Source organism: Pezoporus occidentalis, unplaced genomic scaffold, assembly GCF_034315485.1.
Source record: "Pezoporus occidentalis ecotype Australia unplaced genomic scaffold, CSIRO_AGI_Poc_V1 ctg86, whole genome shotgun sequence".
NCBI classification, from domain to species: Eukaryota; Metazoa; Chordata; class Aves; order Psittaciformes; family Psittacidae; genus Pezoporus; species Pezoporus occidentalis.
The window spans coordinates 7,394,942-7,539,120 of record NW_026916220.1 but is presented as its reverse complement, the minus strand read 5'-3'; the positions used below and the strand labels follow the sequence as shown (position 1 = coordinate 7,539,120).

Below are 144,179 nucleotides of genomic sequence, written 5' to 3'. Positions count from 1 at the left end.
AGGACCACTGAGATGCTCCTGGGGCCAGCAGCAGTGGCAGGTAATTTGGAGGACTGTGATTCATCTGAAAGCCTCCAGCTCTTTTTGACATATGCAGTACTTTTCACCTGCTACTGCCAACTAGAAGGACCTTTGTCTTTATAGCACATGAAGCCTCCTTGTCAGTTGCTCAGATACCATAGCAACCAGGATGGATAGGTAAATTCTAGGAGTAGCGTATTTGGAGGGGAAATGTGGGAGGCGAACAGGCTACATCATACCAAGGCTCTTGGCCCTGCTATAGCTATGCTATATCCTTTCTGAGGAATAAATGTGTACTGTATGAACCCTCCTCCTGAAAGAAAAAAGAAAGATCTGATGATGAAACTTACATGAGTGAGAATACTAGCATCAGTTGCCAAACCAAATGATAAAAGGTTGCAAGGTTATGCTAGCTAAATTGGGTTAATTTATGACTTCTAAAATACCAAATTTTCTTCCAAGCATGACATAGCAATGCCAAAGGAATTAGTTCCCCATTTTCATTGCACTTCTAAATTATCTCAATACAGAGCCAGTAAAAGTCTGTGCTAATAGTAATTGTACTCTACATCATCCACAGCAACTGCGACTGTCTAAGGACTATCAACCACACTCCAGAGCCTGGGTGAGGAAAGCACATGTGCCTCATGAAGCAGCAGTCTTGTTCAGACCGGCTGCCGCATAGGCAAATGATCCCCAGAGGAGCAGGCTGTGGTAGAGGAACTGTCAAACATGTGAAAACAGTTGCTAACATTAATGACAGTAGAACATGTCTTGTTCTGCTACCAGCTGTGACCATTGTTGTGTTCAAAGGAGCCAACTCACCAATGATGGCAAAGACTTTGAAGGAAGTGAATGGAAGACAAAGCTCTTGACTCTTTATGTTTAAGGGGTCTCATTCTTTACGAGAATAGTATTACAGTGTCACACTCAGTGACAGATTTGGCTTAGTCCCTGAGTACGTGATTAACATTTGCTGAAAATATGAAAAAACAGCTGTTAATAGGGAAACACACCATAATTAACAATTGCTTGCAAAGGCTGCAATTTAGATACCAAGTCACTGCCACAGAAAATCTGTAATGGCGCAATGATCTGACATAGCTTAGCAGATCCTGTACCTATTTTGTGCATTAGGAAAGAAGGATTACTGCTCCGTTTGTCATGAATGAGCACCAACTAGATCACCTCCCTTTCACATCAGACTTGGTTAAAAAACAGAATGTAACTACCAACAGATACATTGTGATCCTCAACTCAACAGTCAGTTGCCACGGGGATGGATTATATAGAAAATAAATTGCTTGTAAAAATGAGTTGGTGGCCAGTCTCATTACAAAGATGTTCTGTATTGGCACTTGTCAATTTCACTGAACAAGCTGCAGAGCTTTGTGTCCCTAATAGCAGTATGTGTCTGGGGAGTAGGAGGGCTTTATTATGCTTGATTTCAAGAAGTGAAAAGCCTGCCATCTGCTAAAGTCAGCAAAGTCCAACAGGCAAGATGTTAATCAGGGGCTGAGAAGGTGACAGTCTCCATCCTGCTCTGCTCAGTGACAGAGCATGTACCACATCAGATCCCCAGGGTTCTTTTGTTTAAGACCTGCAGAATTAGAATCATAGAACAGTTAGGGTTAGAAAGGACCTTAAAATCATCAAGTTCCACCCCCCCTGCCGTGGGCAGGAACACCTCACACTAAACCGTATCACCCAAGGCCTTGTCCAAGCTGGTCTTGAACATTGCCAGGGATGGAGCAGTCACAACCTCCCAGGGCAACCTATTCCAGGGCCTCGCCACCCTAACAGGAAAGAATTTCCTCCTTATATCCAATCTAAACTTCCCCTGTTTAAGTTTTAACCCATTACCCCTTGTCCTATCTCTACAGTCTCTAATGAAAAGTCCTTCTCCAGCATCCCTATAGGCCCCCTTCAGATACTGGAAGGCTGCTATGAGGTCTCCACGCAGCCTTCTCTTCTCCAGGCTGAACAGCCCCAACTTCCTCAGCCTGTCTTCATATGGGAGGTGCTCCAGGCCCCTGATCATCCTCGTGGCCCTCCTCTGGACTTGTTCCAACAGTTCCATGTCCTTTTTATGTTGAGGACACCAGAACTGCACACAATACTCCAGGTGAGGTCTCAAAAGAGAAGAATAGAGGGGCAGGATCACCTCCTTCTACCTGCTGGTCACGCTCCTTTTGATGCAGCCCAGGATACAGTTGGCTTTCTGGGCTGCAAGCGCACACTGCCTGCTCATGTTCATTTTCCCATCAACCAGCACCCCCAAGTCCTCCTCCGCAGGGCTGCTCTGAATCTCTTCCCTGCCCAACCTGTAGCTGTGCCTGGGACCTTGCACTTGGCATGGTTAAAATTCATGAGGTTGGCATCAGCCCAACTCACAAATGTGTCAGGGTCCCTCTGGATGGCATTCCTTCCCTCCAGGGTATCAACCGAACCACACAGCTTGGTGTCATTGTCAAACTTGCTGAGGGTGCACTCAATCCCACTGTCCATGTCAGTGACGAAGATGTTAAACAAGATCGGTCCCAGCACCGATCCCCGAGGGACACCACTCGTTACTGGTCTCCAGCTGGACACTGAGCCATTGACCACAACTCTTTGCATGCAGCCATCCAGCCAGTTCTTTATCCACAGAGTGGTCCATCCATCAAATTGATGTCGCTCCAATTTAGAGACAAGGATATCGTGTGGGACAGTGCCTAACACTTTACACAAGTCCAGGTAGATGACATCAACTGCTCTACCCCTGTCCATCAGTTCTGTAGCCCCATCATAGAAGGCCACCAAATTGGTCAGGCAGGATTTCCCCTTAGTGAAGCCATGCTGGCTGTCACCAAGCACCTTGTTGTTTTTTGTGTGCCTTAGCATGCCTTCCAGGAGAATCTGCTCCAAGATTTTGCCAGGCACAGAGGTCAGACTGACTGGTCTGTGATTCCCTGGGTCATCCATTTTCCCCTTCTTGAAAATGGGGGTTATATTTCCCTTTTTCCAGTCACTGGGAACTTCCCCTGACTGCCATGATTTCTCAAATATGATGGCCAGCAGCTTCGCAACTTCATTCGCCAGCTCCTTCAGGACCTGTGGATGGATTACATCAGGACCCATGGACCTGTGCACGTTCAGATTTTTAAGATGGTCTCGAACCATTTTCTCTCCTACAGTGGGCGCAAGGTCTTCATTCTCACAGTCCCTGCATCTGCCTTCCAAGACTTGGGTGGTGCAGTCAGAGCCTTTGCCAGTGAAGACCGAGGCAAAGAAGTAATTCAGAACCCCAGCCTCCTCCAAATCCAGGGTAGCTAGTTCTCCCCAGAGCTTCCTGAGGTGGCCTACATTCTCCCTAGTCTGTTTTTTATTTGCTATGTACTTGTAGAATCCAGTCCTGTTATCCTTAATATCCCTACCCAAGTTTAATTCTAACTGGGCCTTAGCTTTCCTAACCTGGTCCCTAGCTTCCCAGAAAACATTCCTGTACTCTTCCCAGGCTGCCTGTCCTTGCTTCCACTTTTTATAAGCCTCTTTTTTCAATTGAATTTTCCTCAGCAGCTCCTTATCCATCCAAGGAGGTCTCCTGGCCCTCCTGCTGCACTTCCTTCTACTTGCGATACAACACTCCTGAGCTTGTAGTAGGTGATCCTTGAATATCAGCCAAGAGCCTTGGGCCCCCCTGCCCTCTAGGGCTATATCCCATGGAACCTTACTAAGCAGGTTCCTGAAGAGGCCAAAGTCTGCTCTTTTGAAGCCCAGAGCAGTGAGCTTGCTGCACGCTTTTCTCACTGTCCTCAGGATCTTGAACTCAACCATCTCATGATCGCTGCAACCAAGGCTGCCCTGGAGAGTCACATTTCCAACGAGCCCTTCCCTGTTGGTGAGCACGAGGTCAAGCACGGCACCTCTCCTTGTCAGCTCTTCTATTACTTGCAGAAGGAAGTTGTCTTCCATACAATCGAGGAACCTCCTGGATTGCTTGTGCCGGGCCGTACCGTCCTTCCAACAGATGTCAGGGAGGTTGAAGTCTTCCATGAGAGCAAGGGCCTGTGAGTGTGAGGCTTTTCCTATCTGCCTATAGAGTGCTTTATCTGCAGGTTCTCCTTGATCAGGCTGTCTGTAACAGATCCCCACAGTAATGTCTCCCATAGCTGTTCTCCCTTTAACCCTGACCCACAAACTCTCTGTTAACTGCTCACATGTCCCCAGAGAGAGTTCCATACTCTCCAGCCTATCCCTAACATAAAGGGCAACACCCCCTCCCCACCTGCCAGGCCTGTCTTTTCTAAAAATCCTGTAACCTTCCATTCCAACACTCCAGCCATAGGAGCCATCCCACCATGTTTCTGTGATGCCTATTATATCATACCCCCGTAGACATGCACACATCTCTAATTCCTCTTGTTTGTTCCCCATGCTATGGGTGTTTGTATAGAGGCATCTGAGCCAAGGTCCAAATGAAGCCGGCTCATTGGCTGGAGTGGCTGGAATATCTCTACATTGCTCTGAGCACTTATTATAGGTTCTGGCAACTGACTGGGTGTGTTGGGATGGAATGATGCCCCCTTCCCCCAACACATCTAGTTTAAAGCCTCCTTGACCAGTCTAACAAGCCTCCTACCAAAACTGCTCTTTCCCTTCATTATCAGACCAGCTCCACCAGCCCCCACTAGACCTTGCCTACAAACTTGGGTCCCGTTTTCAAGACACCCATACCCCTGGCTATAGCACCACCCTTTAACCATTTATTAACCTGGCCAATCCTCCTAGCTTTTTTTTTAGGTCCTCCCCTGTATCCTGGAGAATTGACAAAAAGACAATCTGAGCTCCAGAGCCCCTAACCACCTCCCCCAGGGCTCTGTAGTCCTTTATGTTCCCCAGGCTACTGCTATCTATATCCCTAGCACCCACATGTATCACCAGAAGTGGGTAATAGTCAGTGGGACTTACTAGAGCAGGCAGCCTCTCTGCAACATCCCCAATCCGTGCCCCTAGTTGGCAGCACACCTCCCTTGAGACCGGGTCAGGCTGACAGATGGGTGCCTCTGTGCCTTTCAAAGTAGAGTTCCCTACTACTATGACCCGCCTCTTTTTCCTGGCAGCACCAGTAGTGATCTTACCCGTTCATCAGCCGGTTGTTTCTGGTGTGAGTTTGTTTCCTCATTAGCCCCCTGCAGGACAGCAAAGCAGTTCTGGGTGGGGACAACAGATTTAGGAGGAAGCCCCTTGCTTTTAATTGTTCTCTGCCTCCTTTTTTTGTTGGTTTTTGTTTTTATTTTTTTTTTGTTACTGTTTCCCAGCTCCCCGGGTTAACGGCCTCCTTCTTTCCTTCATGAGCTAGAGGGGAAGCTTGAGGCCCCTGCACAGTTTGGGCCAGGAGCAAGCATTCCTGCTTCCTCTCAGCTTCCCTGACATCTCGCAGCCTATTAACAGCATCCCGCAGCTCAGCCACCTGCTGCAGGAGGACCTCCACCAGGGAGCACCGAGTGCAGCCCTGCCCATTGTGCACCCTCCCCTCACCAGACCAGTGCAGGCACTCTCTACACCCCGAGCTCTGCACTGCAGCCTCCCCTCTCATCGGCTCTCTCTGGGTGCCTACGCTGGCCACCGCCCTGGCAGCCAGAGCAGAGCTTCCAGACCGGGCCCTGCTCATACGGCAAGTGCTCACCATCCCGCTGGAACTGCTGCACAAACTGCCTCAACCTCACCCGGTCACTCGCGCTCCCTGGGGCAGGTTTTTACCCACCCAGGGCTGGTGCCGCTCCTCCTGGCTCCGCCCCGTGTGAGTCAGCTGCTCGCTCTCGTCAGCTGAGCTGCCCCGGGCAGGTCCTGTCGAGGACTTGAGGCTCCCTCGGTGGGAGGCTCTCGCCGCTCTGAGTTGAGGCTCCTGGACGCTGATCTCCCCTCAGCTCCGGTGTTGAAGGCGTCCTCTCTCGAGTTGCTCACCTCAGCAATTCAAACATAGACTTTCAGATTTGTTGTTCTGAAACAAAACAATATAAAATGCCACCCTGCTGATGATAATTTCTGGTGTTCTGTACTTCATTGACTGCAACTACTAAATTATGGACAATTAATTATTAACATCAGATTAAATTTTTGATGTATAATATTGTTTGCAAAAAATGAATGGGTGATGAAGATGAACTTGCTGCTTTAAACTGTGACTGTTCAAGTAGAAAATTTACAATTCAGTATAACTATTTGTGAGAAAACTGACTGAAAAAAATCTCTTTGAAAACAAGTTTAGTAATTTCTGGATGCCTGAACTGGCGACACTTTTAAGGGGTCTTACTGTCACAGGGTTGTTTCCCACCTCCAGCCTTTCCATCTTTCTCAAACTGAGCACTCTAAAAACAAAGATAGGGAGTAAATTAAATTTCATCATCATTGTGAAGGAAATTGGGCTTTTAAACACTGATCTGACAAAAGGGTGTCTGAGAAGACATTCATTGTCCTTGTGTTCTGTATAGTGTTGTGTGGATTTCAGAATAAACTTCTGCTCCTTGCCCTTTTCATCACTTTTCTTTTAATGCAACAATCATAATAAACACAGCAAACACTTTATGTGGGTTCCTGATATATAACATTTAATATCCCACAAACATGTTATCACAAAGCAGTTTATGGAGCAATGCATTTTGTTTTTGAAATGCACTGACTTGCAAGTATACATACCATCCCTATTGTGAAAAGAGCAAGGCTATCATGAATTCTTGTACTACTGGCATTTAAACTGCAGTGATTTACTGAGTGAAATTACATTAGTCAGGCCACTGAGCCCACACTCTTTTCCTTTGTTGAGTTGTCTCATGGGACCTTTCAAATCTTTACATGAACATATCAATAAGAAAGGAGCAAAGAGATTAAAAATATGTCTTTATGCTTCTTCCTTTCAGATTTCAGCTATTTTCAGAGAAGGGAATAAAAGTCTCATACAGTAGATATCTTGCAGAAGGATAGCAAGAGAAGGGAACTCAAATGTCACAAGAGGAAAAAAACATTCATTCTCTTTAACTGATAAATATCCAAAGGTGATTCTGAGTTAATTGTGTAGCAATGATCCTCAGTACCATGCAGGAATTTGTTCTTCATAAGCTTCACAGCAATATGACATAAAAACAATTAATTTTTATTCCAATGCAAATGTTGAATCAGACAAACATGACCCTTTACAAATCATTACGCCTCAATTTCTTTATACTGTATGATGATGTGAACGATTCAATTTCACGTTGTGATTTTGGAGCTAATTTTTGTCTTTGCAGACATGCACAGACACACAAGAGTGTAAGGTTCTTGGCAACCTCTCAGGGATAAAGAAAAGTAAGAGACAAATAATATGAATTTAACACTACAGAACAGACACTATAAAAGTAGCTCTGCCTATCTTCCTCAATTTCCTGCAAACATTCTCCCCCAGACTAATATTCCTTCTCCAACATTAGCAGAAGAGGAAAGCTTATGTGATATTGACTGCACACAGATATTAAAAGGGAGGAAGAGCATAGCTGGATAGAAATAATGTAAAGAAGTACAGATAAGCAGGCTAGATATCCTAGATTAGAGTTGAGGTTTCAGTGATTTGACTTCAGTTCGACAGTGGCATATTATGCAAACTGTAGAGGAGAATTAGCTTTACTTTGGTGTTTAAACATGAATTTAGCAACAGATCTGCATCCAGATCCCTCAGTTATAAGGAACAAATTCCAAGTGCCAAATGGAAACGAACTGCAGCAAATTTGTATATTTCCAGTTCACATCCATATTCTGTTACCTGTCTCTGTCTCTATTCAAGACTGGCCAATATGGTGAAGATGCAGAACGGGGATGTGCTGAATTTGGCCTTTTATGATAATGACCTCTGCTGATAAGCACCCTGCTTCTCTTCTCTGATTATTTCCAAAGGCAATGAACAGGTTCAAAGCCTTACATTACTGAACTTTAATTATGAGACTAGTTTGCATACATTTTAAATGTTAATCACTGCTCAGTGAGTTGATGAACTTTGATGGGTCACAACCTACTCACCACTGGAACAGTTTGAAGCTTCCACTGTCCATTGGCATTAATGCCAGAAACCAAACAAGGTAGGACATGTTTGGACATCACAGAATTCTCTTCAGAAATGTAAGTTCATTACAGAGATAAAAGTATTAAGCATGGAATTCAAGCTGATTCAAAAATTGCTTCTTTCTGAACTGTGCCTTCATATCTATGTTTCTTCAGGCATTATCTACTGGCTATAATTTCAGATACTAGTTTCAAAATGGTAAGTTGCAGCAGAACAACTGCACATAAATTACGTGTATTATGCTATACTTAGAGTGAGCAGCAATGTCCTAAGCAGATACTGAAACTCAAATTATTCAGTAAAACCTGAAGATATTCAGTATCAGAATAACAACAATTCATTTGAGCTTCAGTTGTTCTCCCCTAGTTTTATATTAAAAAAAATAAAATAGCATTTCAAAGGATGTGTTTCTACATTTTGATGCAGCCAGGCTGATGAAGAAGGACAAACACTTGAAAAGCACAGTTACAGAAGGTGCTTGAAGATAGAAATTATTTCTTTAAAGTGTTTAATCATGCTTTCTGAAACCACTTCCTCTGGTGACCTAATCACATAAATCATATTAAAAGGTTAAAGATGAAGTTCAATTGCACCAAATTATATGTGATAGATTCTCTGAAATGGATTACTTTCCATTAAAAAGTGAACTCATTCCACTAAACAACCATATTATTTGCATGCTCTCTGGCCTGAAAGCTAATACTCTGTCACATACTCTTGTGGATGGTCTTTTGCCTCCTTAAAACTCTGCTGCATGGGAAAATAGCAACCACTCATGCAGCCACTTTGTTCTAGAAAGTGTACACTTAATTACTGCCTTACTCCATGGAATGAAAATATTACATGTGACTTATGATTTCTGCAGAAATCCGTTGAAACTCTGCCTGTTTTACAGCAGGGGAAACCAATCATAAAGGTACAAAGGGAAAGCATGGAGCTAGGAGGTGTCCTACTCATAGACCTATGCCCTGCACTATTTTCTTCCTCCCACCCCGAAAGAGATGTTTCTGTTGCAGACTTCTTACTCTTATGCATCTATTTTGGGTGACATCAATGTGTTTGTTGCATTAATGTCTGAAGTGCTAAGGTCATCATATTTTCAAGGAACTGGTGAAAGACCACCAGCATAGCATGGTGGCTGTAGAGGATACTAAACAATAACGCAATAAGAAGTGAGGGGAAACAGTAAGTCAGAGCTGTCAAAGATGTTACACTGCCCCTACATTTAATGACAGCAACAATGTAAGCCTGAAGAAGCTTTCATTGCATACATCTTAGAAAATATTGGATAGTAGACAAAGGTTTTGGCAGCTGCAGAGTATATGGCAGGCCCACAAAAGCTTGGAGATACTGTGTTGTTATGGCAGAAACACATCAGATAGATGGACTTCTAGAACATCATCCCCAAGAATGATGTTGATCTTGATGATTTTGATTATTAAAAACCTTAATATTCTAAAACATACTCTTTGGGTTTAAGGCTCAGCATTCAGTACAAGAAAACTGGACAGGGTTCATATGTCTGATAAATGCTCTAATGTCAGCTTCTCCTTTCATGAGTTAAACAGTATTTTATCAGTTCAGATAAGAACACTTAAAAAAAAAATCCTTTAAATCTATGCCTTACGGAAGTCCATGCAACTTTATGTATACAATGTATACACAATGTAAACACATAAGGCCAGTTTAAGACATTGGTGAGACGTGAAGTAATAAAATATAACAAACTTCCCTAAATTTCCACACCATAAATTACATTGTAAAAAGATCCTAGGTCAATCTTCTTGAAAAATGAGTACCAAATAGTTGCAATACACAGGAAAAGAACAACTCACACAACCATAACTCTTTCAGTCTCAATTTTAGCTGAAATTTTTGCTATCCAAACAACACAGAGGAGCTCCAATACCTGTGAAAATCAAGCCAATACACTGACATGCAACCAATTCTCTGCTGGTTGCCTGCTAATTACGAAGTAGTTTCAATAGAATACCATAATTCTTAGCAGTTAATTAGGACTTTATAATATAGCTTTGCTAGCACTACTTGAATTATGAAAGAGGTAAAAGGCTTGTCCCCACAGTAGATAAATACATCATTACAGAGGAAATCATCTTAAGAAATAAAAGAAAAGAAATTTAATTTTTCACCCAGGTAATAAAATTAATACCAAATGCAACAAAGGCATCCCACATTAATAATATTTTTAAAAGGCATCACGTCTAGCAAGATATTTTGACTGCCCACAGGTAGGAATACACTAGTCTTAAAAAAAAAAAAAAAAAAAAAAAAAAAAAGCCTGAGCAGAACAAAAGTGAATTGTGCATCTGAATTTTAGGGTTTGTGTGAATTTGCACATCTGTGTGTATACAGGTACGCATGGGCCTGGTAGGGCTTATGAAGCCCCTGAGCCAGCACAGAAGCTTCTCGAACGTGCAGGAGCAAGGTCACCAGAAAATGTGCATCTCTTCCATCTCTGCAACTCTCAACTCAGTAGTCTTGCTGATTCCTCAGGGGAAACTGGATCCAGCTATGGGGGTTGCACTGAATTTTTCAAGACAGGTATGAGTGCACAGCATTCCCTGGAAGCCTAACCACTTTGTGGGGGGCAGTTTTTCCTCACACAGAGGAAGAAATCTGCAGTATGACAGGCAATCCCATATTAAGGGGGGGAAGGGAAAAATCTCAGCCCCAAAATAGGCAAAACAGAGATATGAACCAGGTCTCCAAGGCAGTGGTTTAGTCTTGAACTGGCAGGGTTGAGTGTTGAAAAACAGAACTTTGGTAAAATTCCATGTATTTAAAAGATTTTAAAGTCTTAGGGTTTGACAAATGCAGGGAAAAAAAAAAAAATTCGAGATAAAGGTGCCTGGAACAGACTTTTGTTGATGAACTCTGAACATTTTTAAAGTCAAGTGTCTCTCATTCTGTTGTCAGAGCTAATGGATTTACCAGTCCTTTTATGCTAGTAAAAGTCAGGATTTAATTCACTTTCAATGCAAACCAACCATGCCAGAGAAATGCCAATGTAAGCATGCCTCTGAATAAAGTGGGAAATATGTCTCTCCCTTTTCTGTTCAATGTCTTCCAGCATAACTACAACAAGCAGAGTTAATGGTTTACTATTTCTTTTATACAGATCTGCTTTCTGAGCTCTTTCTGTTTTGTTCTTGCCATTTTCCATGGCATTCTCATATAGGGCTTCCTAAATACCTTCACATATTTTAACAGATAAAGCAGTCAACATCCACTGAAAGCAGTGCTGCTGTTGTGCCCTGCTACAGAGCTACCTTTGCATGTACTGTTGGATGCCTATAGACAGACCTACCTTCTAACATACACTTTAGTACCTCCAGCGATCCACACCATTTTCCAAAACAGTTTCCAATTACAGTAAAACACTTTTGACAGAATTTCTTTATGGGTCTGTTTTGGGTCTCTTTTGGCTGTAGAGGTATAACTTTAAATGTCAAGACACGTACTCAAGTATAAGAAAGCATATGGGAACTGGCGGAAGCATCACTATAAAGCTTATTTCTGGAGACGAGTTTCCTGAAGCATTATGCAAACTGTACACATAAGGCAAGTTTCCTTGGTTATTATGCTTTATGGCAAGAACTTGACCTACTTGAAAGTAGGCAACATGCCATTCAAACAGATGCCTGCGAATGTGGGCAACCAAGAGATCATAAGCAGGTAGGTGCACCATAAGTAGTTAAAAGTAAAATTTGCATCCATTAATATCTCAGCAGCTGAACATCCTGATCTGTATGGTCCCTAACTAAAAGAGGTCCTCCCCACATGTATTTAAGCTGGGATGAATACTCTTAAAGACCAAAGAGCCTTTTCCACACTCACTTGAGGAAAAGTTTATCCTACATCAGCCATGAAGATCAAGTTGAATATAGGCTCCTATGCCAACAATTCTGTACATACTGAGCAAATTAAACCATTGTATTTTCATTTCAGTTTAGCTGAGCAGGCTCCAGAACACCTAACTAGGTTGTTTTTTAGAGTGCACTCTTGGCATATTGTTGGTATTAAAACTGAGCAAAGTGTCAGCATTAATTAACATATGACAGAGAAGAGTTCTAGTCCTGCTAGCCAAGAATCTTGGACCCAAACTAGCCAGCTGCAAGCCTCCAAAACATAGTTAAGTGTCTCACAGCCAGATGCACTGAATCCTTACCCTACTAAAGCAATATGACATTATGATCATTTCAATGAGCATTGAATTTCTCAGCTGAGTTCAGGTATTTCAAGATTATGTTTGAATCTGGAATTTCTCATATTCAGAGCCTTTCAGGTGCAGCTGAGCAGAGTAGAGATCACTTTTCCTCCCTGGTTGATGAGGCAAGTTTTTTCAGTGGCAATGATAGTGAAAAGCTTTGGACAGAAGGTCACTCTGATCAGGTTGAAAGCTGGTACTGTGAAACAAGCAGTAATATAGAAAGCTGTAAATACTGCATTTGATCCAGCTACAGCTATCTTCATATGAGGTTACAACCCTGATTTTGCCCTTCATTTCAAGTAGAAAAGTTAAAAATATGAGACCATTGTGAGCAGCCAGGCTTCCCTATTGACACTGTGCATCTAGTACCTTTGCATAGCCTTTGCAGACAAACCTGCATTCACATTTCATTTCAGACAAACATGCAGTGATTTTACCCCAAGTGGTGTGGTGTTTAGACCAGTGCTTCTTCCTTTTAGTTGGCTTTGAACGTAATCACAGAGAAAGCAAAAGAGTCTGCAACTTCCAGGAAGCAACACTGCCAACAGCTCACAGAAAGCATGAAAGATTAATAGGCAAACCTTCATTTTCAAAATACACCTTAAACAAGCCAATGGGGCAAACACTGACCTTCCCTACCATGTACACTTCCATTATTACTAGTCTCTCCATGGCATTCAGAGCCTCCCTTCACAACGAAAAGCTTTTGAGCTTCCAGAACATTAAAAGAGACAACCTGAAAATTTGGCTAAACATCCTTTTTTCTGAACAGCCTCAGGTTCTTCTATCCCTAATTCAAAGTGATGCAAGCAAATAGTGACAAGTACAATATGTACTCCACACACTTCTCTTAAGGCAATTTTAATGTCAAGAAGGGACAAAACAAATGAATGAATCTCAGAAAAGAGGGTTCAGAGGAGATTAATGGTACCTACAGTTTGTGCTATATTATTGCTTTTTTCCATGCTTTCAGTGTAGTTTTTTTGTATGTGTGGTTCAGGCAATAGCTGAAAGATGAGAGACATTAAAAATTCTGGCCTGCTACTGGATCACTTTTCAGTGCAATTCCCCCTACTCCATTTACACGTGAATAAATTTCTTTGAATATTTGAGAAGTATTTCTCAGCCTCACAAGATCTGCAGAAGTGGCTCAAAGGCTCAAGATTCACATGCACTTAGGCTGAGACACACACGTCTGTGCACTCACATGTCCCAGTCATATAATGGGAGAATGTTAATTCCTCCACCTGTACAGCTCTATCCCTATATCATCAGGTCCTACATTCTAATCTTCCAGTGTAAATGCAACTGTTATCCATTCCAGTGACATCATATTCACGTGGAGCAGGAGAGTCAGCTCTAAACAGACTGTGTTTCCTTCAGAAAGAAAGGATGGAGATATTTGTCCTTTGCTCAAGTCCTCATTTACCAGTTTTGCCTGAAGGGGTAATTCTCCAAACCTAACAACCTCAACAGCACTGGCAGCAGAATATTTTCTGATTGTTGGTCCATTGCTATGTTGCCACTTAGGGGTTGAGGAGGGACTGTACCAGGCTTCTGTATGTCAGGCACAGTGCCCAGAAATAGCCACTGCACGCACAAACAGCTCCTCCCATAGCTTACTGCGGCTCTGTACACATTATGATAATCCCACAAAAGGACCAGGGTCCTCTGGGTTTGTCAGAGCAAACTGGAATCTTGAAGGCATTCACGCATATGCAATGTTACTTGTCAATTAGCCATATATGTGCACATTTGGTAGGTCCAGTGATGGAAATGCACGAAGCCTATTACTTTCAAATTAGATATCTGGGACTGATCTTTACACTTTGTGTACAAAACTGCGATGTGCCTATAACCTAAAACCATAAAAGCAACAAAAGCAGTGTAAAAAATTTGGCACAACATGGAAAAGGATTTCTTGGGAGAGCTGTCTGTGGGAAGAAGCATGAGGAAGCATGTAGTATAAAAATTCCAAGTTCTGTCAACCCCAGCTTTACAATCCAATGAGCATTTTTGTAGTACATCCTTTCTGCTGCTGTCTTATCTTATGCTTGGCTTGCAAACCCTTCACCACATATTTTTTTTCTTTTTATTCAGAGTCATCATAACAGCTACCAAAATAAGCACAAAGCTGGCAAGATACTAGTTGTTGTTACACTGAGTGACAATTTGTTGTTAGGTCTAATACATGCTGAGGCTCAAAACAAAGCACATCCCTATGTGTTACTTCAGTTCTGCACTGATTTATCGCAACATAAAGTTAGAGTCAGCTTGAAAACACTGGACCCATTTATATCACCTCAGGAAAAGATGTTTAAGACAATGCATCATTCCTTTTCCCAGTGCTGTCTGGCTTGGCAGTTCAGCATGTTGTGTATGATTTTTATTCCCATTTCTCCGTTGTGGTTACATCTGAAACTTTTTTTTTCCTCTGACATGTCTGTCAGCTCTACTTCTCATGCTACAATGCAGCTAAAAGGATATTCACTGCCATGCAGGGCAGCAGCAAAAAAATCTATGTATAATTCACCACAATAGGTCCTAATAAGTCACTAATACATTTAGCAAATTATCATGTTTAACTCTGATTCACAGTAACGCAGGGTAAGGGCACTTAGTACTAATTTGAAGCACTTGACAAACAGAAGGACTGGATCCTATAAGCTTCTTCATCTTACTGCACCAGTCAGGGAGACTTTATGTCATTAAATAGAGTGGGAGATGAACCAGACTCCAAACAACCCTTTCAAAGGTCATCTAGAACTGGAAATGGTTTTCTTCACATCCCTACATCAAACTGTAACCAACTTAAAAAAAAAAAAAACAAGTTTGCAATACAGTGAAAAGAACTCCACACAACTGAATTTAAATCAAAGGACTATAACAGCTAAAACATAACCCAGATAACACAGCTTGTTTCAACACTATCCAGAGGCTTTCAACAAGTTATTTGCCTTTTAGAAATACACAGTTTCTAATATTTGAATGTGACAGGTTTTAAATCATTACATGCTGCTTCAGAAACTTTCTACCCAGTCAAGGGTAGTAATTTTATTACAAACGAGTTGTGTGCTTTTCTCATTCCAAAATGTTACATTCTATTACATGTTAAAAAGAAAAAAAGTTAAGAGAGTACCCTGTAGGTATATCCTAGCATCCAAAGAAGAATGTCATGCCAGCTCATTCTTCCTGGTGTTATTAGGTTAGAAGATACCTTCCAGGTGAATGACATCAACCTATAATGATCACATTAAGGCAGAATTCATTAATTAAAAATGAGGTCTGGTTTTATTCACTTCTGGTGTTAGCTGAATAACCTGTGGCATTTCCTTAACAAGAAAAAGGTATTTCTTGCCTTTTCTTGTAAAACAAGAAAAAATGGGTATGCCATATTCTTATATAATCATAAATCAGAATAGCTCCACTATATCCAGCAGAATATAACTATTTCTAACTGAGAAAAACATGCACCGAAACATAGCATAGCCTTGTATCATCACAGAGTTTCTACCTGCTGAATTTTAAAACCCAAGTAATCTTTTTTTTTTTTTTTTTTTTGTCCTGTGGAAACCATAACTGATTTTCAACTTCTGATGTTGGAAAATACTTCTCTTACCTACTTTTTTAAAGGCAGGGACCAATTTGCAGATTTGCACAAGAATTTAGACTTTTAGTTCTACAAGAGATAGGGGTTTCAAATTTTGCCCCTAGTTTTCTTCAGTAAGTATTAGTAACTTAAACGTGTTTTCAGACTAATTTTAAACTATATCAACACATGTTTTACCCCACAGAGATCCTGACTTAAAAATATCTATTGGTTCTATAGATAAACAATATTCATAGACAAATTCAAAGTCAATTCCATGTTTAGTTAGTTTCTCTGTAGGAAAGAAGAGCACTGGGTAGAATTGGCAGGTGAGATTCCACTCTTTTTGATGTTAATTCAAAGTAATGCAATGAAACTAATGGCTTTTTTTTTTTAATTTATAGCAGTATCTATGAAATTAATGTGTGACTCAAAGAGTTTTACTGTTAGTCTTTCATCAAGACTAAGTACAAATGTAAAATAAGATCAAAAATCTCATTGACTGTATTTTCTAACCCAATTAAATAAATAAATAGAGGAAAGCCCACCTCCATAATACAAATTCTGTACCCTGAACACTAAAGATGTTTCACAATTTTGATTTGATCTCTGTGGCTTAACCTTTCCAGCCATTTTAAACACAGGCTTTGTTACAGTCTCATTTTCCCACAGGTGATGATCACTATTAATCTATTTACCACCTACTTACTTTACATTATTTTACAAAGGCACACTGCTGCCTAGCTGCCTCCTCCAGTAAAATTCTGCTTAAGTATAAGCAGATATAATTGATATTGCAATGAGATGGTTAATAAAAATGGAACATTAGCTTTCATTAGCTGTCATAAAATATGTTTCAGAACCAAATGTAAAGGACTTTTCTGACTGCCTTCCCAATCCTTCAATGGGATTACCCTGGTGCAGGTTTTTGTTTCTTAATAACTTTGGTTATTCTGTCACTAACATATCATCAGTTGGGGGAAAAGAAAACCAACAAAAAAACAAAACAAAACCAAAACAAAATAAAACAAAACAAACAAAAAACACCAAAACAAAACAACAACAACAAAAAAATCCAACCTTCAAACACTGGGAATAAAAAAAGAAAAAAAGAAACAAACCAAAAGAAAGACCCATTAACTTAATTCTACTACTTGACACACAGTATCATCTACACTAAGTGGATTGTCTTATATATAGCCACACAGGCAGGAAGGCAGTTAGGTAGGTATACAGATGGATTGATAGATACATACATACGTACATATTCATTTCAACATTTCTATTTTGCAGCAGATCAGATGGAAATTGTCTCTATTCGACAGTTTAATGCAAGTTACAGTTTCTCACATAGAAAAACTCATGTAAATGAAAATAAATTGCTTAGTATACCCCACAGAAAAAGCACCTCAGATTATATATCTCATCTAATTCACCACTCCAAGCAAAGTGCAACATTAGTGTTCAAATCTGGCAGACACTTTGGTGAGGGGATATGAGGTTTTCACTTTGGTCCCTCACAGCTTGTGTCCTCTGATTATTTTCTAAGTAGAACATTATTACTTCAGAAGGTTTCAGAATAATGTGTTTTAAGAAACTGTGTGCTACTTTACAATATTCAAGACATCACTTTTCTATTAGCTTTCAGTCAGGCCCTTCACACCATTCCTTTTTCTGCTGTTTTAGTCTGTTAAAAGGCTGCCACTGCTGAAGGTGAGGGTAGCTATAGATGTTCACTAGATAAGGAAATTAAGTTTTCTAACCTTGAAATTGGGATGGTGCCAAAATAGACCTGACTTTAATGTTCTGTCTCTTTTTCTTTTTTTTTTTATTTTATTTTCTTTTAAACTAGTGGTGCTCTCCCATCCAAAAGGACAAGTTCAATTTCCCTTCGCTTCAGCACTGTTAGCATGGCCCTGAGCAGAATTAATAAATCCACATATAATTTATTAAAGACTTTCACAGTTCTCCACTCAACCAGCTCACATGGCGTTTACTTTAAAAAAATGATTCTGTCACCTGGAATGAGAGGATACAAATAACGGACAAAACGGGATTAGAATGACTGCATTTAATGACTATACTCCCAAGAAGCTTTACGACAGACATCATAAAAACTGTCATGTTTCAGGACAGCTGAAATAAAGCACTTACATACATGTGGCTGCTATCTTCACCTTCGTTAGGAACATCTCTAAATCAGAAAACCTTCATGAAACAAAGGGTCTGCACCTTGCTGAATCCAGGACATAGCTCTTGAGAGAAACTCACTATGAACCCAAATTTCTTACAGGGGTCAGAAAAGGAGTAGAAGCAAAAACACTATCATATTACTACCTAAGGCTGTATCACAGGTCTATTATGGATATTATTCCTGGGACACACCTTCTTCTGTGGCACTTTAGACCAGCAATGATCTTCATGGAATTAGTCACTTGTTAATATGAGAGGCAGAAGTTTGGTCTCCATTTTATAGGCTCTTACACTGCCAGAAAAAAAAAAAAATAAAAAAAAAAGTCAGCATGGATTGGATGAAAATTGAAGATAAATATGTAGTAGAATACCTTAATCATAGAATCATGTGATATTCATCCAAGATCACTTTTCCCTTGAGGTAGAATTAAAGGTGTGAAAGGAAGCACTAAAGAAGAGAAAATGCTTTTGGAGAGGTACCCACATAAGAAATTAGCAAATTACCTTGTATTCCAGCTAATTCACAGTGATTATAAGGTTAATTCATTGCTTACTCAGTGGCTGTGTTTCACATTCTGCCTAATGGACCTGCTACATTTGTGCTGCATTCTGTAAAACCAAGAAACAAAAGGTCTTGCTGCAGAGAAGATTGTTTGAACAAGAAAAATACCCTGTGGATGTAGCATGGGGGTGGGGGTGCATTTCACCTGCTGGAAGCGTTTTCATCCACAATCAGTTTCGAGATATACATTCGTTCTAGCTGACCTGATTTTAAGTTCAGTGCTATGGAAAACTGGAATAAATTAAATCAAAATATAAGAAAATTATAGAGGTGCTTATTGTGTCCCTGCAACCCAAATGTGTTGAAAACAAACTTCAGGGTTGAATTGGTTTGAATTGGCTTTCAAAAGAATAAAATGCTCACAAAACAGAATGTAAGTGCTAAATAGTGAATGTTTAAGTTTTCTTCTTAAACAACTGAATGAAATGACAGCTACATAATGCCACTGATGTTTGCTTACACTCCTCAGAGTGAAAGGTAAAATCAGCTTTAACTTCAGACTCCCTGCAATTTCCAGTTAAACACAAGCTTTATGCATCGAGTTAAAAATAGATGCTGTTTCGAACCTGTTCATTAAAGCTGTTTATTTGCATATGTGCTTGATCTCTATTTATCATGGAAATTGCAGGAACAAATATATATACATCTTTCTAGAACTTTTTTCTGTTGAGAAATTGCTCTCAGTTCCAAAAGAAATTTTATTATTAGGATTTTTGGAGTTCTTTTGACTATTAGGATTTGGAGAGTTCTGCTATACATGATTTCTTTTAATTAAAAATAATAATCAAGATTCAATCATTCTCTTCTTTTTTATAGGCCAGTAGTGGATGATACTGTCAAGAATCACAGAATCATGAAGTGTCTGAGACTGGGGACACCTCTGGATCTCATCTAGTCCAACTCTTCCAGCTCAGAACACGGTCAGCTACAGCAGGGCATCCAGGATTGTGTACAGTCAGGTTTTTAATATCTCCAGGGACAGAGATAATTTAATATTATCTTTCTTGGAAACCTTCTCCAGTTTTTGAACACCCTCATAGTAAAAAGTTTTGTATTGTATTTAAATGGGCTTTCTATTATTTCAGTCTCTGTGCATCGCCTCTTGTCCTGTCATTGGGCATGACTGAGAAGAGTCTGGCTCCAACCTCTATGCTCCTCCATCAGATATTTATACAACGGAGAAGACACCCCTGATCTTTCACTTCTGAACAGTCCCAGCTCTTTCAGTCTCTCCTTGCTCTACAGATGCTTCTGTTCCTTCAACATCTTTGCAGCCCTTCTCTGGAGTCATTCCAATATATCTGAGGAGTTGAGACATGGAGCCAGCACTCCAAAGCATAGAACAAGTATCACCTCCGTTAACATGCTGGCATTAGTCCTCCCAATGCAGCTTAGGATGCTGCTGGATCATGGTCAACTTGGTGTCCACCATGACCTGACCAGGAGCCAGGAATATTTGATGCATTGTTCTTAATTTTATTCCTCTGCTCCCTTCTGCTAAAATTATTTTCTCCTCCCCCTATTGTACTTTGAAAAATATATTGAGAGGAAAAAAAAAAATTATTTTGAAACAGAAGAATTTTTATGAAAGAAAGGTTTCTTCATTAATCTAGGCTGATGCAATTAACCCCTTCACTGTCTCAACAAACAAGGCTTCAGACTTCATTTTCTTCACCTGTTGCTGCAGTTCTCCAAGATTAACTAAAATGCCTTTACCTCTCTAAATATTCTTGCTAAGTGTTGAGGGGAAGAATTTAGAAAAAAGCAGATACACAAAGGCAATATGAAAGCCAAAACAAGTATGTTCACAATTTCTATCAATTATGTGATTTTGTTTTCCCATAAACACATCCTTTCCTACTGTGACACCACAATACATGTCTTGAATTATGGATGAAAAAATTCTCAGGAACTGAGGCTCAATTCACAACAGAAACTTAAAGAAATAGGTTTATAGTCCTGAAACATGCGGCCTGGATTTGCTTCAGCAGTCTTTAAGAAAAACTGCAGAGTTATTTTAGAATTTGATTCCAGTGTCTCTAAGGTTTGAAGAAAGACAACAAAAAGTTGATGTATAGGGTTCTGACTTTGACCTGTGTCTTCTCTCTTCATCTTGCTCCATCATCCCCAACAGGGTTTGTAGGTTTATACTAAAATTAGCATAAATGTACTCATTTATATCATTCTTTGCTGCATGCTCAGCTGTGCCTATCAGCCTAGTAAGAAATTAGTAGGGTTGCAGTACCTTCCATTACTAGTTTTGAATAGGAACAAAGACAAGACAAGCCATAACATTGATTCATTTAAAAATATGTTGATTATCTTTCTCATTATTTAGCCTACTTATCTCTTTGCCAATACTACTTTCCCAAATACAATTCATGAGAGCTATTGTAACATTTTAAAAACCATATGACAGTTTTTCTACTAACTGAAAAATGGGTTTCATGAGGATTTTTGTAGAGAAATCACCAATCAGAGGCAGAAGTTAATGCACATCTAGTGCACACTATCAACTGCTTTTCAACCTCCGTTAATAATAAAAATTAGCTATCTGAACTCAGCAGAAGTGCTAGCTAGATTTCAGTACCAGGAGTTCTCAATCTGGGTTCAGAACAGCTGCAAACAGTTCAGTCACAATTCTTTTGCAAAATATCGGTGGTAGCTGTGAAATGGCAAGTAAGCAAGGGAGTTTATTTTTCTCCCCTGCAAGCCTGAGTGATTCCTGCTAACGCTAATATAGGTATTCCTGTGCCATAATGACTCTATATTCTCCCCAGACTGCAAACTGACAATCTTATAGCATATCAGTGTGCATAAAGAAGCATAATGAATATTAACTGTGTTTCCCAGTTTCTCTGTGGAAAGCTGGGATGCTGGAGGGTCCTACTCCATTTTAGCTTTTGGGAGGACACTGACGGGGGGGGGGGGGGGGTGTCTGGTTGTGTATGGAGTAATAGCTCTTTTGACATTTGGATGTGGGATCCTGCGTTCTGATATTTCATTTGTGGGCTGCAGTGTCTTCTGGACTGCTTGAGACCTTATCTACACACATTAAAAAATAAAAATAAAGAAAAAATCCCTTTCAAGTGATGAAGTCAAATGGCAGCTTTTTAAGTAACAAATCAGGAAACAGCTCCTTGATAGTGAATGTGAGCAAGAGAGGGGCAGGGGGCGATTTGTAGGTGCGTGTGAAAAAGCTCATCTTTTTTGTCACTTTTACTCTCTCTAAAATGAGTGACAATCATCTTATGGGGTATAATTCTTTGTCTCTGCTCCTTGTCAAGTTTCTGTACCTCACCTTTCTCTGACACTGGAGGTAGTTATTTATCCAAGGGGTGCAGATAAATCCCACTTCTTAGCACACCAAACCACATATTATGCACATATTCATGTGCATAATACTCTACATCACAAGCCAAAGACAAAGAATAAAAAAAGCCATCATCTGAGGAAGAGATGAAAGAGGAGGATATGGGTTCAGAATCTCAAGAGGGGGAAAGTTTGCTCCTGCAAGTTGTTCTCAAAGCAAATCAGTGTTTGTAACCTGAAATTCTCTGCAGTTTAAGTATTTAGGCTCAGATTTTCGAAGAAACCTTTGGGTAATCTGGCACTCAAATCCTATGAAGTTGCACATAAGATATCCAATATGTTCTTAACAACTCTCCATGCTATGAGAGATAAGAGGTGGTTTTCATGTCTGTAAGAAGAGGCCTAGAGTTCATCATTACTTTTAGCAGAAAACTGAGGAATAAAATCTACATGTATAAATATTACAATCCATGTAGAGGTATGTATCTTCCTAGCATAATGAAGGAAGTTGGAATTCCTAAAAAAGCAGGAGAAAGAGAGGGAATCTGCCCTTTTACCTGTGGTCTTCAATGAGCAGCAATTCCAGCAGACAGACAGTTCAATCTGAGGCTATGACAGAGTTAATGAATCTACAGCTGGTGGAGAGCAGTGCATTCAGGGGCAACCCCCAAGCTCAACCAGACACTGTTGGTGACTTGAATCTGAAAAGTTGTAGCACCTTTCTGTTGATTATTAGTTGTTGTGCCTTAGCTTGAGGAAGAAAATGTGTTAGAGGTTCTTATAAAGCTGATCTGAAATTGAGTTTAAATTGTAAGATGGCTCCTACTGGGAAGGGCTGAACCATTCATACTCCAAGTGGAGTTTGAAAGGGATTTCTGCCTGGTTGGATAGAGGACATCCAACAGTGGGTGAAGGATAAGGCTGGTATTAGATGCTGCATGAAAGTCTCTCATGTCCTATCCCTTTGGAAAGTCAGTGCTCAGATTCCTGCCCTACTGTGGGACTTTCCTCCACTACTGGTCCTGCTGGACCCCTGAATCATGGCCTAGAGCTAGCTGTGAGCTGTGTGTAAAACTAAATGCACGGTTCATTTTCTCAACATGTAAACGACAGGCAGAAGAGAAACTCCTGGGGAAGGGGAGACATTCCATATGTATGTCTGAGAAATAAAAAATATTGGTGGAGTCTGACTGAGTTTGAGTCCCTTTCCATCCCCTGTACACAAATAAAAAATAAATAAAAAAAAGTGAAAATCAAAAATTCTTATTTGTTAGAGATCAAAATGCTTCTCCCTTCATCCCCCCAAAGCAAGCATAAAACAGCTCTAGAGGCAAGGTCCCTGGAATACTCATTGGACCACCTTTCTAAAGCCACATGACACTGGTAATGTGCGTAGACACACATTTCGCATAAAGTTTTGTCTGCAGTAAAAAAGTGAAAGGTTTATTTCTTATTTCACTGTGCCCAGGGCTTCACCAAAGAACAAGCTGTGGACAAGAACAGCAGTAACTTTAGATTCCCCCAAAACTGATTTGTCTGCACTCCAGGCCAGCTGAAGTGCGATCAACAGCACTGACCTACGATTGACAATGTCATCATAAACTAACACTGCCAACCAAAGGAGCCTAATAAAGGTGTGAGGACAAGAGAACAGGAATAGAACAGGAATCAGAAGCATTAAGGAGTGGAAGACAAAATATCATATTTCATCTTGGTACTACACATCTTATCAATACGAAGAAAGAAGTCATGACAAATCATCCCTCATTTTCCTTGTACACAATTGATGTCTAATGTATTTGGTCACTTATCACCCTCAGTAATGAAGCAGTACAAGAATATACACTCATAACAGTGAATATAATGGCAGGAACACTTTGAGTCTCCTTCTCCATTTTTAAGAATTTTGTGTTATTTGAAAAAGAAAGAAAAAAAGTCTATACTTGTGTTTCACAAAGTTTAAACATGTGACAGGAAGCAACATTTACACATTCTTTCTTCCTTACTCTCCTCCTGATTAGATGCAACTTTTTGGTCATGCCTTCCATGAATTTTTGGTTTTTAGGTATAGATGAAGTGGGTTTGAATAGGACACATCAAGCTCTGTGACTGCTCTCTGGATCATGTGTTTAGTTCTGTTACTCCTTCCTCTCTAGCTGATACTGTATGTGTACACCAGCAGCTGAGGGAAAGGGTAGAGCTTGATCCCCATTCACTGTTCACTTTCCGCGAGGCAGTGGAGAACAAAATATAGCTTCTTGGAGAGGGAGCCACAGGGCAGGGTTTCACAGGAAGAACTATGTTGTGTCTAAACTTTTAAATTCTGCTTTTCCACCCTTAACACCCAGAAAGCAGGAGAGGAAACAAAGGTGGGAAAGCCTTGTTTTCTAGTTCTACAGCTACTGATGAAGTTCATGTGTTCTCACTTCACTTAATCTAGTTCATGGGAGCCAATATGATGCCCAGAGAGTTCCTGTTGTGGTTTAAACCCAGTCAGGTAACTCATTCACTCACTCCTCCCCTCTTCTTTCCCTCCCCCTACTCCCAGAGGGACAGAGAGGAGAATCAAAAAGAGCGCAACTCCCACGGGTTGAGATAAGAACAGTTTAGTAACTAAGGTATGACACAAATCACTACTGCTACCACCAGCAATAATAATGATAAAGGAAATAACAAGGGAAGAGAATACGACATCTCACCACCAGCTGACCGATAACTTGCCCCCCCCAGCCCGACCAAGCTCTGACTGATGCCTCCTCCAACCCTGCAGACTCCCAGCCCTTCCGGCTAACTCCCAGTTACATCCTGGGCATGACGTGCTGTGGTATGGAATACCTCTTTGGTCAGTTTGGGTCAGGTGTCCTGTCTCTGCTTCCTCCTGGCTCCCCCTCCTCCCTGGCAGAGCATGAGGCTCACGAAGTCCTTGGCCAAACCAAAACATCGCCTGTTATCAGCTCTGTTCCCAGGCCGAAAGTCAAAACACTGCACTGCACTAGCTACCAAGAAGGAGAAAAATGACTGCTACTGCTGAACCCAGGACAGTTCCCCATAAAAGTCAACTCAGTATAACCATAACATTTGCTTTTATTGAGGACTCATGAGTTAAGATGGGCACTTAAACTATGCTGATATTACAAGTGCCTTGTCTTTACTAGGCACTTGCAGTTATCTTCCATAGGCACTTACAGATCTTCCATAGGTTGCCCTCCAAAGTGCACACCCCTCTTTGGACATGATTTCTTCCAGAGTAGGTGCAGCTTACTCTTAACCATATACTTGGGGCCCAATGGCACCCTTTGCTTTCAGATTTTACATTGATAAATCATGCTGATATCCTCTGATTGGACAGTCTTTCTCCTAGTTACATGCAAAACATCTGAGATATTATTTAATCTCATGTGTGAGCAAGCAGGGAAAAAATGCAGCTATAGGCTGTTCCCTTTCTTCCTTTGATGTTCTAGTCTTGCATCTTTTCAGCTATCGTTAAAACTTCCCTGGTGCTACAGTAAGGACAGAGTCCTGTGATGTAAAATAAAAAAGGAAAAAGAAGGCTTTAATCACATCTGGTTCAAGTGCAAGCGTGTAGCTCCCAATACACTCTGGAGATGCAGTGTTTCAATTTGCGGCATGCACAGTCTGATCACAAGCTCAGTAATTGGGAGCAAATGAACTCCCTGTACTCAAGATGCGGCAAGGCAAGGGATATGCTTTCCAGCAGTAGCATCACCTGGGACACCAAATCAGAAAGAAGAAATTAGAGAAGCTCTTTATAATTAATGTTTGCATTAAATCTAGATGCATAAGAGAGAGCTTGCAGCTGTATTTTGTTGCACATAATCCTGACAGGACCTGAAGTGTTTGTCCAAATGAAAGGAGAATATACCATTAAAAGGTCACGAAGGAGGCAAGGGAGAGGGAAAGAGAGAGGAACATGATCCTAACATCATTTTGGGTGATACTCCAGCACCTTCATTAACAGCTAAGACCTGATATTGACAGAGACATAGAAACAACTAGAAGACAGGCAAGGTTGCACTTCCACAGAACACCTGCTGTACTGTGGTGTGGCTTGATTTGTACTGTATGTTTCATGGTAACTGCAGGGTGCCCCAAAATAACACCAGGGTCCCACTCAGTGCAGTGGGATGCCCAAAGAAAGTCTTCCACAGCCCTCTCAAATCGGGCTTGAAAGATACAAAAAGAACCTTTCTGATTCCACTAATTTTCCAGCAGCCGGGACGCAGCTAAGCTCTGGCAGGAACTGCAGAGACACAGGACAGAGATGGATGTGCAACTGCACACACACTGCAGAAGGGCTGCTTGGCTTAGTTTACTGCAACCCTTGAGCTGGGCTCCCTTTTCCACTATGTAATTTGTTATTGCTTTCTTGCTCTGGGAGAAAAAGGTAAAAAGCCGGTGTTTTTCCACTTAAAGAGACGCAGCACAGGAATAGTTAAAGTAAGAAAGCCTGAATGTTTAATCTCCCAGAAACATACGAGAAGAGCAATCAAATCTGCGATAAGTAGCTCCAAATGAGGTATGCCTGATTGCTTTAGGCCATGCTGTTTGTCAGTCTTTTAAAATTCAAGTCATTACCAGATGCTGATCTGCTATAATATTGTGATAGTTTATCTGATTACACTTATGTGATTGTACCATATCTGCTATTTGCCTTCCCATTTTTCCATGTATATTAAATGCAGGTGCTTTTATTATTCAGAGAGCTAGAAAGTGTTGACTGTTCTGAATATAAATGGGGATATTATATCATTACCTTGCTCTGAAAGCAGAGTCATTCAGTGTGCAAATCATATGCAAGGTACCTAGTGGAGGCACTATAAACCATAATGTCTTGAGAGAGAAAGCAATGAGGAAGAGATAAGGAGATAAAAATTTAAGGCATTGTTAAAGAAGGATAATCTTCATAATCCTATTTAGTTCTTTCAAACCACAGTTTTTGTTGATAATATAACCTTTATATTCAAAACTTTTTTTAAGTTTGTTAAGTATCTCTTGGTGAAGTTATTACCACACGGAACATTATCAATAATGGGACTGAATAAAAAAAACAAGATTACCAACCAACCAAGCATTTTGACTGCTTTCAAGAGGATGCAGAATGGAGCACCACATCTGTGGAAAAGCTCTGTGGACCCTTCCTCTCACCACCACAAGGCTTACTGTGGTTTACAGAGCTTCAGGATTCCCTGGAGGAATGTGCAGGAATCACTTAGAGCATATCTGAGCAGCAGATTAGGGTTAGCAGGGCAAAGGGACTTCGTTTGCAGATACACTAATTTGGAAACCCCCTTTTCGTTGCAAGCAAAATTCCTTGATGATTTTGCTGTGATAAATTAACAGCATGATAAATCCCACTGTGAGGATGCTTTAAAATGTTACTAAATCACAGAAAGGCTGACACTGGAGGCACCTCTGGAGGTAGCATGGCCAAACTCCCTTGCTGAGCCAGAGCAAGTTGCTCAGGGTTTTGGATATCTCCAGAGACAGAGACTCAACAACATCTCCAGGAAGCCTGTTCCTGTGCTCAAAACCCCACACAGTAAAAAAAGTGTTTACTTACATTTAAATGGACTTTCCTGTCTTTCGGTTTGTACTTATTGCCTCTTGTCCTGTCACTGGGCACTCTGAGGAAAGTCTGGCTCCAACTTCTTAACTTCCCCCATGAGATATTTATAAACAGCAATGTGGTCACCCCTGGCATTCTCTTCTCCAGGCTGAACAGTCCCAGCTCTCTCAGCCTGTCCTCACAAGAAAGATGCTCCAGTCCTTTCATCATCCTTGTGGCTTTGCTCTGTACTTGATCTGGTATGTCCATGACTCTCTTTTACCGGGGAGCCCAGGGCTGGGCACAATAACATCTAGAGATGATCATCTACAGATGACAATGCTCTTCTCCTTTGGCTGTTTTAGTGCAATCTCTTGTGATCCTGCTCAGCCTCCAACTGCCTTGACTTAACAGATGCAGGCAAACACTCAATAAAAAAATTACAGCATAAAATGGCTAATAACTCCCCATCCGTGCCTCCAACAGTTCTGCTTGCAGTCAGAAGAACAACAGAGGTCAGGTCCCCCAAAAAAGCTATAGCACAAAGCAACCCTGCTGCACCTTTGTTTACAGGAAAGATTTCAGAGACCATGACTAGGAGTCCTGAGGGAGATAATGTTGGTCAAGTGGACAATAAATCTAAGTAAAGCAAGATAATCTTATGTAGACACTAAGAGGAGGTAAGGGTAAGCAGAGTGTGTAGAAGGAAGCTGGAGGAAACCTCTATAATTAAAACAAAACAGACATCAACTTATCTGAAAAAGAAGAATGAAAACAGAAAAATTTAAGAGGGAGAGGAAGGGGCAGTCAACACAAGAGCCACAGGTGAACTGCTGAGAGACACAGAAGTTCCAGAAGAAAAATGAGAAAATAAAATAAACGAACATGGGAGAAAGAGCCAGAACTATTGAAGGTTAGATTAAGCTTGCAGGGGAAAGGGTAAGGGCAACAAAACAAAAGCAAGGATTGGTGAAGGTAACAGAATTATGAGTAAAGGTGTCTTGTAATCTGAACTGAGAAAAGGGTACAATATTGTCCTGGGACCACAGCATACAGTGTCAAGCTGTCAAGTACGTCTTGTATACAAATGCGCAGGCAGTCCACCTAACCCAGAGGTAAGATAGGCAGAAATGCCCTCCTCTTTAAAATGTACCTTCAGAAAACAGAAACAAAGAAAACTGTGAGGACAAAAAAGATAGACATAGCACTCAAAGTAGTGGACAAACCGTTGCCTTAAATGCCTTTCTCCTGAATCTTCATTGGTTATATCTGCCCAGATGATTTTCAGCACAGCGTAATACCCTAATGACATTGATACACAAGTGTGGGCGCCAAGAGAATTAACCTCCAAGCTTGATGCAATACATATGATTTTATCATGACTATCACAAAACATGTTACTCATGAAGCCTCTGCTGCTGGTGCCATGTGACACAGAAATTCTTGGTTTGAGTTCGTATTTCAAAAGCTGCTTTTTGTCTTCCCATTTGTGGAGAAAAGTTTTCATCAGACCAAAGTTAAACAAGCAGATAGCAAATAAAAAGTATGCCATGTTTAAAAACATATTTTAAAACTCTTTAAACAAAGTAATTTTCAAGATTCCGGAAATCTTGATTCATCATGCTTGAGCTCAGTTTCACTCCTTAGTCAAATCTCCTGGACAGGAAAGCTAACAAGTGCCATACTGCTTGCCCAGGATGGAAAGCTGTCTTGCCAATCACCATCTCATTTTTATAAATCGATTAATAGAAAAAAGTTATGCAGAAAGTTCCAAAACTTCAAGAACTAATGGTTAAAAAGCAAGGTCTTGGCTCATGCTATAGAGGCTTCTGTGTGCAAAACACTTGTCGGTAAGTGCTAAACTAGGGATTTCTAGAACTTTTTATTTCCTGGTGTCGTGGTTTAAACCCAGTCAGGTAACTCGTTCGCTCACTTCCCCCCCTTTTCTTGCCCTCCCCCTGCTCTCGGAGGGACGGAGAGGAGAATCAAAAAGAATGCAACTCCCACGGGTTGAGATAAGAACAGTTTAGTAACTAAGGTATAACACAAATCACTACTGCTACCACCAATGATAATAATGATAAAGGAAATAACAAGGGAAGAGAATACATCATCTCACCACCAGCCAACCGATAACTCGCCCCCCCAGCCCGACCAAGTTCTGACCGATACCTCCTCCAACCCTGCAGTCTCCCAGCCCTCCCGGCTCACTCCCAGTTGCATCCTGGGCATGACGTGCTGTGGTATGGAATACCTCTTTGGTCAGTTTGGGTCAGGTGTCCTGTCTCTGCTTCCTCCCAGCTTCCCCTCCTCCCTGACAGAGCATGAGGCTCACAAAGTCCTTGGCCAAACCAAAACATCGCTTGTTATCAGCTCTGTTCCCGAGCTGAAAGTCAAAACATTGCACTGCACCAGCTACCAAGAAGGGGAAAAATGACTGCTACCGCTGAACCCATGACACCTGGTATTAGAAGTTATAAAGAAAATGGACACTGATCTTGCTCTGCTTTCAGAAAGCAACTGGTTGCACTGGCACAGAGGTTCGTATTTCTGTCTCCTTGGTTCCAGCACCAGACAGAGGACTCAAATAACAAACTGAACTGGTTTTTCCTGTTGACTTCTAAGACAAAGGGATAAAGGGAATGTGGAACCAGATGAACTGTATTGGGATGCTTGTGCAGCTTTCAGTATTTTTGTGAAACCTTACCTCAAAACTCACTTATATTTGTTTGGATAAAAGACAAACATTTACGGAAACTGAATGGCAGAGTCAAAAGTGAAAGACAGTGCTGTAAATTTTCAAAGGCACGCAGATATTCAAGGAAATGGAACTATGTCACGCTTGGCTTTATTTAAAGCCTCCCTTGTGTAGTGTTTTACAGGAAAAAATGTTACATTTGTGAAAGCTGCAAATTATATTAAATGTAGGGGAGCTGCAAACTCCAGTTAAAGCAGGATAAAGTCTTTTTGAGTGATTAGAAAGACAGATAAAAATAATAGAATGATGCCATTTTCTCAGGAATCTGTTTAGTACAAAGCTCCTCATATGCAGTATTTCCAAGGGTAGTGCACCCAGGATCACAGACTTTCCTGGTCTGCAAATATGCCACCACAAAAACCTGAGAAGCCACCGCAGTTAATCTAGTCATGGGTGGACTGATATCAGACTCATTGGTGGGAAGAAGACATCTGAGCTCTGTGGGTTTTGTTTTCAACAGTTTTTTTTTTCTTAATGTATAAGGACATGGGAAGAGGAAGCTGAACATGTCTCAAATGACCGTGGTGGGCACACAACAGTTTGTTGATTCTTATCTGTGTTAATACATAATTATTTGCTTTCCCCCTAGTGCTTCTTAAGCATGAGCATGAATAAATGCCATGTGATCATGCTGTTCAGCCAGAAGTCACTGAATAAGGACAATAAAGCAAAACAGTCAAACAAAGCAAAAACCACAAAACCACCCTTGTCCCTCGTCTGGGGCTAGGGGCTGCTGGTGGTGGGAGAATCAAGGGCTGCCCTGCGGCTGGCAGGGCAGCACGTGGCAGCCAGCACTGTCTCACTACCCTGCACAGGGAGCCCCAAGCATCAGACACCTTCTTGCGACAGGGATGGGAGAGGCACAGCCAGGACATTGGCATATTATGAGGAGTCAGGATCAGTCCCAGTGAGGGAACCAGGTTCAGGCACAGCTCCAGGACTGGAGCTTGAAATTGATTCATTTGTGAAAATGGTATCAGAAGCAAAAACATCTTGCACAGTTTTTGTCTTTCTCCTGCAATTTTTATATGTTAATTCCCTTAATACTTTTGCTAAAAATACAGTCTGTTTTGATTGCAAATGCTTAAGGAGCATCTCTACAAATCAAGCCTGCAAAGTCATTCAGTGCATCATGCAATGGTACGGTGAAGTCCCTCAGGCATAATGTTACGTGTTCCAGAGTGATATCCAAGGTACAGAGATGCTTTCCAGTCACACGCTCTAAATTTCCTAAATCCTGTATTCCGCTGCCCTCGCCAGGAGCAACTGAGAGCTGCTTAGGGCACAGCCTGCATTCACAGCCGGCTGGCGTTATCCATCCGCTCCTGCTGGGGATGGAGGCTCCGCATCCCTGCAGCCCAGCTGTCCACACTGCTTCTGACACCTCTGAATGCAGTTCAACTCCTGTGAGTCCTGGCCGCTTGCCTGCACTTCTGCCTGCTTTCTCTTTCCGTTGTTACTTCCATTTCCACTGCTGCCATATTTTGGTTAATGAGAAAGCTCGGTCAGTTTGCTCAAGAGACACCTCCAGACTGCTGTGCAAATATTACCAAGACTTGATGTGGCTAATGCATGGGCAGAACTATCATTTTCAAAGATCTTAGTGACCTCAGAGTTTTCATAAAAGTGACTTTGTGGCTTTTATCACTCGGGTTACCCTAGCAAGGAATTACTTCAGGAACTTTACCCACAATTTAGGAACTTGGTACATTTCAGAAACAATATGTGCATGTAATGGACTAATAATTATCACAGAATCATAGAATGGGTCGGGTTGGAAAGGACCTTAAAACTCATCTAGTTCCAACCCCCCTGCCACCCACAGGGACACCTTTCACTAGACCAGGTTGTTCAAAGCCCCATCCAACCTGGCCTTGAACACTGAGAAAACCACAACTTGTCTGGGCAACCTGTGCCAGTATCTCACCTCCTAGTACCTAACCTAAATCTATCTTCTCCCAGTTTGAAGCATTTTTCCTGGTCCTATCACTACTTGCTCTTATAAGAAAAGCATTATTTTACTTTCCTTAACTTCTTCCTTTAAAAATTGTCATCAGGTAAGACAGATGAATGTACATGTCCCATGAAGCACATTAATAGAGCTTTGCAGATGTTAGGACACAATATCATGGGCTTTTGTCATTGTAAGGGGTTCCTGCCCCAGATGTCAGGTCTCATTCTTTGCCCTGGGCTGCCCGTCAGTTACACCAAAACAACTGTTCAGTAGCGCTGTACACTGAACAGCACCTGGGTTAGAAGCAACCCTGTCAAAACAGAAAATCTTGTGTACTTCAAAACCGTCTTAGCTCACTGACCAGTTTAGCACACCTGCTGCAGTGCGCTGAGCCTGTCTTTTTGTGGGGTGGGAGGGGCAGTGCTTCAGAGCAGCAGAAGGGCCTTGGCCACTGCTGTGCCCAGGGAGAGGCTACCTGGAGCTTTGCTGCAGGATTATGCCAACCTAGGTCTCTACTGCAGGAGACAAATTAATCTCCTCAGAAAGTCTTCAGCACTGTTTCAAGCTATCATTAGTTCTTAAAAAGTTAGGCAAGCTTAAAATTACTTTATTACTAAAGAAATACACATGCTTTCCTCATGTCCTCCCATGAAAATGCATAAACAAACTTCATTCCTGCTCTTATTTAGAATTTTTACACTTATAAAGAGAAATCAAAATGCCCTCCAAGTCCCTTACATTACACAAGTAATGCCTTGTCTATTATTCCCTCTCACCCCATTACTACAGCTATAGAGATACTCCTATTAAGCAGCTAGGGAAAAACCCACTAACTCCCTGACCAAAAGGCACAGAATCAGAAGAGAAACCTATTTCTTAAAGAGCCTTTAGTTCAGTCACACTTTAGTGAATCCATTCAGCCTTCATATACACAGTCAGTGTTTCTTCATGGAATGAAAGTATTTAGTTGAGGAAAATACTGATAGCCACTGATTTCATCAGTACCTGCCATGATTTATTTCTGATTTTTCTTCCAAGAATTTCTGTGCAGAAACCTTTTCCATCCAGTACCCCATATGATTTTCCAGTTACTCCTTCTCCAAGGATATTCTTTGTTACCTCCATCTGCTGCTAAAAAAAAGAGGCTTCTTATTTATGTGCATACATGCATACATGCTGCACATACATGAACACACAGGAAATAGTAGCACTGTACTCTTCCTTCTCTTTATTCACACAGAGACAACCTACTATGTGTGATAAAACCTTAAAAAGCAAACAGTTTTGCTAGCTTTCTGAGTCAGAAAAACTTGCAGTACCTCAACAATAGAAGGCCTAAAACTTGACAAAAGAAATAACCCCTCAATTAAATTTTGCAGTCTGACTAGGATACAAATTTAGGCAGTCTAATAAACTATTTAGAAAGCTGTTTCTCATTCTTTGCAGATGGCCCATATAAATTGCATCCAGATATGACAGCAGTGCATTCATTAGCAGTGTTAGCAAAATAAATATTTTCACTAACAAAAATACATCAGATAGAAAAAGAAATATTGATTCAGAGCATCATACAGTATAAACAGGCACAACACTGATCAGGAAATTCTTATATTTTTATTTAATAATCTATAAATGCATGTTATCCATACAAGACAGAGACTGATAGCCTGATCATTTGAAAATACTGGGGCTTACATGGAATAAGAGGACATGCTGCAGCAGGGTGACATAATACAAATACTCTGCCGTAGAGCATGCAGTCCTTCAAAACAAAGGGTGTGAGCTGCTGTAAACACTCTCCCTCCTTTTCCATTTTTACTTGGAGTAATGTAGACATTCAATAATTAAAAGATTTTTAATGCTATTCATTACTTAGGCACTTCATGATCAGCTCTTCTCTTAGCATGGAACTTTGCACCATCTGGGTACTGAAACATGTTTTGAACACTGTTGAGTCAGATATCTACTGCAGAAAAAATTTTTATACTTGATTTTGAAAAAAACCCTATTGCCTTAAGAACTAACAAAAAATATAATTTTCCAAAAGTATGTGCATACTGGATTTTGTCAGTTTCGTTTTAAGGACAGTGCTACACTGAAACACCCAGAAATTGGATTACCAACTTCATTGAATTTAATAACCTCGGTCACAATCCCAACCAATTCTCTAGATAAAATAATATATGCTTCCTCTTTGTTTTAGTAATATATATATAAAGCACCTGCTCAATATTTTTTTTCCCCACAGACCAAAAAGTATGTTAACAACCTCTAGCTGATGCTAATAAAACACTTGTTGGCTGTGAAAAACACAAATCCTTTCTGTTCTCATTAGCCAAGGAAAGATTTGGCTCATTAAAACAAGGCTGTACTTCACAAACAGAAAAGGAAGTGCGAAAGGATGTGAAAGGAACAGGGTCAGGAGAAGTACCTGGCAGGTAAGGATGCTATTTGTAGTTGTTTTCCACCATATAAGCCTCAGGATTACACGAAGAACTGGCTGTACTTTTAAGGAGAAAAGAGAAATTTCTAGCTCTCTGGGAAGGCAAATACGGTGGTCAAAGACAGCAGAACACTGCTAGCAGAAATCTTCACAGGGAGACTGAGACACAACCTAAAACCAGAGAGATAGATGAAAATAGGCATGATAAACAGGTGCAGGAAAAGTGAAATAAAAAAGAAAAACTAATTAGAACATGTGTGCAGAGACAACCACCCTGGGAATGTGCCCAGGTTCAGCCTTCATGAAATTCTTGTTAGTGTTTACTGTAACTGCACATCAGCTCTAGCTTTGGAGGTAAGTCTGCAGGACCAAAATGAATGTGCTGAACCAAAAAGGTTTATACATTATCAGAGTTTCCCATGAAAGAGTGACAGTTTTTCACCATAGATACAACAGAGGTACCTCTACCACTACCAAACACGAGACTGAGAACAGAGCAAGATATCATGTAAGAACAGCGAAGGGGATGTTCGATACCCTTTTTACTGGGAAAATAAAGAGTAAGTTGGGAATCTTTAAGCCTAACTCAGAGCAGCAGCTAAAAATGGCTGGGGAGCTCACATCCTGGGCAGCCATGATTCAGAATGTGGGACACTGGTACAAGAGAAGTTGCCTGAGTATTAAAGATAAGGAACTATCAAGGAGTAGAGAAAGATGTACTCTCTGTTTGGCATGAGTGCTAATGATAATAGAAGTCATTCTAGTCCTGATGTCCCTTCTAGAGGCACTGGGGTTGGTAGAAGGAAAGATTCACCAAGACTCCCATGCACTTCAGGCAGGATCAGAGCCCTGGCAGTGATGCCAGTGGGTCCAGGGACAGCTCTGAGGAGAAAGTTCTGGGTTCTGGTGGGCACCAAGCTGAGCAGGCCCAGAGAATTTGGAGACAAGGAAAAGCTTTTCCGCCACAAGGGCAGCTGGGCAGTGGAGCTTGGCCAGGGAGGCAGTGCCACCTCCCTCCTTGGAGAGTTTCCAGCCCCCATGGGATAAAACCCTGAGCAACCTGGTCTGCCCCTTGCTCTGGGCTGAGCCTCCTCTGGGCAGGGCGTTGGAGTGTAAACTATCCAAAGTCCCTGCTGTCTTGAAGCTCCAATATTCTCAGTTCATGGAAGACACCAGAATGATGAAGAGGATTCTTGGAAGACCTAATTAAAGATGAATTAAGTACCTGGAAGTGGCGCAGTGGGGAGGAAGATTTTAAGGATCTCAATCTTTCTACCTTAATAGAAGCAGGTTAGTGGATGCACTGGTCACTGTCCTTAAGTACCACTTAGGAAGCACAAGCCTGATAACAGAGGGCTATTCAGGCTGCCAGGATGAGGTATAACAGGATCTAATGACTGAGACAAAGTCTCAGAAAGAAAAAACATGAATATTTTTTAATTAACATAATTAAGTATTTAATTTATGGAAATCCTCTAGTCTGAACAGAATTTAAGTAGGCTTAATTTATAGTTGTCATTTGGGCCTTTTACTCTAGGAATCTTGAGCACTGAATAACTTTTGCTTTGGGGTTTTTTTTTGTTTGTTTTTTTTTTTCAGAAAAGGAGCTACGCAGAATAGAGTTTTTTCTGACCCCCAAAAATGAAAGATGCGTAAGAACTATTGACTGGGAAGATACAAAAGTAAGAAAACAACCTAAGGAGGGAGAGGGACCTAATTCCAAATGGCACAAAAGTATGGAGTTACACAGGTGCCAACTGTAAATTCAACTGAAAAAAAAAGAACTTGCACCAGTTCAATTCATTCTGCCTTTCTTGTGATAGCTCTGCAGGGTTAACAAAAACAGAGATCATCAGCAAATCAGATATATAATTTTGCAATGCATACGAAGGAAATTCATGCTAGGAACCATCTTTCTGTGTTGAGAAGGTCTTATGCAGCTTGTATTGTCACCATTACAGGAGTACAATTTATGGTTGTTGTCCAGGCATAACAGCAGCACACACAGCTCTGGATGCACATGCAAAGCAGACCTTTATCGTGTCCTGGACTTAAACCAATGCTGTGCAAGGGCGGAACTGCACTTTACCATTCCAGGACAACTGAGGCAAAGGTGATTCAGAAGGTTAGATAAATGAGAGAGACAGATAGCAGCCTGTACATGGTTAATATTTATTTGCAAGTAGTACAAAGACAACAGAAGAGAGAAATAATTAGCTGAAAATGCTTTATACCTACAATACCTCTATACCTGTAGGTATAAAGCATAGGCTTTGGGAGAAATGGCATAATTAATGAGGAATTTGCCCACTGTAGGAGAGGACCAGGTTCAAGATTATCTTAGGAACCTGAATGTGCATAAGTCCGTGGGTCTGATCCATGGGTCCTGAAGGAGCTGGCAAATGAAGTTGCTAAGCTATTGCCCAACATACTTGAAAAATAACAGCAGTCAGGTGAAGTTTCCAGTGACTGGAAAAAGGGAAATATAACCCCTATATTCAGGAAGGGGAAAATGAAAGACCCAGGGAACTGCCTGGCAGGATCATGGAGCAGATTCTCCTGGAAGGCATGCTAAGGCACACGAAAAACAACAAGGTGCTTGGTGACAGCCAGCATGGCTTCACTAAGGCGAAATCCTGCCTGGCCAATTTGGTGGCCTTCTATGATGGGGCTACAGAACTGATGGACAGGAGTAGAGCAGTTGATGTCATCTGCCTGGACTTGTGTAAAGCGTTTGGCACTGTCCCACACAATATCCTTGTCTCTAAATTGGAGCGACATCAATTTGATGGATGGACCACTTGGTGGATAAAGAACTGGCTGGATGGCTGCACGCAAAGAGTTGTGGTCAATGGCTCAGTGTCCAGCTGGAGACCAGTAACGAGTGGTGTCCCTCAGGGGTTGATGCTGGGACCGGTCTTGTTCAACCTCTTTGTGACCAGCATGGACAGTGGGATTGAGTGCATCCTCAGCAAGTTTGCCTTGGACTAGAGGTGTTGGAACAAGTCTGGAGGAGGGCTATGAGGATGATCAGGGGCTGGAGCACCTCCCGTATGAAGACAGGCTGAGGAAGTTGGGGCTGTTCAGCCTGAAGAAGAGAAGGCTGCATGGAGACCTCATAGCAGCCTTCCAGTATCTGAAATGGGGCTATAGAGATGCTGGGGAGGGACTATTCATTAGGGACTGTAATGACAGGACAAGGGGGAATGGGTTTAAACTTAAACAGGGGAAGTTCAGGTTAGATATATGGAAGAAATTCTTTACTGTGAGGGTGGTGAGGCACTAGAACAGGTTGCCCAAAGAATGAAATGCTCCATTCCTGGCAGTGTTCAATGCCAGGTCGGACAGAGCCTTGGGTGACATGGTTTAGTGTGAGGTGTCCCTGCCCATGGCAGGGGGGTTGGAACTGGATGATCTTAAGGTCCTTTCCAACCCAAAGCATTCTATGATTCTATGAATTTCAATACTGCATGCTGGTCTGGTGTTGAGCTAGAAGCAGAAGCTACAGTCAGCACCTGTCCCAGTACTGTAGAGATATTAGGAATATGTGGCAGACAGTGAGTTTTTAGTGTGATCAGGAGTCTACCTTCTCATGAAATCAGGTGCACTTTTTTAAAAGACAGAAAATACCTAGCAAATGTTTATCTTTGTATTATAGCCTATGTTGGATGTTGCTTTAGTTACATCAGGGGGTGTTAGTATGGTGAGTGGAGAAAACAGCTCTGTCAAGGAAAACTGTAGATCTGATCCAAAAATTCCTAGTAGGCATTCTGGGTTCTGGTGTGAAAAAGTTTGAGGATGCCTTCCAGGCACTGTGAATGCCTTTCATAACACTTAAGCAATGAAGTGGCAAGATTCATTATATCTAAAAAACCCTAGTACATTTTAATTCCCTCCTTTTCACTGATGATCTCTGTTTCCTAAATGCTGCATGGATACATAGTGGGACAGAGGTGAGCTGTTGCAGATGCCAGGCAGTACCATGGCACTCACATTACCATGCTGTGCAGACAGTCAGGGTAAGCTTCCTAACAATGAGCCATGCAACAACTCTGATCATCTCTTGAACTGCGTCTATCTCTGCCATAAGCACATTCCTGCAGCTGCTCCAATTATCTTTGATGGAAAAATGTCTTTTGACCAGCTTGGGTCTTCAGACCCAAAATCCTGAAAGGAATTCAGTTAAACAAATGAGGAGAGGATCAGCACAATAAATGCAGTGACTTCTGCAGCCTGAGTTACATGCGCAAGTTACAGTAGCCCCATAAATTTCACTCGGGCAGCATAGCTCCAAGCTTATTCTATCATCCTACTATTGCACTATGGGAAGGAAAGGTCAGAAATGTTGATTTTTAGCTCTTCTGTTTAGTTTCTTGTTTTCCAGGCTTTGTAGCAATGACCTTATATAAGATTAATAAAACCACACAATACATTAAGCTACTAACTAGAAAATATTCCAAATGGTGCACACTTAAAGATCCAACCAATTTGTTTCGTAAGTGGGTATAACAAGGTAGCAGCAAATTATTTCTGCAACAACATGGTTTTTATTGTGCTCTTGAATGATGAGTGCTTAGCAGAAGTCTGCTAAGATCAAAGACTTTACCCATGATTCAATATTAACGACCCTTTTTCTGCAAAACTGCAAGGACCTTGCCTATCAGCAGTGTTTTCTTCTGCAAAGTGCACAGACCCACAGCAAGATGCTTTCTTGATAATTGGTTCTGCAGGGATTTTTTTTTTTTTTTTTTGTAAGTCAATGAGCATCCCAAGTTTTGTTTAATTGCTGCATTTTTTGTTTAATTGCTATATCTTAATGTGGAGAAGTGTTCTCACAGGAGAATGGATAATTGGTACATAAACTCTGAATAATCCTGAAAGATACAGCAAGGCCATGAGAGGCCCAAAGAAGCTTAAGCAAGCAAGGTAAGAAGAAGCTGGAATTCACCAACTTAATGAGAACTGTGGACTGTTGGCAAGCTTTTGAAGTCAAGTTCTCACACCTGTGCTTAACCAATTATATGTTAGTCACTAAGGGTCTTCAAGACATGTATCCAATCATAATATGCCAAATCACTGGAAGTGCATGTAAGAAATAGTATATAAGGAGTTAAGGCTTTGTAATAAATTTGGCAATCGCTTTATCACATTGATCATCTCTGCGTTGTTCGTGACTCCCACGTCAACAAGTGGCACCTGAACAGGGACCCTCCGATCGGTAACTCGACAAAGACGAGTTTGAAGGTCCGACAAAAAGGAGGGGGCGGAGAGCCGGCCGAAATTCAGCGCTGCCCCGGCGCTGGGAAGTCAGACGTCTGCAAAACTTCAGGAATCTCACCCTGATCAGGTGAGCGGCCGGGGAGGAGATGGGGCACTTGCTATCCAAAGAGGAACAGGCGGTGGTGAAGCTCCTCCAACACATTCTCTCTAAGAGAGGACTGCAATGTGATAGCGCCGCCTTACAGAGGCTGTTAAAGTGGTCCCGTGATCGCGAGGTTAGTAAAGGGACCAAAGATGCACAGAAACACTCTACACTTTGGAGATTGGTGTTTGAGACTTTGAAAGGGATGAAATTGGAAAGGGCGGTTGTAGCTTCTGTATTTGCCGCTGCAGCTCCAGAAAGGGCTGTCTCCCCTAACCCCCACCATAGTGCTGCGGCTATGACTTTTGCACACCCTGTGGTACCTGGAACGGCACCAAAAAAAATCAACGCCCCAAGCCGATGAAAGTAAGAGCCAGGTCCGCAGATGGCCACATACCAAATGAGAGACATCTGACAAGAAAGACATAGCTGTGAGCAACGGAGACCCTGAGTTCGACCCAGGATCAGGCTCCAAGTCCCCTGAATCCGAGCCAGATTTATATCCTCTGCTTCCAGACTCTGACTCTTCGTCTCCTGGGTAGGTCTGCTCAGCTCATCAGCAACTACTTACTGGCCTTGGAGACGCTCAGCTGCAACAATTGATGAAAAAGCTTGAAGCCCTTGAGACTCGGATTGACACATCTCTATCGGTGCCTCCACCTTCTCCTCCGTAAAACCCCTTCCTTAAAGAAGGCAAACGGGGAGGGGGTGGGAGAGGTATCGGGGGGCACAAATCCTGCGCACTGTTGGCGCGGGTTAATCAAAGATGCAATTATTACAGGTGAATATTTTGCAATGGGGCTCTCTGCATATCCTGTGTTTACTACACAGCAGGGGGTTAGAGTGGGAAGCTTTTGATCTCAAAATAGATAAGGAGGCCCAACAAGCGGTGACCACGTATGGGTTAAAATCCTCTTATACTCAAGCTGTATATGTTATGATTTTTTTTGCGATTGACAGGAGACTTTAATGATCCCTCTGCTATAATACATGGCCAGGCATTAGGTTCAGGTTATATGACTAAAACTGCAGGTATTCTGGTCCAGTACAAGGATTTGGAAACCAGCGTTTGGAAAGGTCCTGAGGAAGTAAAACTAACTGGTCGAGGTTATATGTGTGTAAATTACAGATTCCAGTTTGCAGTGGGTGCCAGCTCGATGGGTGAAACCCTGGAAAGAGTCAGCATCACCCCAGGACACCCCCCTTGTCAGTGATTGAATGAATTGAAATTTGAGCTCAGGACATCCGTTTTATGTATGTTTTCAGTCCTTCTTAAAGTGAAGGGAGCAACCTTTTTTACAACAACAACAACAAAAAACCACCCTCCACCCCACGCCCCCTTCCCCCAAACATCCAGGGAAGCGAGACCAGCACAGGATACAGATGTATTGTGTGATTTTCTGGTGGTGGGAAGGTCTCTCTTGTGCTCTTATCAGGGGTATTGGGCATACTGTGATGGACCGTGGACTTGGAAGCCCATATACAACTCATTTAATACAGTTTCTCTGTGATACTCATGTACCAGAAGTTGGTAAATATAAGTATGTCCAGGTTTCTATCAACCTTTGTAGACCTTTGTAGATATTGCTGGCTACTTCTTCCAACATAGGCTGGCCACCTGTGTCGGAATGAGTGTGCATTTTGGTCAGTATAAAAGCCCGAGCCTCATGCACTCTGGGGGAGGCAGAGCCTCTGCGGGGACGCCCACTAAGGATGAGCCTGCCACCTCACACTGCAATGATGCTTCTCGGAGCTGGTTTCCTGTTAGTCTCCACAGGGTCCTTGTGCCACATTCTGTATGTGGGATTGTGTAGTGGGAGTAATAATTGTCTGGATTTTGTGCTTCAAGTATTGTAGTTGTGTGGAGTGTGCTTGTGGGATCCCATACGTGTGTGTGTGTGTGTGTGTGTGTGTGTGTGTATGTGTGTGTGTGTGCTGAGGGCAGATGGTGTTCTGTGTATTTTTTATTGTTGGGTTCATATAAAAGTTTTTATCCCGTAGCAGTTTAACATTTCCGGCAAGAAAGGGTTAATGCAAAAGTGCGGTTGCCGGCAGGTATTTATGGTTGCTGCTGAAGCAGGCAGGCTTTTATAGCTGCTGCCGAACAGGCCGGCGTTTGTAGCTGCTGCCGAACAGGCCGGCGTTTGTAGCTGCTGCCGAACAGGCCGGCGCTTGTAGCTGCTGCCGAGCAGGCCGGCGTTTGTAGCTGCTGCCGAACAGGCCGGTGTTTGTAGCTGCTGCCGAGCAGGCCGGCGTTTGTAGCTGCTGCCGAACAGGCCGGCGTTTGTAGCTGCTGCCGAGCAGGCCGGCGTTTGTAGCTGCTGCCGAACAGGCCGGCGTTTGTAGCTGCTGCCGAGCAGGCCGGCGTTTGTAGCTGCTGCCGAGCAGGCCGGCGTTTGTAGCTGTGCAAAGCAGGGTGAGCGACTTTTGGAAAAATAAAAACAACTGACCTCCTGTTCAGCTCCGGGTGCTCCACCGGCAGAACGGCCAGGATGGACGCCAGAGCTGAGGAGTGAAGGGAAAAAAAAACAAACAAAAAAACCCAAAACAACAACAACAACAACAAAAAACAAAACAAACAACAAAACAAAACCCAACCTCTCAGTCTATTGAGGTATTGAGGCAGTTTGTAGAGACACCACAGCCAAAGCCTAAAGAGCACCCGCAACACAGTGGGTGCATGGTAGGAGCCTTGCTTAGTATGTTTAAGGTAACCTGGGGGTGAATTCAAGACCTGGAGGAATAGATAGATCGGTTGAAATAAGAACTGCTGACTGAAAAAGCGAGAGGGGTAGTGCAACCACAAGCTTTATGAGCCGTCACCTAAGCAGCATCAGGGTGGCAAAAAAAAAAAAACGAAAGGAGGCAATGATGCAGCAAACTCCTCGACTGTTAACAATGTGCAGTTTAACCTGTCTGCTTCTCAAGAACCGATAACCTGGGGAGGGGGTATATTTGTGTCCTCCTGCCTACAGGTCCATGGCGACTGCCTGCAAAGTTTGTCAAGCCTTGCCATGAGCTGGACAGACGAATGGAAAAACCTGATGCCTCAGCTACAGGAGCTGACAGCAAATGCCCCAAGCAGAATGAGATGGAGGAAGAGAAAAACGAATGACTGCAAAACATCACTTGGGGGCAACTGAAAAGTAACAGCCTGAATATATGTGTGCTTGTAAAGTAGCTATTCTTAGAGGCTGTGATTTTGTGTATAAAACCACCTGTATTTGCTAGCCAGTTGCTAATGAGGAACTACACCTTGTATTGTATAGATTTGTCACTTGTAAAAGAGATGTTAGAGTATGGAAATTTGCAGTAGCTGCTAGAAAATGCTAAGGCAAAAGCTGGAAAGATTCTAATACAGTGGCAGTGTTGTAAAGCAGGTAATGGAACAGATTAAGAGGGGGAGAGAATTCCACTGGTAAAATTTCTTTGGCTAGTCCTTCACTGCCATCAGCATCTTCAACATGCTGCTGCACCCTGTAATAGTTACTCTGCTAATGTAAATTTGTGTGTGCCTTGCTGTAGTAGCGACTTGTTACTGGATGAAGCAGGTGAAACTCTGCATTGACAACAAGGTGCAAGGACTGAGACTGGCAAAATGCCTGCTACCACAGTCAAAGGCAAGACTGGGTTGGCCTCTGTGTTTGCCACCAAGAAGAACCTTTAGCTCCGCCGCTGGCTGCAACCCTGCAGGCGTGGAGCGGTGGGGACACATGCCATGCCAGACCTCGATGTGAGGGATGGCCTCCCCTGTTGTCAGAGAGCCATACAGCAGAAAAAAGGGGCAGGCCCAGCAGCCTGTAGCTGGCATATGTTGGAGATATGATCGAGCCCAAATCCCCTGCTCAAGTAGAGTCACCCAAAACATATATAAAACAAAAAGGGGGAGATGTGGAGACAGTGATCTCACAGGAGAATGGATAATTGGTACATAAACTCTGAAAATCCTGAAAGATACAGCAAGGCCATGAGAGGCCTGAAGAAGCTTAAGCAAGCAAGATAAGAAGAAGCTGGAATTCACTGAGTTAATGAGAACTGTGGACTGCTGGCAAGCTTTTGAAGTCAAGTTCTCACACCTGTGCTTAACCAATTATATGTTAGTCACTAAGGGTCTTCAAGACATGTATCCAATCATAATATGCCAAATCACTGTAAGTGCATGTAAGAAATAGTATATAAGGAGTTAAGGCTTTGTAATAAATTTGGCAATCGCTTTATCACATTGATCATCTCTGCGTTGTCCGTGACTCCTGCATCAACATCTTAACTTATATTAATTCAATGCATTTAAAAGGCTGCTGTGGCTGGAATGGAAAGGAGGTTGTTAGACTACCAAATATTTCTCCTGTAGGCTGACAAAAAGAAGCTGTCTCTTAATCTGGTGGCAATGAAAGACAGCAAATGAATCACTGCTTGAGGAAACCAATTTATTTAGTCACTCTGTATCACTGTTATTTATTACTTACCAGCATATGCTGTTAGTTCAATTAAACACGAAAACCTGAAGTTCTCTTTCAGCCCTCCCCCCCCCCCCCCCCCCCCCCCCCAATTTTTAAAAACACACAACAAACAAGAAAAATTACATGAATCTGCAGCGCTAAAGCAGAACCCTTTGGATTTATTGTGCTTCTCTTGTTTTAATTAAGCTTTGTTTATTAAATTTCTGCAGTCGAGGTATGGGGATTATTCATCTTCTTCAGTAGCTAAACATAAAAGTTAGCAAAGAGAGAGAGGACATTATAAAAGTACAGTTTAGAGCTCCCCATAGAGATATACATTAAAAAAATGAAATGAAGTAGTGAGACAAAGTGTTGATTACAACATTTTATCAATAAAAATGCAGGGAGCTGCAAACAGCAAACATTTTCTTCCTTTTGCATACTAAAGAATAAGGAATGAAACCTGATTTTCATGTATGGGCATTTATAACATTAGTAGCAAATGTTCATACCATCTCACAATGTAACCATGGATTATGTTGCACAGAATACACAAGAACATTTCAGTACAGCCTTTCCTTCTGCATCCATGTCCTTTGTTTAAGACACGATGAGGGTAGATAACAGAATTTTTGTTCCTTATGAGAGCATTCACTGTTCTTTGCTTAAAGGTACAATTAATGTGAAAAGCCTTCCTTATAAATAGAAAGATAAAATATAAAATAAACAATATAAATATAAACCATACTGGTCCATAGAAAGTTTGGCATTTGGAGGTTTGCTTAATGTGCTAGTCTGAATTGCGACTCTAACCACATTTACAATTTGACTGTGTCAAATACTGGCCACTGATTCCTGACCCTGATTCCAGTTTTCAGTGTTAAGCATGTATGATACCCCAACAGCTTTAGAAGCTGCCATCTTTCATTGGCCACAGCACTCACTTCAGTTAAGATCACTCCCTTTGGCCTGTTGATATTTAGTGAAGAGTACTGTCAATATTACCTGTTTCTGTAGCAAGGCCCAGTGGCTCCCTCTTCTCCTCCTCTGTTGTTTATGGCTTGGCTTCCCATACAAATTTCAGTGTTAATTTAATGCTGTGGCAGTGATACAATGTATTTTAAAAACCTGGTCCACTAAAAAGCATTTCAGTCATTCACATCTTTGACATGTTATACTTTTAATGAGACAATGAAAATTTTAGTAACCTTCATTTCTCAGATCTCACACAGACACTATATTTGCTAAAACACCCCAGCATAGCAAAAGTAAAGGACTCCTGAGACTGGAATGACCCTAGCCTGCAAACACAGACATGCCTGTAGAGCCTCATCACTCTTGCTACAGATTTACCAACTGGAGTTTTAGTAAAAACATCTACCAATGCCTGCATCAGCTTGTTTCACCAAATGAGTAATTTACAGACAATAAATATCAGCATGCCAAGACATTTATACAGGAACACTGTCAAGATGATGAAATTGTCACAATGGACTCTTGTGCAAAGCAGGTACAACTATTGTATTTTTGAAAAGAATATGCAAAATAGTCAGTGAAACAACTGATGAAGCTCTAGTATTATGTGACCTGACACCAATAATTTGGAATAAAAGACATTTGAACTGCCTAAATTCTACCTAAATCCTGATACCTTATTCTATTAGGGGTTGTAGCTCTTCAGACCCACAAAATACGAAAGAATAGAAAAACCTAGATTGTCTAAACAGGGCCCTGCTATGGTGGATGCTACCTATTTTAACTTCCTGGCAGCAACATTAATAGCTCTACGACATTTTAGTACAAAAATAAGTACTATAAGAAACATTTCTTTAAAATACCCTTTTTACACAGTTAAAAAAGACGGTAATACTAATAGAGTTGCTTAGATCCACTGAGTATTTAAAAAAGTTAGTAGAAACGGAAGACACAAAGACATTACCTGCCTTTGCAATGGCAGGAGGTCCCTACAGTTAATTTTCCAGTACTGCCTCCACTTGAGTTTCAGTGCACCCAAAACATCAGGTATACTGATATCACAGTATCACAGTATGCTAGAGATTGGAAGGGACCTCGAAAGATCATCTAGTCCAATCCCCCTGCCGGAGCAGGAACACCTAGATAAGGTTACACAGGAATGTGTCCAGGTGGGTTTTGAATGTCTCCAGGGAAGGAGACTCCACAACCTCCCTGGGCAGCCTCTTCCAGTGTTCCGTCACCCTCACTGAGGAGAAGTTTCTTCTCAAGTTTAAGTGGAACCTCTTGTGTTCCAGTTTGTACCCATTACCCCTTGTCCTACCACTGTTTGCCACTGAGTAGAGCCTGGCTCCATCCTCGTGACACTCCCCCTTTATATATTTATAGACACTTATAAGGTCACCCCTCAGTCTCCTCTTCTCCAAACTATAGAGACCCAGCTCCCTCAGTCTTTCCTCATAAGGGAGGTGCTCCACTCCCTTAATCATCTTGGTTGCCCTGTGCTGGAATCTCTCCAGCAGCTCCCTGTCCTTCTTGAACCGAGGGGCCCAGAACTGGACACAATATTCCAGATGGGGTCTCACCAGGGCAGAGTAGAGGGGAAGGAGGACCTCTCTTGACCTACTAACCACCGCCCTTCTAATACATCCCAGGATGCCATTGGCCTTCTTGGCCACAAGGGCACAGTGTTGGCTCATGGTCATCCTGTCGTCCACTAGGACCCCCAGGTCCCTCTCCCCTACACTGCTCTCTAACAGGTCGTTCCCCAACCTATACTGGAACCTGGGGTTGTTCCTGCCCAGATGCAGGACTCTACACTTTCCCTTGTTATATTTCATCCAGTTATTCCCTGCCCAACTCTCCAGCCTGTCCAGGTCTCGCTGGATGGCAGCACAGCCTTCTGGCGTGTCAGCCACTCCTCCCAGCTTAGTGTCATCAGCAAACTTGCTGATAGTACACTCAATTCCCTCGTCTAAATCATTGATGAATATATTAAATAATACTGGTCCCAGTTCTGACCCTTGAGGCACTCCACTAGTTACAGGCCTATGTCTACATCAATGTGCTGATGAGGCCCGGAAAGAAAGTTAATCTCAATTTTGCTTTGGATATAGAACAGACAGCTTCCAAAAAAGGAGTGCCTGTATTTGTAACAAAGAAATCTCACAACCATAGTGATACATGAGTGTTATCTGTAGTGATACAGGAACTGATGCAGCCAAAGAAATAGGATATTAAAGCAGAAGCACTGGGATATGCAGCACAGAGAAATTCCCTGTTATGGAGGAGAAAATGCTACAGCTGCTACATCTTGATAAAGAGCAACCTACCTGTCCCAAATTCCAACAAACTGGGTTATACATCCTAGGTCATCAAGTGCCACATTAGGACTGAAGTAAACAGGGTACTGGCCTCAGCCTTTCCACTCATCTCAAGACAAGGAGAGCATCGCTTCACCCTTAAAATTCAACATTTTATCTAAGTATATATACAACAAATTTTCCTTGTTCCTACCTTATATTTGTCTATATTGCAAATCATTCCCCCTTATTCCCCTTTACTATTCTGCTCCCATCTCTGTTTTTATGTAGGAAAAAGTAGTTCTTACAACTTGTTTATACAGTTTGGGTTCTGCTCTGAGCATACAGCACATCGAAACAGACATTGTTGAAACAACACAGCCCCCTAGTGTGGATGCAATTCAGAAGTTTAATTTCTATACAATTGTGAGAAGCTAAGTTTAACCAGGCTATACATAGTACAAATTAGAACTACTGCTTAGAAAACTCATACCAGAGTTACGTAGACTGGCAAATTTAATAGCTAAAATTATTTACATGTGGAGCAGATCAGCTACAATTTGTGAGTGGAGATCGGCACCACTCCAGCAAGACAGAAATAAATCATGGACCTTAATTCTGATGCTTCATATCTAATGGACTGGAAAAACCCAGGGTAACTCTTGTGGAAGATAATCCATTTGCAGTGCCATTTTCAGCAGTTGGATTTTCAGTACTTATTCTGTTGTGCTAACAGAGCAAATTCAATCAGGATGCTGGTCCAGGTTGGGGGGAACAAATGGCCAGGATTCCCTGCTCAGATGGGATTCTTCTTGTGGCTGTCTACATACCCACATAAACACTAGCTTCACAGCAGTAGTATGGAGGGAGCAGAAAAGGAGGCAGCCTAGAAACAAGTAAGCTAATCAAAATGTATTCATAGCTGCCCGCCAGTATTGGTATCAAGCTTAAATGCCTTTCCCAGCACTCTATTTCTGCCAGTCTTTACAGGCAAGTTTCAACATGTTTATACCAAACCAGCTTTTCCAGTCGTATCTCATGTCATAGAATCATAGAACCACAGAATAGTTGGGGTTGGAAATGACCTTAGGATCATCCAGTTCCAATCCCCCTGCCAGGGGCAGGGACACCCCACACCAGACCTGTCACCCAAGACTCCATCCAACCTGGCCTCTGTTCCTATGGTGATCTTACAAGACTTTGTCTGCATTTGTTCCACTCCCAACACATTTGCCTATGATATAGCCACGCAGAGCACACAGTATTCCAGGGAAATAAAACTGGTATTTTGTAACCAAGTCAGAAAATGGAAATGGAATGGAAGATCACAGATTCAACATTTCATGGTGTAAGATACCCACCTCGATCAACTTTGCAGAACCATTTGATGCAAAAGTTGAAAATTCAGTTTTGAGTCTGACAATAATCAAGACAGATCCCATCAGGAAAGATGACATTTTCCAAGGTGCTGAAGAAAGCAATGATGCACTGAATGAACTTTCTTTTTTTCTTTTCAGAGATGACTACTTAGTCTGTACAATGTAATAACCATGCAGTATTTACATTTAGGCTTTTGAGAATCAGTTTGATTAACTAGTGTGGGGTTAAGTCTTTTTACAAGATTAAGATTTTCATCCAGCTTTCATGTATTCTGCTCACATATTTTAATATTAATGCCCATGAAACATGAGACTTGGGGAAAAAAAATCCAGGTTTTTAACACTTAAATTTGGCCATAAATAAAGTGAACAAACATTGTTTGCTCTCTGTATATGGCAGATTGATTTAGCAATAAACATGAAGGTTTATATTGCTGGGACTAAATTAGATGACTTCATAATCAGCTTTTAATTTGGTGCTTGCGCTCCTAAAGTTACACTGTTGTTCTCTATACTTCTGCATCAATTAACCACTTCATCCCCCTTCCTGGCTAAAACGCCTATTTCACAATTAATCTTCAATTATCTTCTGTGAAAAGGGCACGTTTACCAGCATCAGTGATCTCACAAAGCTAAATCACTGCTAACAATTTTAAGATGGGCATTTAAAATGCCCTACATATAACAAGTTGCTATGCATTCGTGTGCACAAAACCTTTTATCGGTTGCTACTTTTTAGGAAAACCTTGACATGCTTTATCTACAGACGAAAACGAAGTAACTTCAGTAAAGACAACTGCTTTTGTAGACTAATACTTTAAAAATAATAGTAGTAACCAAGCAACCATTTACAATCTTTAAAGCCCCCACCACATAAGGAATCGTCTGGTGAAGAGACATAATTGCCCCTTTACAGGGTCCCTGCACTGTGGCTGCTGTTTGTGAAACTGTGCTTCTGCAAACACAGACAAGGCTGCAGGAATGCTACCCAGCTGCCTCAGTGGGTGAGATTCACAATACAGAGCCATGCTGCTCATGTTTAATGCCACATTTCAAAAGTATCCTGGGAGAACTGCAGCATCTCAAATATCTACACAGATGATTTGATCCCCTATGCTCTACGCCTGCACCTACTTAGAAGCAACCTGAAGTCAGTGATCAAAATTATCATTCACTGTGACTAATAATTACAATAATTTTAAACAGCAAATAATGTATTTTGTAACACAGCTTAAGAAAACTTATGCAAAGCACAAGTCTCATGAGCAAAATCATATAGTGTTACAAACAGAACTAATTCTTTACCGAGGAAATGCCTGTGATTTGCCTCTCAAAAGTGGCCGCTTGAATTATTATTCTCCATCAAATCATCATAAAAATAACATTAAAGCATCTGAACAGAAATAATAGATACTTTTGGCTCTCTGAGAAGTTACACCTTTTCATTTACCTAATACAAGCACAGTCAACTCTCCTCCTCAAAAAAAAGCACTGTGCTTCGTCTATAACGACAGACAAAATTCATTCGAATATATTTCTGTTGCAGCCCAGAATATAATCAGGGTCTTTTTCCTCATGCTGACCAACACCAAGTGTATATTTTTTCCCAACAAAGTGGTTGATCAAAACCCCGTAGAATTGTTTTAAAATTTCATAAATAATTCATGACTTCATTTTACATACAAATTGACTCTTCCTTCAAAAGAAAAATTAATTTTATTTTTCCAGGAAAAATCAAAGAGATGTTTAGAAGTGAACAACAAAAAAATTGTTTAACACATTTTAAATATTATGTGTTAATGTAATTTATATGTAATCCATATAAATGGATTTTTTTAACTGTGCAGTAACACAAATCAGTGCAGGAACCCATATAATTTATCTGAGCTGTTTTCAACCTATGCAGCAATGATACAATATCCTACAAATGAATTAGCGCTTGTGTAATCAATCACAATCATATTTTTTATTTTTGTAAACAGCTTAATTTCATTTTCTTTGAATCCTTCTCTTTTCATTTCAAATTTAATTAGGCTGTAATTACAAATCTTCTTTGTCAGATGCACAGCAAACCTGTTTCTTCTTTGTCGCAGTGCTTATTAAAGTTAGCATACACAACTTCTTGATACAGACCTTGAAATAATAACCTTTGAGAGTTCAGCATACTACAAAATGAACTTTTAAAGGTGACCTGGAAAGCCAATAGGTAAACAAAGCTTAGTTCAGAAAGAAATGACACATACCTCCAGCAGGTGGGCAGCGGAAGAGAACTACATTCTAGTTTATCTAGTCTTCCTAGCCGTATTCCCTGATGCCAAATGAATGGTTCTACAACATCCCTGAAGGGACTTTGTATATTTGACTAAGTTATTCTGGTGGCACAGGAAACATATTTTTAATTAAACCTGATTTGCAGCCAGCTTTCCTACGACACCTTTACCAAAGCATGGCTTCTGCATGAAGTAACCTTTTGCACTTCCGTGGTTGGCAAAAATACATGTGAGCCACACAGCAGTATGCAGTCAGTTGGAAATCACCTTGGTGGCTGATGAAACCACAAGTGTTGAGAGTGCCAGCAGCAAAGGAAAGATAGAGGTCTATAAACATTTATTCTTTCTATCAACTGTTACCGTATTGCACATTTTACTTCAGTATTAAGGACTGAATTTTGTTTGTTCCTATTGCTTGGGATTTTGCAAGCCTCATCAATGCTATGGCACACTGTAGAACTGGCAAATGAACACTGACAGGAAAGAAGAGAGGCAGACAATAGGAGATAAGTTTTCCTACTGTTTGCACAGTAGGACTAGGAAACAAATGTCCTTGAGGTGAGATTTTTTGTTTCCATAGCAGGCAAAGTGAAGTGTTCATTGCCTTAAGGAACTAAGCATAGCAGCAGTAAAACTTTTTACAGTCAAACATAGTTCCACTAGCCTCTGACTCTACAAATAACAAGACAGCACATCAGGTTTTGCCAGCTGTCTCTCATTACCTGCTTTTGTTTCCCTGTAATCTAATAAATCACAAGTTCACCAAACAGCCAAATTAAATTAAGTAGAGACAACATGTACACACAGTTAAGTTACCTTTGGAATTTGATATATATATTCTAACTTACATCCTCCATTTGCTAAAAACAAAAAATGTTTCTGCCATCGGTAACAGAATAGTCAGGAGAAATTCACTCAGGTCACTGCCATAATTTTGCAAATGAACACTGTAATTCTCAGCTATATTTAATACAGGTTTTAGTTTATAATCAAACTTACACTGCACTATTTTTCTATCATTGTACTCACAATAGTGTTGATTCTGGAGGAACTCAGTAAGACGTTAGGAAATATATAAGCTTGCTGCTGAAGACATTGCACTTGATGACCAAAAAAGAAAGGAAAATGGTAGAAAGCAGGTTAAAGGAAAAAAAAAGGAAAGGGAAGATAATAAAGGGAGGAAATTAAAAAGACATAGTATTTGCATAGAACATCTGGAGTAATATTACAAAATAGCATGTGGAAATTATCTATGGTACTGCTGCTAAGTATCTAATTTACTTTATAGGTAACAACAAAGGGAAAATAAGAACTAACAACATATAACAGTTTCACTTAACAAGGACCAGATTCGCAAACTTCATACCTAAGGGGAAAAAAAAAATAAAAATCAATCTGTGTGTGTGTGTGTATAAAAACAAAACACAAATATTTTAAAAGGAAAAGGGGGAATGGGTTCAAACATAAACAAGGTAGATTTAGGTTAGATATAAAGAAGAAATTCTTCACTGTGAGTGGTGAGGCACTGGCACAGGTTGCCCAAAGAAGTGGTAAATGCTCCAACTCTGGCAGTGTTCAAGGCCAGGCTGGACTGGGCTTAGAGCAACCCAGACTAGTGGAAGTGGAAGGAACCCAACCAGTGCCCACAGCGGGTTGGTTGGAACCAGATGATCTTTAAGGTCCTTTCTAGGCCAAACCATTCTTGCATGCTATGATTCGATGGGTTTAATTAGCAGCCAAGTATAAAACCAGCACTAAATCAAAACAAATTCATAGTTATCTTAATTGTAAGAAATCATGGGAGGAAAATTAATCCTATAATACAATTTACAGAGAAATGTCCTTGAAATGGATAAAAGTGGAATAATTTAAAAACCTTATAAAATAAATGTCCTTTCTAAAAAAACATATATACTGAAGTTTGGTGGATTTTCCTATTTACAGGTGACATAACTACATCAGTTAAATGTTAAAAACCTCAAGGTCTTCTAAATAGCCTGATTTGCTGTGTTGCCCTAAATATTAAATGAAACAGCAAAAAAAGCTTCACAGTCAAGAAAAAAAAACCTCATTTTCTTTATTTCAGTTATGACACAGGACATAAACAGCAGAGTGACAAAATTACATGACAAACAGTATAAAAATCCACTATTTGTCACTTTCAGGCACTTTCATAACTTTAAAAATACCATGGTTCAACTGTGTATTTGAAAAGAAAAAAAAAAAAAATCCCTTCCTTCAGGAATTCAACTTCCTAATATTTAAGTATGCTTTTAAGTAAATAATCATTCATTTTTCAAAATACCTATGTTATGATGAGGTGGATGCCAAAGAGAAATAAGTAATCTCAAATCCTTTTACAGACTGCTGAAGGCAGTCACACAATGAAAGACCCCTTAAAAATGTTATTTTTAACGAAGTACATATAAATCAAATTTCTCAAATAGTTGAACAAGTTGTTAATAAACAAAACAGCTGGTAATTTCTAACCATGGGGTTAGAAAGAACTTGATTTTCCTAACCTTTCTGAAAGGCAGCAGGATCCTGGTATATATACATATATATAGAGCTCTATATTCTGTGACTCCTAGAGGAGACAACCCAACACAAAAAGACCTGATCTCGGTGAAGCATCAAACTACTCTGTCTGTGCACATCATGGAAGCAGCACACTAAAGGCAATGAAGCCAACTATCAGCAGCTGAAGTCACAGGTCATGATACAGAATAGGTTTTGAATGAGGAATGTCATACTCAACCCAAACATAGGTTAGCACTGAGGATAACAGACATCACATCCATCAAAACAAACACTGAAAATTTAATCTAAACAATCTCAGGGCTGTTTCTTTACATCACCAGCTTTCATCAGAGCCTTAATAGCTCTGGCCCTCATCTCAAGCTCCAGAAGCTCCAGCTGCTGTGCAGATGGCTGAACATCTGATGGAGCAATGGCTAAGGTTGCTGCTTTGGGCTCCTTTGAGCTGGACTCTGCCAACCCCAGTATCTCATTCACGCTTTTTTCAATGTCCTTCTGAAGGTCGTCTAACTGACTGGCTCCACTTCTGACAGTGTTCTCTTGCACATCTGGGCCTTCTTCTTCATTGCATGGGCCTTCTATGTCACTATCATATGCATCTGCATTAATGCTGAGGACATCACTATCTTCTCCCTTGCCTGTAACACAAGTGTAACAATCATACAGCTGCCGAACAGAAACGCTTTTCTTTCAACTTACAGTATCACTTCTGATTAAAGGGTTTCTCTGCAGATGAAGAGTTGCAAAAAAAGATGAAATGAAGACAACTAATTCCTCCTTTTTTTCTCCTCCAACTTTTAAGGCTGATCTAATTTAGACAACTGTTAATGCACTTTTATGCTCATTTAGAAGAACAGGCAGTATAGCAAAGCAGCAGTACCAGGAAAATTTATTCCATCCTATGGAGTTACATGATCTATTTTCCCAATTAAAATGTCTTGAGGTTTTTTTTGCAGTGCAAAACTGATTACTGTTTATCTCTGAAGTAAACTTAGTAAAGTTTTCAAAACGTACTTTTAGAAATGCCACTTTAAAACTATTTCATGTATTTTAAACAGAGTACTCTTTTACAGTAGTAAAACAATCTCCACTTACAATTCAGAATCTCTCAGAAGTCCTTCAGACACTTGACTCAGTAAAAACATGAACACAGTTATGGCACTGACTTTTAATGCTGGGTAAAAGTTGCATTTTATTAAAACATAAAAAAAAAAAATAAAAATAGAGGAGGCAGTGCAACTAAAAAAAGGCAAAACTCTTAAGAGAACCTGAGCAACTGTTCTCATAATTTGGCTAAAGTGAGACTGCTGCTTTTGACACACTGGCTTCAGAAATTATTAGTTCTTCACCAATCATTTCATCTGTGGGAACTTACAGTAGGACTTGATCCTGCTTAAAACAATTTATAGATTAGATGATGGTAAAGTTACTGATTCTAAAGCTTTATAATCAGTTTAGGTAGTATCACTATCTAAAGGTATAGCTGTGTTCCCTCTAATTAACAACAGGGTTCTATAGCTAAATATCTGTGGGTTTGAAATACATACAATTTCTTACCATAAAGATTCAAAGAAAGTTTACATTCCTTATGAAGACAGGCTGAGAGAGTTGAGCTTGTTCAGCCTGAAGAAGAGAAGGCTTAGGGGAGACCTTAGAGCAGCTTCCAGTACCTGAAGGGGCCGACAAGAAACCTGGAGAGGGACTTTTCACAAGGGCACATAGTGACAGAATAAGGGGGACTGGTTTAAGATGACATTAAATTAGATTAGATATTAAGAAAAAAATTTTTACTCTCAGGGTGGTGAGACACTGGCACAGGTTGCCCACAGAAGTTGTGGTTGCCCCATTCCTGACAGTGTTCAAGGCCAGGTTGGACAGGGCTTGTAGCAACCAGGTCTAGTGGAAGAAGTCCCTGCCCATGGCAGAGGAGTTTGAACTAAATGATCTTTATGGTGTCTTCCAACCCAAACCATTCTGAAAAAGTTACTTTAGTCTATAACGATTCTCTATATATCCAAAATATTCTTTAAGATATATTCAGACAGTATTGCAAACCTGTTTTTTAAATTTTTTTTAATTCTCCTTTGAAAATCTGGGACAGCATGAAGACAAGGGAGCCAAATTCTTCTCAGCACTGCTCACTAACAGGATTAATGGCAACAGGCAAAAATTAAAACACAGGAAATTTCATCTGAACATACTTAACTTTTATACTTTGAGGGTGGTCAAACACCAGTGCAGGTGTCCCAGAGAGGTTGGAGTGTCTCCATCCTTATACACATTCAAAACTCGACTGCACAGTCCTGATCAACCTGCTCTAGCTGACCTGGCAGAGCAGGAGCATCAGATTCAATGGTCACAGAACAGTCCCTTTTAGTTTAAGCAATTTTGTGACTGATTCTTAAAATTAGTGTGTTGACATCCGGCTTTAAAAGATTCACTTTAATCGAGCCATTGATTTTTTTTTTTTTTAACTGTTACTTTCATCAACCCATACCTTTGAGTTCCTGAACCTCAAATTTGCAAGGCAGAAGTACAGATTTACAGGGACTGCTCATCAACAACAAAACAATCTATACACTCAAAATCCAAGCAAGTACTTCCTTTGTGTATTGTTCTTTTTTAAGAGCCTGCAGTCACAATCTTGCTGACATTCAAAGTATGTTAAAAAAAACATTGACAATGCAATCTACCACAGCAGAAACCTATAGTTTTAACACCTATAATTATCTTCCTATCACTGGCTTTTTTGCTCAAGATGGTCACACATGTTTTACTGCTGGAAAACTTCTCAATTTTTTTTTCTAATAATTCTCAGTAAGAATGTTCTTTTGACATGAGTTTCAGATACAAGACAAAAAATCCTTTACAAAGGAATAAAGAATATTAGAAGCAACATTTTTAGAAGTTTTTGGTTTACACTGCTGTTGCACTGCCTTTTATTATACAGAAAATATTTAAAAATGCAACAGAACAAATGTGAGATTTTAAGAAAACACAAATGTGAAGTGTAAAAAGCCTCCCCACCCACAGTGATTTTATTTTTTTCTTGAGTTTTTGTGCAAACCCCTCACATTAGGTGGAAGCTCTTATACAAGAATAACAGCAGAATATGGATTAGAAAAATTAAATTCTTTGTTCCAAATCAGTTTAATCAACCAACCTTAAAAAGAGAGCACTTTTAAAAGAAAGCTTCTAAACAAGGCTTTAGAAAAATACTACTCTCTTTCAAAATATTTTAAAATGCCTTTTGGTACATGCATGCATTTAATTCATTAGCAGTATACGAAAGCCTTAAAAAAGATCTGTTTTTCTTGGGGCTTATCACATTGCTGCTATCCTGAGGGTGTGGAGAAAAAAATAATCAATACTGACTACTAAGAAAGCTATTAATGCACAATTTCTGCTTAAAAAAAAAAATAATGAGGGGATGGGAGTGAGAGAGGCAGGCAAGCAAACTAATTCTTATCTTCTAGTCAAAAAAACTCAAATTGGTTTTATAAGCAAGAGTATCATTTTAAAACTAACTCTAAGGATTTTATTGATTCAGGATTAAAGATATTCACATATTCACTCCTGATCACAGGCTACAATTTTTCATGGCATTTCAGTTCCAATTTAGAAATACTGCCTCAAAAAATGTATAATACTGCACTCATACAAGCTCACTGGCCTACAGATCTGAATTTAGCTGGTAGGCTTTATTTCCCTCTTTTGCAGTGTGTTTTTACCCAGTAATAAAGATCACGGTTCATATTTCTCATTATCTTTTTCATTTTGATAAGTTTTCATTTTTTCTTCAGATACAGTTGCAAAATTCTTTTAGCACGCTTAATTCCATTTTTCAATTTTATTTTATCCACTTTTGCATACCCTCTCATTCTTTTTTTTTCTCCATAGCACAACACACTGCAGCTCAGCAGAATGATTAGAGTTACATTTTTAAATTCATAGGGATGAATTTTGATTCTCAAAAGCTCTTTAAAGCTAACATGTTGAGTGGAGCCACTGTTACAGCCCAAAGACATCATGATACTCTGGTTGATTAAGTCATAAAAAACAACAATGAAGCAATCACCTACAACAGTCATCAACTCCCTTTCATAACAGAAAAGTTAAGAGATCTGCAGCAAATCTGTCAGTTCTTAGGTCAGTCCATATAGTACAACAAGCAACACCTAAAGCATTCCTCACGAAGCCGTAACAACCTGCTCCTAAAAATTTTGATGCTTTTGACTCTTTCCTCTTTGTTTAATTCCCCTCACTAACTACTTCAGGGAAAAAAAAAAAAAACAACATTTTTTATAAAGTTATTCCAAGAGACATCTTGTAGACAACATTCTGAACTGCAAAACAGGAGCTGCAGGAAGCAAATAATGTTAGATCTTTGCAGGAGAGACATATAGCTTAGAAGAATTTGCAAACCTCTTTGACTGGAAAAGCTGTTTCTGATGTTACTGCATATAGCTGGTCTAAATGAAAATAAGCAGACTGAGACAGAACACCTACAATTCTAGTGCTTTGTGCAAGAAAATAATACTGGCAGTCGTTACACAGTGATGATTTAATGACTGGAATACAACAAATACTAATGCAGGTTACGAAAACTGTTTCCGGATGCAGCAGGTAATGAAATGTGCACCACTAACCTACCTGGCTTTTGCATTTTCTATTCTTTCAATCACTGTAGTTTCTGAATATCTCACCCACTACATTTTTGCATTTAAAAAGAGAAAATATACAAGACAACGTTCATCCTCAGAGATTCAAAGATTTAAGTGGGCACTTCCCCTGTAACTAACTTCAAGAAAAATGTGTCAGTTATTGAGAGTGGTGGGTATTAAGCACCGTACCATTGGACCTCAGCTCTACAGTCAAAGCAAGCCAGGTACCACATACTAAGACTGACCAAAATTATAAGCAGTCCTTTGGCAAAAAAATTATCATATTATAATGGATTTCTGTGAATATCAAAACAGAGTACTGGCAACTCTCCTATCATCTCAACAGAAAGCAAAACTGACTTTAAAAGAATAGAGCAAATGGTATTAGCATTATTAGCAATTGCCTGTACCAAGAAACTGAAATTACTGAAGTTTCTCTTCAGCTGAAAAACTAGATATGAAGAGCTAAACGAATCTCACAAGAGCTTCAGATATGTTTTAGATACTAAAGTAGCAAATTTTTGAACAGCTGCAATTTGCTTTTAGCCAAAGTTACTACAATGTCTTCTTCAATGTTCCCTTCTCCTTTTCTGAAATTGGTCCCAAGGGAGATGTTGTAACCCCATGCAAACTGATTTCTAAGAAGGTGCTTCTCTTGCAGCTACAGTAGATTGCAGCTACTGTTCAAAAGAGAGCTGTCAGTTATCTGGAATTAGCCCCTGCCCAACAGCAAGAAAACAGATTTTCCGCTTTCTCCACCACATACCTTGTTTTGACTCCTGACTTTCCAGCTTGTCTTCTCTGAGACAGGATGTAGAGTCTATACTGTTGTCCTGTCTGGAAACAAGTAAGAAAATATCTTAATCTACACCTTTTACAGTTTAAGAGAACTTTCTACGAAACATTTACTTTAACTGAAGAAATTATGTGGAAATTACGTGAAACTTAATTGGAGAAATTAAAGTAAGTATTTCCACTATGCTCTGGCCTTTCAGAGTAATAATCTTCACCAGTAGTCCCTTAGGAGCTTTTCTCTGAAACTCAGAATAAATAGTCACACAGTTGAATGACTTGAAAAAAAACTATAATTTCAGTTGCATTTATATAGTGCTTACTGTTTTCTTTTGAAATCAAGAAGCTATTTTCATGAAGTTACAATCATCCCACAACCATCCACCTCTCCTACATCACAACCTCACAGTTTCACAAAGGCACACTTTTTAGAAAGAAATGCAACTCAACTGAGATTGTATTCAGTATCTGCATTTCTCTTATTTCTTCTATTTCACGATTTTTACCCTTGACCTGTAAAGTTTCAACTGCTTTATACAAAATACGAGGAAAAGATACTTCCATGAAGTGTTCATGTCCTTCACACATTTTGCACAGACTAGTTACATAAACTGTGAAAATACTGAGAAATATACAGGAAGGAGGAAGGCAGAAGGAACCAGAATCACAGGACGAGTTCAATGGCCACATTTAGTGAGCATCTTGACAACTGAACTGCCGATTTCCTACCCTAAATATTGGTGCAGCACTGGTTTCATACATATTAATATGGAATCAATGCAACTATGCTGCAGTAGCTAAACAGCCCTATAAAAAGGAGAGCAGTATTCTGGTAACACAGATGTAAATATAATGACTTAACATTTGGGTTTTTTTCCGTAATGACCTGAAGGCTTTTCCTAAAATTGAATACAGATTTTTATTTTTATTTTTAAGGTGTCCAATCAGTGTGTCAGGAGGGAGAACACCAAAACACTTTTAGCCATCCTGGTTTGAGAGAGAGTTATTTTGATTGCTATTTCCCTTTCTGTAGTAGCAGACATTACAAATCAATAGACTGTTCTATTTCTCCCACTTTTTGTGTCCATCGCTACATAAATGTGTATGGCAGCATGGAATAATAAAGGAGAATGTGTAGCACACAGCACCCAGAAAGACTTCTAAATGTTCTGCACCTTAGCAAAGAAAATGTACAGCCTTTTAATTCCTGTTGGAACTTCCATTCCAAGGCAGGGCTGAAGGAGAAAGAATGGATACAACTAGATTCAAATAGCTGTGCTGAGCGGAAAGTTCTGTATGCATGGCTAATCCCTTCAGAAAATTATTTAAACTTTGCCTCTTAACAAGAGAGTTTTCCAATTTGTTTTCTATTCCAGTCATCAGTCTTGTATTACAAAGGCCAGAGGTGTTGCAGGATGGATTACAGCCCTCACTGGTTAGATGTAAAATAAACCCATGAATTCAACAAATAAAATTTGTCTGCTGTATGTGGTATCTCTGTGTGTATGTGTTGAACAAATAAAAAGGTCTGCTGTATGTGGTGGTTTAGACGTGTTAGTGAGAGTCTCAATCTCCCCGCTGTTATGGGGGAAAAGGAACACTGGGCAATCACTGGACTTCAACATGACATCACCATTTTCAAGTTATTAAGTAGATCAGAGGACAGGCTGTGAGAGAAAGTTTTGCTCCAATACACACCCCCATGTGGTCACAGTTAACTGAGACTACTCCAGTTAGCCTGTGCAGCCTATACCAGGGGAAACACCCTCTCAGTACTTAGAGCGCAAGCCACAGCTTACGACCAAGCCTTCGCTGGTCCTCCGCTTTAATACAGTGCTGGACTCTTGGATATTAACATTTCTCTACCCACCTCCACTACTGGGTGGGGTTAGGCCAGCTGCCAGCACAGACCACCAACAAAACCTGTCCATAACGCACTCACAGCACACCTTCCCAGGAATTTCAGGTTTTGGTCTCTTGTCACTTGCCAAAGCTTATCTCACCCAGTTCTCCATTGTACTGTCTTGTCCATTAGGTTATGCATTTAATGGTGAGGCACCATAAGCACGAAGACCTAGCAAGGAGCCCAAGAAAATGGCAAGCAGAGGACCTTGAGTAACTTCACCAATGTAGAGGGATCACCCTGCTTGAACTGCTCCTAGGGCTGTGAAAGGACAGCAACCAGCCCATCCTTCTGGCAATAAAACCTTGTAAGAGCAGTCAGCTAGAGAAATCACTTCATAGACTGAAGGGTATTACTGTCTATAGGAGGAAAGGGGTCTTTACAGGATGCTGTGGAAGAGCATTTCAGGATTGCCCAAAACGTACTGGCAGATGTCTTTTAAGGGGAGTGTAGAAACATGTAAGGCAGCATAGGCTATTTAGAGGAAGAAAAAGGTGAGAAGAGAGAGAGACCATGAAAAAAAATAAAAAAAGAAAAAAAAGAAAAAATTATAAAAGGGCCAGCAGAGCATAAACAGCTTTGTCCTGCCTTCTTACTGAACTCTATCACCATACCATTCTTCCAAATGAGAGGATATTAATCTCTGTATACATGCACGTAGTGTGCCTGCAACTGCAAAGGAGACCATAGATCATAGAGGCCTGCAGAACTGCACTGCCACAAATTAGACAGAATGAAAAATGTGTACGCTTCCTCAAGGAAGTTCAGTGTAATGCATCAGCATGTATGGAGATGCTTGTAATTCACTAACAAACCTCAGGCTAGTCTAGCCAGCAAGTATGAGAGGTCTTGGTGTCAGGCACCACATCCACAACTCCTAATGATTTAGTCACTTGACTTTCAACCAGAATAAGCTCGTGATATACCCTGGTCATCACCAGGAGCAAAAGCAGCTCATGCTGCCCCTACCCTATCCTTCCTCACACGAACACGATTCATAATTTTGAACTGAACATCTGAACACCTCTGCACTGGACAGCACCATGGGAAAGTCAGACTTCAAACAAACAGTATCCAGGCAAGAAACTTGACATCTCTGGTATCACCCTGAGCTCCAATGCCAAATTTCACTAAGGAATTACGATCACTCCTTTGACAGAAACCTCAGAGCTTCTGAGGTCTAGCATCAGCTGAAATCACCTACAGCCATTTTAACAGCTACATAAAAAGAAATTATCAAATAAAGAAAACCCATTCACCAGAACTTGTAAAGTTTCCTCCTGTTGCCTTGACAGTTATCACTGATGGAAATAAATCGATGTTCTCTTTAAAGCAACATATGTCAGCAATTTTTTTTTTTTAAACCAAAAGTACTTCTATAGCACATTTTACTCCTTCCAAATTGATTGGATTCGACTGTTTTTCTGAATTTTCATTACTTCATTTAACAGGCAGGCATTCTGCACCATCTTGTGGCCAAGCAGAAGCATTTCAGTTCAGTTTAGCTTTGGTCTTGTTAACCTTGTTTAGTTTGCTAGTAAAAATACTTTTTGTCCTAATTATCTATATTGCTTATAGGGTTAAGGATGGGTAGCACAACATCATGTCTTCAAACAATGGCAGCAGAAGATGTATTAACCTAAAATTAAGACACGGCAAACCAGCATACAAATTTAATACCCTCTTCCATGCCATGATCATAAGTGATCATAGTGATTTGTATCTCTATATTCTTATCAGTCTTTAAATCTACTTCCCCCTCAGGATAACAGTTAAGTTCAAAGTCACTCTTTCAAGAGATAAAAAAAAATAAAATGCTGAGTTTAACAGAAAAACATGTGCACAGTATATTCTCTTCAGCAGAAAGAAGCTAACTACTACACTTCATTGGTGACAAATGCTATGAATATCTATTTGCCCTATGCTAGCTTTTCACATTGATATGCTCCACACTAGTGCAGTGTTAACCTGGGCTCACATACATGGATTCTTTATAGAACCTATTACTTCCATAAATCTGCACAGCTGACAAAGAAGTTTAGGTTTGAGGGTAGCTGGGTACAACTCCAGCAGACTATGAAGAGTTAGGTAAAACAGCAGCACAGGTTAGGAAAAGGGGTACTGGTCAAAAGAGCAGATAGCTAAGGATTAAAACTGCAACACTGGTTGGTCACTAGGATATCAACCTTCAATAGTAGTAACTGTTGTCAGAGACCAGGAGGAAAAGTTCTGTGACAGAAAAATGTATCTTAATGTACCATGCAAGAAGACAGCCTGACAACATAAGATACAGTCATGCTGTTACAGGGCTTTTAACTGTTGTTAAGAAACATAAGAAAAATCTCTGGAGTGAGCCTTGAGATCAGTATCTCTGCTATTTTTGGCATAAAGGTTATGTACCTTCCTAAACTAAAATTTGTCTTTGCAGTTCCAAGTCTAAAAAAAATTTCTAGTTGAGTCCCAGGTCCTCATAAGCTTCCTGAAAATTTCTAAGGGCCGCTTTCCAGGAGAAATGAGAACTAAAAAAAAAAAAGAAAAAAGTCCTTAGGAAGCAGTGGTCCTCAGGAAAGGTATCCTAAATGACAGATGCTAATCAGTTTAATGAGCTATGAAAGGTCCATCAGTCTGATTACAGGTGAAGTTTGAAGATACCAGAACACAAGACAGTGAACAGAGGCCAAATGCAGATATATCTGTTCAGTGACTCATGTAGCCTATTGTTCCAGTGATTCCAAACAGTGAAGATAACCAAATTGCCCTAAAGATGCAAATATCAGATGGCAATGGCATGCTGGAACAGCCCAATACCCAGGAGCAAAACATGTTAAAACAAGGCACACCTTTAAAATACTAACCTTTCTAAAAACAAAACAAGCAATACTGGACTTATGACTGCAAAGCACTAAAAAGCCTAAGAATTCTTGAAAGAGTGAATATTAAATTGCAAATTTTCACACAGTAAAAAAATAAGCATATTAGAGTTTCAAAGCAAAAGATAATTTGCTCACATTATACACAAGAACATATGATCACTAACAATACTAGCATGCTTGTTCTCTCACTATATGTTTTATTACTACAGCAAATAATTTACTTAGTCTTTCTGTTAGAGGGTATTTCAAGAGTCAATACAGGGAACAGGAAAAAAGGTCTCAAGAGCATGCTAATATCTTTTGAATGAGATGGAAGAATGTCTCCTTCATTTTGTAGGACATGAACTGGCTAACTCTTTTTAATTAATTGTCATTTAGTTTGGAAGCATAGCATACAACAGTGCTCTTGGTTTAACAATATTCCACTGCAGACAGTAACACGGAAACACTAACAAAAATCTGAGAACTGCATAACCAAAAATCTACACAAAGTGAAGCAACAAAGCTATCTATTGTAACAGCAATTTACAGTTATTGGCAAATACTTGCCCTGCTTCTTCAGTTCTCTTGTTGGCTTATTCTAGGATTTCCAGTGTTTAACTCAGGAAGCAGCTAGCGACAAATAACAGAGCAAGTGTTTTACATGCTAACGGAAACGTGAAACTTTTATAGAGCTGAAATTTAGGAATAAGCCTCAGGACTTCCAGTTCTGCTGTCAGAATGAGGATACGTGCAGCAGAAAAAGGAAGGCTTTTTTTTTCAATTTACAATTACAGATGCAATACCATCCAAAACATCACACAAAGATCTGCATTTTGCAATCTTCCCTGCACCTGAAGAAACTAAATCTCTGCTCCTTTTAGATGGTACAGACAGGAAGCTGGTATTTAGAGACAGGTAAGTCTCTATGCCAGCAGGACGAGGGATGGTCAAACTACACCCTTCTAAGAAAGCCTGTATTTTTTTAATACATTTGTAATTTCTTCAGATGTATTAATTTAAGATTTCTGGATTTCTACTGATATATAGATTGCTGAAGGTACAAATTCGTTTTTTTTTTTTTTTAGGAACAATAAAAGAATAAAAGAAATAAACCGATGTTTCCAATCAATTAACAAATTTTTTACTTATCATTTGCTTTTCACATTTTCCCCTCCCATGTTTACATGCCCATGAAAACAACTAAGACAAGCTGTATTTAAACAAAGAAGCTTTAATGTTGTGTCATTGATAAAATGCAGAAAAAAGTATTCATTTACAAGAAAACAAGTAATGAAGACAAACTAGGAAGAATGAACAGTAAGAATAAAATAAAAAAAAAGAAACCGCCTTTTTAATTCTGAAAAGTCTTTTTTCTTCCAGGGCAAACAAATTCACCCATTTAAACTCAGGTTACAATTAAAAATGTGGTAACGATTACAAACAACCTAAGTTAAGCTTATCAGTACGGTTTTCCCTATTTGTTCACTCTTGCATCTTTAGCTTCCCTGCCTACTGACTGACTTGCTTCTGTTCTGGCTGAAACACAAATTTTCCGAAGTTTTGCAAACTTGCATTTACATTTATTTACACAGAGGTTATGAAAACAGTTAGCCTAAATGCCAGAAGATTAGAACTACTTTGTAAAAAGGGCTTGTGGAATTTTACAGTTGTAAAAGTGTAATACTGCTCTACTTACTGAGCACTGTGCTTAATGGTTAATATAAACCTTAATTGTCCCCATTTCACCTACTTCTTCCTATTCCTTCATTTCTCTATCATGCAAACAGCTTTGCCATTTTTTTTTATTGTTAAAGCTAACACAGCTGAACCTATGAGACAAGGCTCTGAGACAGCACCTGTGTAGCAGTACTATTTTTTCACCCACTGCATTTTAAGGGGAAGGAAGTCACAATTCCTACATCAACATATCTTGCCTGACCAGCTTGGTTGGGTCTGAAATATTAATCAGGGTGGAGATAGAGATATAAGAATGAGGGGAACCTCAATGATTCTGTTCGTCAAAGGAAGCAATCTGCTCTATAACTTTGATCAATATCTCTCAGCTTTTTACATTTTTTAAACATAATTTCCTATTTTTGCTCTCAGTTACTCCTCACATCTTTCATCAGCAACATAACCTAGCTTTGTCACGTTTTGGTTGAAGAACTTGGGTCAGTTTTAATTCTGCTATACCTCAACACAGCTATGAGAAAAGGTAAACACCACCAACTCACTTTGGTTTACTCACTGCTTATACCTGGAATATTATTCAGGCAACATAAAACCAGTAGATTCCCAAACTGCAATTTATATCCTATGGATGTGTTTTCCTGGAACTTTCCTACTTGCCACAGGCAATTTAGTATCTTCTGATATCTGCTATTTAAAAAAAAAGTAAATCCCACTTGCTTTTCTTATTTTTTTTTTTCAATTCATTAATTGTCAGTAACAATTTCCCCCTTTTAGGCTTTTAGTAGCTCAAATCATTACTATAAAGTAACGCATATAAGCAAGACTTCACTCAATCTACTGTCATAAATACATGTCTCAAGAGTAGTTTTGAAACATCTTCCAGCCATGGAACTATGCAGCCATGGAACTGCCTTTCTGAAATCCAGCAGCACTAATCCTGCCATACCTCTTAAAGGTGAAGAGCATTTAATGTATCTTGCAATAGTAAAGAGCTTGTGAATTAGGCCTTAAAGAAAACATGTTATTTCTCCAAAAATCAAAATCCTGGGGCATTTTTCATGGTTTCCTCAGCCAACAAGTTTGTCTTCTAATTTATTTAGAAATTTACTGGCAAAATATCAGTCATTTAAGAGAGACTCCTTTACATAGAGACTTGGTATTTAACATATTTTGTATTTTTTTTATTTTTTTTTTTTAAATACCCAGGCATGGGCGATGTCCAAAGTAAGAAAATTAATCTACATAAACAGGTGTACTGACACCATTCACAGATCATGTAAGCAATAAACAGCAAAAACGGGAATACAGTCACAAATCAGCTCTAAATGGAACACCAGAAGAAATAGTGCCAGGAAGTATCAAAACTATCACACAAGAAAAACTGAAACATAACTTAACTTAGTATCATTCCATTTGCTAGTATATTTGTATGATGAGATGTGATCAAAGAAAAACTACTACATTCAATAACTTTATAATTTGTTCTTAGTCAAAGACAGGATCAGAAACCAGGTCCCTTAAATCAAAAATACTGACCAGAATGTGAAATATGGATTATTATCACCACCTTTTCTAACCATTTGTTTCTAGTTGGTACACCTAAATGAACCAACTAAACCAGCAACTACAAGGAACTTTAATGTGCCTAACATTGGTATAGTCTTGTATTGTGTCAGAGGTTTATCAAGTTTGTGCACTGAATCAGTGGACCAACTGTAATCAGGTCAGCAATGAAAACGGAAAAGCTTTTTGTCTTTTACAACCCAGTTAGACTCAAAAAATTGTGGGTGTTAACTAGTAACTTTCTTTTTCCCTTCACTACTTCTATAGAAACTGTTGGGATGAGTTCACCTCTTCAATAAACTGACTTTGTAATATACTACAAAAGACTTGTTTTCAAATAACAGACAAGTATTTTAAGAAAAGTTTAAAAAGTACTGGCCTTTATGAAACTGACAAATGCCAACCTAAAACCAAGAAACTAGAAGCTTCTGTTCTTGAAACTCTAGACATTCTACAACATCCCTGACTGAGAACATGTTGCTTCAATTGGGTCAGGAATGAAGGAACAGAAGAGTGGATGAGGAGTGATATATCTCAGCTGAATTGAAAATAAACAATTCACGGACCTAAGTGGGAACGGGCTACTTAACCTGCTTTATCTCACTGAAAGAGCATTAACCTAAACCGTATTACTTCACTTCTGCTGCAAGCTAGGAGTGTGAACACATTCAATTACCACAACTCAGCTAGCGGGCAGTAAAACCACTATGAAACCCAGTTACCTGCTTCAGACAACATTATAAGGTGACAAAGTCACTTTACAGTTTAGTGCTTGCTAGCAGTCACAGCTCACTGTCATTCAGCTGAAGTAATTACATAGTCAAGGATATAGTGACCAAGTCTTCCAATGTTATATTTGATCATTTCTCATAAAAAATGACTGCATTGTTCAGGAATCTTAAATTCAATGTTTTGTCTTTTACTCACTGACTGACTGATTCACCTCCAGTGTTGCCTCTTCCATCTGCTTCCTCTTCAGGATCAGAATCAGCTCCAATCTTGCCTAAATAAACACAATGTCAAACATGAAAATTTAAGCAGGTGATATAATTAATGCTATATAGTTAGGCTTACTCTTAACGACTGCAATCAGCAGAAGTTTATTCTCCTCAGTTAAAGCAGATGCTCTAAAATTAGACTTAATCAAAACCAAAAACCTTATTTGTGAGTTTTCTGCTAGCCACGTGGTTGGCATTTTTCAGTTCTACAGTATTATGAAAATACCCAACAGAATACATGTTACTAGTACAATACTATAGACACTAAAAATAAAGCACAGGAGACAAAAATAATACACAAGGTACTCTGCAACATTCAAGATTCAAAGAGTTCCACTTCACTGAGAAGACAGAATATGTTTACAAATAAATGCTACAGCCCTCAAATAACAAGTTCAAGAAGGTACTGAAAAGCTGGAATGTCATATCCTTAATTTAAGTTCATGAACCATTTGTCTCAGCAGAGCAGAGGGATCCACCCATAATCCTTTAACTACACCGAATATCCTAGTACAATTGCTAATGTAACTGAACTGGTATTGCAGTTATGCAGATGTCCCTGCAGAGAATCAGGAAACAATTTAATGTCAGTTTATCTAAATTAATGGATTTCAAACAATACCTCTATACTCCTAGGTTTGTTTGGGTATTTTTTCTTTTTTTTGTTTGTTTTTTTTTTTTTAATGAGTCAAAAGCTTTGTTCTTCATTTGGGTACTAAAGGAAAGAAGTTTATACTACTATTTTCTGAATGTGTTCTGAATAGTGTCTAAGTCAATGGACAATTTTATTCAAGCTTAAAAGGTCAAAACCAGCATATATACACATACACACCCCCATACATGCTATTAGCAGGTATATATACATAACACTAACATATGTATGTATACTAATATGTGTAAGTAATAGTAAGTAATATATACTTATTAGTGCATATATGTATTTATAAAGTAACTAGAGAGAGAGTGAAAATCCAGTTTAGAAGCAGACTATTTTCTGGGGTACAGTGGCACTTAGAAGTTTCATTCATACCTTCAAGTATCTTCAACAGCTTTTTTTCAGATAACAGCTCCAACTGCTCCAAGCAAAGCCTTTTGATTTCATCCATGGAACAGTTCTGAGACAGATAAGAGAGACCGCAAACTACTAAAAATTTCTGAGGAAAGAGTACTCATGAATAAAAGAGTAATCATAGTAAGTAGCACTCCGACTGTGTTGAATGAAGACTTAACTCAGAATGCAAGTCCTCTCCCTATTCTGACCTGCATTGACAGAACTGCTGAAGAACACCAGGTAGGCTTTTCAGCTTTGACAACTACCAAAAATAGCGTGTATGCTTTTTTCTGGAATGGTGGTAAGGAGATGAAGCAATACACAGTATCCGTTACTTGATCTATGGCGTGGAGTTTTTACTGCAGCTGCAACACTGAACAGTAGAAATATTGGGCCATGTGTCTGAAGCACACAACACCAAACAACTATAGCCCTGTTTGGTCCTACTTCTCCATCACTCGGGAGCAGGTGAATCACATAATTAAGCAACAACATTTTAAAAACTATTAACAAACACCTGCATTGCAGGCGGCACTTCGTCTGCAGCCTCTTCTGTACAGGCTAGTAACCTAACCTACTTTTACCAAGTCCTGCAGTTCACAAGACTCAAAGGGCACATGTACTAAGCCAGTAAAACTAGGAACACTACCGCTAAAGTCCACAAAAGTTACAACTTCAGAAGCTATTTATCAAGAAGGGGTTTTACTGCCTCATCACAGATTTTAATTTAATGCCATACAAAGAAATTCAGCTGACACAAACAGAAATAAACCTTTCATTAAGAAAACAGCATATCTATTAGTGAACAACACTACTGAATCTTAGTGCACACAATTACGAAATTCCTTTTGCATTTACCTAACAAGTAGAGACACACAGTATACAAACATGCAGCCCACAGTTCAGCAATGGCTGAGCACTGGAAGAAAGAAGTAAACTGAAATAAGTACATCAAATCTTAAGAAAGTCTCGCTTTCAAAGACATAAACAAATGTCAAAGGCATTTGTTTAAGAAACAGACAGGCAGCTTTTAAGCTGGAAATCCACTACATGTGAGAGTTGTGTTTTGTTATACAAGCATTCCAGCTTGTAAAAAAAGGTATATAAAAGGTATGTATAAAAGATAAAGAGCATTTCAGTACCTTTAAAATATCAGGGAGCATCTTCTGTAGTTTTTTCTCTCCTATGACACAGAAACACTGTTGAAGCATTTCTTTTTTGTCTGTGATGTAGAAACTGACAGGTTTGAGTGACACACTGAGATCTAATCCTCCTTCTTCTATGTCACTGAGCTGATCAGCTTCTTCCACTTTTTCTCCAGATGGCACACTGCATTTTGCTTCCTATAATAAAAGAGAACAAGTAGTGTTTCCACCTTTTTTTGTGAACTGCAGAAGAAGGAAACCTACAGCCTCATTCATGCTTGCAACATTTTTCCCTTCATAAGGTGCATCTTAAGGTGGACTTCTGAACTTCCCTACAGCGTTTTAGCTTGCAAGGTAACTGCATTACAGAAGCTACACTTCTGGTTACTGAAACCATTCTTATGAAAGAGGAACTTTTAAAAGCTTAAGGAAGTGAAACATGCTTTTAAACACTCACTGTAAAATATTAGCTGCAAATACCTAGCTGCTGTTTATACGTGAAAGCATGCTTCAAAGCAGCAAAAATCCGTTTGTCTGATTTGCTGTACAGTAACATCAGTAATCTCGTAATTTACAGCCAGAAACACGCTTTGACATCCCACACTCCACTGAGGAGGGTGCGTCACGCGAGTGCGTGTCCTGGCGCACCTTCATCTCCTCGGAGAGACCCACACCCAGGGCCGGTCACGGACCAGCCTCACCTCGGAGGCCGCACTGGCATGTCTCTGCTACCGGTCGCGTTCTGCCCGAGCGTGACCGGTGCGGACAGCAGCCGGCCGCAATTGCCGGCCGAGGAAAGGGCACTGTCGTAGCCAAACGGCAGCGACCGCCGGGCGCCACGGAAGGGAGACGGGCGGACTGCAACGGGGAGCGGCCCGAACTCTCCCAGTCAGAGGCGGAGGAGACGCAGCAGCGTTAGGCTGCCCCTCCCTCCCGCACTACCTCTGTGGCGCCGTGGCTAGACTCAGTCCTCCGCCGCTTCCTGTCACCGCTGTCCACCGCGGCTCCCTCGGGGCAGCAGGACCGCGACCGGCGCCGCTTCTTGTCGCGGGAGGACTTCCTGCCCGGCATCCCCCCCCTGGGGCCCGCCGACTCCGCATCGACGCGCCGCCACCGGCCCGCCTTCCGGCGGAGCCTTCACAGGCCGCAGCGCCGCGTGCCACGCCCCTTCCGGCGGCCGCTGAGGTGAGCGGGGTCCTGTCTGCGGAGCCCCCGCCGCGACGGGACAGCTGCGGCGAGAGCGGCCCCGCACTGCGGAGGCTTTCCGCTTGCCCGGGTCTGGAGCGGTCTTGGGATCTTTCTGTAATGTTTTTCGGGTAGCCAGGTGGGGATACAACTGTTCGCAAACGTAGGCAGGCCACCCGTTTACAAAAGTATCTTTGACCCTTCGTAGGGACGGTTTAACCTCCACGGGCTGCAGGGGCTCAGCAGCCTCACCATGGGCTGCACCATGGGCTGCAGCGGAATTTCTGCTCTGGCACCTGGAACACCTCCTGCCCTCCTTCTGCACTGACGTGGATGTCTGCAGGGCTGTTGCTTTCACAGGTTCTCCTCTTTTTGGCTGCAGTTGCCATATACATATATATGTATACATATATATAAATATATATATATTTATACATATACATATAAATGTATACATACATATGTATAAATACATATATATATTTATACGGTTGCATATGCAAGGCCATGTTGAATGGGGTTTGAGCAACCTGGTCTAGTGGAAGGCATCCCTGCTTGTGACAGAGGGGTTGGAACTAGATGATCTTTAAGGTACCTCCCAACCCAAATCGTTCTATGATTCTATGATCTTGCTGCTGAACATTTAATTTCACAATCTATTCAGCACACATTATTAAAAGATGAGAAATGTCTGCTGTTGCAAGACTTTGGATTTGTTGATACTTTAAAGGAGAGTGAGGAAAAAAAGGGAAAATGATCATAGGATATAGTAAGTGATCAGCTAAGACTGCTTAACTAAATATTTTTAAACAAAGAACTTCACAGAATTAGAACCAGCAGATAGTAACATTTCCTAAATCATTTAGTTACCCCTTTAGTATTGATCTACAGTACTACGCTTCTCTAGTGGATTAATTTAGTGTATTACATCATAGAGGAGAGACTGCATCCAACAATTCATGGATGTATAGTTTAATGCTTTTAATGAAATAGGTTTGCAGACTGTAGTCTATTTCTGCCTGCAACCTGAGCATGACTGAGTAGATTTTAAAAGTCTGCTTAAGATCAGACCTTGGGGAGGGCAAGGTCCATCATAATAAACAATTATGGAAATCTTGCAATTTATATATCCCCAGTTAAGTGTCTGTAGTCTCCATTTGTTTTGGCAAGTACAGCAGCTGGTGTTCACCTAAGTCAGTTTTGATTCCTCATTCAGTTCCCTAGTAAGACATTTCATATTGTATGTTGAGTGATGGTCTAAGCAGATCCCAAGTACTTCCCTTTCATACAACCTAAATCAGGCCTACTGAGAAAAGTTTAATGTAAAGTGCTACTACATGTTATTTGCTGTTCTATGAGCTTCCATTCTAGCTTGGAAAAAGATGCCAAAATAATGATTATATCATCTACTGAGAAGCTTTGAATTCATAGCAGAAGACACAGTTTCTCACCAAGGGGCTCTTGAACTCTCTCAAACATACTTTTTACTGTTCTCCTGATGAATCACAGCAGGAGCACTTAGTACACAGAACAAGCTATTTGAGGTTTTAATGCTGTGGACAGAAAGCTGAGTTCTGTGCTAGGCACATAATTGTTTTCAGTGTCCTCAAAATATTCTATACAATGTATACCATGGACCTCTTCTGTGGCACGCTTCCTAACCATAGATTTAGTATCCTTCCACCAAAACAGAAATTTCATCCTGGTGGCAACCGTAAGGTCTTCTAGTTGTTAGTGATCTCAGCAGCAGATTGTGTAGTACACATATATATGTGTGTGTTCATGTACAAGCATGCTTACCTGTACCACAGAGGAGTTTCAGAACAGTGTAATTTAAAACAAGACCAGTAACAGTTACTTATTTTCAAGGTAATGCTGACAAAAAGAGGACATTTAGTTATACATCTAAAGACAGAAAAAAAAAAGGTACTCTGCTCTGTAAAATATGTGAGGTTCTCCCATTTTTGCATTCAACCTGTGTTAACACATACTGAGTGTTACTAGCTTAGGAAAATCTTCACTGAAAGCTGCACAAACACATGAAAGTGTAAGAACACCACCACACTTCTGTGACAATAAAAAACCTCAGCAAAACAACGAAAAAAAACCAAAAAACCCTGTTGTAAGATGTTACAACATACTGTAAGATCCTGGTGTGTATTGCAACTTTTTTTTTTTTTTTCTCATTACTAGCCTATGCTGCTACTGCACATCTCTGTGGAGACAGTCTCCAACAGTTCCCGTGGGAATGGAATCCAATGACTCCCACTCTCTCCTCAGACAGCGCTAAACCATGGAATGGTCAGGTACCACAGTACCCTGTAGTAGCAGCTGTCCTATTCAAATGTTTCTGGCCTGATTTGTGTATCTTACCTAACACAATGCTGCAATCCCCACATGAAGGATTTGTTGCTGTACCCCGCCATCTCCCTGCAATTTGAAATTAATTTTGTAGTACCTCTTAATGTACCATTTCTTAGAGTTGCCAAAATGTATTTATTAACACAAACACTGATTTTTGGTCTGGGAAAATTCATGACAATTTTCACGTAAAGAGGTAATCTGTAACACAGCAATCCCACAGAAATAAGACCAAAATGTTAGTTGAATATAGATTTCTCAAAATAGCATGTCTACAAACACAGTTGAAAAGCACATTAAAAAGCCCAAGCTTCAAGAACAATTATATAATAGGCAACCAAAATTCAATAGACAGGCACATCATTTCACAGACATGTTTCCTAAAGATAGCCTCTTAGATACTTTCCCAAGAAGAGGCTGATCTATTGTTTAGCACTGTAAATCATGAGTAATCTTTTGGACTGCCTTATACATGAACCTGTGATGCACTGAATAAGAAAGCCTGTGACTAAAGCTGTAATCAAGACTGTCAGGATATGTATCAGAAAATCTATCAGAATTGTAACACTGCAAGTGTGCAACTAAGCGTCCAAGAAACAAGGTCTGCTGGAAGTAACTCACAGTTCACTGGATGGAGCAAAAAAAGTTAGAGCTCTTGGTTACACGATCCTTCACACCTAGCACAAATGAGGCAGACAGGTACTGTGACGAAGAGCTCGTGTGTCTGAAAATCTTGCCAATTTTTTTTCATGTTTTCCACTCTATTAGTCAAATGAAAAATGTAACTTGAACATTGACCATCTTGATTGCATCCTAATTCTAAACCAGTGTAACATTTGTAGGAAATCATATCCCCTTTTGAGCTGAACATCTTGATCTGCTCAAATAGCTGTAAAATGTTATTTTCCCTTTTCACAGTCACCACAGTTACTACGTTAAAGCTACTTCGTAAAACTTGACTTTACATCTGTACAGTTTAGAATAGAGTATTTGAGTTCTAAGGGACCTATTATGATCATCTAGCCAACTGCCTGACCACTTTATAGCTGACCAAAAGTTAATGCTGTTAAAGCTAAAATTGAGGGCATTTTCTAAATGCCCCTTAAACAGGGACAGGCCTGGGGTATCAACCACCTCTAGGAAGTCTCTTCCAGTTTATGCTCTTCAGTATGTTCTCTGCACCTGAATTTCTCTCCCAAAAACTACTTTTTATTTCATTTTAATCACCTGTTATGTAACATGCTTTGGGATGAGATACTCGCTATCAAATGGTGGAGTATCCCTGTCATTAGAAATTAAAAGCTATTGTAGAACTTCAAGCCATTTTACAAGCTACAAGATACTCACTTTATCAGTGAAGTGCAACATCTACATGACAATTAAAGATTCCACCCCTCAAAAAGTCACCTAGTTCTAGGTTAAAGAGCCATAAAACAGCTCGGGTTTCAAAAGGAAGTGGAAAAAAGCAGATGCAAAATGAGATAAATGTCATTTCCTTAGCAGAATATTTGACCAGGGTTAATATTAACCACTGGTAAGTATGTGAAAAGCGCTACTGAACAGTTCTCAGAGCCCCGTATCCCCTGACCAAAAAAGAAAAAGAAGAGTCAAGAAAAATGCTCGTGCGGAAAAGCAGAAATATTCCTGAGGTGAATGCTGGGAGTTAATGGTCACTGAATCACAGCCAGTTCCTACATTGCCATCGAGGTAACCTTTAATTACAAGATTGTCTGACTTCTTGGTGATCTATTTTGATCCGAGCTACATCAAAAGGACTTCCTGTGAAGATCCTATGCACTACAGACCTCAGAAAAGCAGTCAAATGACAAAGAGTGTAAAAAGTTTTATTTGCTCTGTGTCTTGCAACAAACCAAGTGTAATTCATCCCCAGTGTTTTCTCAATTGTAGTTTGTCACAAAATAGGAACAAAAGCATCTTTTTTCTGCATACAGTGTTTCCCAAGTGCGAAGAAAAATAATTATAGCAGATTAAGCACAAACCTACAGCATTCCTTTACTTTAGCCGGCTCTGATACAGAGGCATACTTTTTTACTTGAGAATCAACTCCAAGAGCCTTAGCTAATTGCACAGCATTTGTATCATCACTGATCAGCGTCCCAAGAGCCACAAGCAGTCTAAAAACAGCTTCAAGATCTTGAACAACTTCCATAACTGTGCTGATTACTGATAAACACTGAGCTTTGCCCTCAATATTGTTGTCTTTATGTAAACACACAGCATAGTTCAGTGTCAGTGTGGCAAGTGCAATGTGGATGTTCTTATTGCCTGATTTTGTTTCTATTGCTTGTGTCATTATTTCACCCCTGTGTTCCATCATGAGCTTCTGGCCTGCCTGGCTGACAAAACAATTGCAAAGAGCTCTAAGTGCCAACAGCTGGTTTGCTTGCTTTCCTTTAGGGTTCAGAAATTTAAGGAGGATGGCAAGATGTACGTGATCCTTTTCATTGCAGAAGTTCTCATTCACAGTGGGATGCCTGACAGACAATCTAAGAATGTCTAGGGCTGGAAAGACAATATCTAAGAAACAAAACAAAAAAATGTTTTAGTATTAATATTGCATTACATATAGGTGTGCTGCTGATTTTCTTTCAGATACAGACTTCCTTAAATCCCTAGCTTTGGGAACAAAAAGCAGTTTCAAGCAGAAAGAAAGAAAGCTGTTTGAAATAAAGAGAAGTGTTGACAAACCTATTTCTAGTAAAACTTCAATTAATCACAAAAAGACCATGGTCTTTAATTTAGGATAAACACAGTGCTTTGCAAAAGTTTTAAAATCCTAAAAACTAATTGATAACACTGAAGGCAAACACAAAATACGGTTAACTAATCCAAAACATCTCTGAAAACTTCTCAGTGACTTAACACCCCTACATAGGCAGCATCTCCTTTTGTCCTCATTCTGTATCTTGCAGTCTGGTATAACCACAAAACTGCTTACAGAAAGAAAACTGATTAAAAAAGAAAATTAGACCTTCAGCTCTCAGATATAATTTGCAAAGAAAACCAACAAAAAGATGTTCTCAGCTGGTCAGCTGGAAATCATTGTAAGGAAGTGGAACTCAGATTTTGTTCCCACCACTTACCCAAATTTCAAATATATCTGCTTCTTGGGTCTGCTGTTGGTATCCTGTGCTTATAACCAAATCAAAGCTGAACCTGCTTAGCTAGCTACTGGGCAGTTTTCCCTGCAGACATGCAGAATCTTGAGATTTAATGCTTTATACTATGCAAAGAGTCTGGAAGGTATGAATATGTTAGCCATCAGCAGCTATGCAAAAACATAGTTTAAGTGATGTTATATAATGTACATGAATTTTTAACAGCAGAATAATTTCCCCATTAATAAATCTTGAACTGCAATTTCAAGAAAGCAGTTCAACTGGATGTTTAGATATCTGTACATGCAATGTATCCATTTTTTCCAAATGTGCCCTTACAATTGAAATAGTCTTTCCAATACATCAGTGCTGACAACTCTATGTTATCAAATGAAATTCTATCACCTTCACTTCTATTCATTCAGAATGTCATTTCACTAATGCAGTTCTGACCATATAACCTAGTTTCTTTTCTACCACATTAAACAGCAGATACTTTTGAGATTTTTTTTTTTTAAGTAATTTATCTCCATAAATTTCATCTCTCATTTGATAATTTAGGACTCCAACCTCACATTCTTGTTTTATTTCAAACAAGACTTGGACATCTTTCTCGAGGATGCTCCTGATAATGAAATACCTTATGTTTATATCAACTTTCTGCTTCATGTTTACTATTGTGCCAACAGCAAAAGCTGACCAGTTACCAATTCTGCAATTGGTGCTACCAATTTTGCAATTGGTGCCACTGCACCTGCTACTTATCAGTGCTATTAACATCTGTTTACCATCTTCTGGTTTCTATTTGGGACAGCCCCATTGCAACAGCCAGCAGAGTGGGACTTCTAGTTCATAGTATTGATGTGTTCATAGTATTGATGATCAACTATTGACAAGATGATGGTACAAAAAATAATCATAAGTATCTACCTTCTGGCCAGTTAACTGCTCTCCATAAAGTCTGAAGTTGCTGTGCTGTAGGTGTTTCTGCAGAGGTGTTGCATGTTGCAGACAACAACTTTTCTAGGATTATCAAGTCATCTTCTGTAAGCTTATGCTCTTCAGTTGTACTGCTGTTAAGTTCCTTTAATTTGCCTGTAAGAACAGTAGAATAAGCATGGATCTCTGACATTAGAACTTCACAAATTCAGATCTTGAATTAAATACTACATAAACATTTTACAAACAAGTTGCAACTACTGTAATTTGGTTTCTTTGGGGGGGGAGGGGTGTGGGCTAGATCTTTAAATATTACTTCTCCCAGTTCCGTAATTTCCTAATTTTAAGTTTTAATCATCACAATGATTGCAACAATTAAGCCCTCTCTAATACACTGCCAAGTATTCAGAATTCACATCTTAGCCTATATACAGGCAAAAATGCAGAACAGAATCACAGCACTAGTAGTTTTCTTAACTGAAATGTGATTACTTTTTGATCTTTTCCATTTTTAGACAAAAACTGTATATTCTTAGTGTAATCGGTTTCTGTATTTTTATTTAATTGAGGTGCCATAAGCAAAATATGATTGCACCATGTCCTATATTCAAATTTCAAGGCAATTTAAAACAGTATTGGAAAAAATATTTTAATATACAACATTTTGCTTGAAATAGATCTTACATTAAACACCTCCCAGTCATGATTCTTCCAGAATTCATGAGGGCCATGTCAGTAAACACACAAGCAGGCAGCACATTAGTACATAGCAGGTATATTATGAATACAAGCTAGTTTTACAAAACCCTTAAACGTACTAAGGCACTCTAAAGAAACATACTGACGTAAACTGGTAACAACAAACACTCAGATTCTGAGACTGAAAACCAAGCCAATAATAGCTTTTATCAAACATGTATAATTTGTAAATACTGTATACTGTTTTCTCTTCCTGTTATGCAGTATTCCTTTTAAATACAGAAATGAACGCTGCAATCCGTGAAAGTGCAAAATGCCATACTTCGGCACTTCACACATTACATTATATAGCTATCTGGTGAACTATGGGCAAAATCAGGAAGGAATTGTACAAGACCTGCATACCCAGTAGTTCAAATATACCAGCTTAATAAAAATAGATACCAAACAACAGCAGATATAAGCCAAGGTGGGGAAGAAATGATATCCTGAATTAGGTAGAGTTCTTATGAAATTCAACCATACTCCTAATCCTCCAAATACATGCACCATTCAAGTGATGAATGCAATTTTAAAAGGTCAAAACCAAGAAACAGTAGGAAAGCTATTCAACTAGCTTTTTGAAAAAATCAAAAATGAAGTTAATTCCAAACAGATGAAACATAGAACCATCACTGGAATTAAAACACTGACCCAGTATCTGTGAAGGGTTGGCCTTGTCAAAGGTGACAGCATCCTTTTTGGGAAAATAAATATTTTCGACTTTAGCTTCAGATGACTGGTAGGCACCCATTCCTACATAAAGAAAACACAAAAAGTTCAACAGTGTACCAAAGCGCCTGACAGAGAACAATATCCTATCAGTAAGACCCTCCTGAGTAACACTGCTCGGAAGAAACACCTTTTAAAAAAATTGAATGCTTACGCAAATAGTTGTCATTCCTTACATTATTTTTCAACAGTGTCCTGGACTCAGCAGTAGCAGTCATGTTTTTCCTTTGTGTTAACTGGTGCAGTGCTGTGTTTTGACTTCCAGCTTGAAAATTGCTTGAAAGCAATACTATTACAAATTTTCTTCCCTTGTGTAAAAATTTACTATATGAGTGCAAATTAGTAACAGTGGTTTTTCAATTACATGAACTAAATGCAGAGTCTTTCATAGGAATGGATATTGCATTTAAGACATGAAAATGGCAAGCTTCATTTTAGAGAAAAGATCCCTCCTGCCCCTGAAATCTTATCCTTTGATTACTTTCATAATGAATAGGCAATTTTTTTTCTGCGTATCTTCCAATATATATGACCAAGTTATGTCATATGCAATAGTGGCCTGAAATCTCTTTAGAAAAAGAGTAGTAAAAGCAGCTTCAATCTGCTTACTATTTTAAATTAAGTATAAATTTGCATGAATACAGAATCCATGTCAACAGAAAAAAAGCAAAAGATCGCGGATGCTTTTCATTAGCAGGCATCATCTCTTACCTGTATATGGATCAACCCCACCCACTGGAGCTACTTCATTTGATGCTGAGCCAGGAACATAGCGACCAGCACCTGAACAGAAACATTAAGCTTTTTAAACACTACCACTGGTGAAGAGGTAATGTATATTTGTATTTATTTACTACTTTTCAACCATCACTATTAAAGGTGTTATTTTGCATGTTATTTTGCACTAGAGGAGTTAAAACGAGTCTTCATCAATTCCTAAAATTAAGGATTAAATCTAAGCCTACGTGTGAGGGTGGTGCTGGAGGTAACAATGGCATTACAAGCTGAATGACCCACAGCTGGGAGACATTCTGGCATGGTTTATGGCACCCACTGGTGCCAAGGCCCTCATCACAGCAATACCTTATACATGTCAAGCTTCAAAGGGGAGGGCACTGGCTGCCCAGGCCTGGCTTCCCTCTCCAAGGAGAGGTGGACTCTGTGGTACTGAGGCCTCTGGTGAAGGAACTGCAGGGTCTATGCATCTGCAGAGACCACAGCCTGAGCCACACAAAGCCAGGAAGGAAAGACAGATGGGGACCACAGTAGAATAGGAACAGAGAAAGACTGCCAATATGGGGTATCTACAGACTACAGGACATTGTTTGAGGAGCAAGAGCTACTTGTCAAAGATGGGATAAGTCTGACAATGCAGGGCTGGAATGTCTTTTCCAACAGGTTTGCTGAACTAGTAAGGAGGTCATTAAGTTAGCTATGCCAGGGAGGGTGTGAATCTAAAACATAGGGTGGAAACTACAAAAGAAGGAATAATAAGGAAAAGTACTTCTGTGAATATACCCATTCCCATGTTGGCCATGCATATAAGAGTTTGACAAAACACAAGGTTTAAGACCTTACTCCTCTGCTGTAAAGGACAGAGTGACAACGAGGCAGACCAGACAGCAGAAGGCTGTCCTCTGGCAAACAGATCTGGACATATTTTGACAGTGGCAGGGTCTATGTCCACCTTATCGGTCTGTCCCAAACTACCGCCCCAAACAGAGAACTGTGAGAAACAGTCATCTGGAGTCTAAAACTGAATGCAACTGAACACCATAACAAATGTATCTTAAATGCTTGCAAGACAGATTACGAATTTTGCATTACCTGTAAATGGATCTGCCCCAGGTACTGTACTTGATCCAGATGCAGAGCCTGGAACATAACGTCCAGCACCTAGTGAAACAGTAAGAAAAGCAATGACTGCTACACAGTTTGATGTTACTAAAATGTCAATAGTTTTCAGACAGAAGCAGCTCAAAAATTCAGCTTGACAAATAAGTCTTACTGTTTATTGTGGTATTATAAGAAATCTGATCCTATCCACATATATGCTCCCTGATTATGAGGAAATTCCCCCTAATTATTTGAGGGTCAGAAATTTGTTTTCTGGAGCATATATATTACACCTTTGGACACAGCCAGATCAAAATATGTAAGTTCAGATGACTGCAGCTCTATGAGTTACATCTGCACCTGGTTTGCCTTTATTCTTATTTCTAGTTCATTAGAAGAAAGGAGATTTAGCTCAATTACTGTGATGACATTTTATTTCCAACTTCTTTGTGAAACTAGTTGAAACAAGTGGTTTATTTTGTAAATATGATAAGCAGGATATAATTAATTAACATGGTTCAGCTCATCAGTAATTAACTTGTTCTTGCCTGGAAAAGGCTAATTTATGTATTTCACTCAGTTTCAGTTCATTATCTAGCTACATTTTTGTATATTATGAACTGCCTTAAGAGCAGCTGGCCGCTTCTTGGACTACTATGAAAACTGGTGTTTTCTCCCACTGAAAAAATTAAAAAAAAAAAAGACTAGACTTAAAAAATACAACTGGCTTGATTACCAAATTTTTCAAGATTTGTTCTGACAAATAACTTCAGAAATTTGTCAGGTTTTCATATTTGCCTTGTCAGATCTATCTGGGCCTTGCTCTCAGTCATCTGAAGACAATGAAGTCCTGTACAAGAAGCACAAGAGCTATGACGCTGCAGTCTGCCTGGCCAGACAGAGGGGTGGATTGGAAACTGACTGAAGAACAAGGCCCAGTCAGTGGTAAGGAGTGGCACAGTATCCAGCTGGAGGCCAGACACTGGTGATGCACTCTAAGGGTCAGTACTACATCCAGTCCTGTTCAATATCTTCACTAATGATCTGGATGATGGGGCAGCATGCACCCTCAGCAAGTTTGCTGATGACACAAAACCGGGAGAAACGACTGATGTCATCATTCAAATTTAAAATTTTTACCTGTAAATGGATCAGAAAATTCAGAACTTGTACTCAGTGTTTGTCCCTTAGTGTTGTCCATAATAAACTTGGCCACCTGATCCAGAAACATAGGATTTAGATCATTCTTTTGCAGGAAGTTGTACGCAGTCAGCCAAGGATCATCAGTGATGTTATATGGCAGTTTGTAGGAAGGCCCACTTTCATTTACATCAATAGTGAAAACATAGTCATACTCCTTTAAGAAGAATAAGAATAAAAATTAAAACAGAAGTTTGTCAGCAGTTATTACATGAGGATGTATCAAACACAGACCAATAATCAACCAGGGCTAAGCCTGAAAACTTTAACACTGCTACTTGCAAATTGTAGCAATAATACTTGCCTACATGGGCTGCAATTAAAAAGTACTGAAACCACATCCTGTGTTTTGCAGAATTCTCTGTCTCAAGAAGAGCAGAGTAGAACAATATAGCACGATAATGCATATGCAGATATATATTACAAAGTAATAGATACATCAGGTAATTCTCATGAACAGCTCTGCCTGCCTGCAAAGCTATAGGGCAGTTAGATGCCTCATAAAACTTCAGTATTAAAAGCATGCTTCTAATACTTGAAAATAACAAATTCCTAAGATTTCTTTAAAACATATGAGAGAGAAAATTAGTATCTCAAAGGCTTTCCTTCTGTGGTGGCACCAGACAAGTCTTTTCTGTGCATATTTCAGTAAAGGAAACATTTTTCAACTTACCTGTCTTTAGGCTCAAAAGTTACTATAGAAAAGGGGCACAGAAAGCCTGGTGCCTAATACTTTATGTAAGCTTTCCATTATAAATTGTACAATTCACTTCCTCTAAAAAGGAAGTTAAAAGTAACTTTTCAGGGTGTTAGCAATGAATGTTAGAGAACTTGGTAATTTCTCTAACAGTTTACCTTTTTCCAAAATAATTCCTCTCCACTGTTTCAGAAGTAACGTATGAAGCAGTACCCAGTTACACCTCTGAGTTTTAACAGATCAAAAAAGACAAAAAAGTACCAACAAATACCTATTTTCTAGATTATATTTCATTTAAGCAAATATGTGAATAATTTTTAATAGGAAATTAGGCATTTTACTTAGGAAGAAATAAAACAATTAAAGTTTGCATGTACCTTTCCTTCAAATAAAATTTTTCCAGACGTTTGTTGTGTGGCTCCAGAAGAACCAACAACATCGCCAATCTTTATCCACCTTCCTTCACTAACACTCCACTGATAAGCTTCTACTTTCCCATTATCTTCAATAAGCCGTGTCTGCCCATCTCTTGTTCCTGTAGACAGAAGCGTTTAAGACTTTGAACACATTCAAGAATATGATCTACTTTAGGAGGTAAAAACGTCTTCAAATACCGCTCAAATCTAAAGATGAAAAGATAGTTCACTGACATTTCAAGACACAACAAAGGAACTAACAAGATACTTGTGGTTTAATCCCAGCTGCTCACTCACTTTCCTCAAGTGGGATAGAGAGAGAATTGGATGATAAAAGTGAGAAAACTTCTAGGTTGAGATGCAATTTAATTGGTAAAGCAAAAGCCATATACACAAGCAAAGCAGAACATGGAATTCATTCACCACTTCCCATGGGCAGGCAGGTGTTCAGCCATCTCCAGGAAAGCAGGGCTCCATCATAAGTAATGGAGACTTGGGAAGACAAAATGCCATTGCTCTGAAATGTATCTCCCCTCCTCCCTTCCTCTTTCTTCCCCCAGCTTTAAATGCTGAGAATGGAATTGTATGATAGGGAATATCCCTTAGGCCAGCTGGGGTTAGCTGTCCCACCTGTGTCCCCTTCCCAGCTTCTGGTGTACCCCAAGCCTCCTTGATTGTGGGGTGAGGGGCAGAAAAGGCCTTGACTCTGTATGAGCACTGCTCAGCATCAACAAAAACATCCCCGAATTATCAGCACTGTTTCCAGCTTCTATGGAGAAAATTAACTCTACCCCAGCCAAAACTGGCACAGTACTACATGTCGCAATAGCAAAAACACTGACAACGTCATTTTACAGTTATTAGTGATGGTATCTGCCACCAAACTAAACTGCAAGAGCAATCCAAGTCAAGCATTTCAAAAGTTTACCTATTTCCCAGGGAAATTATAATTAACAGAAGGGCATCACCCATGATCTAACAAGACAGAAAGCATATGACTAAGACGCCACTTGCTGACCAGAGTCAAGACCTGAGGTCACTGCTTACTCTGCCTTGGGAAAAAGTATTTGTGTATTTAAGAGTAATCTTAGCTACCTGCTCCCAGTGTATTCTCAGTAATCTCCCAACTACCCAGAAAGCATGAACTGAGTCAATCGAGACTGTTTTTCAAACTGAAATCTAAAGCAGAAAATTTGCATTTACTTTCCTTTTAGGAAAAAATTTCCACATTCAGTAGTCCTTTTGCAAATTATGTAACTGCCTCATATACTACTGGCACAGCTGGCATAATGGATCCAAAACATATTGAAGGCATTGCGGCATCCCAAGTTCCACTTTTTTTCTAAATTATCTCATAAAAGAAGTCATTTTTACCGTTTCAGTCTACAAAAATAAATATAATTAAACTATAGTCTTTCCTCCAAAGAATGATTGAAAAAATAGTAGAGCAGAATTAAGCTGTTTTCTCCAACAATTCTAATGAAAGTGATCAAAGCCTTAATTTTGGAAACTATGGGAAGTTTTAGTATCTCAGAACCAAGATTTGGAGGCATCTCTAACATAAATATAGGAACTTACCAGGATCCTTGAGATGTTCTCTTCCAGGAAGGTCATCAGCATTAATATCTCCCAAATCACCAGTTTTAGGGTCAATAGATGCTTGAGAAAGCTCATATTCAAAAGCCTGAATCTCCTCAGCACTTGCTGTACGTTCCGAAGACTCTGTAAACACTCTTATAATTCCATCACTGCATGGAGAGAGAAGATTCAAATAAAAAATACTATTTTAAATGTCAAAATTAACACATACATTCTAGTAGTGACTTTTATGTCTTAAGAAACTACTATTTCTAACCCATCCCAACTGTTTGTATGAAACAAATTAGCTCTAATGTTAAAAACACCCAGAGAAAGACTTAAGCAGGTAACCCTGTCTGCAGTATAATCTAAAAATCAAGGTATGATATACCTATCACAAGGGGTCTTTATAGAGTACTCTTAATTTCATACTCAGTCTATTCATGATTTACCACATGCCTGAAGAACTCGCTCTACCTCTGAGATTCACATAAAAAAATGATTTTTTGGATGAAGGATAGCATGTTTAAATTTAATCCCCATACACACTTTGATGGCTGCATTTTAAAATATTAATGAAACTGATATCCACAGTGATGCTTTTGATTTCATCTAGGGCTTGCAGATTTAGATCTAAAAAAATACAGAAGGTAAAACCCAGATACCTTGCACCAACTACAATGTCACCATTGTCTAGCACACAGCAGCACCATACAGACTGAGCTGGGAGTCTGATTGTTTGAGCACATTCCCCTTTCTTCCAGATTCTAAGAGATCTATCCTCTCCAGTAGTCACAAAACCTGAAAAGAAATAAATTTTTTTAAAGTATATATTTAGTGTACTGTGATACTAGATGCCATTCTGCAACTGGGTATCTAAAGATTAGAACAGTGAAGGACCTATCTACAGTCTTCTTCAACTGCAAAAAGAGAGCTAAAAGGAAGCCACCTCATAGTTGTCTTCTCAAAAAATAATGAAGTGCACACCTTGCTGCCCAAGCAGCCAAACAGGGAATGAAATTATGATCAGGACAAACAAGATTACTTCATCCTTTCAAAAATTTAAATAGAGAATTTTGAAAAATTTTGTAACCATCAGTGTTTTATCTTGCACTGTACTTGCATAATTTAGCATTTGTTTTAAATTCAGGTTTTTGCAAGGTAGGCCCACTTTTTCAGGAAACATGCAGTAATAATAAAGCACTCTTAGAAGTCTATAAACTCCTCAGTGAAGAATGATAAGGCATAGGAGATTTACTACATGCACATCCACCAATATGCACGCACTTTCCTTGTTCAAAAGCCAACCCATATATCACACAAAGCTCACCGACTTTGCATTTCTTCTGCAACTGCCAGCTACAGTTAGCTCTGAACTTCTAAAGCTCTAACTCTGAAAACAAACACAACTAAGCCCTACATATAAAATTCTTAAACTATTTATAATGTACTTCAAAAACAGGTGACAAACTGGATGATAGTTTTGCCTATCACTTGGCTGAAGTTTCCCTTAAGCCTTATAATTTGGCCTAACCCAGGACCTTTCATCTCACCTACTACCAGAGCAATTCTGCCAGGGGTGCGATCTGGAGTCAATCATAGTCTTTTTTTCAATTATTTACGATTAAATTTTAATTAATTGGAAATAATTGTAAATAAAGAAGTAAACACTACCCAAGTTCTTTAGTTGTGGCAGCTCTGCAGAACTACAGAATGCCTACTCTGTCATTTCATTTTGGAAGAATTTTGGATTCTAGTCACAAAAATAATCCTACCTTTACACTGAGGGAAGACAGAGATGCTGTATATATAATTTGTATGTCCATAATACACATTCAGACATGCGCCAGATATCTGCCATCTTCGAACAGTAGCATCATTAGCACAGGAAAGGAATTCCATTTCACTGAGAATAGCTAAACCTCTCACACAATCTTCATGTCCTTTACAAAATAAAAGGAAAACTTTTAATGCATCTTGTCTTTCCATTAGCAGCAGTATACCATTTCTGTTTAGCTCACATCTAAATCCTGACAATCTTCATTATGGGAGCAGTTAAAAAAAAAAAAAAAAAAAGAAAGAAAACAATTAATTGCTCATTATTCTCTGGAAAAAAAAATTATTTCTTTTAAAAGTGATGCGATTTCTGGCCATACAAATGAAGGGTCTTTAAAAATCCTGCCTGAACATTGTTCAATCTATCTACAGTTTTGTCAGATTTTTTAAATTAGCATTTGACCCTGATGAAATTACCAACTGCAGCAACGCTTACCAGTGAATGTTCTTTCACATCTGCCTGCCTTCCACAGTTTAATGGTTTTGTCAGCTGAACCAGTCAACATTAATCCCTGTTCAGGCAGTATTATCACTGCCCATATTGCAGCTGTGTGACCCTGCAAAATGACATTGTTAGACTTGTCAGAATCAAATTCAGAGTACTTACTTTATCTTCATGTAGAGGAACTTCATACCTGTAATGTCATCATACATCTGTCATTCAACCAAACCTTGGCCGTTGTATCCCATGATCCACTTAATAACGTGCCAAATTTCCCAGATGAAAGGCTGCAAACTGGAATGAAGATTAGAATTAGCACTGACAAGTACACTGTCGCCAATCGCATACCAGCAATTTAAAAAGATTTATTTAAGGACATTTACTTGGTGTTAGTAGCATATTTAGTCTTGAGGAGTAGAATTGTAGTTGCATTGCAACCTAGGAAGCAGGTTCTTAAGAATCTGTTCACTTTAGATTACAAAATTTCACATCTTTTACCCGTTCATATTGTTAAATTTCTCTTATTATTAGATCTCCTCAGACTATGATATTTTGAAAAGCAAGTTAGATAACTAGTCAAGAAACAGAATTAATGCAAAGGTTTAGCTTTAAGATTACAGAGAAAGACAAGATTTCATAAACATGATGAATTAATTTATGTCCTTCCTCAAAAAAAGCAAGATCTCTTACAAAAAAATACTTAGCTCATCCCCTTGGAAGGCAAAATACTACTACCAAGAAACTGTGGCAACATTTAAAGACTTTGCAAAAAGTTAATCTGCAAATGCTCCAGTAATACATAAGTGTAAAAATGAAGTGATAATATGGCTTCCTAATAAGTTTACAAAAAGAGTTAAGTCATAGAGTACTCTGTACACCTAACTGTTCATTGAAGGAAAGTATGGCCTTACGTTTCTTCCTTCTCTGACTCCACACTGAGAACTGGACAGTATTCTACACTGCCACTTGTCAAGAGTACCTTGTCATTTTTCCTCCCACTTTGAAACACTCAATTTTACAATTAATGTAATTTTACATTACTGTAAAAATTGCTACAAATACTTCTTTTGTAGTGGAATCTATACCATGCCTAAAATACCTCCTTTTTTTTTTTTTTTTTTTCCCCCCAGCTCTGGAGATAATGTGTCACAGTATTTTAACCATCCATCCTATGTTTCTCATAAAGTACACAAGCTATTCCACGGCTCCTTACACAATGACATTATTCTCTCAGAATAGGTTTATAATACAAAAATAATACACATATAATAAAATATAATACAGGAGGTTTATAATACAAAAATACATTTTAAGTGCTCTTTGAAAGTGCAGGGTATTTTTGAACTAGGCTCCACAGCCACTCAGTAACACAAATGGGAAAAAAATAAAACAAAAAACCCCTCAAAATCTCCAAGACTCTAAATGTTTTTTTTGACACCTAATAATTAAATGATAAGACAATTCAAACGTCTGTTAAATATTAGATCAGCTCACAAAATGCAAAACTTGGTATGCTAATATGAAAATTGCTGAATCTTCTTTTATATAGCTCAAAAGAAGGTATACAAAGTTGGTTTAATACGTCACACGTTGCACTGACCTGACTAAAGAGAGATGAAATTTCTGCAGTGAGCTTTTATTCGTTACTATGTATTTAAAGCATCAATTAATATTAGATCCCTGTCTAGGTTAAAAAAATGGGCAGAGAAATCTTTTATTTTAGAAGATACTTAGGAATCTGACTTTTTCTACTTCTATCAACTTTGACATAAAAATTAAGCTTAATAAATGGAGAGCTAAATTAGCTGCTCTTCATTTAACCATTTTAAATTAAATGCTCTTAACTGCTAAATTGCTTCTTAAAACATGCAACTCTAAGCAAAAAGGTAATTCTATTGTAGGCATATAGTTTAAAAAATGGGACTTATGTCATGTAGACATAGAGTTAAAAAATGGAACTTTGTTACTATGGAAAAGCCTGAACAAATAACAAGGGCCTCCTAAAATTTCAGGATGACCCAAGAACAACAGTACTGACTAATGGAAAGAGCTCACAGCAGGGGAGAAGGCTTTGGCCTTGCATAGATTGTTTAAGAAACAGGGCTAATATATCTCTAAACAGGAAAGACTCCTTAAAGACTGTTTCATCCTCAAAATACAGATATCAACAATGAACAAACATCTCAGCTATGCCTGTGAACTGGCTATCACACACCAGGTGACAGACTGTGTTTTCAAGACAATTCTGTAAACTGCCATTTAAAAGCTCAAGCATTCATCAGTGAAACTCAGAAGCCCTTCCAATGAACTGTCACTGCATGAACTGTGATTATAAAATACTATTTGCAGAGGCAATAATTAAGTAGTTTTCTGTGCTAAACATTAATCAAAATTGAGTTGTTTAACTTCATTTCTTCTGTAACAAATTATGCTAGCTTTTATGCAACAAACTCCAAAATAAAATTATAAGAACATACCTGTGTTCTTATGACCCTTAAGGATGTAAAGAGGAGCTGGGTTGTCAATTGTGAAAACGCAAATATTATGATCATTGCCACCAGTTGCAATCAGTCCACGAGGATAGAGTTCACTTGGAGGTATGATGCATACGCAGGATACAAAATTTGAGTGGCCACTCATACAGTGGATTTCAGTAAACCTCCTGTTAAGACTAAACATAAGCGGTAATCAGTTCAGAGTCATAACAGAAACAGCACTTATTTGAGGCACTGAATAACAGCAGATGTTTTATACTCCAACTCTTGAATTAATAACTATGCTTGCACTGCACTGAATAAAAACTCTGGATGACTTAGAAAGAATGAAAAGCTTAAGAGAAAAGTTATATCCCAGCATTCCACCCATTATGCAATATTTAAAGCTTCCATGGCAGGCCTGGAAGGACTTAGTTTTGGTTGTCTTTGCTCACTGGCAAACACTATGTTCAATTTGATAAGAAGCAGTTACAGTTTGCCTTTTGAAATCTATTGCTGTCTCAAGCTTTAACTATGTATCCCAACATAGCCTAAAATATGAGAGTACCTAAACGAATGAATTTTACTGCCTGCCAAATCATTGGCACTTAATTAGGAGCATGGTAGATGTTTAATAATTAAATAGATTATAACTGATTCAAGCACCACTCATCTCTTCATCATGGTCCATCCTCAACAGTTAGTACTAACTGGAAAAAGCTACTTATTCCCACACAATAACTGTGTGGACTGCAGTGGGGTTTGCTTGTTTGTGTTTTTTTTTTCGTTTGTTTCTTCCTTCCCCTCACACATCCCCCTCCAAAAAGAAAACAAAACCATCAAACAACATATATCATATCAGACTGTAATGTTTGAAATGCTTGGAATATGCACAGAAATCATGATACTCTTTTAAATTCTAAAATTTCTCTGCTGAAGGCACAGAGAACAAATGAAGGTAACTTCTTGTAAAACAAAAATAACACACAGCAGTCTGTTTACTGACTGAACTCTGCCTAACTGTAATCCCAGAGTCTTCAGAGAGATAATAACCACCAATGCTATGACTCTGTGTAAGTTACTCATGTCTTCCTCACACAGCCATCAAAAATTATGGGTTGGAATTAGACCTCCTTTCCTGCAGTAAGTTTCCAAGCAATTTAACAAGTTCTTCCCCTTGCGAGGACACACTTAATGAGATTAGTGTTCCTCTCCCTCAACTCCAGAGCTACATTTGAACACATACGTTCAGATGCATTTGCCTATTATCTCTGTTTCACTGGAAGCTTTCTGAGATATTAGTTATTTAGGTTAAATAAGTAAGTTTTAAATAGTTTGAGTCACTTAGAGTTCTGGTATTGTGTGGTTTAGTATGCTGTTTGCTTAGCATGAACAGCTAGATTTACTAAAGCCTTGGGCCATAAGCTTTGGGCTTTTCCACAGATATGCTTCTGGCTGAAATACAGTTAGTTTTCTTAGTAATCTGGTATAGTGCTGGTTTTTGTGCTTAGTATGGGAAGAATGCACACTGGTATTTTAGTTGTTGCCAAGTAATTTTTATCCTAGGCCTAGGACTTTTTTTTTTTAGTGCTCCATGCTCCAGAAGGTGCACAACAAGCACAAACCAGAAGACAAGAAGGCTGCCACATCAGCAGAAGTTGCAACTCAAAAAATAAGAACAGTTAACAGGCTGCCTGTATGAAGGCAGAGACAGAGTCCTGTAAAGTGTTGGGAGACCCCAGACAAAAACAAAAACTCACAACTGGACTACAAAGGCGCGTGAGGAGTGGGTGTACAGATCTTAAGGATCTAATTGCCCAGGGATTTCTTTGCTCAGGTCCCTCTTCAGAGACACCAGCACGGAGCTGTACCACTTTATTAAATTATTTCTCACTGGAATCGAAAAGCTGACACTCTGCAGCAGGAAACCTTGCAGTGAGCCTGAAGGATGGGGAGGGTTCGGGTGTGGTGAGCAAGGAGTTGGAAGGGCCACCCATGACTCAGAGGGACTCTGGTCCCAGCAGTAAAGCCTCGATTGGTGTGTGTGCAACTCCTTGAATGGTGTGTGAGTGCTCAGGTAGCAGCTTCTCCACTAACAGGACAGCAGTGGAAACAACATCCATGTCTAGCAAATTCAGACTGCAGTTCACAATTCGGAATTATAGACTAGTAAGGAGATATGTCCCGTGTTCAGTGCCCTACACATCCCCATATCCTATTAACACTTCTTAGCAGTGCCTCTTCTGGTCACAGTGATATCCTGAAAAATTCACTGAGTGAATTCAAGAAGACAAATCCCGTAGAAGACAACCCTGCACAACATGAAAATAGGAGACGCTAATGCTGGGTGTTGTTTTGTGGGTTGTTTTGTTTTTTTTTTTTCCTCTTCCAGTATTCCTGTTTGTGTATTTAAATCTTCTGTGCAGGTCATGATTCACATTCTTTTCTATGTCCAAAGTCTGCTCAGCCAGAGCTAGAAAAGGGACTTTAAAAAATACTCAAAGCATACTGCCTTACTGTCAAAAATGCAACATTGCTACTTAGCAGGATTACTTTGGCACTGAATACCAAGAGGTGGAAACAACATAAACACCACGCGGAGAAAAGACGCACAGATTCACGGACATCACTGGCGCCTGCAAAGCACGCTAAACACACCGACACTCACTTAACTGCCTGAGCATCCCCGACCTTCTCCCAAAGCAGGCGTGCGAGCGGCAAAGCCGCGGCCACTCACAAACCCATCGGGAAGTCTCCGACGAACGTGCTTCCACCGCCGCCGCCACAGGCACACGCCGCCGCCACAGGCACACGCCGCCGCCACAGCCCCGCCGACCCCGCCGGGTCGCAGGAGCGGGCAAGACCTCGGGGCAGTAAGTGGGCTCCCAAAGCCGCACGTCCGCTCTCTTCCTTCCGCATAGCACAACCCGCAGCGGCCGCCCAGAACCGGTGCCTCAGTGGACAAGGGCCGCGGCCCGGCACTCACCCGTCAAGAGCCCAGAGCCGCGCAGTCCGGTCCCGGGAGACGGACACGAAACCGCCCGGCGGAAACAGGCTGCGGGTCAGACCCCGCACGTCCTGCCCGTGCCCCAGCAGGGAGCAGCGAAGCCGGTACACGCCACCATTGCCCGCCATGGCCGGAGGCAGCCGAGGCGTTCTGACACAGCAACCACCCCCACTGACGGAAAACGCCGGGCGCCGCGCCGGAAGAAGTATCAGCAGGCACGACAGAGGCAGGCGAGGAGACTCCATGTCCCTGCAGGCAGCGCGCCCCAGCGCCGGGAAACAGCACTACACTTTCTTCTCGAGGCATTCTGGGAGCTGTAGTCCTGCGAACTGCAAGCCTGCGTAGGCCGGGGTGAGCTCTCTAAATCTCGCGATATCTCTGGCGCGGCGCCGCTTGGTTGTGGAGTTGCTGCGATACCAGCGGTGTGGTGTGTGGGGAGTTCATGGCGACCCGGGACTCCGGTGAGAGGAGGGGGTCCACGCCCGCCTGCGGCTCCGCGGGGTTCTGTAGCTCCAGAAGCCCTCAGCGCGCCTGGGGGAGGGTCTTTGTCGACCCCGGGGGAACTGCGGCACTTCTGCCCTTTTAGGTCACGGCCAGCAGTACCACCATCTCACAGGCCCGTCTGATCCACTGCCTGATAGCCTCAGCCATTCAAGAGCAGTTTCTATGTACTATGGCCGTGGCGTTGCTCCTCAGGGGCTGGTGAAAGCTGCTACGATTTGTCAGGGGGTGTGTGTTCTGGGTTTGTGTTGGTGGCTGGTGATGCCTGAAGGACTGTCCCCAGATAACCCAGATGGGTATTGACAACAGCTGTTCACTTCCAGTTTATTTCATGAGAGACTTGCATTCTGTGGGCAGATGCCGAAACAATAAGTGCAGCAAGAATTAGGAGGAGTCATCTGTTTTAACAGTACCCCCTGAGGACTGAGTAAGCACTTGGGACTGAAAAGGCACTGCTGTCTCTCCTTACTCATTGATCTTCTGTGGTCCCTTCTGAGCACTATCTGTCTCGTACCATGCTTTTCCAGTAATGAAGTGCTTTGCAGATTTTTAAAGAAAATTAAACTCCTTTTGACAGGGGGAAGAATTAAGCTTTATAGAGTTGATGCATGATATTTTTAAAAGACCTTGTGCAAAATAAAGGAGTATTTCTATCCATTGTTCCAGAAAGAAGTTCAAAAAGAAATAAATATGGCCAGCAGTCACAGACCTCCAATAGCTCGTCCTTCTTCAAGAGCAGGAATAGGGTTGACCACAAGGCCTACCACTTCATCAAGGACTGCATCAGCAACCAGAATAGGAACAGGGGTATGTTAAAAAAAAAAACCAAACAAAACTTGATATATTTAGATTTTTATCATTTTGATAGGGTTTTTTGTTTGTTTGCTTTGTTGTGTTTTGTTTTTGTTTTATTTTTAGTACTGTGACTGGAGTGATAGTTTCTCAGGAAGAATTTTTAAGATTTAAGTTTTGTAGAGAGTTTTTGGTTTTGTTTCCTTTCCCAGTTTTGCCTGAAAGGAGTCAAGAGAACTCTTGCATCAAAAGTTCAGCTGGGAGACCTTAATAGCGTTAATGTTGCAGACAGAGGGAACAATGAAAAGTTGTTCAAAAGTAATTTCTTACCCTTTTGCAGCAGACATTTGACTAATGCTTTGTCTGAGATGTAAGTATTAGAAGATTCTTACAGGAATAGTATAGAGACTAACTGAAGTTTTCAGTTGCTTTGACAGTTGCATAAGGATAATAAAGTCATAATTCAGTGTTGGGAGGTTTGTAGTTTGGTTATTTGGTCCTTTTTTTATAGATGCCTCCTAGTACATCAAGACCTGTTTCTCGTGGTGGCCCTTCAGCTACTGGAGGAGTCTTATCATCTCAGATTAAAGTTGCAGACCGTCCAGTGACTCAACATGGTTTAAGTGGAATGAAAACTGCAATGAAAGGTATTTTTTTACTGAAAGTAGCTATCAAGGTGTCTGCAGACATTTTAAAGGACTATGTAGGTTTCTAAAGGCAACTTTTTCATTCCTGTACAAAGTGCCGAGTAAATAGCTGTGAATAATAGGAGTAGGAGAAAGGAAAGGAAGATTAAAACATCCCTGTTATTTTCTTTGCTCTTGGCAATCATAGATGACAAAGCCTTTTCTGTGCCTGAGCTGTCTTTAAAAATCATTCAGAAGCATAGAAGAAGACAGATTATGTCTTCTTTCATCACTGCAGAATAATTAAAATACTGTGTTATGTAGTAACTATTAGTACAGCTAAAAAAGTAATGTTTATCTTCGCAACAGTGTGAAATTAATTTCTGCTTTGATTTGTTATAATGAGGTACTATCTTTTTAAGAACTCTGAGAAGATGGCAGTTCTCTGCCTCTAAATTCTGCAAAAAATTTTCATAATTTACACTTCATCAACATTAATTGTTTTCTAACAAAATGTCATCTTACTGTCCTTTGTCAGGTCCTCAGAGACAGATAATGGATAAAACATATTACCTGGGTCTGCTGAGGTATGTCTTAAGAGCACATTAAAACTGCAGGAGGTTTAATGCTCTGTTCGCTTTCTGACATGAAATTTATTGTGCTTAACAGGAGCATGGGATAAGTGGTGTTCACTTACAATAAAATCTGTTCTCTTATAAGAGGTATGGTCATTGTGCAGGAGGGAGGAAATTTTATGCTTATGTTCAAGTCCAAGTGGATGCCTTTGACATTTTGTGATCAGACTTGCTAAATCGTATGCACTCCCACAGCGTTAGTAAAAAAGGATCAGTGATTTTGAGCTTCCACCTGTAATGCTTGATAGGTCTGATAGCTGCATTTGGAAGAAGTCACATCACAAACTAAGCATTTTGTAGTGTACATTTCAGGTGGTTTACTTGGATAATACATTGAGCTAATGCTAACAAAGTCAAGGCCTAGCAGAAACTGTACTGTATACAAGGCTATTTTGTCAGTTGATCATATTGCAGTATTGAATGATCAGTCCTAAAATACATAATTTTACATATGGATGATATCCATACTCTGTGAAATACTATGATATATACCATGATACTGTGGTCTTTTTACCTGTCCATTTGAGAATAATTTACATTTCACCAGCAGGGACACAGCTAATTAAAGTCTTTTATTTCATATCCAGGTTTTCTAACAACTACTTACTAATTTATCTGCTAGAAACAGTCGTATTTTTTACTCACTTCCACAGCTCTTCTTTGAAATATTGATTTGAAACATCATGCAGTGTGAGAAAGAGATACTGATTGCACAGCTAGAGTAAAACACAGTTTCTATTATGTGTTTTAGTTGTACATTCCAATATTTGCTTATTTTTTTGCAGAAGCAAAACAAGTGAACTAACAACAGAAATTAACAAGCTGCAGGAAGAAGTAGAAATGTACAAGCAAGAGAAATCTGTCTACTTGTCATATGAAAAAAGGTGAGATGTTGCAGCTAATGCAGTGCTAACTTTCTCAGTAACAAAACTATTCTCAGGTATTGTGCTGCCTTCAAGGAACCACTAAGTAATATCTTTTTTTTTTTCTTTTCATTATTTTATTTTTATATGTACAAGTCTTAAGTTTGATTTTGTTTTATATTTAGGGCAGAGGCTCTAGCTGGAGAAATCAAAGAATTTCAAGGTCAGCTAGCAGACTACAACATGGTATGCTGCTATCAACTTATGATACTGAATGCTCTCCCTATCTTGTTTGCTTTGTATTGCTTCAGCATCTTTTTTATTAACTTTTCTCTGTAAAAATACATTGCTTAGTCCCACCTCAGTATTAATAAGAAAATACACTCGTTAATTCTGCCTCAATAATTTCAGTTATTGGAAAGTGAAACTGTGGAAACTAAAGAAATCATAAAAGAAAAAAAGTGTACTATACATTAGGAGAAGCAGTTGCATATGGATTTAAGAAATTACTGCAGCATAGCATTTGTGGGTTATGTACAGCTACATATAATGACAATAATTTCTGAAAATTTGGAGTACTGTGTACAGTTCTGGTGTCCTCAACATAAGACGGACATGGAGCTGTTAGAACAAGTCCAGAAGATGGCCACAAGGATGATAAGGGGGCTGGAGCACCTCCCATATGAAGACAGGCTGAGAAAGTTGGGGCTGTTTAGCTGCTTGGAGACCTCATAGCAGCCTTCCAGTATCTGAAGGGAGCCTACAGGGGTGCCAGAGAGGGACTCTTCATTAGGGCCTGTAGCAATAGGGCAAGGGGGAATGGGTTTAAACTTAGAGGGGAAGTTCAGTTTAGATATAAGGAAGAAGTTCTTTACTGTGAGGGTGGTGAGGCACTGGAATGGCTTGTCCAAGGAAGTGGTAGATGTTCCATCTCTGTCAGTGTTCAAGGCCAGGTTGGACGAGGCCTTGGGCAACATGGTGTACTCTGAGGCATCCCTGCTCATGGGTAGGGGCTTGGACCTAGATAATCTTAAGGTCCTTTCCAACCCTAACCATTCTATGATTCTGTGATTTTAAAACTGCATGTAATCTATTCAGATTCCCACATCATTTTTTTTTCCATTTGCAATAACACAAAATTGTTGTGTTTTTGTAAGTGCTTTGTGAGTTACTACTTACTTGTCTGATTTTTTTGTGTGTAATTTAAAACAAAAGGAGAGCATTAATGGGTTGGAATTCTGTCTCATTTCAGGTTGTGGATATACTTAATACTAGTACAGATATGGCAGAAGTGATTCACGATTACAATATGGTAAGAAATAGGATATAAGCTATGTTTGAAGGGTGAAATGGTGTGTTACATTCTTGGAACTTTGAATGTACAATGTATCTAAAATGGCATAGCACTAATTTAAAACTTACCCATTTTTCCAAGTTAAACAAACCATGGGCAACATGTTTGCAGTGAGTCAGTTGTCTGAAGTGTTGCATTAACAGGCCCATGATATTTTTCTATGGTTTAGATTTGAGAAGGATGTTGTCCCAACCCAAATTTTGACTGTTAAGATATGTTCTTTATTTGACTTGGGAACATGGAACACTACTAGTCTTATGAAAGGCAAATTCATTAGACTGCACTGCCTTGTAAAGCTGCCCGGTCTTCTGGAAAGATAGTTATATTGTTTCTTCAGCCTTTTAAATTACTCCCATGTTATAAGTATTAAATATTTATTAAATAATAAATATAACCACAAAATCAATGAGCTCTCATTTGCCTTTCTTTATTTTCTAATACAGATAGAGTGTTCCTCTAAGTCTTAAGACACAAGTGGCATTAAGCATGTTCCATTTCTTAGGATAACTTTGTCCATAAGCAAAAGAAACTAGTTTGATTTTAGAGTACGTTATTTTGGTCAAAACAACATTCCCCCCCCCGCATTTGATTGCACAATAAAGTCACAATGTCTGTGTCATAAAGAAAAGAATGCTTTGCAAGTGTTACATTTTCATCATGCCTGTAGACTTAAACAGTATTTTACTAAATGTTGCAGGAATAGATCCCACAGTAAGTGACTTGATTTGTAACAAACTTGATTAGATTTTTTAAACATAGAGATGCCTTTTTACTTCCTTTGGTTTCCAGTAGAAGACTGTACTTTCAGACGGCCTTTGCTCAGTATCAACTGTGAAAACCCTCTGGAGCAAGTGGCCTCTGCTGCTCCTTCCTCTAATGCATTCTGAGCTGCTTCTTCTCTTCCAAAGTAAACTTTTCAAATTTATATATAGAACATGTATCTTTATTACTGTATATTATATCAGAATTTTTTTTTTTTAAGTTAAAGGTTCAGAATGACCAAGACACTCAGAGTGTGGATAAAATTTTCACAGAAAGACAAACGTGAGTACATGAAGTGTATGTTTCTCCAAAGCTGTTAAAATCATAACCAAACTTGGCAAAATTGAGGTGGTATCTGATTCAGAAGTTCCTTAACAATTCCGTGTATGCCACATGTGATAACTGAGCAATTTCAGGGTGGTATAGTAGTGCCATACCGCAGCTGGGTTCCTAGCTTTAAACTCTTCTGATTAACTGCTTGGAGGAGATACTTACTATGTCATCCAGGAGGACTTAAGCGGCAGTGGAGATTCCTGTCTTTTGGGAACCTGAGTTTTGCGAGTTGTGTTGTGGAATCCAGAGTGGAAAAAGTAAGCAGAAATGGGAACTATCACTGAGTTTCCTGTGTTAGGTAGGGACTTGTGGAGAGGAAGATGACAGCAATATGCTTGCAGTAACAATTTGTACACCATGAGAATGGCTTGTGTAGTTATAGGCTGAGAGGGTGAGTTTCTGAGATGTTTAATTTAGGAACCAGAGATGTGCGGGAGAAAGAGATATCTTGCTTGTTGCAAGCAAGAGCAATCTCAACTATGAGATTCTATGTATAGATAAGCACTTTAAAAAAACAATTTGCCTTGTAATAGTAAGTCACTTTTCAATAAAATTGCAGTTTTCAGCAGCTCACAAATGTGTCTATTTTATCCCTGAATGCATTTTTAAGTGTTAAGGAAATAAGTATAAAAAGAAGAAACTAGGTTCAGTAGCAAACTAAGGAGTAAAGGCATCGGGTATGCAGTAATGATAACTTGTTGTTGTAGTGTATGTAGGCTCACTTAAGGGAATGGAGCAGTTGGTCTTTCTTGCTCTGCTAATTTGGGTAAAAAGAAAAAGGAAAAAGAAAACAACCCAACAAATGCTCTGTTCTTTTGATAGCTTTGGTTTAGCTTAATAGCCTGCTGAGCTGGGACACCACTGATTTGGATTCAGCCCCTAGTCTGGCTATGATCTGCTCCAGCATTTTAGAGAAATTGTTTTTCCTTTCTGGACTTACTCACAATTAAAGCATTAGTGATTATGCCAACTTTACAAGCTACTTTGTAAAGAGTTCATATTAAGCAGTATACAGTAAGCTCTCCCCCTGCCATAAGTAACCAATTAGGATTTTATGAAAGGTGGATTCTGAGTACTTTTTGCATGTCTTGAACTACTTATTGTGGCACTGAGGCATGCACATCACCACATTTTTTTTAACTTCATGATTCATGCAGCAAACCTTGTTATGAATTTGTCAAGATGAGAGGAGATGGACTGCTTAACCTCCTTTTGTATTGTACATAAGTCGCATAATACGGAAGTACAAGTGTACTACAGTTTTGAGAAATCAGTTCTTCATCCTTAAGACATTATTAACTCTCCTCAGTTGCATAAGGATCAGTGTATTTATTCTCAATAAATCCATCTTCCCCAGGCACACATGTATGAATTTTCTCAAGGGAAATTGGATCTTCATTGTTTGTATCCAATAATGTAGGAAAAGAACTCATGTCAGCTGAGAATTCCTGTTCAAACATCTCCGAGTCATTTTCTTCTAGATGACGGTGACTGTAGCTTATCAAATAGCGATACCATGTTGGGCATTTTGCAGCCATAAAAATCAGGAGTGTAATGCTTAGGACAAACCCTAGGACACCTGCTAGGAAGGTCCAGCTTTTGCCAGGAAGTGGTAACTCTTTAAAACAAACAGGAAAAAAGGAAGAATCATCCTCATGAGGAATGCCAGCAAGAACTCTAGTATGAATTTTTTCATAGTTAAATTGGGAACTCGCAAAATAAACAATCATAGAGGAATTACTGAGTGTGTCCAAAGCTTTAGTAGAGTTTTATTGTTATGTTCTTGAGGAATTAGCCACATCACCTGACCAAAACATGCATGTACATCTTATATTTCTTAGCAATATATATCCACCATGCATATTTATAAAAAACAATAGCTTCAAAGTTGGAAAAAATTCTGGGGGCATATAAACTAAAAAAATGATATTTTTCCAAAATTTAAATTCCAAGATTAGGTTTTGGAAAAAAAAAACAAACAAAACAAAACCAGACAAACCCAAACAGTAATTGACTTCAAATTCTATTTCGCAGGCTTAAATTTCTGTTTGGTGATGATGTCTGCAGCCTAAAATATTACATCTTTTGTTTGGCATATCCTTTCAATTGTACTTCTTTTAAAATAAAAAATTCAATAGACTGTAGTTTCCAGGAGTCTTTATTTAGAATCTGGTTTTGTGTGCTGGCCCCTGTGCTAAAATACAATCTAGCTGTTATGGTAAAAGAAGTGTATAGCAGTGGCTGTGTACTGTTTGTGTATGTATCTGGAAAATAATATTTCTTCTGCTTTAGTCAGAAGCAAGAAGTAAAAAACATTACAGTATGGAAGAGTGGAAATTTGCATGTGAGAAAGAAGAAAGTGACTTGACCAAAAGAAAAGCTAAAATATTACAGTGATGATAGAATTACCGTCAAAATGGGTAGAAAATTAAGGAGACTGAAATTTTGAAAGAATATGGGATGGGCACATCTGTCTCCTTTACACTGAACACAGTTGAAAGCAGGAGTAAAATTATTGCTCACTATTTCACATTTAAGAAGACAGCTGCTTCTAGAAAGCAGTGATTTTGGAAGAAGTAACTGAAATTTTTAAAAGATCCTTCCCCAGTTCTGCTAGGTAGATATGGGCAATTACCTGAATTTCAAGACTTTGAAATGTCATCGTCAGTTTGTAGTGTCATTTGAGAATTCAGATGTGGTTTATCAGTTTTGAACACTTACTCCGTAGAGCTTAGCATTCACTATAGTCTGTATGCAGTCTACCAAAACCTGGAAATATGCCTGTTCCATAATCACAGCTTTTATGGAAGAATTATAGTGTATGAGGTGTACAAATGGTATGAAATTATGGAATAGCAAATCCAACATCTTATAAGCAGTAATGTGGAACATCAGTATATTACCTGCATGCGTCCCATTGTTTTCAGTGATGTTTGGAGTCCGGGCTGTTAGGAAGGCACTACTTTTAAGCTTAATGGCAGAAGCGGAAGTTACAGTGTTTTCTAAAGAAGCTTGTTCAGTTTTGCAGTCAGCTGGTTGAATAGCTACTGTTTTGATGGAGCATTTTTCCTTGGTATTTGGGAACGTACATATAGTGTTGTTTTCATTTTCTGTGGATGCGAGCAGTGGAAAGGCTATGAGATATTATTAATTAATTGGCACTCTGATCTAAAAAAAAATCATAGGTAATCTAATGCATTATTGCAAAAAGCTAATAAGTTGATAGTGGATATTATCCAGATCAGTAAAAAATAAGGTAAGGCTGTTTAATATAAAAAAGTATGAAATGTTGCTCTAACCAAAACTTACCCATTGTCACATTGGAGGCAGTTAGCCATATCTGTAAATCAGGGAGGTCACAGGAGCAGGTCCAGGGGTTTCCAGCTAAAACTATTTTAATCAATTTAAAGGGTGATTTTATATGAAAATACTTCAGAGGGTTATACTGTAGATTTAAAGCTGTCAGACTTTTTAGACAAGTAAATGTATAAGGATCTAGTTGAGTAATCATGTTATAGGATAGATTCAACACTGACAGTTGGTTTAATCCTGCAAATGCTGTCTTATGAACTGTGCTAATACGGTTGCTGCTGATATCCAGAATTACCAGTTTTGTCAGATTGCAGAAGCTATTGTTATGCAGTACAATAATCATGTTTTCATTCAGGTAAAGTTCAATGAGTTTAATAAAACTTTGAAGAATCTCTTTGTCGATATCTTTTAAAGTGATTTTATTATTTTTGAGGCTTAATATAGTAACATTTTGGGAAAGGTTACTGGGTATATTAGAGAGGTTCTTTCCAGATGCCTCACAAGTGACCTGTTGAAAAAAAGACAACAATTAAATACTATAGGGAAGTCCATTGAAGATGTCTCAGTGATGACTATTGAGGGCACAAAAAATCTTTCTTGTATTTTTTAATGCCAGCACTTTAAAAGTTCTAATGCTCTTCATGCAATTTTATTTATGTTTTTCTTAATACACCCATGGTCTGGTGATAGAGGGGAATGAATGCTCCTAATATAGAGACCTGAAGTTTCAGATCACTTAGTGCTCGAGCTCTGTTTGGCATGCAAGGCTTTTTATATGATGATTATTCAAACTATTTGGCAAATATTCAAATAGTTTTGCATAGTATTTTGGAGTTAGTAGGGCTCTCTGTTTTAGGACTCTATGTGAAGACTGGCTAAGTAGGAAAAGGATTCATTTCCCACACAATCTGGAAAGAAGGTGTCAGGAAGTGGATCCAAGGCTGAAAATTAATTCAAATATGCCTTTTCTAATGTATTGTTTTATTTTAAAAACAGCTGTATTTACTTTTAAAAACATGTTTGGAGTAGACCTTCAACAAAACATTTAGTTTGATTTTTGTTGGATTTTTTTTTTTATTATAACAATTTTGGTTTTCTGGCTTTAAGTTTAGCATAGCTGCAGTCTTTTCAGGTTTGAGAGTGTTAACTATACCTTAAAGGACGGCTGTTTACTGACAAGAGTAGATTTCTTTATATGTACATGCATGCATCACTGTAAGCTATAGTTTAGTGTCAAGATACTTGAACTGGGTTTAAAGGAGATTCTTAGTCTTGCAAACTGACTAGTTGTGTTACTCCTCTTCCTAACTAAGTAGCTTACGTTCAGCTTGTTACTGCTGTGACCAGATTGAGTATAGCTAGATAGCTGGTTTAAAAACAAATGTAGTGGAGTGCCTTTTCTACACTGTATATACCCAGTTTTTTTGTTCTTTATCTTTGTCCCAAAGATTAACAGACAGTAGATACAGTACTGACCCAGTGGGCAGTGAGTCAGAGCAAGTAGTGCAATACCAATTTTATTACTTGACTATTAATCTAAGTTTTCTTCCTTCCCCTCCATTCTCTAGTAAATACAAAATCCATTACATTAATCTCTGGAAGAAAAAACCTTTTAAAATTTCTTACATACATTTTGATCTGACTTGGTCAAATACTAACTCGGTAAATCTCTCAAACTTGAGCAGCTTTTGGCCTTGTCCAAATAACTGTTGCTTTTTAGGTCTATTCCAAAATAATGTAAAGGTAAAGGAGGCACTCCTGTTGTCAGCAAAGAGATGGCTGGTATACAAATCCATCTCAAATATGTTTCAGTGTTATTAACCCACTGAAAATGACTGCCAGCAGCTAGTTGTCCATTTCACAGAAAGCCATGTAATCTTACTTGTCTCTACGTGCTTCTTCAGTAATTCTATGTTTACAAGGTGGCTTTTAAAAATGCCTTTAGCTTCTAGTGTAACTTTGAAAAATAAGGGTAATTTACGTATAAAACTTACAGTTTGAGAAGTAAAGTTGCAGTCAGCAGAGACAGGATTCAAAAACAGTGTTCCAGCACAGATCACAAGCCAAGAGCGTGTCATGTTTAGAGCCTAGTAAAAAGCAACACTTTTATATGCCAGTATGAGAATACCGCTGACTTCTGCAGTGGTTTCTACAGTGGTTCTGTAGTTGAACAAATTAATAGGTGTAGTTATTTCAATGATAATTTAATCAATTTTCTTCTACACAAATACAATGAAATGCGAAATTAAGAGGAAGAACATAGGTTATTAGAATTAATGCATTCAGCTTTCACTTTTTTGAGCTAAACCTAAAATCCAGTGAGCAGAATGTATCAGCAAATAGAAGAGGGGTTTACTAGACAGCAGTTTCTTATATGGGTAAAATGAATAGCCATAGATGTACTTATTAATTCCCTGTTAAAACAATTGCAGGTACTGGAAGACAATGATAGGAGCATACTGCAGAAAGTATTCAGGCTTGTGTGCTTTCCTGAAATAATTTCTTACATTGCCACTGACAGAGGTAGAATACTGTACTAGATGGATTGTTGGTTTATTCAATTCTTATGTAAGTTATTTTTTGTGATTCTTTTAGTTAGAAGATTGATCTTCTAATGTTTTTATTATCTATAATATAGCATATTATAAGATGTAAACCAGGTCTTCTGATTACTATAAAGGTACAGTTGTTGCTCTGACCTTTGGAACTAAGTAAACATTGTTCAGTCTTGGTCCTGGGGGTTTTGTATGAATTTGAGCCTTACTGTTTTCAGTCAGGAAAGCTTTTCTGACCAGTGGTATTCACTGCAACATTAATGTCTCTTAGAGAAAGTGTCACTCATCCATCTCCTTTGAATCAGGCATTATTTGCAAGATCTCATAGAATCATAGAATAGCTGGTTGGACGGGACCTCAGGGATCATCTAGTCCAACCATTCTAGGCAAAGCATGACCTGGACTACATGTTCCAGCACCCTGTCCAGCCAAATCTTAAAAACATCCAGCACCAGGGAGACCACCACTTCCCTGGGAAGGTTAATCTCCAATTTTCACAATTGTTCTCATTGTGAAAAAATTCCCTCATGTCCAATGGGAATCTTCCCAGGAGTAACTTGTGCCCATTACTCCTTGTCTTTTCCATGTGACTCCTTGTAAAAAGGGAGTCTCCGTCTTCGTTGTAGGCACCCTTTAAATACTGAGACATGGTGATAAGGTCTTCCCTGAGCCTTCCTTTCTCCAGGCTGAGCAAAACTAATTCTATCAGCCATTCCTCATACTACAGGCTTCCCAGTCCTTTGATCGTCTTTGTGGCCCTTCTTTGGACCCTCTCTAGCCTGTCTATATCCTTTTTGCATAGCAAGGACGAAATGCCTGTTGTATTTTTAGCTGTAGAGAGTATCACTGAATTTGACAGAGAAGAGTGGGGAAAATTATGTAAGGAAGCTCAATTGCATGAACGATGCTAAACCTAGGCAGCCAGTCAGATTAAAAAAACTCCACAAATGTTTAAAAAGAGTGCCAGGAGGCCTTTGCCAGTCAGCATGGAGTACATGAGGGCACAGAACAACTTGTTCAAGTGTAATTGATTGCTTGGGGTGTCTATGGACTGACCTCAGTCACCTAGCGGAATCAGCCTGGAAACCTACTAACTTCTTGGAAATAAGAAAATAAAAGCCATTTACGCTGGTCTTATCCATTGTGTGTTTCTACTGCTGTTGGAAATCTACATTAAATACAAAAAGAATTCATAAACCATTTTGTTAGACATTGTCAGTGGCACAGACAAGGGGTACTAGCAGGAGCAGCCATGTTGGTATCATAAAATTACAGAATCAACTATGCTGGGAAAAACCTGTAAGATCGGCAAGTCCAACCATTATGTTCTATATTACGTGTTGTTCTTGTCAGTGATGGTGCTGGTAAACTGAGTAATTCATTTTTTGGGCCAGTCTGTATATTACTAGTAGAAACCATTTTGCAGTTTGAGAACTCCCAGTATAGACTGTGTTAACAGTCAGATCTTGTTGTATACTTGAACCTTAAAGATCCTGCTTCCAAGATTTTCAGAGAGTGGCCTTAACCAGGCAATATAGAAATAGAAATTAATAATATTGTTGTAGTTTGCAGATTTCAAGAAAAGTATTGTCTCTAATACAGTGAGAAAAATATATTAAAATATTATTTTGTATTAAAATATTATTCTAAAATTAGTCTGTAAGTTGGTAACAATCAAGTTGAAAATGAAAGTAATTTTTAAAGTTTTTCAAAACTTCAAGGAAAAAGATAAAATATCTGAATTAAGGAGATGCCATTAATTTAAAAAATCCCTTTCTTGTTTGAAACTTCACTCTGCATAAAAATTTGCTCTACATATGTCTAAAGCATAGTTCCTATTTTTTACTTTAGTTTCTAATGACAAGTTAGGGGTTTTTTTACAAGTTTGATTTCCTGTATTGTATGTGTGGGGAACCTGTGGAAGAGCAGTAGAAGAAAAAGGAAGTATCTGTAATTTTAATTGCAATTTAGCTTTTTACTAAAACCAAACTCCAGGAATTGCTGTTTAAAATAATTACTTTGGAAAGAAACTGAGCCTGGCAGTACCTTGGTAATACCTTGTAATTAAAAACATTTTCTTAAAAGTTTTCCTCTGAGAACTTTTTAAGATGTTATTGTTTGATAGTAATGTAATTCCTATTGGTTTTCTTGCATTTGTAAAGAAAACGATTCTGGGAGATAGTGGAGTTTATGTAATCAGATAGTCTGCTTTCCAGAGAAGACACAGTCTATTCCCTGGCTTTCTACTGAAGTACAATTTACTCAGCAACTTACCATGTCCAAGGTTCATAGTAATTCCTGAACTTTTAATGTATCTCAAGATGTATTTTTTTCCACTCTAGCAGTAAAGTTATACTAATAAATCTTTGCCTACATTTTCAAAAAAGATGTGGCAAGTGTCTTACCTTTCTGTTGCTTTTTAGAGCAGCAAATGTGCACAAGAGCAGATTTTTCAATGCACTGACAAGAAATAATATGATGCAACAGCACTTTGTTTTTGTTCAACCTTTGTACCTGATGAATAAGCCGGCAGTGAAAAAAAATAATAAACCTAGAAGATCCTTAGGAAAAGATTGACTAAGTTGAGCAACTTCTTATAATCATCTCGGATTTAATTGGATCTGCAGCCAATAGGAAAGTCTAATAGTAGTATGCTCAGGTGTCAAGTTCCAGGTCATATGGAAAGTACTGAGTTGAAATGCCACAGGGAATTTACAAGCAAGTTTTGTTATAATCAGTTAAAGATCTGCTGGAGACAGCGAAATACTTGCATTTTTTTTATGTGATCAGTCATCAAATGAAGAAAATGTCAAGATATTTGCATACTGAAGTAAGGATTTCTAGTTGTTAAATTGGTGTTAATTCTTGTAGTTTGGAAAAACATCAGAAGAGCTGGAGGGTGTGATGCATAAACTTCATTGTTTGCACAGAATTACAAGCACTTAAGGACACATGTCTGTTTCATTTATTTTCTACTAATTTCTAAGAAATTCCTGGAGGCTAATCAATTAAGAAGATAGCTAAAGGAAATTTACAGAAAATCCTGGGACTAAGAAGTGTGTACCTTCACAGTTCGTGAAAGATTATTTCAACTGTGTGCTTGTTTCCAAGTGATTTCTACAACTAAGAATGGCAAAATCAGCTGGATACGTGCCTTTGGGATTTAGAATCATAGAATAGTTAGGGTTGGAAAGGGCCTTAAGATCATCTAGGTCCAACCCCCCTGCCATGGGCAGGTACACCTCACACTGAACCATGTCACCCAAGGCTCTGTCCGACTGGGCCTTGAACAATACCAGGGATGGAGCAGCTTCCTTGGGCAACCTGTTCCATTGTCTCACCACCCTCACAGTAAAGAACTTCTTCCTTATATCTAACTTGAACTTCCCTTCTTTAAGATTGAACCCATTACCCATTGTCCTATCGCTACAATCCCTGATGAAGAGTCCTTCTCCAGCATCCCTATAGGCCCCTTTCAGATACTGGAAGGCTGCTATGAGGTCTCCACGCAGCCTTCTCTTCTTCAGGCTGAACAGCTCCAACTTTGTCAGCCTGTCTTCATACGGGAGGTGCTCCAGCCCCTGATCATCCTCATGGCCGTCCTCTGGACTTGCTCCAACAGCTCCATGTCCTTCTTATGTTGAGGACACCAGAACTGCACACAGTACTCCAAGTGGGTTTCACGAGAGCAGAGTAGAGTAGAGGGGCAGAATCGCCTCCTTCGACCTGCTGGTCACACTGCTTTTGATACAGTCCACTTTTTTTTTTTTCCTTCTATTTTTCATTAACTCTTCCCAAGTTGCAAGATGCAAAAAGTTTTAAACTGGCTAACCAACAGTTATCAGATCAATGACTGCAGCCAAGAATGCCCTTAGGCTTGAAATATGATGCATAATTTCAGGGTAAGTGAGCACTGAAAAATTCATAGAAGCAGAGTAGAGCTGATGTTGGAATGGGCTTCTGAAATCATCTAGTCCAGCGCTACTGCTTCTAGAGCAAGCTGTCAGTGAAGCTGGAGGAATACCAGAGTCTGAAATAGGTTCTTAAAACACACATCAACTAGTAAAAGTTACAACTCCAATCTATTTTTACAGCACAGAAAAGTTAATTCAGACTGTAGAAGAAGATATTGAACGTGAAAAGGTTGTAGCAGAAGACATAATAAAAGACATGTCAAAGGAAAATCAAGCTAAATATATGGAGATGAAGGCTGCAAATGAAAAACTCTCTCAGGTTGGTTGGTCTTGTACTTACATAAAATGTTTCTCAGCCTGGCTCTATTGGTTCCGGGTACAAATTATTAAAGAGCTTAAGAACAGAGTAATGCAATAAAAAAGTTTGCTGGTATCTTAGTTAATTGTAGAATTGCCTTAAAAATAAATAGAGCAATTGACTAAAACAAAATACTTTGTCTTTTTGTATATCTTTTATAGAAAACAAATGATGCTCATTATTTTCCTTTTAAATTTGGGGACTGATTTTAAAAGTTACTGTAGTGCTTAAATGTTTCATCATGTGTAAAAAGCAAGCAAAAGGGAAGAACAACCTCACCAATTGTTGTAGTTCACTTCTGTAGAAAGTTTTCTTCTGTGCGAAAGTGAATCTTTTTTTTTGTTATTCTTGTACATCTCAGTATATCAGAAAAATGAACTGGGCTTTGTAAAATTTTTCTGACTTCACGAATTGTATTAGCAAAAGCAGTAAGATTTCTAGGTTCTTTGGGATCATCTAGCTTCAGGCACACAGTCTTAGAAAGTTCCTCTGTATAGTGTATACAGTGATAGGCATTTTTTGAAGCCTGTGCTTCCAGGTATCTTAGGATGAGCTAAATCATCGATTAGGGCCTGTCTCTTTCTGGACTGTAAAGAAACTGAGGTGGCTAGTTCAGATTTTAAAATCTAGTTTTAAACTTCTAATGCAGAAATGACAAATTCCACCCTCAGTACTAAATTTTACACAAAATAGTGGTAAAAGGGTACACACGTTTTTCATCATAGTCTAACTGCAAATAATACTAACAGTTTATTGAAAAAGCTGGATGCTGAAAGTAGGTGGATATTGTATCTGAGTCACTTGGAGAAGCTGGACACAGTCTTTTAAAATTTTTAGAGCAGCAATAAGATGTTTTACAGTATTTTATTAATAATAAGTTTCAGAACAAAAATGTTACCAAGTAGCAATTTTTATGTGAATTTTGCAATTTTTTTTTTTTCTTTTTAGGAATTGGTTGTTCAGCAGCAGGAATTGGATGCACTAAATATAAAGGAGGAGGCTCTAAGAGCTGTATGTATGATAACAAGTGGTCTCTGTACCAGTCTTTGCTAAACTCTAGTGTAAAAAATAATGCAGAAATTATGGGTGGAAATTTCTATGTTTTGGGTAAAAATTGTTTCTGTGGAAGCCAAGCATTAAATTTTTATGGCAATAGCGAGGTGTGTGACTTTTGATTAATTTGGAGTTGCTCTGTAAAGATAAACATGACATTATCATTCACATCCTTCTTAAGGATTTGTGAGACCTGGTTTTTCAATGTATTTTCAGCTTTCAGGTTGTGTGAGAATGATTTTCTTCTTCCACGTTCCATTTTAAAAGCAACTGGTACTTGAAACACAAAGTGGTACTCGCCAAAATATTTTTTATCCCACATGCATACATAAACACTTCTAATACACTGCCATATTGCTAGGTGGAGTATAATTTTCTTGTACTGGGTCTTCCATGGATAAAAGGGTCTGTCAGCTGAAACATACAGTCATGTATATATATTCAGAAAGTATAAATTTCAGAAACTACTAGACATTTTTCCAGTCCTTTTGAAAACTGTATATGGTTTGTAATCCCCTATAAATGATGAGGTAGTTAACCTACTCAGAAAATTGGCTTGAGGATAGGCTTACATAAAGAAGAAGTAGCTGACTGAGTAATTCCATTCCAAAAATACCATATTGAGAATATGGATAATAAAGTTTATTGTTTAGACTGTCTCTGTACTGTTTATAATAAATAAGCTTCAGTTTCAATGTATAGGTAAGTGCTGCTTAACTAAAGCATAATTTCTGCAATGCTCTCTTGACATCTGAAAATAGCTAGTAGGTGTTTGCTTTTCCCAACAGGAAATAGAACACTCCCAGGTGAAAAAGGAGGCTGTGCAGATGTACGAAAAGCTCCATGAGCTTGAGGAACGTCGAGACCAAATGATTGCTGAGGATAAGAATATGGAATCTCCACAGGAGGAAAGAGAAAGGTTACTAAAACAGGCAAGAATATAAAATGATATCGTGTAAAATATTCTCTGAGTCAGTATTTTAAGGGATGATAATATTTTAAAATACTTTGGTTTGAATCTTGCCTTTATTTGTTCTTTAAGCAGCAGAAACCATCTGAAATTAAAAACAATGAATGGGCTGGATGGGATGTTTCAGGTTCAGACAGAACAAAATTGGCACAGTCATCAGTCATGTTGTTATGGGAAAATTGATCCTACTGAACACTTCCATAACATAATTCCAGACAGTATCCTTGTGGGGTACTAAGCAGATACACTAATCCAGGAGCAATTTAATTAGTTTCCAAGCATCTATGCTGTGTTGTGTAACTTCCCATATATACTGTACAGATTATAGGACTGAATGACACTGGTGTGCCTGATTTTTCATTATGTACTTAGAAAGCAGGAGAAAGTTTGGAAGAAGTAACGCTTAAATCGTATCACTTCTATTCAGTGAGGAGTCATTGTTGGACAGTGTGGCAGCATGTTTGTGATTTCATATATTGAGTCTCTATTCCCTGTGTACTGAATTAAGAAATCTCTTTTTTTGTTTTCCTTTTTTCATTTGTAGATTTTGTTTCATATGTTAAAATTGTTCCAATTTTTTATAGGTTAAGGATGACAGTCAAGAAATAGCGAGTATGGACAGACAGTGAGTAATCCCATTATACTGTTGCTACAAATTACATTTAGAGCCTAAAGACACATAGCTGAATTCCATTGTATGTTTCTATGGACTTTTAGAACATCACCACATTTTCCAGCCTCTGCTAATGTTAACCTTCCACAGAGAATAGAAAATACTCTTCTATTTCAGCTAAACAGCTTCTGTGGTGGTAGGACACCTATTTCTGTATAGTAAGATACCTCCTATCGTTATGAACATGCCTTAAGAATATAAATTGTAAAATCGTAGAATCATAGAATCATAGAATAGTTAGGGTTAGAAAGGACCTTAAGATAATCTAGGTCCAAGCCCCCTGCTATGGGCCGGGACACCTCACACTAAACCATGCCACCCAAGGCCTCGTCCAACCTGGCCTTGAACACTCCCAGGAATGGAGCATTCGCAATCTCCCTCGGCAACCCATTCCAGTTCCTCACCACCCTCACAGTAAAGAACTTCTTCCTTATCTCCAATCTAAACCTCCCCTGTTTAAGTTTGAACCCGTTACCCCTTGTCCTGCCACTACAGTCCCTGATGAAGAGTTCCTCCCCAGCATTCCTATAGGCCCCGTTCAGATACTGGAAGGCTGCTATGAGGTCTCCACGCAGCTGTCTCTTCTCCAGGTTGAACAGCCCCAACTTTCTCAGCCTGTCTTCATATGGGAGGTGCTCCAGTCCCCTGATCATTCTCATGGCCATCCTCTGGACTTGTTCCAACTGTGTTCCTTGTCCTTTTTATGTTGAGGACACCAGAACTGCACACAATACTCCAAGTGAGGTCTGACAAGAGCAGAGTAGAGGGTCAGGATCACCACCTTCTACCTGCTGGTCATGCTGCTTTTGATGCAGCCCAGGATATGGTTGCTTTTCTGGGCTGTGAGCGCACGCTGCTGGCTCATGTTCATTTTCTCATCGACCGGCACTCCAAGTCCTTCTCTGCAGGGCTGCTCTGAATCTCTTCTCTGCCCAACCTGTAGCTGTACCTGGGATTGCTCCAACCCAGGTGTAGGACCTTGCATTTGGCATGGTTAAACTTCATAAGGTTGGCATCAGCCCACCTCACAAGCGTGTCAGGGTCCCTCTGGATGGCATTCCTTCCCTCCAGTGGATCAACCAAACCACACAGCTTGGTGTCATCAGCAAACTTGCTGAGGGCGCACTCAATCCCACTGTCCATGTCAGCGACAAAGATGTTGAACAACACCAATCCCAACACCGATCCCTGAGGGACACCACTTGTTACTGGTCTCCAGCTGGACACTGAGCCATTGACCACAACTCTGCATGCAGCCATCCAGCCAGTTCTTTATCCACCGAGTGGTCCACCTATCAAACTGATGTCTTTCCAATTTAGAGACAAGGATGTTGTGTGGGCCCAAGGTCTTCATTCTCACAGTCCCTGCATCTGCATTCCAAGACTTGAGTGGTGTGGTCAGAGCATTTGCTAGTGAAGGCCAAGGCAAAAAAGTCATTCAGAACCTCAGCCTTCTCCAAATCCAGTGTAGCCAGTTCTCCTGATAGCTTCCAGAGAGGGCCCACGTTGTCCTTAGTCTGTCTTTTATTTGCAATGTACCTATAGAATCCCTTCCTGTTATCTTACACATCCCTAGCCAAGTTTAATTCTAACTGGGCCTTAGCTTTCCTAACCTGGTCCCTAGCTTCCCGCACAACATCCCTGTATTCTTCCCAGGCCACCTGTCCTTGCTTCCACCTTTTATAAGCCTCTTTTTTTCCTTCAAATTTTCTTCAGCATCTCCTTATCCACCCAAGGAGGTCTCCTGGCCCTCCTGCTGCACTTCCTTCTAGTTGGGATGCAACACTCCTGAACTTGTAGTAGGTGATCCTTGAATATCAACCAAGAGTCTTGGCCCCCCCTGCCCTCTAGGGCTATATCCCATGGAACCTTACTGAGCAGCTTCCTGAAGAGGCCAAAGTCTGCTCTTTTGATGTCCAGGGCAGTGAGCTTGCTGCACGCTTTTCTCACTGTCCTGAGGATCTCGAATTCAACCATCTCACGATCGCTGCATCCAAGGCTGCCCTGGAGCGTCGCACTTCCAACCAGCCCTTCCCTGTTGGTGTGCACAAGGTCAAGCATGGCACCTCTCCTTGTTGGCTCTTCTATTACTTGCAGAAGGAAGTTGTCTTCCACACAGTCGGGGAACCTCCTGTCAAGCATGGCACCTCTCCTTGTCAGCTCTTCTATTACTTGCAGAAGGAAGTTGTCTTCTACACAGTCGGGGAACCTCCTGGATTGCTTGTGCCAGGCTGTACCATCCCTCCAACAGATACCAGGGTGGTTGAAGTCCCCCATGAGAGCAAGGGCCTGTGAGCGTGAGGCTTTTCCTATCTGTCTATAGAGTGCTTCATCCACAGATTCCTCTTGATCAGGTGGTCTGTAACAGATCCCCACAATAATGTCTCTCATCTCTGTGCTCCCTTTAATCCTGACCCACAAACTCTCTATTAACTGCTCACCTGTCCCCAGACAGAGTTACATAGTCTTCAGTCTATCCCTAACATAAATAGCAACTCCCTCTCCCCGCCTGCTAGGCTTGTCTTTTCTAAGGAGCCTGTAACCTTCCATTCCAACACTCCAGTCATAGGAGCCATCCCACCATGTTTCTGTGATGCCTATTATATCATACCCCCAAAGATGCACACACATCTCTTAATTCCTCTTGTTTGTTCTCCATGCTACAGGCGTTTGTATAGAGGCACCTGAGCCAAGCTCCAGATGAGGCTGGGTCATTGGCTGGAGCAGCTGGAATATCTCTACATTGCTCCAAGCATTTATTATAGGTGCTGGCAACTGACTGGCAGTGCTGGGGTGGAATGATGCCCCCCTCCCCCAGCACATCTAGTTTAAAGCTTCTGTGACCAGCCTGGCAAGCCTCCTATGAAACGAGCAGCTCCACCAGCCCCCAGTAGACCTGGCCTCCTAAATTGAATCCCATGTTCAAGATAACCAGACCCCTGACTATGGCACAACCCTTTTAACCATTTATTAACCTGGCCAATCCTCCTAGCTTTTCTTAGGTCCTCCCCTGTATCCTGGAGAATTGACAAAAAGACAATCTGAGCTCCAGAGCCCCTAAACACCTCTCCCCGGGCGCCGTAGTCCTTCTTTATGTTCTCTAGGGTACTGCTGTCTGTATCCCTAGCACCCACATGTATCACTAGAAGTGGGTAATAGTCAGTGGGACTTACTAGAGCAGGCAGCCTCTCTGCAACATCCCCAATCCGTGCCCCTAGTAGGCAGCACACCTCCCTTGAGACCGGGTCAGGCTGACAGATGGGTGCCTCTGTGCCTTTCAAAGTAGAGTTCCCTACTATTATGACCCGCCTCTTTTTCCGGGCAGCACCAGTAGTGATCTTACCCGTTCATCAGCCGGTTGTTTCTGGTGTGAGTTTGTTTCCTCATTAGCCCCCTGCAGGACAGCAAAGCAGTTCTGGGTGGGGACAACAGATTTAGGAGGAAGCCCCTTGCTTTTAATTGTTCTCTGCCTCCTTTTTTTGTTGGTTTTTGTTTTTATTTTTTTTTGTTACTGTTTCCCAGCTCCCCGGGTTAACGGCCTCCTTCTTTCCTTCATGAGCTAGAGGGGAAGCTTGAGGCCCCTGCACAGTTTGGGCCAGGAGCAAGCATTCCTGCTTCCTCTCAGCTTCCCTGACATCTCGCAGCCTATTAACAGCATCCCGCAGCTCAGCCACCTGCTGCAGGAGGACCTCCACCAGGGAGCACCGAGTGCAGCCCTGCCCATTGTGCACCCTCCCCTCACCAGACCAGTGCAGGCACTCCCTACACCCCGAGCTCTGCACTGCAGCCTCCCCTCTCATCGGCTCTCTCTGGGTGCCTACGCTGGCCACCGCCCTGGCAGCCAGAGCAGAGCTTCCAGACCGGGCCCTGCTCATATGGCAAGTGCTCACCATCCCGCTGGAACTGCTGCACAAACTGCCTCAACCTGACCCGGTCACTCGCGCTCCCTGGGGCAGGTTTTTACCCACCCAGGGCTGGTGCCGCTGCTTAGGCTCCGCCCCCTGTGAGTCAGCTGTCGCGTCAGCTGAGCTGCCGGCTCCTGGGCAAGTCTTGTTGAGGACTTGAGGCTTCCTCGGTGGCTCTCGCCGCTCTGAATTAAGGCTCCTGGACGCTGAGCTACCCCCCTCTCAGGTGTTGGAGGCATCCTCTGTGGAGCTACTCACTTCAGCAATTGGTAATATAATGGGTAATAGCATTGTCATAAACTTATTTAATGCTGAAGAAGACATTCATCCATAACAGCTACTCATCTGGGACATCTATGAAGTTGAGCTTATATTATGCTGTAGTAACATTTTGAAGAGTTTATTTGTTATGTGTTCTTAAAACCTAAAAGTTACAAAGTTGCTTACAGAAAATTCCATTCCTAAGAGTAACGGGGAATTGCTTCTTGGTTCTTGGGTATTCAACCTTTCTGAAGATTTGCTAGGAACTCTGGAAGATGTTACAATAAATAGTAACATATTGCCAGGTAGGAGTGAAAACAGTACAATGTTTTTGTGAATCTTGCTCTTGTGATCTCTTGCCCTTTACAGAAACAATGAAATAATTCCTGAAATCTCCTAGAAACAATTTTAAATTCTTTAAAGCAGTACTCCCAACTGTAATCATTCATTAATTTTTAATACATTAACACCTTTGAGTGGATAATAATGCAAGTTAAGAGTTTTTTTTAAAAAGAAACACTGTCGGAGAATTATATTTGAGAATTTACAAAGTTTTTTTAGGGTGATTATGTAATATTTTGGTTTACTTGGCAATATCTGAATGGATTTTAGTGAACACATGAGTAATTTTCAGGAATACAGCTCCTGGCTGCATTTTATGAATTACGTTGTACCTCTGCAAAGTGGTATAGCAGACAACAGAGGGACCAGTTGAGTAAGTTAAAACTCCTGAGGACTCAAAAAAGAAAAATTACAATAAACAGTAGCAGTACTTCCATTTAATAGATATGGGGACTTACGTGACAGGTGGTTTATGTAAATCTTTTATAATAACAGAAATCCTGATATATTTTTTGTTTTCATAAACTTAGGTTTGCTATTTTTATTCTTGATTTTTCTCTCCACTTTTGTGTAAAAAAGCAAGTATTTTACAGCACATTTTTAACCATGGATTTCGTTATCCATTTTCAGGCTGGCAGAAGTAAAAGAAAAAACAAACCACTTTAAAAAGGTCATTCAACGACTTGATACGGACCTGGAGAATTATGAAGGTAATATGGCTAGAGTTTTAGCAGCCTATGCAGAGCTGCATCTGTATTATAACACATATTGTTATGGACATTAGCTGCTTGCAACTTTTAGGCTTAACCAAATGTCTATTATTGACCATTAGAAGAAGGTTTTCTGTTCAGGGGTGCACACTTGTTCCAGATATGAGAAATGGGGAGTACCCACCTTTAGTGGGCGGTTCATCAAGTTTATATTAAGTAGTAAAAATACCATATAAAATAATAGTACAGCTGTCTGGTTTTCTGTCCTGGTTTTATTTTTAGGACTACTTGAGGAATAGGAGTTTCTCTTGATGGCAGCATTGCAGAACCAGCTCAGCTTTAGAACAGCTTTTATTTGACCTTTTATATGATCTGATGTACTGTCAGCAAATGTGGAATTGAGGATGTTTAATAATAATGTATAAAGTAGACAGAATTTGGTACTGTTTTTATCTGTCTTTCAAAGTCCTTGTGTTGATTTTTACAAGAGTTTGTAGAAATAGTACAGAGCTTAGAAATAGTATTTCCTTAGAAACTTAGCCTCCAGCAGACACCTGCTATAGTACATTGGGCTAGTTTAGGATGGGATTTGTCCTAGCATTGCACATATGGTTCTGATGTAACCACAGTTGAGTGCAGGCCCTCAATAGCTGTGGAAAATTCTCCTTAAAATGGTAATTGATCCCATGGAAAACCTTCTTATAATTATAAGGAATCTTGATTAGATAGGAGTTGCATAAATATATACATACATTCTGGAAAATTTTTTAACAAGTTATTTAAATTCTGTAGGACAGTTGACTTAATGCGTTTGTGTCTTTTTTGCTTTATACTTTTTCTCAGGTAATCAGGATAAAACTTAGCTGTAATTTTTTGGAAGGTGAAGAAATATTTCTAAAATTGATCCTATACAAATGTTAGATACATCTGTTTCTCATCTTTTGCGTCACAAAATATCTCATGTTTCTCCAGATATTTCATTATTTCTGTGCAAATAATTCATTAAGACTGTCTTACTAGCTATTTCCAGATAATGTCGTTGCCAACTTTACTATTCTGCTTTAATTCTTCCTTTTTGTTTGGCTTGCAACTCTTTTTTTTTGTATGTTTGGAGAAATGCAGAAGGTAAGAAGTGAGTTGCTTTTTTGCATTTTATAATAACTTTTACAGACACTATCATTCATTGCTGGACTGCATGTCTTTATTTTAGGAAAAGACTTCTGTTGAAGAAGTGTTAAAAGCATATGTAGGAGAAAGCCCATGCTTTCTTTCAACAATCAGGAACAGACAGGATATTCAAAAATATAGTTAACTTGTGGTATAAGAGAGGGAATTGTACCTATTGATATAACATAGAGGAGATAAAGAAGTTATTCATAAGGAGTTGCTTTAAGACACAGAAATCCGGACTCCCAGTGTCGTTTTCTCTAGTGAGTAGAGAAAGAATCCCAGAGAGCCATTCATACTTCTGCTCTAAATCAGCACTTTGGTGTGTCTTTGAGGTTCCTGTCCTCCCTCCCTCCCACCATCCCCAATCAACTTACTTCAGCCAACTTAAATACTGTCTCAGTATTTAAACTGTTTATTACAAAGCATTCCCAAAGCTTGAGCTCTTTAAGTTTTTCAGTTAAATTTAAGGTAAAATAGCCAGTAAAATAATTACAACTAAGGATTTTTTGAATGTTTCAGGGTAAACATTTCAGTGCTAGGAACATTTTTAAGCAGGAAAACCAAAATAAAAAGACCATTAATAGAAATAACTATTTTTAGTTTTCACTTAAGAAAATCTAAATAAGGAAAAAAAATCACTCATTTATATGTTCCATATATTAGCAGTTAGCATTAACAAAAATTATCAGAGGGCCAGAACACCTCTCCCATGAGGAAAGGCTGATAGAGTTGAGGTTGTTCAGCCTAAAGAAAACTCCAGGGAAACCATATTAGTGGCCTTTTGGTATTTAAAAGGGGCCTATAAAAAGATGGGGAGAGACTTTAGTAGAGTCCCTTGCAACAGGATGAGAGGTGATGGTTTTAAACTAAAAGAGGGGAGATTCAGGCTGGATGTCAGGAAGAAATTCTTTACAATGAGGGTGGTAAAATACTGGCACGGGTTGCTCAGAGAGGTGGTGGATGTGCCATCCCTGAAGACATTCAAGGCCAGCCTGGATGTGGTTCTGGGCAACCTGATCTAGTTGAAGATGTCCCTGCTCATTGCAGGGGGGTTGGACTAGATGATGTTTGAGGGTGCCAAACTATCGTGTGATTCTGTGATCCGGTAACTGATCAATCAAAATCAACATTAATTCATAATGGAATAGACTTAACACTTCAGAAATTGCATGAGAGGCTAAGACATTAATGTAATAATGTTGTATTTTAACAAAAACTTATCTGTAAATTTTAAAGGTTGTGGGTTTGTTTTTTTTTCTTTAAATACTTGGCAGATCATGTAGCTCTCTGTTTCATGGTTCACAATAACTAGACTTTTTAAGAGTAGAACAGACTGAGTTATTTAGTGTTGGGGACTTGCCTTGCAAAATGAAAGAGAGAGTCCAGCAACGAATAAAGCCACAGCTGCAAGGAAGTCAAAGCAGAGTCACAGTCCCCTAGGGACCCATGGGTGTTCTTATTGTTTGTATATATGAGATAGAAAGGAAAGCATGGGGTATGCCAGTAAAAAGACCTAGAGAGATTTGCTTGCTCAGTTATATCTGTGTCCACTTCATTATTTTTCCTTATATTCTTTAAAGTTACAAGATTATGCTGACAATTTATCAATGACAAAAACTCAAACAATTAAAAATCTAGCTCTTTGAAATTTAAATTATTCCTGGAGGCTGAATTGTGTAATCTTCTTGAAATTTGTGACATATCAGATCTCGCACTTTAATAATGCAGTTTAATTAAGAGTTATTTGTAGTCAGTATTTTGGTGCCCATATATACAAAAACATTTATCTTCTCTTGAAATTCACCTGACATCAGAAAAATCTTGTTCCTTTGTTCAAAGCAAGTATTTATCCCACTTTTATTGATAAAAAAATGCTAGCCTCTAAAAGGTTCTAAAAACTGCATTGAGAATGATTTATTAATCTATTTTTCTTAATATAAAAATATGTATGGCATAGTCATTTGAAGTGATTACATTAAATGACATGGTGTGAGTCCTGTAGTTTCTAGGCATGTAGAATCTGAATTTTTAAAACTGACATTTTGCCTTCCTAAAGGAATCCAGGACTGAGACAAATAAAGTTAAATCCATGTTACATCCCTTTCAGGAGAAGAAAATTGGAGATACAAAGAGCTGAAGAAGAGGGAAGAAAGCATGGACAGTAAGTTGTCTAATATACTTCAATTAGGCCTAATTCCAGCAAAATACAGATTTCCTTGTATTAATTTAGAGCTGGAAAGAACCAGTGCCCTGATCTTTGCATAAAATTTCTGTGATCTGCCTCAAGACAAGATAATTGCTATCTTAGGACTTATAGGACAGTTACAAACATTTGGAGCATCATTCAAGGCTTTTCATCAAACATTAAAGGTCTTAGGAATACAGCTTTATTGTATGAAAACAAGACTGAAATGAATTTTTAAATTAATTTAAATAAAAGACATATGCAGCCAGCTGTTCAGGTCTGATTAAAAGCAGAAGTTAAAAATGGAAAAGCATAGACATCATATAATTCTTTAAAATTAAGGCTTCTCATATCTGTTTATTCAAAATAAATGCTACTAAAGCTTTCTTCCACAAGACAAACAAGGTCAGTCAGACAGCTGTGATAAAATGGAGAGTTGCTTGCAGAAAAACGATGAGATGAGATGTAAGTATGGACCTTGTTGATGTTTCTAAATAAATTCAAAGGAGGTTTGAAAAAAAACAACCCCAAAAACCAAACAATAAAACAAACAGTTAAAAAGGTCCAAAATGCCAAAGGTTAAAAACACTAGTCAAGACATATAGGTATGATTCTTAGGTCTTAATTCCACTCAGGCTCAGTTTTACAGAATTATATATTTGTGGATGTAAAGTATTTTAGTTTTGTTCTCACGAATATGTGAGAATGCTTTTCTTTCATGAAGGCACTTTTATTTCACTCCTCTGCCTTACCTACCTACGTGTTTTGGAAGATTCAATATCCTCATTGTCTGCAGCTTCCTTTGAAGTAAATAAATAGGCTTATCAAGATATTCCAGCCAACTTATTTAAGACCTGTTTGCTAAGATGCATCAAAGTCCATGGCATCATCTGTTATGTAAAAAGAAGTGGCTCAGTCCCCCAGAAGAGGCAGACATTAATGAAGCCTTTCTCACCACTAGAGCACTAAATAGTTAAATGTTACTGAAAGTTTTGAGGTAGGTTGTTTGTATGATTCCCTTTGTAAAAACTGCCTACATAATTATTTAAACAAAAAAAAAAGAAGAGCTCAAATGTTTTAAACACAAAACATTAAATAAAAATTTCAGTACTATTGCTTCTTTACTACCTTTCCCTTAGTTCTGTTGTGCTGAGATATTCCTGTCTGTATTTCACAACAGATGGTATGAAATACTCAGTAAGTGCCCTTTGAGAAAGGAGCTCTTTTTGGAGCTGACACTGTTGTCCCTCTTATTAAAGTATAGTTGTCCTATCTTTAAGATCGAACAAGACAAATTCATTCCGAAAGAAAAGAACATCACAGAAAATAGCTTCATTTGTAGCCTGGGTACTGGAGAAACAGGCCTGACAATGGTCTTATTCAGCACTTGGGAAGTGACTAGCCTCTTTCAATTGCAAGCTTTTACACTTTGGTTTTAACTCTGTTCCTGGTTACTAGTTCACAGCAGTGTTGGGAAAAGGTATACCTTTTTACATTTTTGACAAGTACTGTTCTCTACAGCTACTAGTCAGCATCAGCTGGACCAAGACTTTATTTCAACTTTCCAAGCCAACTGAATCTGCATCAGAACTGGTCATTTTTAGTAATCAGCTGTGCATATTACAGATGTGTTTTCTAATGCACATAATTCAACTTCTGAGAATTCCTAGTATCTTTGATCCTGAAATCTCTGCCTCAGAGATAGTCTTTGTAGTGTCTTAGTATTGTCCACTGGCTCCAATAGTGCAGATTTTCCACTTTACAAGTTTTAGAAGCTGTACTCTGTGAAGCACCTCTGTTAACTCTTTCATGGGCAGTGTTGCAGATGATGTCAGATATTACAGTAGTTTTCTTATCCAGGAATGTTTTATTAGTAAAGAATTTTAAAATCAGATGTTTATTAAAACCCGTGGATGCTCTGAAATCCAGAATTCTCTAGTCAGTCTTCATCCCTTCAGGATTTGTCAGTATTTCCATTAAGTAGATCCTCTTATAATCTTTCCTCATTCTTGAATTTGCTATTATCTAATCCTTCTTGCTCAAACAAGCACTTCTCTTTTTCATCTAGCTAGAAAGTTTGCAAACTCTTATATTTACTGAGGGCTTCTGTGTATGTAAGCCATGTTTTAGGAGGAGACCCGAAAGAGGGACGATCATAACTTACAGCCCTGGATGGCGTCTTGATAGACCTATAACTTTCATGTGATGTGGCCAGCACCCTTTTTTCAATATGTCTGTCATCAGAAGTACATTGTAGTATGCCCAGGACACACATACAGAGGGTATACCACCATTACAAGTGTCTTACCAGATTCAGTTGGACACTTACTAGAATGAACATAAATTAACGAGGTAGCAAAGGGACGTCATACGTAAAGAAAAAGATACCAGGTGAATATTGGTCTCAGGTCCTTAGCAATGTTTGGCATTTAGTCCACCCCATTAGAGATAATCAAGTCCCTAGTGAAGTACCTGTTCCCTTTATATAGTAGCCCATTTTGGTAGCCCTCAGAAGAATTAAGACCAACAGCTGCTGGGACAAGCATTTAAAAAGCTGTCAGAAATTATCGTGATGAAACTCCTTATGCATTGGGTAGCAACCCTCACCTAAACAGTATCCAAGAAGGTGATTACATCGTATCATTAATCTGTCAAACATGCGTCTCTGCAAAAATTGTCCTCTTTTTCATTCTAACCCGGAAGTTGACATATTTCAAGGACTCTATCACCTGTGTCTTAACTAAATAATTTATCTTAAAGTAACCTGTCTGAAACTGTAGAGCTTAGAAAGTTTTGGCTGGAAACTACAAGGGCTTATGCTATACCCACACAGCAGCAGCTTTCTTTATAGTGTTTGTTGATCTCTAGATTTTTTTGAGACTTTTGAAGAGGTGAAGAATCAGGAGTTGGAACGAAAAGCCCAAATAGAAGCCAACATTGTTGCACTCCTGGAGCACTCAAGCAGGGTAAGCCTATTTTTCTCTTCCCGTGGTAAGCTAGGAATTTAAAAGGACAGAACAGGAGCATGTTTGGTTTAAGAAGGGTGATAGTTTTTATGTATTATCCATCCAATATCTGCATTGCAATCTCGTAAGAGAATTAAACACTAAATCATGTACAGCTGTAGTTAAAAAAACAAAGCAAGTCCACAAAAAACCAAAACCAAGGCATATTTGATTAATTTAACTTTATTTCTGGGAAGAGACTTTTGTATATTAGGTAACACTTGCCACCAGAGTAAAAGAAAGATGTGCATAATTTCTGTAACTCATCATCACTGCTATAATCAACTTTATTCCATTCATTGTAAACATTTCAGAATATTGCAAATAAAACTACTGCAATATTTTGTTTATGTAAGGTCTGCAAATATCAGTTCATGGGTATTCTGTCACTACTGTTAAGTAATTGGCAGTGTTCCAATACCCTGCTGTGTAATATTTAATGTAAACACTTTAGAAATTGTTCCCATTTGCAGTCTGCTATTTTTTTTTGCACTTTCAAAATGTTTGTTCTTGCAACATTTTTAATTCCCATAGATTTTTTTTTTTTATCTTACAGAAATCTTTCATCTGAGTAATAGTTTGATTATATCACCACTTTTTTGTCTTCTAAAACTTTTTCAGTATGGTATTCCATAGGTATATTTTAGGCAATGACAGTTTAGTAGAGATTAATAATGGCAACACAGTATACCTTTGTTGCATTTTTATGGCATATACTTGTTGAATTTTTGTTTCATCTTCACTGGCCTGTCAGTATATCTTTTATCAAAAGTTGGCAGAATGAAAATTGGTCACATTTAAGTCACTTCAGAGTATTTCCAGTATTTTCAGTCTTTGCAGAAGAAAAGCCCCATAACAGACAATGTACAGAGACAGGAGAGTTTTTTACTAGTCCAGTTACCATTTGTTGTTTCAAAAATGCATCATATTCTCATTATTTTTATTGGTAACACACAGAATGTGAATCGTATGAAACAAATTTCATCTGTTACCAATCAAGAACTGAAGATTATGCAGGAAGACCTCACTTTTAAATCAAATGAAATGCAGAAATCACAGAGCACTGCTAAGAATCTGATTACAGGTAAGATCACCAATTAATTTTCAAATTAATTCCTTAAAAAAATTAAAATTGCCTGAGTTGTTATATTAGTCATAAGTACAAGATCAGTGATCTCCAAATACCAAAATACAGTGGCAAGTTCATAAATTCAAACTCTTGTGGGTTACAAGTTCTTTATATTCCTTAGGAGTATTTAGCTTGCTATTATGATGCTTCTTTGCACAGATATACATTAAATATATGTATTTTAATAAAGGGGTACAAAGTTCTTTGATCTAGAAGTTTGACTTTATTAATATTCACCTTGAATATAAGCAGTTTTCATTGTCTTAAAATAGTGTTTAATAAATTGAAGTAGAGACTTCCTTCAGTTATCTAACCATGTATTATTTGTAAATGCAGTTCTCAGAATCACTTAGTTATGGTTTTGTGCTTTTCGAAAAGGGAATGTACCATGAAAGAATAATTTCCAACAATAGTGAATAGCTCTCAAATTATCAGGCTTTGATTTGCAGAGTGGATATTAACTTTTACTTCATTTTGGAACTACTGAAGTAGGTAAGTGTAAGAATCTGTGGAATCTTGCCTGTAATTTAAAAAAACTTACAGTATTGTTCTTTCATTTCCATGGCAAGTATCTATTTAGTTCTTTTTTTCATTGTTTACAGTGGAATTGTTCTCATAATTCTAAGTCTTCGCCAATATCATTATTGGTTCAGCAAGCCTTTCCTTGTTTGGCTAAAAAGAAGGGGCAGGAATTAAGAACCATAAATCATTTTGATAGAAGGCTATTACATGCTCTACTTGGTAGTAATTTTCAAAGTAGGAGCCTGTGTTGTAACTTCAAAGTAGTTATGTGCAAGTAAGTTGTTATACACACCGTGTTACAGAAATAGATTTTTCTGTTGTGTGTTTTAACATGTAGTATTTGCTTGTCTGCAAGTACTCCTTTTGCCATTCTAGCATAGTTTAAAAGCTGGGCCATACATTGCAAGTTCAAATCTGACTTTTTATTCTTTCATTTAAGCATTGTTTCTTATTATTTTACAATATAAGGATATTCTGGAAGCACATATCACTATAGAGACATGTTGAAAGGAAGTTACAATACATAATTTTCAGTAGGACATTTATATGACTCTTAAGTAAACTCCTGAAAGCAAGGAGTCGCAAATACTATATTAAGCAATATAAGATTCTTGAAAATATACAATGAATATTCAATTTGCACAGTTTAGATTCTTCCTAACCCTTGAATTATAGCATAGTCATCTTCAGGATTCTTTTGTTGTGTTTAAACAAATTACATTGCTGTAAAAATGTCTACCAGCAGAACCCTTAAGAAAAGAAAAAAAAAAAAAGGAAAAAAGAAAAGGAAACCATGAAGAGTAAACAAAACTGCTGATAGCATAGTTTCCCAAAAGCATTTCCCTGGGTCACTGTAGTTTGGTCTGGGAGTTTGCTACTGTGTACACACTGCTTGCTAGACACTGCAGCTTCATGGTGTATCAGAAGGAACTGGGCTGCATCCTCTTCCTGTCTCTTCCCGTAGAGAAGTTTCAAATTTTTTTAGTTTTGAGGTTTTTTTTTCATTTAGGCTGTTGCTGGATAAGGATAAAATTCACTCCTTCCAGTTTCTTCCCTTTTCACCAGAAAACATGAATGGATAGGAATAGCCCATTGCTGTCTCAACATAGTTTTTACCAGTATATAGGTAAAACAGTCATAAGAATCCTTTCTGGCATTTTGCCATTTATATTGTTATGACTCTTCACATGTAAAAAAAAAATCCCAATTAGTCAACTATGTATAATTTTAAAATAAAAAGTAAATATATCAGAACAGCTATATGGAGAGTGAAAATACTGTTATTATGCCTAAATAAATGCATAAGAAAATCAGAAGTTGTTTTCTGCTATTTCTCTCCAATATGAATTATTTTTATTTTATAATTTTTTTTTTACTGGTTTTAATGTTAAATTCTTGACTTATTAAGGTCCTTAAGCATTTGTCTGTCTTTAAACCACAGTGGCAGAAACAAAATAAGGAACAAAAGAAGCAGAGCTGTGGTCTGTACAATTGTGGTTTAGGATCTGACACTGACAATAGCAGGAGCTTCAAAGTGAAGCTATAGGCAGCTACAAAATACTTTAGACACGGGGAAGGTGTTTTCTTAAGTGCTTTAAGGTGGATTCATACTCTACACAAAAGTCTTGACTTGTCTTGTTATTTTGAAGTTCCTCAAGAAATCATCAAAGCACTCTGTAATAAGCCAGAAATGCTAATTAAAGCAAATATTTCACTCTAAAAAATAGTATATGGCATAAATACATAAGAGAAGAAATGAGTATCAAAAGCTTGCTATGACAGAGTTTTGATCACATGAGATTTTCCAAGATAATTTCACTAAGGAAATCATACCCACAGTTTTTGGAAAAATGAACTCACCCTCTATTACATATGCATGTCCACTCCCTACTGCCGTAAAGATCTATACTGCCTTGGTAAAGTTGGAGGAAAGAAATCCTACCCTTTTTCCAGGAGATCAGCATAAACCTAAGTCTGTGAGCAAAATATGCAGTCTATTTTGATAGAAGTTCCTTTGTGGTGTCCGTTCCTCCCAGTAGCCCACTTTGCCTAAAATTTTAGAATACAGGAAAAACCCTGCATTATTTGTGTCATTCTTCTGAGTTGGACACTGCTCTGAAGCGTAAGGTTGTGTACCCATATGTTTAAGTGTTCAGGAAAATGAAGAAAAGACAATGACAAGGCTACAGGTCAGAAAACCCGTCTAGCCACATCTAGTTCTTCCACACTCGGGGTGGATAACTTACCCCAAAACTGGGTAAAACTTGAACTGAATCAAAGTGTATTTTTTTTTAGTGTATCTTTGTTGTGCCCTTTCTTGAGCATCTCATGACTGAACAGTTTCAGTATTTCCATTTCTTTTCATATAAGCATCCATATTTCTAACTCCTTTAATTATCTATATCTCTTTTGTTTGTTTTTAATGGATTGTCAGAAGTAAACACTGTATATTGCAGCACATGCTCATTTTATAAGCTATGACAGTACTTATTCTGTGGATATGTTCCTGTACAGAGTGAATTCTTAAAGCAAATTTGGCTATTTACTGTCATAGAACTCTCTTATGATAAACAAGCAAAATGAATAAAACCAACGTAAATAACAAATAAATAAATAAGTTTGTCTGCATTATTGCAGTCAACTTTTTGTAAGGTATCACCACTGCTTAAGCATCGCCACCGTTCACAGCCTTGTTGCTGTAAACAACATTAGAAATACCACACTGCATGCAGAAAATCACTTTTTCAATACTCTTCACTTGCTGAGTATAATACACTAATTGTAATATAGGAGTCTGGCTTACGGGATGATTTTGAAGATCATTTTTTTTCCTTTCACATTAACACTCCCATGCATATCAAAATCAGAAAGATAAGCAGGAGCTGTTTGTGTTGCTTAGATATAGAATAAATCTTTATATGGTAGACAGTGTATCATGAAATAAAATGCTGTGTTAATTGATTGTGTACTTGTGATCTAGAAAGCCAGAAACTGCAGATGGACCTACAGAAGATGGAACTCTTGGAGGGCAAGATGGTTGATGAACTAGCTTCTCTTCAAGACAAAATAGAACAAACAAAAATGGATTTGAAGGTCTATAATAATTTGCCAGCTCTGAAAGCATCAGGAGAAGAGAAGAAACAGGTAATGAAAAGAATGAATCCTTTCATATGCAGACTTTTTGTGCTTTTGAGCACCTAATGGAGGGGAATCCAGGTCTATGATTGGGGATCCTGACTGATGCCTGAAAATGGGGCTTGCACTCCAGGGCAAATGAATCCAGATGCTTTTCTGCTTATATATATGACTAGGTATTTGTAGCAGGCTATCAACTGGTTACCTTTTGATAATTTCTTTTTACAAAATTTCTCATTTAGTGATTCATCTAAACTTTTCTGCTGTAACTTATGTCCATCCATAAGTTTGAATTTAGCAATCATGGAATCAAAACACTAAAGAAAAATTATTCTGCATGTATTTTCTCTAAGACAGACTCCATCTAAAGCACTTCCTGCTTTGCAGGTGATAAATTTCCTACAAATTCTTAACATTAGCTTTCCTGCTAGTGCTACAAGCCTCCAACTTGGTTACAGCCATTGAATAATGTTTTTAGGATAGAACCTGCATGCTAGAGAAAAGCATTATGTGCTCTTTAAGCTTATGATTGTGTTCTGAAAGGAAGAAAAAGTAGCATCTTGAAAGCTAAACTAGACTCATTTGTCTTTAACCCAAAGCAAATTAACTCATCCGTTAACTGGTTTATGTTTTCTTTTTTTCCCAACTAGAGACTCCATGATGACAAAGAAAAATTAACAAAACAAACCCATGCTTTCAAGAAAATAATGGAACACTTGAATACAGAGTATGAGACAGTAAAGAGAGAGCTGCAAGAGAATGAGACACATTCTCAGGTATAGATCAAGCTACATACTATCTCTTCAGTTGTTTCCATTGTAGTTTCAGTTTTCTCATGCACATGAAGCATTGTATTGACAGAATCCATTTATCCCTTCTCAGGGAGTTCAAAATTATGTGCTGTAAATGTGTAGCCCTGTTTTCTGTTTTCAAACAAAAGTTAGTATCTTGCCAATAAATTGCTCATAAGCTTGAGATTTCAAAGTCACTAGCAGAGGTCTCTCTGAGCTTAAAAATTGGGTGAATCTTGAACTGTTTGTATTAATCTTGCTCAGAACTCTTCCCCTTTTGCCTTTCCTCTGCTTGAGGAGTTTTGAGGACCAGCTTAAGAAATTACAAGAAAAAAGAGTCACTGGTTTTGCTTTTAAAGTTATTGTGTCAGTAAGCTTTTTCTTGCAACTTGTAACATTAATTCCATTTCAGTTTTCCCAATCCTTCTGCTCCTTGCAGAACACTGAATTTTTAGGGTTTGATGAGACTTCTTAAACCCAAGGAACTTTGGTATATGAGTGTATTTACTTTTACATTTCCAAAGTGAATCAGGAAAGATGATGTTTGTAAAATCTTAAGCAGCTTTTTTTCTTCCATTATAAACACCCCAAAATCACTGTCATTTTGGCAACAAAGCTTTAATGGTATATAGGTTTGAATGCACAGAAAGAAAATGGACAACATCAAAATAAGCTGAAAAAATGGAAATTGATTATTTTCTCTTCATTTCACAGATTTTAATTGTTTCAGGATGTTGAAGTCTTTGTCTTTAGAACTGTTATTTTTTTCTGATTCAGTTAAAAGTTGAAAGAGATATTTGTACATGTTTAATTTAACTTTCTTCTGGAGTGAGTTTTATGGAGCAGATGAGAGGGCATAGCTCTAAATGAGGAGGTATATGTATGGATTCATAGCATATGATTATTGTGGGCTAACTCTAAAGTGATAAATCCCCAAAGCTACATGCCAAAGTCCGCAAGACTTCAGTTATTGTTTATGTTTTATGCTAAAATCAGATTCTTATTCCTAGAGGTTATGCAAATCAGACCTGGATACCCAGACAGTGTTAAGATATGCATAATGATGCAAAAATTTTGTATGAAATAGCGTTATAATGTACAGCATTTCTTTAGTTCATTAAGCTGTGGCAGTTCTATTTCAATGGGTGCAAAAAGGATTTGTTTCTTTGCTTTTTATGTCATGAGAGCAAAAGTCATGAGGGTGCATAAATATAAAATGGCTGACTAGTTGACATTCATCAAGCATTTTGAAGTACAAATAGCATTTGCATCTCTTGAGGGTTTGGGCAGTTTTGTAAGCAGTCGACTGTATGAGCTGTGGCCTTCAAGGAGTTACTACAAAAATGCACTGAATATTTCCTTTTATATATATCAGACAGGCTACTATACTGGCTGTACTGCATGTAGCAGTGTCTACAAAGACAGCAATAAATATTATATTTGATCAGAAATACCATATCTTGGAAATAAATGACTGGCATGTTTCAGTGAACAAATACACTAGGTAACTTATTCCTCACTGAAAGATTTTTGTATAATACAGGAATTATTTTCGTATCAACTTCTAGCTTAAAAATAAGCTTTTAAGTAAAATCTTACTATATTTTACTAATTTATTACCTTAGTTTCCACTGAAAGTTTAGTCTCAGAATGATTTTCAGGTTTTGCATTTAAAAATAACATCTGCGTATCTTGAAATGCAGAACCTTGAACAGTAGTATCAGAAAAACAAATATAAAATTGTACTGTAAGGAAGCAGCCATCGATATAATGTCCGCATTAGTTTCCTGTTGATGCTGAAAGTATTGAAGAAGTGCCAGCACTTAACCCACACTCCTACAATCTTCTTGCTGCAGCTCTGTTCTTATCACAGCTTCTGGCATCAGACAGGAAACTAAACTATGGAAGTAAGGAAGTTTCTTCTGTATAGCTGAAAGTCCAAGACAGTGTCAGGAAATATTGTATCTTTGGTGATTTTAGATCTTACTGATTTTAAAAAGAGATCATTTAAATGATATGAACTATAATGAGAATTAGTATCTCTCTGCAGTGTTTACCTTTTTACTTCTCACTTGCTTACACATTTCCTTATACGACAAGTCTTGAATTGTCAGCTGACTTTTTTTCCACCTACAACTGCAGGTAAATGCAGTGCTTTTATATAAATAGAAGTATGAAGTGCTAAATTATATATAGGTTAATCATTGGCAGTTTTAAAACAATTTTGCTATTGTTTCTCATTTCTGTGTTTTTTTGTTTTTTTTTTTGTGAAATAGCTTTGATCTTATCAGGTGATAGGGTACAGGGTGTTCATATATAAGATTCTTTGTATAAAGTACGTATGTAATAATAATAGTTTTCATTTTTTTGTTCATTTTATGTTTTCAGCTTATAAATTTGGAGAGGAAGTGGCAACACCATGAGCAAAATAACTTTATGATGAAGGAATGTATCCTTTTCTTTAAGAAATACAGTAAAATTCATGCAGTGTATTAATTGAGGAAGAAGTCTGTTTCCTCCAGCAGAATAAGACAGGATGGAATTGGCAGCAGAAGACAGGGGAGGAGGGGAAAGGAGATGCCTTGCAAATGTCTGTTTAGCTGATAGATATTGTATATAGCAAAACTTTCATGTGTTATCTGAAACAATTCTAAAGCAAGAGATTGGTCTTGCAGTCTGGAGTTTTCCTGTTAGATCAGTCTTGCATTAACTTTCATACAAATATCATCCTATCATCTGTCCAGTGTTATCTGAAATCACGCAGCAAGTGTAGCATTGTTGGAAAATCTGTGTAGTATGGTGACTTTACGTGGTAATTTGCAATCTTATAACACCATGACATCAGTTATGAAAAAGTAAACAAAAAAATTCTGAGCATTTACTCTATTTCTTATCAAATAAAAGAGGAATTGCATATTAGAGGGGAAAATTAGACAAATATTGTAAGATACAACAAGAGGTGCTTTTGCTGCAAAATCGGCTGGGGTGGGGGAAGTGCACTGTAGCTTTCTCATTATGCGTTGCTTATTGAAAACTTGCATTCCATTAATCATAGAATCATAGAACAGTTTGGGTTGGAATGAACCTTAAAGATCATCTAATTCCAACCCCCTTCCTTCCACTAGACCAACCTTCTGCTAGGTTGCTCAAAGCCCTGTCCAGCCTGGCCTTTAACACTTCCAGTGATGAGGCATATAAGACCTTCTAAACCATCAGCAAAAGCTTGTTTTTCATAAGGTAGTTTTTGAAATTAGCAAAAGCACTGAATTATTTTTAATTAGAATTGATGGTTCTCATCTTGTATTATTCTCCGTAGTTACTGAAGAGATCTGAGTAGGGTATAGTTACACTTTTATTTTATATTTTAGGGACTTCAAATTCACTGCAATACATTAACTTCTTTAAAATGATTCAGGTAACAAAAAATCTATAATCTCAAAGGTGCATATAACCCACAGTTATATGATTTTTACAGTATAAATGTAGTTGGTAAAAGCAACAGCAAAACTAGACCACACCATCAAGTGTTGGGTGTTGAACAGTGTACATCACTACATGTCTCAGCAAATGGCACAAGAATATATTTCGGGCAACTCGGTATCAGCCTGGTCATCAGGGAAATAACAATAATAGTACAGGATATGCGTATGGCATTATCTTTTTCATATTCCAAATATCCCACTTCTCATATCTGATAAGTGCTGTGAAAAAAATAAGAAAAAAATCTTGGACAATGTAAGGTAGTTAGCACCTCATCTATGAAGAAGACTCTACAGGAATATCTTACTAAGGCAAGAATCTTAGAGCCTATATTTTCTAACACAAAAAAACTAAAACAAACCAAGAAAAAAAAGGTTTATATTAAAAGCACCTCCTTACTTGCTACAGTGTATTGCCTATCCAAATGTGAACCCCTTTGCAGAGTAAGTGACACAACTGAATCTATGGCTGTAAATAGCTGAGTGACTTCACCCTGTGGAGAAGGGCTTGGTGGTGCTGGTCTATGAGAAACTGAACATGAGCTGCCAGCGTGTGCTTGCAGCCCAGAAGGGCAACCGTGTCCTGGGCTGCATCAAAAGGAGCATGACCAGCAGGTAGAAGGAGGTGATCCTGCCCCTCTACTCTGCTCTCCTGAGACCTCACTTGGAGTATTGTGTGCAGTTCTGGTGTCCTCAACATAAAAAGGACATGGAACTGTTGGAATAAGTCCAGAGAAGGGCCACAAAGTTTGGGGCTTGGAGCCCCTCCTGTACGAAGACAGGCCAAGAAAGTTGGGGCTGTTCAGCCTGGAGAAGAGAAGGCTGCGTGGAGACCTCATAGCAGCCTTCCAGTATCTGAAAGGGTCCTATAAGGATGCTGGGGAGGGACTCTTCATTAGGGACTGTAGTGATAGGACAAGGGGTAACAGGTTAAAACTTAAACAGGAGAAGTTTAGATTGGATATAAGGAAGAAGTTCTTTACTGTGAGGGTGGTGAGGCACTGGAATGGGTTGCCCATGGAGGTTGTGAATGCTCCATTCCTGGGAGTGTTCAAGGCCATGTTGGACAGAGCCTTGGGTGACATGGTTCAGTGGGAGGTGTCCCTGCCCATGGCACAGGGGTTGGACCTAGATGATCTTAAGGCCCTTTCCAACCCTAAGCTTTCTGAGATTCTATGACTTGAAATGATTTTCTTTGCAGTGTTACAATGAGAAGAGGCTTCCACAAGCGACCTATTGCCTATATACATGAAAATAAAACTGACTCAGGCATGTACTCTTTTTTTATTCTTTTACAATGCTTGGCATGAGATTGCAGCTAGTAAATTGGTGTAAATCTTTTAGACCCAGTTTGAGGTTTTTCCATTATTTGCACCCCTTGACAGTTTTCACAGAAGGAAACTTACTGTATTGTGGTTTCCTTATGGTCCCTAATTATCCTAATATTTATACTGGCAGCTTGTTTCCTTAATTCTTTTAATCAGTCATAGCAACAAAAAGTCAGGAGAGTGACTACCAGCCAATAATGAAGAACGTGAGAAAGCTGGTCACAGAGTACAACAAAGCTCTCATAGAAGCTTTACAGAACACCAAGAACTGAATCCAGGCACTTCCTTCCTGCCCCAGGGGACCAACAATGAAAGATGTCCACAGGCCGCATGGAAAACTAGATGCTGAACTCATTCACTCACCACTATGGCAACAGACTCTTAAAAGTAGTTCTTTCAGGTTTTTAGAAGTCACAGTTTTTAATACTATTCCTCTTTTGCAACAGTTAGTTAAAATTTTAGAAATTAACTTCTGAATTTTATAAACTTGTAGAAATTAAAAAGAAATACTGCGCAATGAGTGTAAAATCATCACAATATTTTACTGAGGCCCATTGCTGGATTGAAACGTGAAACTTTAGCCTGCTTGCACTCTAGTTGTCTTGTAGGCCTATCGCTGCCAAACATAACAGGAGTTTTTTCCTTGAATAAGGATTACCTGGCAGGCTGTCATACACATTATCTTAAATGAAGTGTATAATAAGATTAATGGTAATATAACATCCCTATTTAAACAGCAATTTATGACAGGGAAGGAAAACACCTAAGGAGGACAAGCATCCTTTTGAGTCAGAATTGCTTTATACTATAAATGTCTTATAATAAAATAGTCTTACAATAAAAGCAAATGTACTTTATGTGTTAGAAAATTTTCATTTCCCAATAGAGAACTGATTAACTTCTTTATATTTTTTTAATATGAGAACAGTTCACTTTTTTCATGCAAAGTGAAGCATAACTATTACTGATCTTGTACAGAGCATTTTACTTTTGTAGTATTTACCAATAAAAGAAATAACAGGGAAAATTATTTGTATTTTCTGCAATGTTTTTTTTTTCCCTCAGGTTTCAAGCTGCAGTGTCATGCACAACCTCTACTTTGAAAAAATACTTAGATCCAACATCATAGAAGAAAACCAGGACTGATGCAGAAATAACAATGTGTTTTTCAGAACTTTCAGGAAAACATTTACATAAAACAAAATTTCCATGTGGGTATTTCCTGCACATTCTACATGTAATTAAAAACTCCCTATTGATAATTTTTTGCACCTTATATGTTGCAACCCTAGTCCCGATCAAAGAGAAAAAAAAAAGCACAATTGACTGTAGATAGGAATCTTAGCCAGACAGTAATCCAGCCTTTTTAAAAAATAATGACAAGGAGCAGGGTCTGGATTTGTAATTGTTCCACTCTCTTAGAAAAGTTTTCCAAAAAAGAAGTAGACTGTATGCTTCACTTCATAGAACTGGGGTAGACCAAGAATTAGAAAATGTGCTGAGTCGATTAAAATAGAAGCTCTGTATTTATGTCACTGAGTTTCTCAAATCTGTGATTGTCATTGGGAGTATAAAGAGTTATGTAAAGCAAAAATATTTAAGATTCTCACAGAGAAGAACCATGTTTCCAAATTCAGCACAGTAAATGCTGTTGCTCTGTATATGTGTGTCTGTATAATATTTAGAGATAATAGAACAGGATTTCTATAAACCAAGGACTGTTATCTAGGGGAAATTCCCACTAATGTCTCTTCCTTCCTGTCAAAGTTTCAGCTATTGCAGAGCCCATTATTTGCTGAGATAAAGTTGAAGTCTAATATTCTCACCAACCAAATCGTCAGACAGAGATGATCTCCTGAATTCCACTTCTGCTACAATAACACATTTTAATGAACAGTGGAAAAAAAGCTGCAGACTGAGTAAACAGACTGCTTTAAATTTGCTTCCACTCAGGGCAGGGGATAGTTTTATTCTTTGGTAGTGATTCTGTAAAATAGCAGGGCAGAGTTTACAGATTTTTGTGGTGTTCCCAGGAGATGCTTGTCATAGAAGTCCTCTCTCCAGCATGATGTTCCTTTCCTTGTGCTGTTCAGGGATCTCCAGGTTACCTGTTCCTGTCTCAGAATCTTGTCAATTGTTCTGACTTTTAACAGTTCATCCTGATGGCCCTGGATTATGGTCATAGTACCCGTAGCTGAAAAGAACTGTATGGATTCTAAACGCTGAGGTACACAGCAGGCATTTTATCTCTCTCAAGGACATTAACAACTTATTCCCAGAAGTGAGCTGAGTAAATTGTATCCATATCTAGCTCTCAACATCTCAGTGAAAATAACTTGTGTTTAAGAAAATATAAAAAGAGGTAATCTTCTTATATTTTCTTAAACACAAACTTAAGTACCAGACACATGGCATTTTTTCACCAAAGTTCTTGAGTGTATCAAGACAGTTACTCAGTTACACAGGTCTCTCTCTCCAGGCAATGTTTTATCCATTTTATGTGATGACTTCAAACTGAGAAGACATTAAGTGGCAACATCTATGAGGTGAAGAAATCTAAAACCTTTTCTGCTCACCTGTCTCACCAAGGCTGATTAGACCACACAGTGAGCCCCAAGACAATTTTCAGCCCACCTCACTGTCCACTTACTTAGCCTGTACTTTGTCAGCTTATCTATAAGGATCTGATGGAAAACCATGTCAAACACCTTGCTGATATTGAGGTAAACACCTACACCTCTCTCCTTGCTCACTGGGTTAGTTACCTCATTGTGGATGGCTATTAGGCTGATTAAGCACCATTTCCCCTTCATGAATCCATGCTGCCTGCTCACAATCACCTTCCTATCCTTCATGTGTTTGGAAATGGTTTCTAGCATAAGTTGCTCCATTACTTTCTCAGGGATTGAGGTGAGGCTGACCAGCCTGTAGTTACCTGTCTTGCTCTTTCTCTTCCTGAAGATAGTCATGACATTTGCTTCCTTTCAGTCTCCGGAACCCCTCTTATCACCATGAAAAAACAATAAGCAAGCATGGCCTCACAATGCCATCAGCCAGCTTCTGCACATGTGTGTGCATCCTTACAAGCCCTACAGATTTATGCATAGTTTGTTTAAAAGTTGCCTCACTTAGTCATCCTCCAGAAAGATGCTACTGAGGCATTAGAATACCAGGTTTGGCAGTGTCTGTGAATCCAAATCCCACTTCACTGTCACACTGCGCAGAAACAAGAGTTTCAATTTTAAAATCTTCAACCAAATGGTCTGTTGTTTCTATGTTTGCTCTTTGCATGTTGAGCATAGGAATGAGTGTCATTCTTCCCAGCTCATGATGGGATGATACTGCACCAACCTTGTTCCCCTATTCAGAGATATCGTGCATCCAGGCTAGCTGTAGTGTTGCTGCAAGCATGAGGTAGTCCTCTTGTTGGTCTTCTTGCTTCATCTTATTTCCATTGCTTTTCATTGTGATCAAAAACAAAGGGTATTTTTATGTCAAAATGAGTTGATTTTTTTCTCCTTCTGTTAATGAGCTTTAGAAGTCAACATTCTGCATTCCTATGTGAAATTCCAGGTGGGCAGAATACTGAGGTTCTTTTTTAGTTCTTTCTGCCTGACATTATTTAATGTTTCTTAGTGCTGGTGTGGTCTGTTTCACAGCTGGAGGAGTAAGTTTCCAAAGTGAGTGGTTGTAAAGTCTGGTTTTTTAAGTCTATTTTTCTGCTGCAAGTGTAAAACAAAAACACAAGGCATAAGGCGGATCTTATGATGAGATACTAGCCATAAAATACCTTCGTTTGAGGAGAAAGATGTTAAAATGCTTACTTTATAACAACTGTTCTGCAAAGTATCTGCTTTGTGTGAACTCCTTGGAAACAGGTCTCGGTGATAAAGCATCTTGGTGATGTGGATGTGGCAATTGTTTGAAGTGAAAAAACCCCCTCAGATTCTAAGATCACAAAATTGGCATTCACTTACATACAGAGTGCTGAATGCTAGCTGAGTGCTGTATGTATTTTAGATGATAATTCGGCCAAAGCAATACTGTGGAGTGCACATTAATCTCTTCAGAGGGGAACTGAATTACTCCCAAACCAGTGTCATCTTTCTCTTTTTTTTTGTTAAGAGGAAGGAAGCCTTTAAGCATTTTGTAACTGCAGAGATGTTCTGAATTCAAAATCCCAGCTTTGATCAATCATTCATTGGTATTGGCAGAAGTTTGAAGCAGAGGAAGAAATGTTCCGTTCGCTGGTTTGCAGTGTTCTCCTCTCAGGAAGGAGGACTGGCTGGTCAATATGCCAGATGTGTGAAATGGAGGAAGTCTCCCACATCTTAAAGAAAAAAAAAAAAAAAAAAGAGCCAGAAATGTAAAATGATCCACTCGTTTCCTCTTGTAAAGCTAATTCCTTGAAAGCTACAAAGTGTCTGGGCTTGATTCACTGAGCACTGGTATCTTTGGATCAGGCCCAAGAGTTCTGCTGTGCAGCAAAGGATGAGTAAGGTACAAGACGCTGGTCTCCAAAATACATCACAAATTTGCCCATGAATACTATTTCAAGTGGGGTGAGAAGGACTCACCATCTCTGAAAATTAGAAAATTAAAATAATTATTATAGCAGAAATTATCAGTAGTATCAGTCACCCCAAGAGTTATGCATGAAAGAAAAAAATCCAAATAAAGCCTTCAAATCTTCTGTATCCTTCCTGTTCCTTCTTCCAAATTAAATGAAGTGCTTAGTGGCTTGGACTTGTGTTCACATTTTTTAGGATAATTCAGCTGAAAATTACTGAAGTTCTTTATCTCTATGCAAATCTACATTTTAACTCCTCGCCTTGAGATACATGTTTCTCTTTCACGCTTCCATATTTAAAGAATTGCAAAAAATTGTATTGATCAAACACTAAAGTATGCCATTTAGAAATCTTTCTCTCACAGGGAAAATAAGAAAACTGAAGGTAAAGTTGGAGCATTCAAGAGAAGGAACAGTTACACTGCAGCTCACCAACAGTGCACATGTAGCTCTCCTAAATCAGTACAAGATTTTAGCCAATCCCAGTGTGACATCAATTTAGAAGCAGAGCAAAGTAAACAGCAAATTTATCACTAAGTTGTACTTGATGAATGCTGATTGTAGTTAAATAAAATTAAATGATGCAGTCATCAAATAAAAATGACCATTAGAATCACATTAACAGTGTGAGATTAATTCAGTGGCAGATAGTTGGTCCAGTAAACAGGATTTTAAAAATGATTTTTGTTAACTTTAATGGATGAAAACACTAACCTGAATGGATGAAAACACTAACCCTGAGATCTAATGAACACAACACAATTCCTGGTCCTTGGAAGCAATAGTCAAATCTGCAAACCTCACGTTCAATAAGTGGCTTACACAATTAGTCTTTCTCTCTCCAAACTGCTCAGATAAAAAATTTACCTCATTAATGCTAGGCTACTTCAGGCAGTCATATCTTTACTGTGGTGCATCATTTGGGGTGATTCAATGTCAGTATCCTGAAGACATTTAGATATACAGTTAAATATACTGTTAAATATATATTTGGATATACAGTTAAGCATTTATGTTAAACATAAATACACAGACTCATTTGTCCTTCAAAGTATATTATTGTAGAAAGAATAAGTAGAAAAGCAGTAACAGAGCAGAGGAGAAAAATCATAAGCTCTGTAGCTTTTGTATGAGCTCTGCTTATCTCCTGCTGAGTGACACCTCTTCAGGCTGGAAAATCTCATTCATCTCCAGGCTTCTTTTGACTTTGGTACAGCAAATTAACATCAGTTACATCTGTGCTCCCATAGCCTGGTCCTGAACCTGGTCTTGGCAGAGAAACAAAAGCTTGATTTGGAGTCAATTTAGCACATAGTCAGAATCACCTCTTTTATCAGATCTTTTAAAAACTAGAGTGGATGTGCTCAAAAGCAGGAAAACAATGCGCTCAAAAAGCAATGACAACAAGGATGCAGTTTTGTTGTTTTCATAACAAAAACTAAGTGGGATATAACTAGACTGTTCACTCTTACTCATGTGATTTCATATATGTGTTTGACATCATCAGGGGCCATCACCATTGCTGGCTCATAGCTTCACTTCCCATGCTTGCTTTCTCCATGTACTTTTTTAAAAAGTCTCTTTTGTCAACAATGAATTGGGAAACATAATTTTTTTGTTGTGCTGACAACAGGCCTTTGTAAAATCTACGTAAAGCCTATTTCAGCAAAATGCAAGTGACTCGCAAATTAAAAGTTTCCAGAGGAGAGACTTTAGTCAAACAGCCTGATGCCCTTCACAATGGCTTTACTGATACAGAGGCCCTAAAGTACTCCTCTGTTGTTTCATCAGCTGAACTTTCCAGTTGAGAGAAACCTGAGATTTCCATGACATCCTGTGTTTAATTCTGCTGTAGTAAATTCCCTTTTATTTCACTGGCCAGGAAGACAGAAAAGCAACAGCTGTCTTTGGCTAAGGCTGTTCTGTTGACTGCTCAATACTCAGCCATTTTCCAGGTAATGGTCTCCTGAAAACCCAAGAGAAGATCCTTTAGGAGAAGAAAACAAAAACTCTGAGCAAAAAAACCCGATGATATCTATGTTTGCAATCCTGACTTACCTTTTGAATATGCTTATGCAGGAGAGGCAGCAGAAAAAGCAAAAAGTAACTGCACCTCCACAGTGTGCCAAATGCAAGAGAATGAGCTACAACAAAAAACAGATTCTACTACCTTTTCTACCTCACCTTAAAGTTTCTCACAACCACTCCTCTATACTGTCCTTTCCCTGTTATTACAACTTATCTTTAGCTATGTACCACAGAAACCTTTATCTACCCCCAGTTTCTACTGCCACTGCACCTTGTAGGGATGATCCTCCACCTGACCACTTTGACCAGCCACTGCACCTGCACTCTGCCTGGCCACCTGGATCCTATCTCTCGCTTCCAGGTAAAACAGACGGCTTAGGGACTGCAGCTGACCTCAGTGGCATAGGCTGTTCTGTAGGGGAGTGTCCTGGGTTCAGCAGTAGCAGTCATGTTTCTCCTTTGTGGTAGCTGGTGCAGTGCTGTGTTTTGACTTCCAGCCTGGGAACAGTGCTGGTGATACCGATGTTTTCGGTTGTTGCTAAGTGATGCTTACCCTGACCAAGGACTTTGTGAGGCTCGTGCTCTGCCAGGGAGGAGGGGAAGCCGGGAGGAAGCAGAGACGGGGCGCCTGACCCAGGCTAGCCAGGGACGTATTCCATACCACAGCACGTCATGGCCGGGGTGGGGGGTAACTGGGAGTTACTCGGAAGGGCACGGGCTTCCAGGTGGGACTCATTTCTTGGCCAGTGGTATTGTATTCTCTTCCCTTGTTATTTTCCCTTATCATTGTTGTGATTGGTAGTAGCGGTGGTGATTTGTGTTGTACATTGGTTGCTGGACTGTTCTTGTCTCAACCCGTGGGAGTTGCACTCTTTCGATCCTCCTCCCCATCCCTCCGGGAGCGGGGAAGGGGAGAGCCCTGGGGGGGGCGCTTGATTGCTCTCAGCCCGGCACCACTCAGAGTGAGTGAACAAGCTGTCTGGCTAGGGTTTAAACCACGACAGGGAGAACAGGATCTGTTTAAGAAAAGAAGCTTAAACTCTCTTATTTATGACCCTCTGCTTCACATTACCTGATTGTGGTGAGTAATAATTCCTAAAGTTCCTTTTCCGCCACACATTAACATCATGTCAAGGCCAAAGTAATGGCTTGTTTCCAAAAGGCATAATACAGCCAGACGCTGCAAGAGGATATGTGCTTTCTGCTAACACATCTACCTGATTAAAGAAGTGCAGAGTGGCATTGTTTCTTTTTCCTCCTCACATATTTCCATGCGCTGCAGCATGTATGAATGGATTGAGACAAGCGTGCTGCTTATCTAAAGAGGAAAGCCTGGTGTCAGGAGTTCAGGGCACTTGACATATCATAAAATTAGGCTTTCAGCAAACAGAGTTATGAAAAGCTATGTTTAACGCTAGGATTGTGTTTATGTGTTGAAAGACGATTTATTTCCTTGTTGTAACTAATTTAAAAACTCACGCATACCATTGTGATGGGCGTTAAATTAGATGTGAATGCTGACATGTGTTAATCAGCAGTTAACCACCCACAAAAACCATGTTCCTGCAGGGAACACTTTAGAAATCACACAGGGTTTGGACAGCCTTTCTGAGCCCTTCAAGTACCTGTGGAAAAGACAAAGGGTGTAGTCTGTGGGGCCCAAATATCCTCATGAGGGTGTGCCATAGGCTTGTTCATTGGCCAGCCCAGTAGTCAAGAGTCTCTGCTAACCCCATGAGCAATAAAAGCTAGAATAACTTGGTATCATATTTTATTTTTTCTCTCTTTCAGCTCAGTTTCTTTTATCAGCAACCTGGTTTTGCCAGAAGGCCATTTCCAATTCTTCTTCTCTTTCATAGTCAATGGAAGCTGAGATTTAGGATCCTCTTTTTTGTTGATCTGTCAACATAAGCTGGAGAATAGATAGCAAGAGGTGGACGCATGCACAGGGTCTTGTTATGATATCATTGCTGCTTTGTAGAAAGGATAGACAATTTTATTGCACTTCTGTGTTGTTCAGTAATCAGAAGGATGATCAGATCATAAAAGTTTTAGTTCATAGGACAGAAAATTGGTATGACCTACTTTTAGGAAGACTTATAGTCTAATAGCACAGAATCATAGAATGGTTTGGGTTGGAAGGGACTTTAAAGATTATCTAGTTCCAACCCACCTGCCACGGGCACAGACACCTTCTACTACACCAGGTTGATCCAAACTCCATGCAACCTGGCCTTGAACACTGCCAGGGAAGTGGCATCCACAACTATAATGATGAAAATATGGAAGGTAGGGCTGGCAGACCCTTAAATATGAGTAAGAATATGCTGGAACAGTGAAATCCTTTAATTTCTACAGTCTAGCAAAAGCTTGTGTGATTAAGTTTGACATCAGTGGAAGCAATAATCAAACTGTGGCACTTAAAAACTTCCTATATAGAAACAGAGCTTACCCACTTATTACACATAAACAAGTACTTAAATGTTTGCTAAATCACAGATGCTATTATATGTTTCTTCAACATGAAATCATATAATGAAACACAAAACAAATACATGAGCCTCCTGAGGCTGGTATCCTACCTAAATTCTGACCTGGGTAAGTATGTTTCCTATTCTCTAGCTTCAGCAAGTGTTTGCAGCCTTCTTGTATTTGTGGAGTATTGCATATTCAGGCTGTTTGCTCTCATTCTGGAGATAGTTACCTTGTCATGGCAGATGACAAGATGATTCTTCAGAAACAGTGAATAACTGACCTGGCCAATTATGCATACCGCAAAATCGGTATCAGCGCAGAATAGAGATATGATGATGACCGGTTTATGCCCTGGGGAGTGAGGTTTAAGTGAAAAGTTTATAAACCTTCCTAAGCTCACAGTAAGAATCTGGAGAACCACAGCCTTGACTGAAATTGCTTAAGCCCCTGCCTCCAGCAAATCAAAAGATATTGAAAACAAAATTAAAAATAGGTCATTAGAAGTAGGTTAAATGAGCAACAGAACAAAGTTATCCACTAGGTAGGAATTATGATAGTACTTAGTGTAATACAGTAAGTATTCTGCTAAAGTGCAACTGGAGTGTGGTTAATCACTGCCTTTCCATGCCTAAGAGCAGAAGAAAATGTTCACAAAATCGAAGATGGAGAAAAGTCCAGGTTGGACAGAGACTTGGGTGACATGGTTTAGTGTGAGGCATCCCTGCCCATGGCAGGGGGGCTGGAACTAGATGATCTTAAGGTGCTTTCCAAACCTAAGTATTCTATGATTCTGTGTGTATTTTGGTCTGGAACCAGATCAAGTAAATATTTTATATTCTGCCTTCTGTAAGCCTCAAAATGAAATTTTAGTAATGTTTTGACAACACATTGTGTTTTTGCACTGAGAGGGTATTTTCAGTTTAAGTTCCTAGGTGGTTTGGCTTTCAGTTTTGTTTTGCTAAGGAAATAAATCAAAGTATGGTCAACCCACACCCTATTTCCAAAATGATGCTGAACAGTCACTTTTCTATACTTCTGTAAAAGTCACTCTGGGTGTTAGCATCTTGGCAGAACTACAGGACTTTCAAATGCTACATTGTCACATTGTCATGTGTTATATTTAGCCAATGGGTAAATAGGATTGCCCTTTATTTGCAATGCTGTTTGAATAGTGGAGTGCTGCCTTTCCATTTTTTTTTTCTTTCCCTTTTTTTTTTCAATTTTTTTCTTTTATTTTTTTTTCTTTGGTGGTTT

At 39.2% G+C, this 144,179-nt stretch overlaps 4 protein-coding genes and 1 long non-coding RNA gene across 8 annotated transcripts; 2 read left to right on the top strand and 3 right to left on the bottom strand.

Moving 5' to 3' along the window:
* The first annotated feature begins 41,668 nt into the window (after positions 1 to 41,668).
* Positions 41,669 to 42,510, top strand: LOC134156458 (uncharacterized). 2 transcript variants are annotated; one of them, XR_009961915.1, is made up of 3 exons: positions 41,669 to 41,969; positions 42,006 to 42,129; positions 42,440 to 42,510. It is a non-coding gene; the product is annotated as an uncharacterized LOC134156458 (long non-coding RNA). The 2 variants fall into 2 exon arrangements; XR_009961916.1 differs by having other exon boundaries at positions 41,669 to 41,975.
* Positions 42,511 to 53,482: 10,972 nt separating this feature from the next.
* Positions 53,483 to 71,803, bottom strand: CAAP1 (caspase activity and apoptosis inhibitor 1). Its single transcript, XM_062604515.1, has 6 exons — positions 71,572 to 71,803; positions 70,627 to 70,827; positions 69,464 to 69,548; positions 68,363 to 68,438; positions 59,397 to 59,467; positions 53,483 to 54,604 (listed from the first exon to the last, which is right to left on the bottom strand). Exons 1-6 carry the CDS (start codon positions 71,698 to 71,700, stop codon positions 54,264 to 54,266), a joined length of 903 nt encoding a protein of 300 aa, XP_062460499.1. The 5' UTR covers positions 71,701 to 71,803; the 3' UTR covers positions 53,483 to 54,263.
* A 3,608-nt stretch (positions 71,804 to 75,411) lies between these two features.
* PLAA (phospholipase A2 activating protein) lies at positions 75,412 to 93,395 on the bottom strand. The gene is made up of 14 exons (XM_062604405.1): positions 93,169 to 93,395; positions 90,186 to 90,379; positions 87,902 to 88,002; positions 87,703 to 87,823; positions 87,206 to 87,373; positions 86,096 to 86,231; positions 85,431 to 85,600; positions 83,814 to 83,971; positions 82,680 to 82,896; positions 81,531 to 81,599; positions 80,415 to 80,486; positions 79,626 to 79,727; positions 78,225 to 78,389; positions 75,412 to 76,713 (listed from the first exon to the last, which is right to left on the bottom strand). The coding sequence occupies exons 1-14, from the start codon at positions 93,315 to 93,317 to the stop codon at positions 76,154 to 76,156; spliced, it is 2,382 nt and encodes a 793-aa protein (XP_062460389.1). The 5' UTR covers positions 93,318 to 93,395; the 3' UTR covers positions 75,412 to 76,153.
* Positions 93,396 to 93,574: 179 nt separating this feature from the next.
* IFT74 (intraflagellar transport 74) lies at positions 93,575 to 134,709 on the top strand. Its single transcript, XM_062604413.1, has 19 exons — positions 93,575 to 94,497; positions 94,994 to 95,129; positions 95,647 to 95,695; positions 96,529 to 96,627; positions 96,792 to 96,852; positions 97,859 to 97,918; positions 98,943 to 99,004; positions 109,017 to 109,155; positions 110,143 to 110,205; positions 111,036 to 111,179; positions 111,802 to 111,842; positions 117,029 to 117,108; positions 120,386 to 120,439; positions 123,332 to 123,429; positions 124,426 to 124,552; positions 128,100 to 128,263; positions 128,905 to 129,030; positions 131,434 to 131,494; positions 134,009 to 134,709. Exons 1-19 carry the CDS (start codon positions 94,381 to 94,383, stop codon positions 134,122 to 134,124), a joined length of 1,797 nt encoding a protein of 598 aa, XP_062460397.1. The 5' UTR covers positions 93,575 to 94,380; the 3' UTR covers positions 134,125 to 134,709.
* On the bottom strand, positions 99,999 to 107,457 carry LRRC19 (leucine rich repeat containing 19). 3 transcript variants are annotated; one of them, XM_062604406.1, is made up of 5 exons: positions 107,328 to 107,457; positions 104,362 to 104,527; positions 102,365 to 102,875; positions 101,959 to 102,189; positions 99,999 to 100,673 (listed from the first exon to the last, which is right to left on the bottom strand). In XM_062604406.1, exons 2-5 carry the CDS (start codon positions 104,443 to 104,445, stop codon positions 100,351 to 100,353), a joined length of 1,149 nt encoding a protein of 382 aa, XP_062460390.1. In that variant the 5' UTR covers positions 104,446 to 104,527; positions 107,328 to 107,457; the 3' UTR covers positions 99,999 to 100,350. The 3 variants fall into 3 exon arrangements, with proteins under 3 accessions (XP_062460390.1, XP_062460391.1, XP_062460392.1); XM_062604407.1 differs by having other exon boundaries at positions 104,362 to 104,454; positions 107,328 to 107,419; XM_062604408.1 differs by lacking the exon at positions 107,328 to 107,457 and having other exon boundaries at positions 101,959 to 102,165; positions 104,362 to 104,523.
* Positions 134,710 to 144,179: the final 9,470 nt, after the last annotated feature.

Bases quoted from the DNA above. Each gene is read 5' to 3' on its own strand.
- CAAP1 (XM_062604515.1), bottom strand. From the start codon at position 71,700: ATGCCGGGCAGGAAGTCCTCCCGCGACAAGAAGCGGCGCCGGTCGCGG. The intron at 70,828-71,571 runs GTAGTGCGGGAG...CTTTTATTATAG, and splicing joins CTAGCCACGGCGCCACAGAG to GAAGCAAAATGCAGTGTGCC. The intron at 68,439-69,463 runs GTATGAATGAAA...GTGTTTATTTAG, and splicing joins GCTGTTGAAGATACTTGAAG to GCAAGATTGGAGCTGATTCT.
- LRRC19 (XM_062604406.1), bottom strand. From the start codon at position 104,445: ATGACACGCTCTTGGCTTGTGATCTGTGCTGGAACACTGTTTTTGAAT. The intron at 102,190-102,364 runs GTAAGTTTTGGT...AATATCTCATAG, and splicing joins TGCCTCCAATGTGACAATGG to CCTTTCCACTGCTCGCATCC. The intron at 100,674-101,958 runs GTAATATACTGA...TTTGTTTTAAAG, and splicing joins AAACAATGGGACGCATGCAG to AGTTACCACTTCCTGGCAAA.
- IFT74 (XM_062604413.1), top strand. From the start codon at position 94,381: ATGGCCAGCAGTCACAGACCTCCAATAGCTCGTCCTTCTTCAAGAGCA. The intron at 117,109-120,385 runs GTAATATGGCTA...CATCCCTTTCAG, and splicing joins GGACCTGGAGAATTATGAAG to GAGAAGAAAATTGGAGATAC. The intron at 123,430-124,425 runs GTAAGCCTATTT...GGTAACACACAG, and splicing joins TCCTGGAGCACTCAAGCAGG to AATGTGAATCGTATGAAACA.
- PLAA (XM_062604405.1), bottom strand. From the start codon at position 93,317: ATGGCGGGCAATGGTGGCGTGTACCGGCTTCGCTGCTCCCTGCTGGGG. The intron at 88,003-90,185 runs GTATGTTCTTAT...TCTTCATTCCAG, and splicing joins TAAGGGTCATAAGAACACAG to TTTGCAGCCTTTCATCTGGG. The intron at 83,972-85,430 runs GTAAGTTCCTAT...TTCTGTCTACAG, and splicing joins AGAACATCTCAAGGATCCTG to GAACAAGAGATGGGCAGACA.